This window comes from Ambystoma mexicanum, chromosome 11 (genome assembly GCF_040938575.1).
Source record: "Ambystoma mexicanum isolate Mex_15411 chromosome 11, UKY_AmexF1_1, whole genome shotgun sequence".
Classification (NCBI taxonomy): Eukaryota; Metazoa; Chordata; class Amphibia; order Caudata; family Ambystomatidae; genus Ambystoma; species Ambystoma mexicanum.
The window spans coordinates 538438922-538583100 of record NC_090934.1 but is presented as its reverse complement, the minus strand read 5'-3'; the positions used below and the strand labels follow the sequence as shown (position 1 = coordinate 538583100).

Sequence of the window (144179 nt, the reverse complement as noted above, 5' to 3'; positions counted from 1 at the left end):
GCTGCTTCCTGTGCCATACCTCTTCTTTGTGTGAGCGCCATGTGCTACAATGATAACTATTTATTTCCTTTAACAGCACAGGGAGCGCCTCACACAAACCGAAACCCTGCCATGCGTAACCCCATCGCCCACCCTGATGAGATTGGGAAGATTGTCGAGCGCCACACTGTAACAGATTTCTGAATGTTAGCCTGTTAAACTTTATATAACCCACTAACAAAAAAACTCAGCATTTCTGCAGACTTATCTCACTCAAAAATCTCACACAACCATCTCTCGTACAACAACTCGCACGCACTTCACAACACCGCAACAACACATAAGCAACACCAACAGCACACGAGGACTGATATCGATCCGATACTCACAGCAAAGCTCAGCACCCGGTGTATACCGAGTTGAAGCTGCCAACAGAACACCACTCTTCTCACTATCCTGCTCCCGCTTCACCTACTAATCCATCCCACCTTCTCATTTGCAGATCCGCCAGAGCGCCTGGAGACCAACTCCGTTGGTGACGGTGTGCGTTACAAATACCTTTAACATTTAGTCATTTGTAGAGCGCGCCAAACCCGAGGGCATCTAGGCGCTAGTTACAGTCATCACAGTTCAATATCATAAAGTACAGTTACAGGATTGGTGCAGTCAGGCTTAAGCTTATAGGGAAAACATACTCATCGTGAAAGGATAGAAAGGGAATCTATATTGTACTTTTCTTGTTTGCCAGGGCGTTGGAACGTTTGCTGCACGCACTGTATTTTAAGCAAATAAATAAAGTTTGCATTATGTCTGCCAGTGATGTGCCCGTTTACTGAGTTGAGGAAGTGTCATGAAGCGCAATTCAGGACGGCTGTATTCAAAGGCTGCAAGCCAGTAAGCATAGGAATCAGGCTGAAGTTAATTCTCAGGAGTCTCCACAGTCAGGTCTCACCATTAAGATCAATGTAAGAGCAGCACTCACTGTTCATCCAGCCAGCTCACAGAAGCATCAGACACACAAGGAACACAGAAACCTCTGACATGCCCGGGGTTCCATGCATCAACCCCTTCATGACATCACCTCATTCCCAGTCACTCTGCTCTGCATTCACTCAAGAGGCAATTATGACTTTACACAACAAACTGAGCGAGTGGTGCTAGGGTAGTCCTTGTTTGGGCACAGGTTGTTGGAAATTGTCAATTTCAAAGAATGTTTGGCCCAGTAAAATCGGTTACAAATCTTAGCTGCACTCAAGCCGCATGGGCGTAGGACATGGGGGGTACAGGGGGGACAAATCCCCCCCACAATTCTAAGTGGGGGGGATGTACTATCATGTATTCCCCCCAGAATATGTGTTTGGTTTGTCATGCAGGGATCTGTTTTTGAAGTGGGGGGGGGGGGGGAGGGGCTGCTTACTATGAAAGCTGTCCTCTCCCCCATGGCCCCCAAAGCATGGGGGCAATACCCTGGGGGCAGATGGGTGATCATCTGCCCCCAGGGAAGGAGGGCTAACAACAAAAAAAGATTTGTTTTTAAAACATAGTTTTGGGTGTGGTGGGTGTGGGTGGGACCACTAGCCCCCAGGGATTTTTGCAAGGGGTGGCCCTCTCTCCCCCCACCTAAGTGGATGGAGGGCACTTTATGTAGCCCTCCATGGGGGCAGATTTCTGCCCCTAGAAAGGGGTACATGAGATGCCCTCCATCCATTTGGGGTGGGGGGGAGAGGCCACTGCAAATATTGGCAGAGCCACCCCACCCAAACCTGGGGCAGTATGTTTTGACCCCCCCCGGGGGAAGATGGCCACACACATATGCCCATCTGCCCCTAGGAAAGGGGCAAAACAAAAATAAAAAAATATATAACTTGTTTGGGGTGGGTGTAGGGGGCCACTGAACCGCCATGGATGTTTTTAGTGGAAAGGGGGTGACCCTTCCCCCCACCCCAAATGGATGGGGGCATCTCATGTAGCACTCACTGGGGGCAGATTGCTAGCACAATCTGCCCTAGGAAAGAGGCAAAACAAAAACAAAAATAAAAAAAATAATAATAAATTGTTTTGGGTGGGTGTGGGGGTCACTAAACCACCATGGATGTTTTTAGTGGATAGGGGGGTGCCCAAGGGTGTCTTCTTTTCGGAAATGCATGTGGTTCTCTGTTTTCTTTGGTGGCTTTGACACCCTAGGCCCAAATCTGTAGATTGTCCAGATGAGCAAAATCTTCTTAGCCGAAAGGCTTGGGGTTATCAGTGGGTTAGCCTTTCCCTTTGCGCCAAGGTAGGTGCATCCACACATGAGAGGTACCGTTTTTGTCGGGACACCTGTGGGAACCTGGAAAGGTAGGACATTTGTTGTTGGCGGCGTGTTTCGGAGGGTACGCAGAAGCAAATGTCTCTGAAATTTGGTGGAAAAAACCACAATTCTCAGACATTTCACTCTGGCCACCCACTGAAACACACCGCCAACAACACATGTCCTACCATCCTGCGTTCCAACAGGTGTCCCGACGAAAACAGTACCTCACATGTGTGGGTGCACCTACCTGGGCACAAATGGAAAAGGCTAACCCACTGGCAACAACAAGTCTTTCGGCAGAGCAGATTTTGCTCATGTGGACAACATACAGATTTGGGCCTAGAGTGTGGAAGCCACCTAGGAAACAGGGAACCCCATGCATTTCCAAAAAGAGAACACCCGTGGAAATCTACAGATGTCTGACCTGCGTGAATCGCCCCAGAATGTATTACCCACAATCCCCGTCAAAGTCTGAAATTTGGTGAAAAAACTACAATTTTCGGACATTTCCCTCTTGCCTCCCACCGAAACACACCGCCAACACCACATGTCCTTCCTGCATTCTCACAGGTGTCCCGACATAAACAGTACCTCACATGTGTGGGTGCACCTACCTGGGCGCAAAGGGAAAAGGCTAAACCACTGGTAACCCCCAAAGGGTTTGGGGAGACAACCTACAGATTTGGGCCTGGGGTATCGAAGCCACGAAGGAAAACAGGGTACCCCATGCATTTCCGAAAAGAAGACACCCGTGGGAATCCACAGAGGTCTAACTTGCGCAAATCACCCCAAAATGTATTACCATAATCCCAGACAAAGTGAAAATTGTGTTTTTTCCACCAAATTTCAGACTTTGTCAGGAATTGTGGGTCATAAATTATGGGGCGATTCGTACAAGTCAGACCTCTGTGGATTCCCACAGGTGTCTTCTTTTCAGAAATGTATGGGGTTCCCTGATTTCCTTTGTGGCTTCGCCACCCTTGGCCCAAATCTGTAGGTTGTCCACATGAGCAAAATTCCTGAAAATCTGCTGTGCAAAAAGACTCGGGGTTACCAGTGTTTTGGGCTTTTTCCTTTGCACCCAGGTAGGTGCACCCACACGTGAGGTAACGTTTTCGTCGGGAAACCTATGGGAACACGGGAAGGTACGCTCACTGTTGTTGGCTGTGTGTTTCGGTGGGTGACCAGAGTGAAATGTGCGGAAATTGTGTTTTTTTCTGTCATTTTCCCAATTTCCCCCAAACTATGGAATCTTACCCTATATAGTTGTTGCCTGACCTTCGCAAATCACCCCTTCCTAAACTTGGAATATTGTCTACTTTTCAGAAATGTATGTACCAAAATATGTTATTTTGGTTTCCACTCAATCTGTTCTTGAAAGCCTGGAAAATGGCGAATCCAGCACAGCAAACCATTTGTTCCTAGCTCTTACAAGGAAAACACCACAGGCTTCTTTGTACAACATTTTATTGTCATTTCATTTTCTGAAGAAAAAAAACAAATGTTCTCCATTTTGGTTATTTTCTCTCACCCCCCTATAGCAAACTAGGATTCCTGGGTGAGGTTATGGCTGCCTACATGTGGGGAAAAAGGGGCCAACTTTGGCCGAGATATCTCATGTAACAAAGAAGTTACAAGGGATTGAATGGCAACACACCGAAATCACCAAAAAAGGCCTTGGCACTGGGGGGAATACCCATGGCAGTTAAGGGGTTAGGACAGTAAAGCCCCAGAGGAGATATCATTTGTAAGGTAGCTCAGTTAGTTAATACTCCAAATGCAGATTGTGCAAAGGAATATGTAACACATGTGTTCAGCACCTGGCTTAAGCTTCCGGTGGGATAATAGGCAGAGTGAATGCATTCAGCTTGCGATGCAACACAGCATTTTCCAGGTCAATTGGTTCAGAAAAAGTGGTGGCAAACACTATTATTGTCACTTTTTCTAATTGGCCAGATTTTCGTGCATTTTCTGGGTGGAGTTCGGGAGCCTAGTGGACACACCAGGACCCCCTGTATTTCCCACTCCACCAGACAAATGCGGCCTTACTGCCAGCATGGATTCTCATGCTGGAAATAAGGGAAGGGATTCCTCTGGGATCTGCTTGGAATTGAAACCTGGTAAAAGTGGGTGGAGTCCAGAGGAAGCCATTGTCAATTCCGCCAGCAATTGCTAATTGTGCGAAGTATTTACACTCTTCCAAAGTGGAAAAGCAATGTGATTTCACTTGCCTTTCATGCTAAAATCTTCCATTTTGTGGCAGAAAAGTAAAAACATGCGCCAATGGAAATGGTCCACTCCATGCAGTTTACTTTGCGCCTTGATGCTTGGGGTTTTTTGCGTGATGCTACACATGTAATAAATAAATAAATACATTTAACATGACCCCAGATAAATGGCAATTCATAATCAGAATGAGTGAGCATGGCATGTCGCTGGTAAGTGCGTGTCCCGTGCTTCTTGAGTGCGTTGGCAAATGCCCTTAATTGCCATCTCGCGTTAAGCAGTCGACAGAGGTATTTCAAATGGCCAATTTCGCTCTTTGGGTGACATTGTCAAAGTGGCAGAATGTTGCCCAGCATGAGCAACTTTCTCTGTGGAGTTAATTGTGCCAACCCCAAGGAAGAAGTGTGAAAAACCCACAAGGGCACTGTGCCCTGCTCTTTCTGTGTGTGTCTTCCCCACAGGGCGACAGATGCCGACTCAGACATGGGTAAGTCTCGGGTGGCAAGCCTCTACCCTAGTTGATGTAGCAAGGGATTCCAGACGTCTAAGGCTGATAACATTAGTAGCATTGAGTTACATGCCACCTGACAGGTATGTGTGATAAAGTTGCAAAGCAGAGCTGTTACTGGGCAAAAGCAGGAGGCAATGTCTGCCCACCCTCAAAGGGTACGTACAACCAAATGGCTGTAGGGCCCAGGATCCAAACCAGGGCAAGAATGCCCTCCAATCATGCATGCCCGCGAGTAGGGTACCCCTCATGCTCCAGGAACCCCGTTGAGCAACCTCTGTGCTTTCCAGGTGATACTAACATTATTTAAAGCCAGAAATCTAAAAGGTAATTGCTTAATTGCAGCTGGAAATTAGCTCCTGGTGTGATCAAAATGTCTTAATCAAGTGTGACATCATCCCCTTCATTTATAAGCAATATGTGTGTTCTCGCGTTTCTTCATCCACTGAATTACTGTTAGAAACAAAGGCAAGAGTTGTGTCTCTTGTGTAGGCATTAGGAAGGCAGTTGCCAGCCTGGGGCATAATATGCCCATGTTCTTCCAATATTGGCTAGCTGTTGCCCTCTTATGACCTGGTAGAACAGAAAAGCGTCCCCTGCAGACAGAAAAGCGGAAATAAGAGGCCAATTCAAGACACGGAACTAATAGTTAAGACAGACTGCAGCTGCCATTGCTGTGTTAGGAAGAATATGTTGAGTGTTGCAAGCAAGCAGTGAGAGAAAAAGAAAGGTCAGAGGGGCTCTTTGAATAATGTAACAGTGCAGGGGACCCATGCTCTGCCGTCCTAGTAACATATGAGAGAATCAAATAGATCAGGCTTTGCTGCAAATGTTAAACGAAAAAAGGAACAGAGTCCAGCTCTGCATTCAGAATAACAAAGGAAAAGAAAGGCTAGGCTCTGAAGCCAGCATGAGATGGAATAAGAGGCACCAGACTCATCGTGAGAGGCTGGCCGGGCCCTCGCAGGGGCGCTAGAGGGGCAGTCCACATAGCGGGCTGCCCCTCTGGCCACCCCCCTGGGTCCACATACACCCCAACCACTAGGCATTCCCCGGGTCCGACATATCCGGCCGCGGACCTGGGGAGTGCTTATAAGGGGATGGGCTTGCGATCGCTCATCCTCCTTGTTTGCTGTACCCTCTCAGACCCCCCGCCCCCCGAGGAAAGTCAAAGCAGCAACATCACACACCTGGTCCCTCTACTCCCATTACAGGGCTTACTCAGAGGTACAAACAAGATTTCCTCTTTCTTGCAGTTAGTTGAAAGGGCTTCAACTCCTTTAATTGGCAGGAGTCCAATTACAGGTGATCTGCCTCTTAACGAGCTGGCGCCATAGCTGTGGCCCACTGGAAGTAATTGTTATTTTCTCTCTCTTACCATGAGCTCATAGTCAGATGAAAAACCCAGAAATGCAACATACAAAGACATGTTCTTTGCTGCTGCGTCCTTTAATTTTCTTCTGTTTTCTTTTCTTCTTTTCTCTTGTTTTATACAGTGATATTTGTAATTTAATACGTACTGCTATTTTAATTGTAATTTTGTGAAAAGTCAAGTTCTTTGACTAAAACACAATAAATAAATAAATAAATAAATAAAGCAAAGTCCCCAAGATGGCCCCTGTCCCCCCCAGATTTTACGTGTCTCCTACGCCCCTGCTAATTAGGAAACCTGGTAGAAACAGGGCGTCAACCCAAAGATGGCTGCAGTGCCTAATGCCCACAAGCCTTCCTCATCCTGTTAGCCTGGCCCCCTCTTTCATTGGCTGCCTCACTGCTTATGAGCCAATCACAGTCACGAGGAGGCGGGAGCCAGCCTGTCCGTCAAAGGCCCTGTCCGAGCATGCTACAGCTGCGAACACCTCTTCACGAGATTTCATGCTATATAGCCAGAGGCAGCTCTGGCTCCACCTTGGCACCTACACTGGTAAACCCCACCTGGCAGACTTACCCCACTTACTGACCCAACCACCACCGGTTCAACTACACGCCCCACTATGAACAGACTCTCCTCCAGGCTCAGATAGCACATGCACTAATGTGATCACGTAAAAAAAAAAACATTTAAATGCATTGATGAACCCCGTTTGAAATGCATCCTTACTTGCTTTGATGTGCCCCGCCTGAAATTCAATTTTGCATGCATTGATGTGCACCGTTTGAATTCGATCTTACAGGCTTTGACAGAGGCGTTGCTAGGGGGTGGCTAAGGGGGATATAGCCCCTGATATTTTGGCTGTAGCCCCGGATAGAATCTCAGGAACTACTACCAAAAGACTAGCTAGCCCCTAGTTCCGACAGTCCAGACATCAGCGTAGCCCTGGGTCTTTTCCAGACATAGCAACACCCCTGGGCTTTGATGTGCCCAGGCTGGTTTAAAAAAGAAAAAAAGGCTACGTCAGATGCACCTAGATATGCTCACTCTGGGCCTATACAAACCTCTACTTAGTTGCCACCACAGACCCTAGCCACAGCGCATCAACGTGCCTTCAATTCATCCCCAGAAAGTCAAAGTTAGCTGCCGCCTTCTCTTGCTCTATAGGCGTCACTACCAAGTGCCACCATCTTAAGCTGTAAATCTAAGATGCAGCCACCACGTCCATTTCAATGACTTCCTATGCAACCTGGTCCAACTGATCCAACACAGTTCTACTCCTTAGCCAACCATCAACAGAAAATGCTATAGGTTTTAATGCTGAGCTCCACTCAGGCCTTCATCCTTGCACATAAGCACACCCTTCCCATATAGAGCCCTCTACTGCCAGTTTCTGATAAATGATAGCAACCCCTCCAGCCGGACCCGTGAGGGGAGTCCCCACGCAATGCTGCCCTCCACCAAAGGCCATACACTTGCCCGGGCCTTACCACTGCCTGGCCCCACCAAGTTACTGATGAGCTGAAGCCAGCTATCTGCTCCACCAACCTCCCACAGCATGCCACCACCAACTATACACACACACCCTAAAAATTTCAATCATCTCCCGGACTCACATGACATCCCACCATCATTCTTCCTGCCCAAGGCATATCCACTCAACATCACTTCTATCCCACAAGACATAAGCCGACCTCAAGCCCTAGTCAACCCTCTTCACTCGACAATCGGAATAGAATACTAGCGTCTCACCTATCTACATGCTGGCAGTACCTACAAATAACAACTCCTCCGATCACTTGGAGGAATGCACAACTAAACTCCAGAGCCACCAGCGCTGGCACCACGAGAACACTTCAACATACTATCCCAACCTTATATAATAAACACATTGCACAAACATCATTCTCCCCTGAGCCCAACACCCTCAAGTGCGATGCTGCCACAGGTACCTCCCACGCTGCCCTCATGACAAACTCTCCATCCAACATCCTTTTTAATTCCAACCTGGACACAGCGGCCACAGTACAGGCCAAAGCCTACACTATAGCCAAACCTTTATCCCCTGCTAGCCTAGAACGCACACCTAACAAGATCATCTCCACCTCTGACAAATACCTAATTCCACAACACTCCTCACAGGAGCGCTCATTAATGCCAGATCCCTCCTTGCCCATGCCCTTGACATATCCAACCTCATTGCCTCTAAATAACGGGACTTTCTAGCAATCACAGAAAAATGGTTGCAGACAGCTGCTGGTCCTTCCCTCTCCTACGCCATCCCGATTGGTTACACTGTCGCCAGGAAAGATAACCAGCCCAGGGATCTTATCTCTCCAGCACTGAAATCTCTTCACTCCCAGTGGAAGCAAGGATCAAGTTCAAGACCCTCTTTATCATCCACAATGCCTTCTGGGGCCTGGGACCACACTACCTCCAACGCTCTGAGGGTAGGTCGCTTTTCCAAGCAGAGAGTTGGGGGCAGATCTCTTTCTTCGAGTGGGGCCTCCCTCTGGAACAGCCTCCCTGCCTCTCTCAAACTTGAGAACAACCACCTCTGGTTACGGAAGCAACTCAAGACCATCCTCTTCACTTCCGCTTTCTCTCTTCCTCTACCATGCTGATGACCCATCCGGTCGACACATTGGTCACCTGGCAACCCTCTGAACTTGGACCCAGGCGCTGCACGTCCAGTTGCACCTCACACTGCCTCTTGGCTCCCCCAACACTTGTGGTCTGTATCTGTAACCCTACAGTCCCCTCTCTGCGCTTAAGAGCCACCCGTTTACTGCACTTTCTATTACCTGCACTGAGCCACAAGCAGGCTGCACTTTTGATTACCTGCACTTCTCCACCCCCTCTCGCCCCATTGGCACTTCTCCCCATCCAATTCCCCGCCCTTGTGTGATCTGAATGACACAAGGCCTAGTAAGATCACTGTTTTGTCCTCCCTCTGTCCCCCCCAACCTTGTCTTGTCACGCCTAGAAACACTCGTGTACAGGTGTGTTAGAAATGGCATATCATAGACTGGGATCCAAAGGAGGCGAAGTAGCCTTTACTGGAAAAAAAACATACTATCCATTAGAGAAATTCCAAACCAAACTATCAGCTCAGGTGAGCTCCTTTCAATCAAAATCGCCTTATCTGCGATAGCCGCCCTTACAATGCATTTAATTTACAGACCCCCAGGCCCACCACTCTCCTTTGAGGAAGACATTGTGCAACTACTCTCTACCAACACAAAACAATCCTCCAAAATCATTCTACTGGGAGACCTCAACCTAAGCCTAAACAACCCATCTGATCTTCATGCACAGGCCCTTGCCAACACCATTGAATCCCCAGGCTTCTCCCATCAGACTGCAAGTCCCACTCATAATAAAGGTAGGACACTATACTTGGTTGCAGACCTAAACTGCAACACCAACATTCTAACTAACAATCCTTGTCCCTGGTCAGACCACAATGGCATCACCTTCAACATTACCAAGGCAGTTCTCTCAGAGGTCTCATCCCTACCAGCACCAGCATCCCTCTCGAGAAACTCTCTGAACACATCGGCAACCAACATACTCCCCCTGCTGCTGCCTCGAACAGCTCACTCACAAGCAAACACTGACCCCACCACCATGGTATAACTATACAACCAAAAGCCATCAACAAAGTAGCACCTCTGAGGATCCGTAAACCTAAACCAAAGGCCCACCTCAACTCGTGTTATACCCACAGTCCCAAAACCCTCAAAAAGAGCAGCAGAGACTGCCGCCAAAGATATCAGCTGGTGCAAGAACATCCAAAAAGCTCTCCTAGACAACATTTCCCAACTACAAACAAATCAAGGCACAAAAAAAAACAAACTCACTATAATTGACCAGGCTCCAGACCATCATCCCCCTCTCCCCTTTCCCAGGTTCAAATTCATCCCGGTCACAACCTCTGAAACTACCAAATTTATTAAAGGGCTGAAACCATCTAAATGCCAAGGAGACATTTGTCTGGCAAACTTCATAAAGGAGTGTGCTGAAGACCTTGCCCCTTTCATCACAGCGTTGATCAATTACTCCTTCTCAACTGGCAATGTCCCAGAGAATCTAGACGAAGCCTTGGTGCTCACCTTTCTGAGGAAGCCTACACTTGATGCCAACATTCCCACCAACTACCGCCTCATCACGACTGTACCCTTACTCCTCAAAATACTCGACAGAGCTGCCTATCTGCAAATCCAAAACTATCTCGAAACCCACGGTCTCTTTGGCCTACACCAATCAGGCTTGCACCCTGGTCACGGAACAGAATCTGCCCTCCTGGATTTAAAAATCCAAATGGACAAAATCAGACAATGGCAACATAGCCATCATCCTCTTACTTGACCTACCCACAGCCTTTGACATGGTCAATCATAAAATCCTTTGCCAATATCTCTCCTCAGCTGCCCACTTATCGGCCAAAACCATAGCCTGGATTAAGTCCTTCCTATCTAACCACACAAGGAGAGTATTCTACACCTCAGCGGCAGACCCCCCGCTCCAGTCACCTGTGGACTGCCTCAAGGTTCATGTGTCTCACCGACCATGTACAATATCTTCACCAAACCCCTCTTTGACCGCCTCGATGCCCTGTGTGTCACCTACACGGACTACGCAGGCGATACCCAAATCCTCCTACCCATCTCAGGCAACTATGACACAGACTCCAGTGCACTAAGCACATTATACCAAAACAGCCAAGCCTGGATGGCACAACAGGGTTTATGCCTAATTGATGAGAAAACCAAACTACTTATTGGCACACAATCCCGCCTTAACACACTCAACTACTCATACAAATCCTTTTCCATCGACGTGAACCTCCTCACCGTTGCCAAAGAGGTGAAGACCTTGGGAGTATACCTTGACTCCATTTTATCACTAACTAGACAGGTAAACGCTACTGCATCAGCATACATTGTGAAATTGATGAATGCCTGCATGCCATTCCTATCCACTGACAGCTGCATCACATTCCCTAGAGCGCTCACATTCTATCCAGGATCGACTGCTGCAACTCCCTTTTGCAGGCAACAATGCCCGTAAAATAAAATCAGGTCATTCAGAATAACGCTCTAATAGCAGCTTCAAACATCTGTAAAAAAAGACCACATTTCCACAGCCAAACAAAAAATCCACTGGCTCCCAGTCCAAGAAAGCATCATGTTTAAAACGCTAGCATTGACCCACAATGTATCTCAAACACTGTCCCTTCTTACCTGTCCAGAAAATGTACTTGGCCCAATCGTCCAGACGCACCCGTGCTGCCTACTGCCATTTACTTGACATTCTCAGATTCAGGCGCCAGAAAAGAGGGGGAAGCATCTTCCCGGTGATCGCGGCCAAACTCTGGAATGCCCTCCCTCTAGCCCCAAGATCCGATGACTCCTCCTAGTCCTTCCACAAAGGACTCAAAACCTGGCTCTTCACACAAGACCCCTAAATTGAACTGAACACGCCCAATCCGTCAACTCTTGGCACTGCCTCCTCCGCCCAGTTCAGTAACTTGTACGGATCATTCATGCCTATAACATTGTAACCATTACCTGTAACTAACTAATAACTATTACCTGTAGCCAATTTAATACCCATGTCCGTAACCTTGTAACCAGCGCTCAGATGCCCCCGAGTTCGGTGCGCTCTATTCAAGTCAAAATAAATAAACAATTTCTCCACTTCAACCCCTGGTGCATTGCGGGAGGCACAGCCAGTATCCAATTTTTACACCCACTGCTAATCGCAGCCTGTTAACTGTAATCAACTTGGCTGAAGACCTGTCACTGGGTCTAGTTATCTGCACCGCTAAACGGTGCTTTGGGCAATGTACCATCTGTTCAAGGATGGTGGGGTATTCCCACTCCTTTCATCTATACAGGCATCCAAGATGCTAAAGGCATTTCTTGTGCTCCGCCGTAAATGCATTGCCAAGCAAAATGTATTCCTTTGCCATTCCTGATGCCTAGAAAGAGGGTGGAAAGGAGGGGGGCTACCACCATTCATGAGTTAGTGGTGTACTCCAAGATCCGCCGGCCGGCCCATAAAGCTGAGGCTTGCTCAGAAGTACTTTAAGACGAGATAGCTGCACCCTTCAGATGGATGGGGGTGAAGATTCATTACTCCAACAGCAATCAATAAGGACAACTCAATGGTTTGGCAAAAGGAGTCCGTTTAATGACAAGTACAGAAAACGGGGAGGCATGGAAATCAGCAGTGATGTGATCGTCCTTCTCGCTTCAACTCCAACGAACTTCATACAAGTTGTAACATTTATACTCAAAACTCATCATCACTGACGTGTAACACTCAAAAGTTAACATGCAATTCTATTGGCTAGGAAAGGTAACTTTACTATAGGTACTATATCTGTATATGGTAACGGAGTGAGGAGGTTGGGTAAAACACTGTCAGGTGGGCATCTAAGCCCTTCCCTCGAAAATGACTACTGTAGATGTCACTAAAAGTACAACGTCTCATTGGTTCTACTGACTATAGGACCCTAGATTATTTGGTCCACTGATTTGGTTGGCACCAACCCCATGCATACTTTTCCACTTTGCTTATCAGCACGCAGAATGGGTGGCCAGGAGACGGGGTGCCCCTTAGTTACCCAGCCTTTCTCAAATTAAGGTTACAATCAATAATCACTTTAGTGTCTATGTGTCAATTAGTTCACTGTGGTTGGCCTCGAAACTGCATCTTCTGTCTGGAAAAGTTCTGATATCTCCTCCTGGTCTGGTGCCAAGCGTAGGTGTGAACCCTAGCTTCTTATTGCTTGGCTGGTCACGTGATTCTCACACCGTGAATTTGTCTCCTTTCTCTCAATTTGTATTTGATTCTCATTTGGCCCGCCACCTGCCCACGTCTTCTTATCTCGACCTTTCAGAGGCAGGATATTCTGTTCTCAGTTTCAATTAGATATAGCTACTGTTCGCTTCTTTTATTCGTATGACCTTGGCTTTCCTGGCACGAGTTGCCTCTGCTGAGTTTCAATTCAGCAATCTCTTCTCGTTTTGCTAAATATGAATCTGTTCTCGTTTGGCCTTTAGTAACCTGGGTTGATTCTGCTTGTTGTGCAAAGTAGAAATACACTTCTAATACTGTGCTTTATTTGGGGTAGATTATGTATACTGGCGCTTGATGCACTATTCTTCTACTAAGCATAGCAAGCCGCACTGTTTTCTTAGCTTTCTTGCAGTTCCAAGCATATTAACTAACACGGGTGAACACACTTGCACACCAAGGTAGATATAGTTTGGTTGAAAAATAAGAAAAAGATTAGTTTTACTATGAAAATGTTTTAGGGGGGGAGAAAGACACAGCCTTGGTATCTAGGCTGGATATATACAAAGAACAAAAGGAATACAAAATATGGATAACTGCGTCCCCTGCACACTTTCTAAAAGGCTAAATGAGCATAATGGGAGTAAGGATAATTAAGCACAAATATGCACAAGTTATTGACACTTTGAAAACTACATACAGGTAATTTCCAATATTGTCATAAATAAATTCAATGATTCATTTGTGTTAAAAGAAAGAATTTTTTCTTTGTATTTGTTTCTTTGTTGGCCCAACACGTTTCGAGTGAGATACACTCTTCATCAGGGGCAGCATATTCAACAAATTTAATCTACAAAAAAGGAAAATTCAATTCATCATTTAGATTTACATTTTATGTGACAAACAAAGAGTATTCTAATTACAAAAACGTAATCATTTGGCAAAGCTAACAGATTCTTAATGACCTTCTCTCTCATGTATACATTGGAACGAAATTTGACTCAAGATTGGTAAAGTTCAAACTAACCAGGACTCCATTCAGTTCTATTTACATAGCAATATGATCAAAATATTGAATTTCATAATTTTGACAATGACCCAGTGAAACTATCACATTTGTAAATAATGTATGTATATATAGATTGCTCAATGCGGGTTAGGATCTTACCTAAACTTCTAGATGAATTTATGAGAAAGTATGGCTAGTCATGAACATCAAAATTTAGATAGAAACTGGTGCCAGTTGTACCTAAACTCAAGAAAATTGGAAAATACTAGTATCCAAAACTGTGGAATGATGGCGAGATTTAAGGCAAGTAGAAGAAAAAATCTAGGATCATAGGTGAGTAAATTCAAGAATGGGACTTACCCAAACTACAGGTTTGTAGGGGTAAGGTGCTGTAGACAGTAGATCTATAGTTGTACTAGATTGTCTACAGTTGTACTGGTAAGTAAGGAAGCAGCAAGAGGGACCACGGTCACCTCGCGTTGTAGCCTTAGCAAGTTCCTGGTCAACCAATCTGTAAGAGATGAGTGACCAGATATGTAGAAAGAAAACAAACTTATGAAGCCTAATATCAAATTTCTAAACTATTGGTACTTACTTTGGGAGAGAAGGTCCGGCCAAGAAAGCCCATCCAGATGCGGTCGGGAGCCGCTGCTGAATGGCCTCACCTGATCACGGCGGTATTTATGTGTGATTTGAGGGCACAAAGTTTTTGTAATTAGAATACTCTTTGTTTGTCACATAAAATGTAAATCTAAATGATGAATTGAATGTTCCTATTTTGTAGATGAAATTTGTTGAATATGCTGCCCCTGATGAAGAGTGTATCTAACTCGAAACGCGTTGGGCCAACAAAGAAACAAATAAAAGGAAAAAATGGTTTCTTTCAACACAAATGAATCATTGAATTTATTTATGACAATAATGGAAATTACCTGTATGTAGGTTTCAAAGTGTGACTAACTTGTGCATATTTTTGCTTAATTATCCTTACTCCCATTAGGCTCATTTAGCCTTTTAGAAAGTGTGCAGGGGACGCAGTTATACATATTTTGGATTCCTTTTGTTCTTAGTTCCAAGCATTTTTACAGGTGTAAACTGGTTACTATCTTCATCTTGCTTACAGCTTACTTCTTGTATTTCGACATCGGCCTTTCACTTTAGCTTCACGATATCCTTATTCATGGCATTTCGTCTCTTTGCGTCATTCTCTGGTCGTCATTTCTTCGATCTGTAAGTCAGTCCAGGTTCTTGTGACGTCACCATTCATCTTCCATTAAGACCTTTTTGGTTTCCTCCGGGACTGTACTTAGGCAATCTTCATTTCGTCTCATTTGTTGGTAGGTTTTCCTCAATGGATACCTTACTGTCCATTGTTTTCTTGGTACTGGTACTTCAATAGGTGCTGTTTTCCGATAGGCACTGGGCAGAGCCCTACTGCAGTTCTTGCTGGTTTATTTGATCATCATATGTCACATATCTCGGTGTGAACAATCCTGGAACTTCAAAATGGATGTTTGGAGTGCAGGCTTTATTTGGGACCTCCTCTACACCCACCCCCCCTCTGGGTGATTCATTGACCACTTTCACTTCCATCTTTGGATTCATCTTACTTAGTACTTCTATATTTATCTTCACTCCATCACCTGGGTTCATTCTTTCTTCATCTTCTGGATATATACATGATGGTTTGAAGAAGTGTCTTGTTGGAGTCCATATCTTTATTACTCCTTTCAGGATTCCTGCGATCTTTACATGTTCGTCTTTATTCCATGTCATTAGTTGACATTGTCCATTTGGGCTACAGTAAACCCATCTTCCCACATAATTTTGATGCTTCCTGGGGTAGAGAAACTTTGTTCCCTCTGGTGCGTGAATGCTAGCCTTCACAAAGTCTCTTATTTCCTCATTGGTCAGATCTTTGGGCTTCCAGCCTGGCTTGACGTCAGTCATGATCTTCATCCGTATGGCTTTCTTCACAGTTTTCTGGCATTGGTAAATTATTATCTTAATGACACAGATACCTAGTAATATCATTACTAGCAGGGCTCCCAGGAACTTGAATGCATCTGCCATCCATTGTGGGACCCATGGGAATAGTGATCCAAACCAGCTGTCATCGTCCACTTCGTCAGTTTTGTCAATCATCTGGTTCTGCAGTTTTGTCAGCATACCTATGGCTTCTGTTTAAGTTCAATTTTCCTCATCGTGAGAAGGTGTAAATGTGCAACATGATTCTCCAATTTTTGCACAAACTCCTCCATCCATAGCTGTGATCATGTCAAGCACATATCTCTTCTGGAGAATCATCAGTCGGATGGCTCTTAAATATTCCTTAATCGCATTGAATCCTTTTACTGTTGTGTTGATGGTCTGTAGTAACTCCCATCTGGTTATCTGCAACCATTTAGTATTTGCTCCGACCTGAATTCTTGGCATAAAAATAGTAGTGAACACTGATGAGGTGAGGCTGAACAGCCTATGTTCATATGGAATTGCATGACAGGCTTCTTCTGATTTGGCAGAGAAGTTATTCTCTCTCTTCATCTGTGTTAATAGTTCCACAGATCTCTTTTTCCTTAGGGGAGCTTCTGCTTTCGGGAAACTGTCAATGTTCAGGTCACTTTTCAGGATCACCAATGCTGGAACATGGACGTTCACTATTGTGCATATACCTCCCCAGTTTTTCAGCAGTCTGATGTAGGCTCTGGATCCTCATGCCCAATAATGATCCATAATTACAGCAGTTCCGGGCACCATTTCTGGGGCATCAAAAACTCATCCACAGTTCTGATTCTCTCCCATTTTTCTTGTGCCATTATTCCTGAAGCAGAATTTTGTGTTCTCTAATGGCACTATCTGCAGGGGTCCTCCTCTGTCTTCGACCCATGTCAGCAGTCTTGCAAGCTATGGCTAAAACGGCATGCATCCATTTCGCACTATGTTGATGGTAGGTTCGTATTGACCTATGACCATCCATGCTCTGCATATCACTACTCCTTTCTCCCATCCGTCTGGTGAAAGCACTGTTCCCCAAATTTGCATTTGGCCTCTGTTCTTCCAACTTCAAGCCTCTTCTGGGGTTTTCCCTTGGACATTTAGTTTGATTCGCTTCTCTTCGGATTTCTGCTCCTTTAACTCCAGGCTGCTCATATCTGATCACAATGTGTTTTGTCTTTCCATTGTTTCTTGTCTTTATGTCCTGGACATAATCGTCTTCATCAGGATCAGTTGCTTCAGTTGCCCATTTCAGTGAGGCATCACTACCCATGAACTGGCCTCTGGTCTTGCACATGGCTACGTGCGAAAAACAGCGTGCTGTCTGGACATCAATTTCTACAGCTACAAAGATCTTGGACTTCCCCCATGCTGCATGGCAGGAGTGCACAAACAAAGCATTCCCATTCTGAACTTTGGCTTCCAACTTCTTCCATATGCTGGTACGAAATGCTGTTTCCCAAATGTGCTGTGCTGTCCAGGTAATTGTTTAATTCGTTGTCATCTCCGTGCATACTTCTCTTGATTCTTAAGGTTTTCATGTAGTTTGCTATTACTACATCCCTGAATGCATCTGTATGGCTCTTTCTTGCTGGAGTATCCTCAGGTATCCTGGTCCATGGTGCAGGCCTCCTCATTTGTGCCATTTGAGTTGAGGAAAGTCTGGCAATTCTCTCTATTCCCTCTTGCCTTTTCCTGGCTCTGGCCAATGACGGCCAGATGGATTCTGCTATCAGCTGTGCTTGTGAGATTTTCTTTGAGTTTGTCTTCGTCTCCATCAGTGTCATCTCAGAGGTGTTTATTACTGTTCTTTCTGTTGGTGTCTTCTCCAACTCCTCTTGTGTCTTCAGGGGTTCAACTTCTTTCATTTGTCTTTTCACTTCGCTTGTAGTGTGATTTCTCATAGTAGGCAGTCTTTTCTTCTCCCATGTTTTGGATTGTGGTTCTGCAGTCATTGACACGAGGCCTGTTGCATGTGCATTCCATGTTTGCATGCGTGTGGTTGTCTCTAATCTTGTCACATTCATGCCTTGCCAACCCTGTCTCCGGCTTTCCTTTTTGTTTGTTACCACAAGTGTGTGTGTGTCATTGCTAATCACATCCATTTCAAGTTCATTCATTCCACCAACATATATCTAGGGACGGGAATGAATGTATGTAAGGTCTGGGTGCCTCCGTAGGCTTCATGTGTGCATCATTAGGTGAGTGCACTGGAATTGAAATGCTTTGTGCACCAATATAAAATGCAGTTCTGATTGTTAATGACAGTAAAACAATGATGAATATAATACACAAATACATTATGCCCCTGTAGGTCAGGCGGCAGCATTTGCTTCCACAGAAACGTGGATGTCTTTCCTCCTGTGGGAGGACAAGGTTGCTGCTCTGGATCCCCATCTCGATCATTCGCCAAAATGTTAATTTTTTATATTTAAATGATTGTCCCCCTTTGTTTGAATAATGGATTGTCTATTGTCTCAGGATGCAGTGTTCTTACTAGGCAATAATTCTGCAAGTCTCTTTACTGTGCATGTTCAAAATAGGTCAATTCCCAGTCTACGCCTCTTATCTGCTTCAGTCCTGAAGACATGTTGTCTTTGTCAATGGACAATAAGGGAAATCTCTGGCAATGCTCTCTCGATCTGTCCCTCGGCGGAAAAGCTTTTAGAATCTCTTCAGGTAGTTCTGCTGACGGTTAGACAGTTCCACTTAAAGCATTATTCCACGCAAGAGCATGCCCATTTGTGCAATATTGGGTGGGTCTCTGATGAATGTGAGGACGTCAACATCGATCGGTCTCCCCACTAGCTCTGGAAAATCAGTGACTAAATGAAAGAGAACATTGTGTGCCAATCTACTGTCTTCTGGGGACAGCGGCATCTGTCCCGTTCTGCTTGCGTTTAGGACTTTAAGCTTTCACTTCACTTTAGGAACAGTATATGCACTGTCCTTTTGCGTGGAGTGCAACTAAGATCACAATTTTATTTAGGAGTTGGCTTAGATGCTGTGTATTCGCTGGGTCTCGGAGAAACAGGAGTGTGTCTGTCGTTCTTTGACAAGATTTGGATAGTCTTCGATTATTTGAAAGAATAATGTATTGACAAGTTCATTTACTTTCTTCTCTGCTTGGGACATTTGGCTTCTCGCTGTACTCAGGAAGTAGGAGAAATTGTTCAGAAATTACAGTAAACAATCTTCTTATTGCCTTTTCGTTTTCGGGATCTTGAAAAAAATCAGTGACATTGGTGATTGTTCCCACCAATGACGAGTACGATCTTAGCACTAGATTGAAGTTTGTCACCACATCCTTGGTGATGCTGCTACTGTGGGACACCATAAGCAATTCCGAATATGGTTTCGGTGTGAAATGAGTCTGGATACTGTCTTTTCTTCCAATTTATGTGTCCGAGCTCAAAGTTCGGCATGTCCTTTCCTCGTCACAGTTGTACTGTGCTTCTATTTAAAGTTAAAGTTCAACAGACTATGTTGTGACTTATATGTGCAATTCTCTTCTACACCCTGCAACTAGGATGTACAGAGTGTCCTTCGTTTATGTCCTTATCCCCTTTTTTGCTCAGATGAAGTGTCCAATTTTAAGCCACACTTTGCAAAACGTTCCTTGTCTTTGTCTGGCTGGTCAAGCGTCCTTTTTCTTCGTCATGGATCTCGTCTGCACGTGCTGTGGTTCTTCCCCGTCGCTCGCAGTCTCCTCGCGTTGGGGTGCAGGCACGGGGCCTTCTCCAATGCAGGGTTTGATATCGTCCAGGAAAATCCAAGCTCTCCTGCCTTGTAGTTTCACTGCGGAAGGAGTGCAGTCCTCCACTGTAAAGGGACCGTTAAATCTTGGCTCGTCCCACCTTTTCCTCGTATGGTTCCTTACGAAAACGGATGGTACACAAAGTCCTTGAGCTGTGTCTGCAGTAGTATCTCCTTCTGTGTTCCGTGGTGCCCTGCACCCTTTTCGTCATCGCTGCAGCTGGTCTGAAATTACAGTAAGGCAAGATGTCATGCAATTCAAGTAATTTTGCATTTCAGACCCTAAGATCTCTCCTGTGGACTGGGCATCACATCTAGCTCTATTTCACGGTGTCAGGGGAGTATGCATTCTTCTTCCTGTGGCTATCTCATGTGGCATAAAATGATGGTCAGAACCGGGTTGGTTCCTGAGTGCATACAGTGCCAAAGGAAGGCAGTGCAACCATCCCTTTCTTAGAGTAAGCTTCAACTTGGCTATCCTTTCCTTTAATAAGCCATTGAACTTCTCACAGATCCCGTTACCTTGGAGATGATACGCCGACGAGAACTTGTGCTTCATACCAAGCAGCAAGCTAATCTGTTTGAATGTCTCATTTACAAAGTGAGGGCCATTATCTGATCTCATGACTTCACAGACCACCCACCTTGGGAACACTTCTCTCACTAAAAATGTGGCCGCACAGGTAGAATCTGGGTGTGTACATGGACCTGCCTCTATCCATCTAGAGAATGGACACACCACAACAATTAAGTATCTGTACCCGTTAAATACTTGAATCATGTCGACATAATCGATGTGCAAGTACTGAAAAGGCGCATTTGGCCTGGGGAGGACTACTCATTACTTTTAATGTGTGCCCAGCTGTGAATTGTTGGCAGATTATGCAGTTCACTATAAAAAATGAAACATGCTCGGTTAAATTCGGTATGAACCAGTCTTCTGCAAGCATTGCTGCAAGATTCTCTTTTGTCATATGTGCTGGGTAATGTAGCTGCTCCAGTGCTAATTTTAACAGGGCTATAGGCATCACTGGTTTACCAGTGCTGTCTTGTTGCCACACACTGTCAGAGGGGTTTAAGGAACACCCTCGCCGTTTCCAAAGATTCTTCTCTTCCTGTGGTGCCTCCCCTTGGAGTTCCATCAACTATGTTTGCCCTAGATTGTTATAGTTTTCCGGTGTAGTTTGTGCAACCAACATTCTCTCATTGGTATGGGTGACTTCTACCTCCATGATTGTCTCACTTTTGGATGCCATCCGTTTGGCTTCCGTGTCTGCCTCTTGGTTTCTGCGTGAGATAAAATCTGTCCTTTGTGTGGGCGGCACATTTCACGACCGCTATGCCCACTGGGAGCTGTAGTGTCTTGATCAGCCAGTCCAATAAGACTGCGTGCTACACTGGTGTGCCGTCTGCTCGGAGGTAGCCCCTCCTTTTCCAGCACGCTAATCCTGCGTGCAATGTTGACGTCACATAGGCGGAGTCCCTGTACACCGTTACTTCCTGGTCTGCGTGATTCCCAATGGCGAGTATCAACGCCAATAGGTCTGCAGCCTGTGCTGAATAGTGAGATGGTATTTGTGCACTAAGGAGTACTCAAAATTCTCAATTTGCGGTGTGTTTCATTACTGTGACGCCTGTATAGCTCTGCCCATCATTTTGATTGATTCTTGAAGAACCGTCTATATAGACACTTTCTCCTTCTGCCAAAGCGTTTTCTTTCACTCTGGGGATCTCATCATAGAATTCTTCATAGTTTGCACAGTCATGGATCGGCTCTCCTTCAGTGACTTGCTTTGCTATAAAGATAGCTGGGTTCACTATTTTACATGGGGCTACTTTAATCAATGGATTTGATATGTACCCTTAGGTTTCTCTAGGATAGCAAATAGAGAGTGCTCGACATACAATGTAATTGAGCATCCCATTACAATGGTTGTAGCCTTCTCTATGGCAAACACTGCGGCAGCTAAACTTTGTTCGCACAGGAAATGGCCTTTCATAACCGGGTCCAAATTCCCACTGTAATATGCTAGGGGCTTGTACCCCAAGGTGGTTCTCTGTGTGAGCACTGCCGTCATAATGCTGCCATTCATGTGTGAAAACAGGTAAAATTCCTCTGCATAATTAGGAATCCCTAAAACTGGTGCTGTGCAAATAGCTTTTTTAAGTTCAGCAAAACCTTCCTCCATGGTCTCAGACCATTCACTCTTTCCTTTCATCATTGGGGCCTACTTTAGGGCCTGAAGTAAAGGCTTAGAGTACGAGCTATAGTCGAAGATCCATGCTCTGACATAGTTGCACAGGCCTAAAAAGCTCTGCATCTGTTTTATCGTATGTGGCTTAGTCATGTTCAGTATGGCTTCAGCTCTTTCTGGGGTCACTCTTTTTCCCTCATGTGAAATCAACTGGCCTATGTACAGCACTTCTCGCTGACAATATTGTAGCTTTTCATTGTCAACCTTATATCCTTTCTCAGCCAGTATAATCAATAGCTGAACAGAATCGCGTCTGCATTGCTCCTCTATCGTGCTGCAAATTAAGATGTCATCCACATATAGCAGGACAACCCTTTCTAATGCAATATTGCTGAGGTCCATCTGCAGGACTCTGTTAAAAATAGAAGGGGGCTCACAGTACCCTTGGGGTAGCCTTGTGCTTTTCAGACACATCTGTCTGAATGTGAATGACATCAGACTTTGTAAGTCACGGTGCAAAGGGATTTAGAAAAATGATTTTTTCAAGTCAATCACCGTCAAATATTTTGCCTCCACAGGGATATTATATAGAATTGTAGCCGGTTTCTGAACTAGAGGGAACTCTGCCTCAACAATATCATTTATTGGGCGTAAACCCTGGATTAGCCTCCAAGATCCTCCCTTTGATTTTTTGATCGGATAAACTGACGTATTACATGACTCTGACATCACTAAGATGCCCTGCTCCATCATAGCCGAAATGGTCTTAAAAATCCCTTCATCTGCCTCTCTGCACATGGGATATTGTTGAACTCTTGGTAGAATTGCTTCTGGTTTCAATTTGATTTTCACTTCTCCAACCCCTTTCAAAATGCCTACGTCAACTGGTCCTGTGGTCCACACTGAGACAGGCACCTGGGCCATGTCGTCATCAAAATATTCAGAACGGTTTTGTGCCAACATCATTCTCTGAAGCACTTCTCTTTTGATCATTCTCACCCGAAAAAAGTGAGACTCACTTCCACCATAGTCTCTTCCCTATCTGCTTGCTCTTCAAACAGATCGTCATCAGTGACGTCAGTCAATCGATATCCCTCTTCAATGGTGATTACTGCGCACCATTGTCGGCCTTCGTCGTCATAACCATCAATCAAGGCCATTCTTCCTCGTACTGCAGCTGTGTGTATCATCAAGGGAAATACTTGTCCCTTCTCCTCGTGCATCGGTATTCTTGATCTAAATAGAAACTCATCTGGGGCTCTCATGATTTTGTCTGCAAGACCTGGCAGCCCTGCCATTAGTACACTGGGTGCCCTGCGTATGCTCTAATAATTTTGCATACATTTGAATAATGCATTCCTGAAGTTGAGCATACTATGCCCTCCTCCGTGAATGAGATTGTCATATTTAATTTTGTCATTAAATCTCAACCCAAAATGTTTACAGGGGTCTGTCGTGAATATAATAAAGGTACATTCATTTCACATTCTCCTATAGAGACTGGAAGTATATTTGTGAAGGGAACACAACTTGTAGCTCCTGTGAAACTCTGAGTATTTATGGCCTCACCGGACAAGGAAAACTTGCCTTCAAGTATACACGACCGTGTTGCACCTGTGTCAACTAAGAAGGAATATTCTTTATCCCCTATACCAACATCCACCCTAGGTTCCTGGTACTGATGAGGTTCAGCCAGACAGAAACACGTGTCTGGGGTTGCTGTTGGTACACTTGTTCAGAGGAGAATTGCCTAGCATTTCGGTGCTGGACTGCCCCAGGGCAGGACAAAGACTGATATGTGTAGGATATTTCTCCTCTGTGAAAGATAGTGAGCTAAAGACTCTGGGTAAGGCTCTTGTAACCAGGACTCATGTCTGGCAGAGAGTCTCCCAGGACCCCCCTTGTTATTCGACTATTGACTTGCTGCCTGCTTGATTCAGCTGCCCTAGTTATCATGGCTCTCTCAAGAGCATATTTTGACAATTTCTTCTGCACCAGTTTCGCTTCCTTACACTTTTGTGTAGCTTCCTTTTTGTGATTCTTCTCTTGTAGTAGCCTGCAATAGTGTGCGATGGTCAGCTGTATTTCTGACCATGGCTTAGCCTCGATTCCTACCAATTTCTTAAGTTGTTTCTGTACTGGCTCTGGCAGTCCTTGGCACAATATATGATAGAACATAGGTTTAGATTTCGTCCATGATTCATGAGTCTCGAGTAACCACGTGTCTTGAAAATTCTGTATGTAAATTAATGGATCCTCAGACTCCTTCATTTTACGTGTCATTATAGCTCCCATATCAGAAGTGTCTGGGTAAAGCACTCGTAGTGCCTTCCATACTGCGGCTCTGCAATCGTTAAATGGAGCTCTGTCATTTGCAGTATTGATTGTGGTCAAACCGGGGTAACCCGCCCGTGTCCACACATCGTCTGCTCTCTCACCATGTATGGTGATGAGGAGACCCTTGATATCCCCTATAGCTAACGTGTTTCCTCCTGTCATTTTTTCTAACTCGTGTATCCATTTTCCAGCTCCTGATGCCAGCACTGGAAGCCTATTTTTCAGATTTTCTCGATCCATGTGTGGCTATGGAATATATTGTGTCTCGCCCCCCCCTTTCTCGAGTAACAGAAATTGGGATAAATAGATCTCCCTCTCTTCTCTCATTGTTCTCCTTTCTATTGCAGGGGTAATATTCCCGCATCGCTGCCTGCCTGGTAACATCCTAAACCTGCTCACATAGGGCAGTGGAGACACCCCACTTTGACCATGAGATACTCCTTCATGTCGGTCCAACTGTGTGGCTGACTCTGATGCCTTCGGTGCGGACTCGCTAGTGTCTGACCATCGTATCCCTTTCTCCATTGGGAGTTGTTTTTCGATCCTCCTCTCTTCCTCCTTTTCCTCATGCTCCTCTCTTTCTGAGTCAGACATTGTGCACAACTCGTGCCACTTCTTGTGTCCTTTTTATTCCTATTTGTTTCTAGTCTATCCAGGGATAGTTCTCTATACCCACTACTTCGGGAAACATCCTCAGTGTCGTAAAGTTGAGTGCTCTCTAGGCGCTCGTCTTCCCCCTCTCCATGGGGTATTTGTTCTAGCCCCGTTTCGTCATATATAATATCGATCGTTTCTCCGATGCTTCTGGTGTTGATGTCATCTTCAATATTTGCCCTAGATGTGCTTGGTACTGAATCATATTCGGGAACAAATTCTTCGATGTCTTCCCAATCTACCAGTGGATCAGGTTTTTTAACCTCTCTTCAAGGATATTCAAGATCGCATGCTCTCCGTCTTCGTTTTATATCGTCGTCAAATTCTTTGCGCTTCTTCGCCTCTTCTCTGACCTGGTCTTCTTCCTTTTTCTTTTCATTTCTACATTCATCTGCCCTTCGGATTTCCTCATCCCTTCATCTCTTTATTCTCTTCCCTCGTATTCTTTGCTCTTCTTCTGACCTTTACTGCTGCTGTCTATCTTGATCATTGGCTGCTCTCTGTTTTCGATCGAGCTGCCTTTCTTGCTCTTCGCGATATAGCTGTTCTCGCCTTTGTCTATCTTTCTTTCTTATTCTTTCGTCTCTTCTTTCTCTTGCTCTTTTCTCTGTACATCATCTAGCCTCTCTTTTTGCTTAGTATCATCAATGCCTTTGCCATCAAATTTCAATAGAATTTGCCCTCCCATCCATTCGTTTTTTGCGAATACTATCTCATCAGTTCTATCTTCATTTCCTTTCCATCTTTTGCCTTCTCTCTCCTTATCAAGAGATGTACTTGTATGTGTCTGGTCCCTTCTTTCATCATCACGTGTCTCCCTGTCCCTCGGGACTGTGGAGGTGATATCCTTTTCTTTGATTTTCGTCACTACTTTGCGTAGATGACTCATATGCCGGGTTGCTATACCCTGTAGCTGCTTTAAATTCTCAGCAGGTATAACCCCTCATCTTTATTTTCTTCAATATTTGTTTCAGCTGGGCGGGTGGCGCGGTAGGCATCTCACCCCCCTCTGTGCATACATCAAGTATCCAATCTATTGGCGCTTCCTCTTCCTTTCCTTGTTCATACATTTTCCAAAGTTCTAGAACAGCTAGGCATTTGTCTAACCTTTTGCCCGTGTATGTGGCATGCAAGTATGTCGTCATGTGTTGCAAAACAGTTGTAGATAAGGACCCACCCTGTGGCCATGGCATAAAGATTTTGTGGGCGGTCCCCTTAACCCACTCTGTATTGTACTTTCTCAGCTTAGGCGCATGTTTCGGCAATTGTTTGCATAGGTATGCCAATGGAGGTATGTTTTACATGCTTAAATCTGTTCCCTTTCTTCTTATATAACGCGTCAAAGCTTTATGTGACTTTAAACAATTCACACAATATGAGCGAGCACCAATCACTGCAAGCTCCAATCCAAATTTTGTTCGAAAATTTGACATCTTTTATGTTACTCAAAAAACATCAATTCGTATACTATAATATCTCAGTTATTCAATCGCATAAAATTTAAATCAGTTCTTCTCAAGAAAATGTTCAACTTATGACATCACAACAAACAACATGTAAGACAGACGTTTAACAGACTAGACGAACACCAGCTGGCCACATGTATCTCTGCCTCTAAATTTTACCCCGACATGGAGCTTAAACCCATTCCTTTCACAAAGCATCTTTAAACGCTGTGGTGACCTATTGGTTGCCCTTTATTTGGGACTCTGGATGCAGGTTTCTTCTAGCCGCTATATTAAAGCATAGGAATAAGGTGAATCCTCTCTCTCTCTCTTCTCGGGGGTCCTCCCTGGAATCCTCTCTCTTCTCGGGTGCACTCCCCGGAATCCTCTCTCTTTTCTCTCAGGTGTCCTCACTGGTATCCTTTCTCTTCTCGGATGTCCTCACCGGTATCTTTTCTTTAGTTACTTCTCAGTTACTTTTGAGTCATTATTACCTTCCCCTCAGATATATGCATTCTTCACTACTTCTAACTATATTTTGTTTTTCTCCCCTAGCTCCATTACCTTTTCCCTTTACTTGTCTAGAGCATGCACTTCTGCCAAAAAACTTAATCTTTTTCACACATCGTTCGCATGGTTCCTCTCTGGACCCTCAGGATCACCGCCTTCGTTATCGCCTTCTTCGGCTTTTCGCCTGCTCAGCTGCCCGTAGGAATGGGAAGGGGTTAGGTGGGTAACAGGTTCCTTCAGACCCTGGTCTGCAGATTTCTCTTACACTACCACTGTCTACGGGGAGCTTCACGGTCTACTTGGCCGAATGGCAAAGGACTCGTGATATTGCTGAGGACCTAGAGTTACTTTATGTCGACGGCCAATGGGTGTCTTATTCTAATCGATAATCGATAACCATCAATCTCTGCTACCAAGTGTACTCCGAGACCCCCAGCCAGCCCATTGAGCCGAGGCTTGCTCAGAAGTACTTTTAGTCGAGATAGCTGCACCCTTGAGATGGATGGGGTGAAGATTCATTACTCCAACACCAATCAATAAGGACAACTCAATGGTTTGGCAAAGGGAGTCCGTTTAATGACAAGTACAGAAAACGGGGAGTCATGGAAATCAGCAGTGATGTGATCGTCCTTCTCGCTTCAACTCCAACGAACTTCATATAAGTTGTAACATTTATACTCAAAACTCGTCATCACTGACGTGTAACACACAAAAGTTAACATGCAGTTCTATTGGCTAGGAGAGGTATCTCTACTATAGGTACTATATCTGTATACAGTAAAGGAGTGAGGAGATTGGGTAAAACACTGTCAAGTGGGCATCTAAGCCCTTCCCTCGAAAATGACTACTGTAGACATCACTAAAAGTACGACGTCTCATTGGTTCTACTGATTATAGGACCCTAGATTATTTGGTCCACTGATTTGGTCGGCACCAACCCCATGCATACTTTTCCACTTTGCTTATCAGCACGCAGAATGGGTGGCCAGGAGACGGGGTGCCCCTTAGTTACCCAGCCTTCCTCAAATTAAGGTTACAATCAATCATCACTTTAGTGTCTATGTGTCAATTATTTCACTGTTGTTGGCCTCGAAACCGCATCTTCTGTCTGGAAAAGTTCTGATATCTCCTCCTGGTCTGGTGCCAAGCGTAGGTGTGAACCCTAGCTTCTTCTTGCTCGACTGGTCACGCGATTCCCACTCCCTGAATTTGTCTCTTTTATCTCAATTTGTGTATTTGATTCTCATTTGGCCCGCCACCTGCCCACGTCTTCTTATCTCGACCATTCAGAGTCAGGATATTCTGTTCTCAGTTTCAATTAGATGTAGCTACTGTTCGCTTCTTTAATTCGTATGACCATGGCTTTCCTGGCATAAGTTGCCTCTGCCGAGTTTCGATTCAGCCATCTCTTCTCGTTTTGCTAAATATGAATCTGTTCTCGTTTGGCCTTTAGTAACCTGGGCTGATTCTGCTTCTTGTGCAACGTAGTAATACACCTATAATACTGTGCTTTATTTGAGGTAGATTATGTATACTGGGACTTTCTGCACTATTCTTCTACTAAGCACAGCAAGCCACACTGTTTTCTTAACTTTCTTGCAGTTCCAAGCATATTTACAGGTGTACACTGGTCACTATCTTCATCTTCTTACAGCTTACTTCTTGTATTTCGACATTGTCCTTTCACTTTAGGTTTACGTTATCCTTATTCATGGCATTTTGTCTCTTTGCGTCATTCTCTGGTCGTCATTTCTTCTATCAGTAAGTCCGGCCGGGTTCTTGTGACATCACCATTCGTCTTCCATTAAGACCTTTTTGGTTTCTTCCGGGACTGTACTTAGGCAATCTTCATTTCGTCTCATTTGTTGGTAGGGTTTCCTCAATGGATACCTAACTATCCAAGGTTTTCTTGGTACTTTAATAGGTGCTGTTTTTCCCCGATAGGCACTGGGCAGAGCCCTACTGCGGCTCTCTGCTGGTTTATTTGCTCATCATACGTCACATATCTCGGTGTGAACATTCCTGGAACTTCAAAATGGATGATTGGAGTGCAGGCTTTATATGGGACCTCCTCTACAGTGGCGTTAGTAGTAAAGCTACAGACAGCCACCATTACCCTTTTACCTTTCAGTAACTTGAGCTTCAGTTTTCGCCGCTTGGTTTAGTAAAGAAGTAATGGATGGAGGTGAAGGCATGGCAGAAGCATAGCTACTCCAAGTAAAGCCTGCAGTATCTACACCTCCAAATCCGGTAGTGCTGGTACATGGCCAGCAGCGTTGGTGGAAGTAAGCTCAAGTCTCCTTCCAACACCCACATCTGGCCAGTAAACTGGCTCATAGAGAGTGTGTGTTTTTTGAAGGCTTAATTGTCATTATTTCTAATTCAACCATATTTTCTTTCTAGCCCAACCTTATCTGGTCATTGTTTCTATTCCTGTCTGAGTGTTGAATATTTTATATGTAAGAGTGATTTCATTTCGCCTTGTTATAAAAAGATGTAAAACATGATGGCTAAATGGCAGCTTGTGAATGTGGTGGGCAGGACATGCATGTGAAAAAACATTTGGGGGAGAGGATTGTATTATCAGGACACACAGGGTTGGTAGTGAAGAGGTGGCAAAATGACCCTTTGTCTCCGGTGGCAAAAACCCATTTTCTCCTTGTTTGGAGTCGCTGTAGGAGTTATCTTGGGTGAGGCTCCCATGTCCGGAAGCTTGTGCTGAATTTTAAGGAGTAGCACTGGAACTGGCACCCATTTGAGGAAGATGCTGCAGGAAACCATGGAAAAAAGGGCTGAATTAGTGATCACCTTCAATGCATGCCACACGCTGTCAGGTGCCATTAGGATTCACGGTCACTGACACTTTCTGTGTCTTGCTCACTATGGCAAAGCTGGCGGCTGCATCGCTCAACTTACCATGGTGGCAGCGCATTTCCAATTCTGTTTACACCCTGTCAGACTACATCGAAGTGGTGAAGCCAACTAGGGCAATGCAAAGCAAGGAACTCCATCAGGATCAGAGCGTGTAGAATCAGGAAGACTAGGGTAAGTCAGCGCGTCACAACTTCTTTGTTGCCGTAGCACGAGTACATTCTTTCTGGAGATATTCCCGCCTTCCTTCTTTTTTCCACTGTCCTTCGCCCCTCCATAATCAGCTTTACTGCTCTCCCTTTTGTCCTGGACTTCTCCTTTCCTCACTTGCCTGTGCTCCTTGTTCCCTTTAGCAGGTCAGCAGCTCAGCTCCTTTCAAGTGTTCAACTGAGATACCTGGTCATCTCACCAGTTTATTTTTTCCTGCGTTTGCACCTACACCCACTGGATAGAACCACGCCTTGGATGCCCAGGGGGAAAGACGTCATTTACAGGCACGCCAAACCTCCTCCAGTGCCAAGGTAAGGCGTGACACTGACAGATTGCGGATTGATAAGCTCTTGTTTACTGCAGTCCAAGGACTCACCACCGAAGTGCAGAATTTAACGTCTCTCTTACCAATAGAGATCCGGTACCCCTATTCAGTGTATCCAGCCACTCTTCTACCAATCAGTTTCATGGAGATCTCAAGAAACAAAGAGTTTTTGGATGCTAGTATTGTGACATTTTCATTTCGGCAAGCAGCCTTTCAGACAGACAGCCAGCCAGCCAGCCATGGTAGGCTTCCTCATCACCCATATGGCTGGGAGAACCTTGGCCAAGGCTGCATCTTTGGTAACCAGAGGAGCCTTCATTTGATTACTACCAGGGATTAATTGCGGCCTGCACCACAGGCATATTTGATCCTCCCTGAACTTACCTATACTCCCCAAGATACATTGTTGGACTTTGTCCAAGTTGGTATGGATGTTTTGACATATACCACGAAGTTCAAACAACTATCCCAAAATACAGCGGGGCCCAAGGAGGCCTGTTTCACACTATTTGGCCGTGGTCTCCATGATGAGTTGAAGGACCAACTAGCCAGAATACCTCGTCCTCAGACCGTTGAGGAATTAGTCAAGATGGTAGGCTGCAGTGGCTGCCCGAGAAGATAGATGCCATTTCCACACAGACCAAACCTCCAATTCTAAGGTAAGGAGTGACGCTGACAGGTATTGTGATACAGTGTGGTAATGGGAAGAGATATGGTAAACAGTTCCAAGAAGATAATTGAACATTTTGGAAGGACCCACTGATAGCGAGGGGGTAAATGATGAAGGGCTCCCACAGTATTCAGGGTTCAAATAAGGCCAAATAGACAGGGAGTTGTCAAAGGATTTATCTCCCTTTGAAAAATAAAAAGATGTCCTATTTAAGCTCCAATACATTTTGCTGTAAACATTTCTGCTGCAAGCTAATAGTTTTCTATAAATCACTTGCCCATCTAATGTTATTTTGTAATTTCACAGGAGTCTTACTTCTGTCCTATCATGGAACACAACCAGACAACGACCTAGAATGCTCATTAGCAGCCGTTTGTTTATTTTATTTGTAATGCGCTCCTCAAAGTGTCAGGGCGCAAATCGTAGACAAGGTGCTGGTCAACGACAGGAAAGCTGGCTGGAATGGCGTAAGCACGCGTTCCAGCCTGAGGCTGCCACCTTTTCTAGAGACCACCATGTTTCACCACCCTTCCGCACTACTACAGCAACTGCCCTGCCTACCTCTGAATCGTCCACCTCCCTCCCCAAATCCATACTCACTAACCAGCTCCTTGGTCCACATTTCCTTGTCCTGACCCGATGATGCATCCTCGGTCATGGTAATGGAAAACATTCCTATAACCTCTGATCCAAATGCGTCCCACAGCTCAGCCCCGGGATGCTAATAGCAATAACACCGTCAGTAGCAGCTGGATCGTACAGTAAAGGCAGCAGGGCTATGCGTTAAGACTTCACTCAGGCCTATATCTTGGGTCCCAGGCCGTTACAACCCAAAACCCAGTCCAGCCTACCACTGTGGGTATTATTGCTTAATTATGAGTGCAATGAACATTGTAATCCGACAAGACAATGCAAGTTACGCTAACTCCCACTTCATGTCATTCTTACCCTTCCACTAACGCTTTATGTTGAGACACAAAAGAAAATACATCATGGTCTTCATTTAAGCTCTGGAGTTGTTTTTCATTAGTGAAAACAACCATGACAAGGCTGCAGAGTATTTAATTTGTCTGGTTCTCTTGGTCAAAACAGAAACAGTAAGCGGGGAGTATGAAAGCACACAAACGGTTTCCATCCATGCCCCGCTGTCCAACCAGGAGTTACCCATGATAGTCATAGCTTGGGTGCCCAATATCCTTCTATATGGTTGGGTGCTATTGGCACACCCATACATACACATTCATTTTCAAATGACTGACTGGAATAGGATAAAAGATGGCAAGGTGCAGTGTTTCACACTTAGGTATAGGGCTAAAGGTGACAGAAGGTGAGGGAAGTGTGACGAAGAGGGGGGCAAAGCCGATGGAAATCTTTTAAGAATGACATCCATGCCAACCCTTGACCGCTACTTGCCAACTCTCTGGTGTCATTGGATGTTAAATAAGTTAAGTCTATCCCATTTTCAACCACATGAGAAGCTGATGAAAGATCCAGGAGTGTCAGCAAGGCAGTTCCCAGTCTCCTTGATGACAGCACCAGCTAATAACTGCACCCTGGACAGACAAGCGTCCTAGTGTTGGTGCCGCAGGCTTGGATCCAGGGAGGAAGGTAAAGAATAGAATACACCTTTGCATAGCCACACAGTCCATAATAAACTACTCCAGAAAGCGCAGCAGGCTGATTGGATTATACATTTTCCAGGAGTACCTTTTTTAAAAGACTAGTCAGACATACAGTAATAAGGCCTTCTACAAAATAACCATGGGTCTCGTGCGTTCTTAATGAGAAAATGGATGAAACTGGAACCAAGCGTCTGGACCCGTGACAGTGGAACATGGTATATGAGTTGTACAAAGACAGGATAGCAGGGCAGAGCAGTAGTTCAACAGTCTTTGAACCTGAATATCTCTAGGGACGAGCTCTCCTCATTCTCCCATCTTTCCTACTCCTTCCACTACTCTCTTTGTGCTAACCTAGATCATTTGTAACCCCCCTACCAACAGGAGTATTGCTACACTCCATTCTTGTTATTCCAAACTTTTTTTGACCTACTTGGCCAAATTACATTTTGCCGCATTTTTACCTTTTTTACTGCTGACCAGATGGTGGATTTGGGTGAGATACAAAAAGCAGTATTGAGAGGGTAGTTGAAGGGAGTGCCCCCTCGCTTTTTGCAGTACAAAGAAATGGCAAAAACAGTAGTAAAAATTGAATGTCGAAATGGAATTCTATCCAACATTCCATGCTCCATACTCTTTTCCCTCGTTCAAAACTAGTGTCAGCAACATCATCTCCTCTTTTGTCTTCTCTTATCGTTAATTCACAGAGGACACCAACATCTTTGAATCATTCCCAACACTTGCTTATTCATTACAGACTTCCAGAAAAAACTGCACCTCAGCAATCCCACATTGGAAGGCAACAAACTGACTAATGCTCAATTCAGGAAATATGGATGGCGTGCTTACCCCTACATTGTCCGCCCACCAAGACATTCTCTCCCCTTCGGTTTTGTTTTCTCTACTAACTTTATTTAACGTAAGACCTCAATGTCCAGTTAAAGAAAGAGGATGCTCTATATTGGTCTCTATGTAGTAATTGTTTTTTGTGCTCTGCAAAGAAACATGAAGTCTTCTCGTATCTGCACTTTTATAGTGAACATATAATAAAGGCAGGACTAAAATAAAAATAATTTTAAAAAAAATTATCTGCCAACAAAATACACAGAGCACCACCAGTAGGAATACAAAACCTAGAAGGTCCACATACTGGCCAAAGGCGACTATTGACACCCACGCCTCCTTTACGCTTCACTCCTTTCTCGTTTGATGAATTCCACTTTTACACACCATGCTCGCAGAGTTTATTTCTTAGCTGTTTTGGTTTACCTGCTCTCTAAGGCGGCTACTTTTTGGTCATTGTATTATAGATATATACAAAATGATTGCACATTGTGTGAACGCAACTAATATTGTAAGTGCTTGCTTGCTTTCTAAATATATTACTTACAAAACAGGTATGCTTTTCTGTTAAAGAATGTACAAGAAAGGGCACAACTGGCAAAGCAGCTACTTTCATCAAACTTAAGTGTGTAAATCTTTTATTTGTGTTCTAAAGACTCTTTGGAGTCCCGAGTATCACTGTCAAAGACATTAAGAGCAGCTAGTCTTGCATTTGTGGTGGTTCCTTTGAGCTTCCATATGGAGTTAGGACCCCTAAAAAGTGCCAGATGGAGAATGCTGGAGATTGACATGCTCTATGTACATCAGACTGGCGCCAAGGTCTTGCCTCGAAACCCAGGGATAGGGCAAATGGCACCATCAGGACAATGGACAAGGCCTGTGTGGGGGAATGCGGGGCCGAACCTTGGAAAGCAGGTGGGGCAGAACTTAGTCAAAGCTCCAAAACGCGATCCTTTGTGACAAACGTAAGGGAAGACCAGACTCCACTGCTCTCCATCACCATGAACATTCCATCAGCAACACTATTTTCTGAACTGCTCTTCTAAGGACATCAACTAGAACCAGTAGCTAGGGTGTTGTTCATGGTTAGCCGGACAATGAGTATTGACCGTGGATACCAATTCATTTCACTCATCCGCTCATCATATGTAGAGCTCCTACAGCCATGGACAAAGACACCATGGGAGACACTTGGATGCATAAAATGGCATTGCACCATCTTTGAGTCTTTGTTTATCTTCCACCCTTGGAGTTCCATTACTTGTTCGCCACGGCAGAGAGCTGGTCCCGTATCCTTCCAAGTCCATCCAACATAGTGTCCAGCGTCTCCTTGCTCAGCTCCATGGTCAATGCAGAGACTGTGGGCTCAGCACCACAGAGACCTGCATCCTCCTGAATCTGTGGAAAAAGGAGGTATTGGACAGAGTTAAAATCTGATGACAAGACACACACTTAAAATGTTTTCATGCTCTGTAGTGAAGACCAAAGTAGAGTTGGATTTGAAAATGTAGTCTCCAGGAGACTTCACAGAAAATGGTAGAAAAGGACTGGCTGGTCCATCCTGCCACCATACCCCTCCACCCCCTCACCAACCTAGATGCACAGATCCGGCATGGTCCTCTGCTTTATTCATGCTTTCCTACTGCCAGTGCTCCTCTCTTTCTCCCCTAATAAATGTACTGCTTTCTCTTTTAGAAGAAGTGAAGGGGGGGTGGTGGGGGAGAGAGTGAGATAAGCTCTGATCTCATGTGGTCCAATGACTGCCCACTATCGGTGGGGCAATGCATCATCAAGGTATCAGATTGGGGGACAGAACCAGAAAATAATACTGAACATAACCTGATCAGTTTACTTAAGCGTTTGTGCCGAGGGATTCGATTTCAATTTCATTGAAGGCACAGGTGGCCTTTTGGCTAAGCTGAAAGGTGAGGACATGTAAAGAGTGTGGCGATTGTTACTTGGGGGACAGGGGGTTTAGGAGTTTCTCTGGTTGCAAGGGTGGGTACAATGCTTGAGGAAATCCTATACATCGTGGCTGAAAAGTAGAGTGGGTTTGCCCGGATACTAAGCTTCAGGCATTCTGAGCAGAAGACGCAGAAAAAAATAAAAAAGAAAATGGGATAACCTTCTAAATGACCATGGTTGGGCAGCAGGTTGTGCTCCTAATATCACGTAATTAATTTCTCTCGCATTTACCCAGACTCCAAATTAATTCAGACATTTTCAATTATTAGATTCTGTGGATTTCTAGAGTGAAGTCACTAAGCTAAACGCCTCTTCTCCCTTGGATAGATGCCCCACAAAAACTCTGAAAGTAAATGTTCCCTCTATTATGTCAAATGCCCATCTGCAGCCAAAAGTCAGACATTAGCATAATGTAAATAACTTACTATGAAGCTATTACTATACTTCTGTTGATCTAGCATTGGTAACCAATTATCCTGTTTCACAACCACATGCGTGGGATGCAATCTTAAAGCAGTCACCCAGAAAGTACAAGATTACATAGATAGAAGCTGAGGACTTCATGATAGGTCTTGGTTTTCGCCCCCTTAAAGGCATATATATACTGCAATCTTGGATGCTTGTGAGTAATCGCTCAGGCAGAGAGAATCAACTAAACCTTGTTGGGGTGGTCAGGAAGGGTTCCCACGATGAAGAGGGGTTTGTGTTGCACGTGCAATATTTGTGACTGAAGGTGCGGAGAACTGGGCACGATGTTACAATTTCATATGTATCCAGTGTAGTTAATTGTGGATTAGTGTTACTTTTTAAGGGTGATACATATTAGATTTGCACGCGCGTACAAAGATAAAATGCTAACACCGTCAAATGAAATATGACCACGATGCACACATGGTGTGCTTCAAAGTACTGAGACATGGGGAGTCTTCTAATGCGCATGTGAAAAAGGAGCCTGCCCTGAAGAACCCACTGTAAAGAAGAGATGATATTTATTAAACCTGCATGCACACTAAGGAACATACAAAGGGAATTTATAAATCTGCATGTAGTTGGCGTTTATAAATTTATTCAGACTTTGCAGCCAGCAGTTTGTGCGGTGAATTTGAGGTGCCTGGGAAAATCTAGTTCTGCAGGATTGAGAGCTAGGAGGGGAACAATGATTAACCAAGCAGATGGTTAGCCGTTGAACAGGGTGCAATGTTTATGATTTAGTAGTTCAGTAGGAAACAGATGTAATCTCTTTAGTAACTGAGGTCTTGCAGAGGGATCCGGCCATTTGCTTTGGCCAGTAATAAATACGAGGTGAAGTGGCATCCAAGGCCACAGTGTCCAGGGTGGCCTCTTGTGTAGTAACCTACTTTATAAGTGGAAAACTTGTACACATATACCGGTGACTTAAGCTCTCTCTTGTCCTTAGGATTCTGTCCTGACAATAGAGTCTCTCGTGACAAGGCATCAACTTTGTCGGATGCTAGGTCCAGTTCATTTTGTTTGTATCCACCGGTATATGTGTCCAAGTTTTCCACGCAAAGTAATAAAATCAAGAGAACCATCATGAAACACTCGGAGATCTTTAAGAATGACGTCCGAGTACAAGATCTATTCAGCGAGAAACCTGTCTTTGCTTACCAACGCAGTAGGAACCTCAGAGACGAACTGGTGCAAACCAAACCCACAACAAAAGAACTCATGACACAGCGTACTGGGACTTATCCTTGTCTTCATTGTGTCAACTGCAACTTTGTTATCAAAGGGAACATCATTACCATCCAAGAACAGGGCAGAAAATTATGCTTAAAACTTTTGGCACCTGTGACAGCAGTAACGTCATCTATGGTATTAAATGCCCATGTGGGAAATTCTATGTTGGACAGTCGACACGAACAGCCAAGTTGAGGTGGGGTGAACACCGGTCCTGTATTCGTAATGCAAACACTAATTCTGCCGTGGCACGTCATTGGATGGCCAATGGACATAACGTGTCACAGATAAGATTTGTGATTTTGGAAGTGCTAACCAAGAATAGTCCTCATGAGGATTTATGCCAACGTTTGAACCGCAGAGAAACATACTGGATTGACAAACTTGGCAGTTTGGTACCTAATGGACTAAATGAGGAGATTAACTTTCACTGTTTCCTCTAAATGTTTTCTCTGATTGTATGTCACAATCTTTTGTTTTCTCTTAGTGTATGTCACAATCTTCTGTTTGGATCAGATGGCACCTAGGTGCAGATGGCTCCACTACACACATGACCTGAATGTTGATGGTCATTTGGAATGGATATAACTTCTCACATACACATGTAAATGATTCTCATATAGTGACCTACAGGCTGCGCATCCTGGAGTCTCTTCCAGGACCCAAGGTGCCGTCTTCCTGGACGACACCACTAGCAGCATTAAGGGACACGCATATATTGCATAATATAGCCACGAGTTTTGGTTTTAAGGGGTTGTTGATTGTATAATTACATTAGGCACACATAAATACTGTGCTACATTTTCTCCCGACCTGTGTTTATTTTATTTTATTTTAATTTTTTCCCTCCGATTATCCCCATTAATTTTGATGTCCCCATTGATTAACCGGCATGGTAATTTTTGGTATTTTTTCTATTTCCATGAATTACGCATTTTTCTTTGCTTTTCATTTTTTGTGATCACTTTTTCTATAATATGCCCAGGATGTCCCATAATTATTTGTTTTCATGATTTTGAAGCCCATTGTCTTGCTTGCAGACACGGATCGTGGCTCGCGCTCTCTAGCGAGGAGCCGCGATCACGTGTCACATAATATGAGGTTGCTCGGCAACGCGCCGATGCAACAAGGACAGTCTGCTTTCGGCAGACACGGAGAGAACAGCTCCGCAACGTTTCCTTTAAGCGGTAAGGCAGTTTCCACGCTTGCCACTACTCGATGCGTTACTATATGCTTGAAAAGGCTCCTTATGCACACCTTCTTGTTTGCAGCCACTGCTCATCGAGCCTGGTGCTGCTGTCTGTTTTTTGAAGCTTAGAAAACGCCACTATTTACCTACACAAGGTAATGGACCATTTTCCCTTCTTAATTGGTTACTTGACACCACTTCTAACCATGGTACTGATCTGCTTTCTGTATTTTCTTTATTTTTTCGTCATTTCCTGCCTTCTGATTCTGCATACGATACTACCGGGTATGTGCAATCTTTCACATGTTATTTTATGTTATTTTAATTAACCATTTGAATGATGACTGTTCATGTTTACATACACATGCTTTGTTGGATATGGGATTGATTATATATGGACACTATCTATGTTATGGCTGGCACGATTTCATGCCTATATTATGTTTAAATGGATTAGACTTGCCCTGATGAAGGAATTGTTTTATTCCGAAATGCATTGGCACAATACAAGTCTACAGATAGAGTGACTTGTGGCAAATTCCTCCTCACTAAGGACAATATTAGTGATTATTCGTTACTTTTTTACGAAAAACTTTGGTTTGAAGGATAAAACCAACATTGAAAACTACAACAAGTTTGAATTTTTTCTTGAATCAGCTGTAATGGTCACACTAACTGCATTTAGAAAAATTTCAACTAACATAAAACCCAGATTGGGATTTCAGAGAGCGGCTGTATGAATGGGTATTTTACCTAATCTTTTGCTTCTACTGTTTTTGGGCTTGGGTGTCTCCAAACCTTTGTCAGCCGGCTCCTGTACATTGAACCATATTTCTTTAAAAAGACTCATCACATTAGAGACCTTTAAGGACACTAAACAGGTTTATACTCCCGTGGTGCCCACTCATTTGCTTCCTCCAATGGCAAGTTTTCTGACAATCTCAAACTTGGAGAATGCTTCAAATGTCAAGCTTACTTCGCATTTCCAACTTGGAGATAATCAGGTATGTCAAACTTGGAGCATATAGCATTGTCAAACTAGGATCTTACTGAGAATGACAAATTGGAAAGGCAATGGGAATGTCAAACTGGGAGCTTATTGATAATGCCAAGCTACCTGGGAGTATCCAACTGAGAGATTACAGGACATGCCAAACTCGGAGTTTACTGGCAATGCCAAACTGAGAGCTTCTTGGGATTGTCAAACTGGAACCATACTTGGCATGCCAAGCTTAAGGGGAACTTCCAATCGGGAGATTACTTGCAGGCCAAATTAGGAACGTACTGCCAATGTCAAAACGGTGCTTACTGGGAATGTCAAACTTCCTGGTAATACCAAAACATATCATGACATATGTTGTGTCATGCCATGTAAGAATCTGGAATGTATGATTTAGCTGCATGGAACAGAGTGGGATGTTCAGATGTTGGCTGAGTTTTCTGAATCAGGTGGTGCCTGGGAGGTGAATGTATGGTGTGTCCAGTAGGTATTCCTCTTCTTAATATATCCTGATCTAACCTGTAACTTGCGGGAAAGATTACATGATCCTGTAGGTGTACCTGAGGCTCCCAACATCATTGAACAAGGTACTACAATTTGGGAATGAGGCAAAGTAACCTGAGCAGTGTGAGTGGGAAGCCGTGAGCCCTTCAATCCGAGATACACTATCGCCACCCAAAGGAAATGTTACTAACCTGTGAAGTCTGTGGAAGTAATCCCATGAAGCACAGGAGTCATCAAGGCCAGAGAACAGAAGGGGTACAGCACCCAAGGAACTTCCAATGAGCAGGAGTACAGAGCCTGTGAGCATGAAGAGGAGCAGCTGGAGGCCTCCCCTCTAGTCCCCACGCCTTCGCCACTGTCCTATTGGTGTAGCATCTGCCATTGGGAATCCACGCATAGGTTTATGTGACACGTCTATACCATGTCGAATGTATGAAAGATGAGATGCACTCAGACAGCCATTCAGAAGATATCCTCACATCTAGTCAATGGAGGGAAGTTACTAAAAAGGATGTCAATTGCCTAAATGCAAGGAAGCGTCTCTAAGGATCATGGATGAATACTAAACAAAAATGTGAGGACGACGATATGATGTCATAAAGAAGACATATAAGCCTGAGTCAAAACGATATGAAAATACTTAAAACCGACGATGTAACAGAAGCACTAAGAGAAACATGTACCAAAGAGGAAGTAATCTTGAAAAAGCAGAACATGAAGTAACATGTTGACCAATAACTGTAAATACACTAACGCAAGGTAGAAGAAGCAGATAGAAGCTTGCTAAAAAGATATATATATATATATATATATATAGGACAAACCGCGAAGACAAAAGCCTTTGAAAAGTGGAGTGAGCAAGTCTGTAAGGGCCAGAGAGGGTAATGACACCCTGGTTAATTAAATTAAATAACAGAAACTGAGAGACAGAAATTGACAAAACCGCGGTCCCCAGACGCACAATGAAGAATTAAAAAACAAAGGCTTTTCATTACAGCTTCAAGTTAAGATAGTGGTGTGCTCAAACTACCAATGAATGTCCCAGAACAGTGAGCAGACTACAAGGTAAACTACAAACGATAGACGTTGGCTAAGGAACTGGTAATTGGGAAAACAAAGAACCAATTGATGCAGCTTCAACACCTATGATTCACTTTGTTCACGAGCTGCTAAACGAACAAAAAGTCCAAGGTGCTGTGGCTGATAGAATGTGACCAGAGTAGAACTGGGAGGGAGGAATGGAATGGGGAAAGGAGATGAGTCAGTTGATATGGATGAATAAAGAAGTAACGACGTGCGGACCGTCTTATGTTATTATTTAATGATGACACTAATTATAGTTGTATAATGGAGGTATACAACATTTGGCGACGAGGAGATAAACAACCCATGATATTAAAGTGAAGACGACTCAGAGATAGTGGCAGTTTACAGAGGAGATGGGAACACAGCCTGCAGAGATGACTGACGTGGGAACAGAAACAAAAACAGAGTGAGGACAGACAAACAACCTGAGGAGGGGGTCATAATTAAAGAACAAGGCACTGGAAAGAAAAACGGAAAATCAACAGCGAGGACAACATGTAAAAGCTCATGAGAAGGGAAGCAGGAACAGCTGTCGTCCATGAACAATCAAAATCTTAAAATTTAGGTGATAAACATATATTAATATATTGAACCACAAGCAAAGATGCCGTGCGAGAAGAGCATTTTTTAAAACAAGAGAAAAATGATCAAAAAGGTGTGTGAAATACGAGGGCCCGAGACGCAGGATTTCACCAGTGACAAAGTCATTGCATAACCCTGAAAACAGAGTAAAGGACCTGATGACGTAAGAAAACGTGCAGACTTATTTGTTTTGGGCGAAAGAAATTAGGTGGGTTGTCATAGCAGCACAACGAATATAAACAAGATGATACACATATACAGAAATGGATTCTAATATTGCAATGCAACGTTAAGAAAATACACCAAACAAAAAGTGAAAAAAATAATAATAAATCACTCGAATATCACAAATGCAGTAGTATTGAAGATGTACAAGTGCACATCATGCCAGCTTTGGAAAGAAGCAATAATGGAGTGCGTTACATATGCGTTACATATGGTCAACTGGAAAGTGGTCCAACACGTTGGCATTTTTGTAACACAACAATTTCATGACTCATTCAAAAAGAAACAGAATTTAAGAACTACACAAATTGATCATTGACTCGCAAGAAAGGCCCAAAGCCTTTAATAGAAATAGTAAAGTTAATGCATCTGTATCTGCACAACGAAGCCAATAATGCAGTGCTATCTTAACGCAGGGCTCTTTTTGACTCAATTTCTGAACAAGTCTTCTGAACAATAAACAGACTGTGTTCACACGGAAGAAAAAACCAGAGTGGAAAAAGAATACCAATTCAAAACCGACAATAACAACAAAGACCAACGTAAAGAGAAATAAAGAAAGAAAGAAGCAAAATACAATAGAGTAAATAAGGAAAAAGTGGCTGGGCCAATACACAGCAAGGTCAATAAGATATCATGACAAAACAGCAAATTCTGAGCCATTACTCAAGTGGACACTGACATCTAGCATATCACGTTCAGAATACTGAAACATTCACTTCCAAAATAAATAAGAATGTCATCTAACAATGTAAGTGGGAATATAAACCCAGCCCAGAATATGTCGGGAATGTCCATATCCACGAATCTAATAAGTTATCTATGCCGTACAAAATCATTCAGGATTGAGCCGCAAGATGAGCAGGGTCGGCACTGGCAGGAATGGGGGGAGGAGTTTGAGGAGTTTCCAAGAGCTGTGAGAGATGATGCTCCAAATAAATTGGACATTTTTGTAAATCTGGTAGGAAAAGAGGTGAAAAGTATCATCAGGACAATACCAACTGAAGAGAAAACATACCAGCTTCTTATTGCTGCCATAAATGGATGATTAATAGTTCCTTCTAATAGAGATTATGAACGTTATGCATTCAACCAGTGCACAGAAGGGCCACATGAGACTATTGCACAGTTTGTGTTACGATGTCAAGGAAAGGCCACGTACTGTGAATTCACAAACTGTAGTGACGAAGAGGCAATAAGGTTAAGAATAATTGAGAGTTGCACATCTTCGGAGTTTCGGAAACATCTTCTAAGAGTACCTCTTCCATTAATAGATATCCTGGAATTGGCAAGAACATATGAAAGGACTGATAAACAGCAGCCAATATGGAAAACCAAAACAGGAAGGAGCTAGCAGGATACAATAGCTGACATCAGGGCTGGCATAGGGAGACAGTCTCAATACTCAAGCATATTACCCTGCCAAAACACATGGGATGGTATGGGCAGAAGTCGGCCTTGAAGATTGTGTTATAGAGGTGGATTTGAATTTGCACACAGGTCGATGTTTGGTACTTGGTTGAATGTGTATGCAATGTGGTCAAGGAAACCACGTTTGGATCATGTGCAGAGAGAGGGCCTCGTTGTTACCACCTTACAGGTCCAAGGCGCAGTTAATACTGAATGAAAGATATAGCATATTGAGATTCTCTGATGTAAGGTCATGCTGGGAAAGAGTGGATCAGGGACAGAGGAAGGATATATGTGTGGAAGGGGATGGTCCGTTTGTAGAAAGGATGAGGGATGATCCCACGGTCCAAATGGCTGTTCAGCTCAGAGATATTAATGGATGGTAATGCATAGCGACAGAACATATTGAGGACGGGGAGGTGGATCTTGAGAGACTAATAAAAACGCAAAGTGATGTGGCCACAACCGATCAAGGTCTAATGCTTAAAAGAAGAAGTTGGCTGGGGGCTCCGGAAGAGCTGCAGGACAATTCATAAATCCTAAGAAGTTATCAAAACATTCCTCATGGGGTGACCGGGTGCGCTTCTATTGAACGGGTGATCAAACATCAGCTGAATGACCACATTTCACGGCATGAAGGTTATACCCTTATAAAAGAAGAAGTTGGTGAAAGGGAAAGTGAGATAAGAAAGAAGGACAAAGTTTAGACAACTCTTAAGAGGAGAGCTGAAGAACATCAGATGCCGGTAGATGAGAGTGTACTGGTGGGGCAGAGGCAGCAAAGGTAAATGGGCTCTAGTCATGAGTCAGAACCCCTAACTGTGTTGGCTGTCAAAAGGCCCATGGTCATTGCCATGAGGGATGGTGGTGGAGTAACTGGGGATACTTTGTTCTTTCATTAAATGTTCCAGGATGATTCGGATGGAGGAGAAACACGTGAGGAAAGGGAAACACGTGAGGAAAGGGAAACACGTGAGGAAAGGGAAACACGTGAGGAAAGGGAAACACGTGAGGAAAGGGAAACACGTGAGGAAAGGGAAACACGTGAGGAAAGGGAAACACATGAGGAAAGGAGAAATGAAGAACCTGTTGGTCTCATGTCACTTAAAGACTGTGGACATTCCCCACCTTGTTTGCATGGCAAGGAAGCTCAAGGGACCACTGGTCGGCCTCAAAGAACTATTCGTAAAGCCGCACGCTTTATTGAGCAGATGTAGAGTTGATCCTGCTGGATAGATGGAGGGGTGAAAATATACGATAAGCAAGGGGGTGGGGGGATGTTGTGGCTGGTAGAATGTGGAATGTGGCATGAGTAGAACTGGGAGGGAGGAATGGAATGGGGAAAGGAGATGAGAGTCAGTGGGTATGGATGAATAAAGAAGTGCGGACCGTTTTATGTTATTATTTAATGATACTGTAATTATAGTTGTATAATGGAGGTATACAACACAAGGTTGGATAGCGTTGCCAACCAATCAATACAATGTTGCATGCATCCAAAAGGTGAAAAGTTGTGAGGAGGGATGTAGCCAGTTCCTGGAGAGCCCTACAATCATGCAGATGGGGGCAGCCAGATAGTGGCAAGTTCTCCAATCACACAGAAGGTGGCGGCCAGTTCCCAGCGAACTGCTCAGGAGCACAGAGGGATGCAGCCAGTTCCCAGCAAGCCCACCATTCACACAGAAGGCAGCAACCCAGTCAAGGGCTCCAGGATCACCATCAGTGGGAGAAGGTAGATGATGCAAGGGGTTTCACCAGTTCAATGCACTTTAAAAATAATAAAGTAGCAACCTGTTTTGCATTGAGTGCAGTGCTTGCTGGGATAGACAAGTGCAGCATGGCTCAAGCAAGCCCAAGTCTGGTCAGGCATTACTGCTACCATTTACTGTCAAAAGGGGGAACCAGTGAAATAGATCAAAGATGCATGAGAACATTATGGAACCAATGATCTAATTGCTTTTGAATTGTTGGATGATTGAGAATAGTGTCGATTTGTCTAAATGTTGAATTAATTCAATTAAGTGCATGTTGAGGGATAGTATGAAGCATGAATCACCATGGGAAATTACTTAAATTCAGCTCATGACTATGGCTACAGAGCATAAGAGGATGCTTGTGGTTGTATTAATATTGCATGCCTGGCAAAGGACAAAAAAGGAGTATTGCAGACACCATCAAGTGACAAATCAGGAACATTTGATTAAGAAATGCCCTCCAGGGCCAGATTAAGCACTGACATTATGTTAAGTAATATTGAAGTACCAGGATAACGTGCAGTTACCATGCTCAAATACGTAACTTGTAGTACAAGGTGCTATGTACAAGGCACATCATATAGTGTCTGTACATGGGTGCACGCCACTGTTATATGCAAGGCACGCTAGGTAGTGCCTGCAAAAGGATACAAGGCACAGTAGTGTATGTAGTACAAGGATGAACTATTACTGCAGTGAGGGACGGTGTTAGTGGGCACGACAGAAAATGCTCACAGAAAGATGACAGACTAAGCAGATGCAAGCATATGGCCCTAGAGGATTGAATGAGGTCCCGCACAGAAGCTCAAATGAAACAAAGAGCTCCACTGATAAAGATCAAGGAAACTCATTCAAAGGAGTTTAAATGATTGAAATTGTATGGCTAATGTTTTAAGTGATATGTGTCCAGATGAAGGGCTAGATGACTAAATGGGAGAGGATTTACATACCAGAAAGTGGCCAAAACAAGGTTCTGTCAACAGAAAGACGATTTATATGTTATATCATGTAGTGATGTGCTGATTAAGATTACCTGTGTTTGTGCCTTATAGTACAGAGTATCTTTGTGTCTTGACAAATCTGTAAAGAGTTGCATTTAGAAACTCGTTGAGTGGGCTTTGCATTGGTATACAAGGTTACTGATCTCTATAAATCAAATTGACCAGCGATTCTTGTTTGTATAAAGCCTGTGCGATAAATTTGTCTCAGTTTGCACAAACTAACCCCTGTCACCAGATAATTTAGGTGCGTTTGGATTTAGATGTTTTATATAGTCGATGTTATGAACAAATTAAACTGATATTTTGTACATTTCTGAGCAGACTCACGCTGTGTAATGAGAATAACAAAATATGTTCAGAACTGCTCCCTGTACATGCATAGTATTAGAATGAACTATTATGTGCAATGCACATGGAGTAGTGCCTGTGCGCGGATAAACAGATAAGTGCAAGGAACGATAAGCAGTGTCTGTTCGTCTATAAACTGCTATGTGCAAGAACATTAAAATGAGGGCCTATTCTAATTGGGCCTAATGGTTTTAGTCCAATATGCAGTACTTAAAATAAACCACAATTTCCTGAGGGGCCCGCTCCCAGGAAAATATCCTTCAGTGCATTCTAAGACTCAGGGGAGTGTTAAAAGCACCAGCACAGCAGGTCTTGCTCTTGTGAGGCGATTGATGCTGCGTCATCTTCTGGGATGCTGTAGCAATGATACTTCTATCAGGACAAGCCCTGTATCATACCAGATTGCTCTTGGGTCATGGGGGTTTTGGATGCTTTAAAAGGCAGGACCTGAAGATTCCCCTTTTCTAGCGATTCCTCTAGATAGGATTTTTCCTCCTTAACTAGGTACTTCAGGATAGGATTTTCTTCTCCAATACCTGAGTATTTATCAACCTGTTATGACACTCCTTTACTCTAGCACCTTGAAGCGTCTATTGTGCTAGATGGAATTACCAATAAAGATCTCAGACCAAATAACTGGACAGACTCAAAGAATATGGCAATGTACTACTTTATTCTCAATTTAATAAAGCAGAGTCAACTGGCAGACATCGGAATGATGCTTGCACACTCGCACACAAACTTGATTACATAGAGGTGTTATACCCCAATATGCGTCATCTATGTCGTCATCCTATGTGGGAAACTATACAATTTATTAGCGGGAGGGATTGGTTAGGGGAACATGTCTACTTATAGAATACATAGGGGTTAGTACACCATTGGCTGTCTCTTATCTGTGAGGCACGCCCCAAACTACCTCCAAATATGTATAATAATGATTATAGCGAACAAAATGGCAGTGGGTTGGTCTATGCAACACTGTATAGCAGGTTGCCCCATAGACCCACTGATTGGTTGGCATTCTCAGCCAACTTTGAACTTTCGGCTCGGCGTGCAGTCGGTTAAGCAAAGTGAAACCCAGGTGCTTGAATCACGTCAGATTACTCCCCACTTTCCCAATTAGTCCATCATCTCTCATCAGTCCGTCCATGACCCAAAGTTTCCTGTCTGTATTTGACCTTTTAGCCCTTGTTTTCGACTTCTGAGTCACATGTGAAGAGACCACGAATTTGCCATTTCGGCCTCTTAGCTACTGCTATTTGATTTAATTATACGAGTGTCATTGCTCTTCTTGGGCTCTAGAGACTTGCTCACATTACCTTGTATAAACTTTATACTTTTAATTGTCCAATATTTGGCCCTTGGAGATATTTTCTTCTTTAATCTAAGAGAAATATGTCTCGCCTCTGGCTTATCTGTCTGCCTCGCTTTGTGCTTTACAGCTATTCCTTGAAATTAGCATCCTTAATCCCAAGCCAACATATTTTTTTTGCACACAAAGATGTTCTTCCAGCGTCTTCGGAATCTGCAACCATAGTCTGTTTCTGAGATAGCTGAATTGAATCTTAACATGAGCTGGTGTCGATTTTCCAGTTATGGCCGTCCTAGCCACGTTATATATTCCTCTATAACAAGCTTCTATCTCATCTACCTTGCGTTACTGTGTATTTACACCTACTGGTCAGCAAGTTACTTTGTCTTCTTTTGTATTCATGATTACTTTATTATGTTGTACATGTTTCTCTTATCACTTCAGTTACATCGTTACTCTTCAGTATTTTCATATCGTCTCAATATGTCCTTGTATGGCTTCTTTATGACATCACTCTGCCCACGTCAAATTTCACTCAGCACTACATGATATCCAAAGGTGCATGCCAACCTCCTTCCACACAACATCCTTCCACACTTTCAGTACAAGGGTACATTTGAAATGGTTGTCTGAGTGCATATCGTCTCTCATACACTTGATGCAGTATAGGCATAACACATGGAGTCCCATATAGGGCCCACATAGGGCCCTTGTCCTGCTGTTGCAGTATGACAGCGGTGAGGGGGCGGGTGGTAGGGAAAATATGTCCAACTGCTCCTCTGAATTCCCACCTAACAAGGTTTACTCCAAGGATGCACATTTCTAAAATTGGTACTGGTCGCCTGGTTATACCTGGCCGCAGCCGCACATTACCATCAACAGGCTGGCACCTGTACTCCCACTGGTGTTCATTTCCTCGGTTGCAGCGCCAGTTCCCCATAAGGGCTTCCATGCTGGGAAGGCGATGGGTATGGGAGCCGGCTGAATGTAGGACATCAACTTCAGGAAGCCGACCGCCGCCTATGCTTCCCATGTGTTCTTGACATAGTCATGGCAATGGAGACTGCTACTGCAGTGCTCAATAAAAGGAAGCCGTGCTCTAGACACGGCACATCTTAACGTTCTGTCCAAGTCGCTTGCTCTGTTTTGCGTGCTCTCTGTTCCTGCCTCATTTTCCTGCCAGACCTTCCTTTGCCCCTGGTTTATTCTGCCTGTGCCTGGCCGCTGCTCTTCCTTTTCTCCTGCTGCTGAGCCTTCGCCTGGTGCTTGCTCCGTTTCCTTTTCTTGAGCTCCCCCCTCTCGCTCCCTGGAGGGCTCCTGCCCTGTCCTCCTCTTCTGCTTCCTGTTCTGGCTATCTCGCAGGTTGTCCATTTTCCCCATTTCTCTGACCTCCTTAACCCAGGGGGAAAGAGTTCATATTCCTTTTTTCCTGCAGCCGTTCACCATTAATTTGTCTGGCTCCGACGATCTTTCCATCTTCAGTGTATCCTTATTTGGATACACCTTGAGCGCCCTGAACACCTTCCGGCTCAGTGCTTGTACTGCTTGCACTGTCTTCATACCACAGAAAATACCGGAAGGCAAGCCCGTGGTGTTGGGAGCTGGTTTCCAACCATTTCTGGGTCCCATATTCTCAGGGTTGCAGGGGGCTGGTCCCTCTTGCTACTCAATCACCAAGGCCAAAACTGGATTTGCATCAAACCAGCACCACAATCAAGACACCAAGGACACAGCGCCTAAGTGATCAGGTATTTGACAGCTTTGCCACCATCACCAGAATCCGGGCTACAACCCACAGCAGGCTACATTTAACAATACTCTTCAGTTTCCTATCTCAAAGTATTGCCCAAGATAACCTTTGAGCCCATGCTTCTGGCAGGCTGTCTTGCTTAGCTTTCACCTATGCTTGGCCTGTTCTAATCTGTTCTTTATATTACCTGCTATATGGCCAACTTGGCCGGTCCAAAGCATGTTCTGCCTCTGTGGCTCGTCACTGAAACACAACTGACACCCCCAGAACATTGTCCTGAAACCTTCACTGTCAGGAAGCTTCTGTCTCTTTTTATAGTGGGGCTCTATTAGTAATTGTTCCAATGATTCGGCTATGGTTGGTGGGCCCGTTTCCCCGTAGTGGGCTGAATGGTTCATAAAAGGTTTTCTTCCAATGGTTCCTCCTCCGCAGGTTCCCTTGCTATCACCTGTTGCCAGTGTTTTAATGATTTTTCCAGCCACTGGATCTGTGTTTTTTCCCTTGTTGCCGCATAAATTCCATTTAGCTACCACTTGTGTGCTATGCTGTGATTTGCACACCTGATGTGCACAGTTTACCATGCACTGATGCACAAAGGGAACCATGAATGGGGCCTGAAGTGCTCAGTAAACCACTTGCTTGTATTACATGCATGTTAATCCTTTTCCTTGGGATGATTTTCTCTGGGTTTCTTTCCACAGGTAGTAGTGCCGACACCTGGACATGATCTACTATATTCCCCCTTACGGATGAGACACATTTCCCCATCTGGATGACATGAGGAGATTTTCGTACCATAGGCAGATGCTTCACCCCCTGCTGGGGAACCCGAGGAAGGACTGCGGTTGTCTGGGTGATGCACAATGTACCATCTCTAGGGGTCTCATCACTTACCTGGTGGTTTACCCAGGTGCCCAGAGTTCCACAGATGATTGTCACACATATCAATCGTTTGATGGATGAGAACCTGTCGTGTCATGACCTGCATTTAATGAAATGTGAATATTGGGAGTAGACCAAGTTGCCAAATGTTTGTGTGCAATATTTTTGGTAGATTGTTGGAGATGTGATCAAATGAATTTTTATAATTATCCAGATCCATTCCAATTTCAGACGACGTGTTCTTAAATTGTTGAAATATTAGAAAAAAAAATTCTAAATCTTTCATGTCATTTGAAGGAGTTTTTTTTACATATAAAACAAACCTTTGTATATGTATTTTTGTAAGTAGATGTATGTATGAGAATGAATGTTGATGAATGATTGGATTGTTCGTTGCAGAAATTAGTTTGGTCATCTGCAATGTTTTAAATCGTGTTCTTCCTGCACCCTTAATGTAATTTGTTGATTTATACATGATTGATTAATTTTTGTAAATTTGTGTATCAAGTGAAATAAATATTTTTGATACACAATATCTGAATAGAGTCCCCTGGACATTTTTTCAGTGCACTCTGGTATAATAATACCCGGGTCCAGAGTGTAGGGTCTTCCTGCTTTTTTCAGTACAGTAATATTTTTGGTAGGCCTGAATGGCTGGTTTGAGAGTCAGTTTAATAATTTGTTCTGAGCACTTATGCAATTAAAGGATTTGCACTAGTGTTGGAGATGGCACAATTCACACATGGGGATGCTGTTAATTCCAGGAGGAATGTAATCATTTGAGAGCCCTTACAACATGTGACATGACTGTATCCTGACCATCTCTCACCTTCATTTGGAGCAGGCAGGTAGGCACGGCCATTCGGCTGATACTGTCCGATGACGTCTTGATGTCAACTCTCCAGTCCATGTCGATGAGCCGCGGGAGTGAGACTGGAAGAAGGGAAAACATTGGTGGAATTTAATCACGGAAGTGTTAAAAAGGTTATTGGCACAGCACTTCAATTTATAGGACACCAGCAGTTGTGCTGTTGTCCTCCTGCATTCCTGTAGCTAGATGGGCGATGTGAGAAACCTGAAGGTGTCTCCCTGACTAGTCCCTGGGGATTCATCATCCAGGTGGCCAGGACACTGCCCTCGCTACTGGATCCAGTTCCTGGGGGTGGACCAGTGAGGGAGGATCACCTGGATAGAGGGTCCTCTGGGAGTGGAAGTGGGACACTGATGGGTGAGACACGGTATCTCCCTTCCTGTAACACCTTTTCCCACACAACCCCCGTAGGATACTCCAACACTCTGCTCCCCCCGCTCCCCATTTCCGACACAAACACTTTTGCACACCACAAAAGACGACGGACAATTACCAGACCCGTTTATCTGACATGTCCCACCACAAGGGTCAGGCAAAGTTAGGCAATTGACCAGAATCACACACACTCGACGGCCCTTTCCCTTCCCCACAGGGATAAGTGGGGAGAGCACAAGACGAGCAAGGCAGACCGCACAACGAGAGAGCTAACTCAACACAGCAGTTCAAGAGGAGGAGAAAAACGGCGCAAATCGAGAGGGTGACAAGGAGAGAAGCAACCTTGCCCTTTCCGAGCCAGACCCAAGAAAACCGCCATAGAAGGAATCGTAATGCCGCAAACAATAGCCAGCGTATGTGGCAGCATGTGACGATGGTAAACGATGCCCTCCTCTGCTGATAACCAGGCCGGGGAGAGACAATTGCCAACGTGGTACCGGCCTTGACTCCAGAGACAACAAAGGCCAAGTCGTTCATCACTGCCGGTGAGTCGATGGGAAAGCCGATAAGAAACCGAACTGTGTTGAACAAAAGTTGCAAACGGCTAATTGAAAAAAGTGCAAAGAACTGTTAACAATAGAAGAGAAAACCAGCTATAGAGGAGGCAGGCATTACGTGGCTGCTCCCTTGAGAACTATGTCCGACTACCCTATTGTTGAAACTACCGTTACTAGAAAGAGGTCAAAGTGGCCATACACGGGTCTAGTAAAATCCTTTGTAAAGTCTAAAGTCTTTGACCAACAAATGATTGCAAAGCTAAGGGAAGTGAATCCTGCATCGTAAGAACTGTTGAAGAAACTGTGATTGACAAAGTAGAAAAAAGTTAATCTGATGGAGGGATGCCGATAAAGAAGGAGCAAAGCCAAATGTCCAACGAATAGTGTGTTGACAAGAGTGAACTCGGCAGAGGGATGTCCACAGTGAAATGTTTAAAAAGATATTAAGATTTGAGATGGGTCGGGCCCGGAAGAGTGGGATGCAAGGGTGAAAAGGCATCACCCAAAGTGCAAGCAGAAAGGAACTTTTGTTTATTATTTTTGGAAGACATCAGGTCCTAGGAGGCAAGAGACTTTTTTTTCGAAAAGTGGCTTAACCACCAAAGGCCCTGATAGCTGAGAGTGGAATTGTTAGCTCGTGCTGGGAAAGCTTGAGCGTGTGCTGTGCTCCGGAGTCCCACCTTGTCCCGTGCTCAAAACGTGGGGAAGGGAGACCCCAACTTCTGCATCCTGACTTATTCTTTGTGAACACTTTCTTCTTTGTTACCTTATCCCACGCTCTTTGTTTGTATTTAGCATAAAGAGCAGCAATAGGTTTTCTTAGTAAAGGCCCTTTTATTTTGACAAGACACCACTAGGACTGCCTTATTATTATTTGATGGTTGTAGCTTGCTCCCATCTTAAATTTAGGTTTCTATTAAGTGTTTTTCCAACCCACATATACAGTTTGATAAACACCTTTGAACTGTGATCACTTGTGTCTGTCTTTACTATTGCCACCATGAGTTCCTTACAGTCATAACAGCAATCCCAATGGTGGGTTCCCATCCACAGTGGGTACTCTTGGGCATGTAACTGAATTTGACATATCAAGGACAGAATCAGAAGAAGAACTTCATTGATCGTTTATGACAAAATGATTAATCAAACAGAATCATCCAAGAGCCTGGCGTATGAGCAAAGCGTTGTCGAGGAAAGCGCTTGCATCTATGTACACATTTCTGAGTTTGCATGCTCCATGTTATTTGCCCAATTCCTGCCTGTTTGACACCCACCATACCTGGTCTTCAGCCTTTCATCCATCCTGGTTTCATAACATGTGCTCGGGACTTGGCCTACAGCCAAGAAGCAGCAGTAAAAGGTATCTAAACTGTAATGAAACATTGAAATAATTATCTGTTGCAAAACTGAACAGACAAAAAAGCAGTCTCATTCCAGCATTATTGAGCATTTTCTTCTTTTGAACACAGAGGTCATCTCCTAAAAGCACACAAATCAGCCAGCACCTGGACCCATAACGTACTCTTTTGTAAGTTCGCTCTATCCATTAGAGGATTGGAAGGATACATGATGCAGGGAAGGGTTGGTAATCCTGAGGAAGATCTGAAATGCGGAGGATAGAAAACGATAGAGGTACCCAGGGAACCCCCATCTCATAGTTTCGAGAAGGTGTGACATGTTGCTGGCTCTTCCTCTTGCCTTCTGTTAACGCTTGCTTTCTAGGTATGAAGTAGGCTGCCCTACTATTCAAATGATGGCATACCTCCAAGCAAGGGATACCTCAAGTCTGCCTACCAGTCTTTTAATCTGCTTCCAACAGTCAATGTCCACGCTATGTTCTCGGTTAGCCCCCTCTTCCATCACAAAAGGAAGTCAGATGAGATTGTGTTCGGGCCCTCTTGGCCCTCCTGCTCATCAGTGGCCACAAGGTGTTATGGTTAATGAGGGTTACAGCAGAACAGAGTACCGGGTCATCCAATCACAGGCTCTTCTTGTACAGCCCATGACGAGCAAGAGAGCCATTGAGAGGCTGGAATGGCTAGGCAGTTAGGGGGCTTGGTTGTGTATGTACTCTGACAGAGCAACGGTTACACAACTGGCTGATCATTTGGGCCCCAAATTCGAGACCCTCATGTCAGGCCATCTCAACAGGAAGGAGTTGAACACTTTATGCAAGGTGCCTAAAAGCCCCTGGGCAATGCTGGCGATATGCCATCATGGCACCATCAGTGCTTCCTCGGCAGGTGAGTGTGCAGGTGAAGATTGGACCATGGATTGGATGTAAAAGCCCCTTCTCAGCCACTGCAAGCAACAGAATACTCTGGCCTCGTTAGTCCACAGGGCTGTGGCCCAGGTACCCTTGTTTCATGGGCCTGTCCAAAAATGAGATATTGTTATAAGGACCCTCACTGCATATATTATTCATTTTCTCTTCCTCACATTTTATTAATCAATTCTTTGGCAGTAAATTCCCAACATTTTTGCAACATTTCGTGCACACAGCTTGTGTGTACTCAAGCTTGGCACGGGCATGTTGCTTCAGGCTTTTTTCTCCAGTTCATCAGCTTTGCTTCTTTGACCTTCATGAGACTATCACTCTCCCTTTGCTTCAGTCTTCCCAGCTTGCCATCAGTGTATTTTGTAGAGTTTCCAGTCATGGATACCAGTGCTTTCCTCTGTGGTCCCAGGTATGGTGGCGATAGATTTGCCTTTTTGGCCATTCTCCATCCCTCCCTCCCAGCAAAGCTGCCCCAGCAAAATAGCTCTTGTGTAGTGGTACATTCTCACCCCGTTCACACATGTGCTCAGCCGGTGGTCTGCAGTTCCTTCTGTACTCTGTGGGGCCTGCTCTCACTTCCCTGCTGAACATGCCACCTTGGTATCAGTAATTGAGGAGGGACTCTCATGCAGTATCCTTGCTGGTTCTCTCTTAACCTCAGCAGATTGCAGACAATGTCTGCCTGCAGGCTCCTCTCGTTCGCTGGGGTTGTTCTTGGCCCGGCTGGCAGCCCTCGCCAAGCTAGCTCACAACAGGTGGACCTCCATGATGCCATACCACTCTGCATTTTCAAATGGCTTAGGTACTACTTTTGGGGTCAGGTGATTGTGGCCAAGGAAAAATGCTTAGCTAACTATCCGGTGAGCTGTGAGCCCAACATGCACACCAGGTCAGACCTCTACAAACTTGCTGAGAACAGATCATCCACCTGACATGCACAACCTCATGAAGAAAATAAAGCACTAGGTACACTCAGGAATAAGATAATCCCTCTGCACTATGTGCATGAATCACCCACGCAAACGTGAATCAAGCCACACATCCCACAAACATCACATAAATAACAAAATCAAAGCATAGATGATTGCATGGGATAATAAGACTCAAATACTTCTTCACTCTAACATGGAATAGAATTCTAGTCATGGGCAAATAATGTGGTGTAGACACTGTATGATTGAGAATCACAACACTATCTTGAGGAGTCACTCTCTATGTCAGAATAGTACAATTTGCCTGCAGGTTCTAGACAAGACTCAGTCCCTGGTGGTGCTGCAAACATTCTGCAGTAGCAATATGTATGACCTCCAGGCATCACACAGGCACCTCTATCCCACCCACAGTCAATACTTCGAGAATGGATCATGGAACAACTATAGATCCCTGGACTGGGATTGTCGGTCAATAACTGAAGGGGGTGGAGAAGCCTGTGATGGAGATTGGAGGCAATTCTGGGAGGTGAGACTTGAAGATGCAGCAAGCAGACCCTCTCATGGCGAGGTGAGCTAACAGCCATTCCACTCCCCTTTACCAAAAAGATGAGTGGAGAGCTGCCTTCACAACCTGTACAGATCATACAGGATGCCCATATCCTGAAGCAACTCACTCTCTATTGCTGTGTAGGAGACTGTTAGAACATTTCTCCTTTTCCCCATCCAAATTGGAGAGGCTTCATGTGGCCCTAGATGGGCCCAGAGGAGAAATTAACTGCTGGCCAGGTGGGTAGACCATCTGCCCAGTAAAGTATGCTAAACTTTCAATGAGGAAAAGAGTGCAAATGACGGTGACTTTTCAAGCACAGGGTTTAGTTGCATATTATGTAGGTGTTTTAAAAAACTGTTACCCTAATCAAGCAGCTACCAAAATAATGAATAATGGATGGGCTAGGGAAAAGACATCATGGGAGGTTTAGAGAGAGTGTTAGTGAGCCAAAGGCCATATGGGTTGTCCATGTTCTGGACTATCAAATCCATGTTTGTTTCACCATCCCACATGCCAATTTAGAAGGCTGTTCCCTACACGGCCTTTGGTTTTCAGTACTGCACGATTGATCCTTCAGGACGTGAGTAGTTATGACTATTTCTCGCTACCGCATCCATGTAGCAATTGTGAAGTGGTCCCCAAGTCACCATTCATAAATTGAGAACCAGGTGCAAAGGAAACCTGTGTGGTCATCTGCAATAGCGCAGCTTTTTTTTCTCCATTTCTGAACCAAAGCTAATCCATCCCAGCAAAATCAGTTGATATTCTCGGCTAATGCACTTCCCAGTCTCAGTAGAGAGTGACTGTGATACTCTGGTGCAGATATTATGAGTGTCACACCTTCATACTCTTGCCTGCGTGTATTTATTTTCAACTACCAAAAGGTACCCATATTGCGCATGCATTCTGTAGTCAGACATGAGAACAGTCATCAATTGTTGAAAATCAATGATCCTGTAGGTCGCTGTTCCGAATCGCTTATCACTTGATGCACTTTGCACTCTGAAGTAAACTGCACTGAGAACAGGTGTGTATGGCTGGTTGACATACCCCAGAGCAAACATGAAAGGGAGGCGCGAGTTGGCGTGCTAGAGAATACTCAGATCTTCTGTGCGCTCTCCCCACCTGTTGCCTCACCCTGGTGCAGTTAAGTACAAATATCTCAGAAACGGTGCGTCCTAGGACCTAGAAACATTTTGTCATGGTCCCATAGGGACCTTTGAGTTTTGTTCCTTGCGCCAAGACACTTAAAATTAGCTTTTCCCAGTACTTCTCTGACCACATTGATGCTTTGCCGATTTCAGGCAACCGTCTCATGTGTGATGGGACTGAAATCCGGAGGAAGGGGTGGAGTGTCTAAATGTCATGTAGCCAGTAATGTCCAGAGGGTCCTACCAGGTAACTATGCATTATTTGGTGCAGGTTGGTGGAATGGTGTGGAATTGTATAAGGAACAAACTAACAGATTTTATACTTTATATAGATGATATACAGCAGATGTAGAATGCAAGCAGATACCAATTACGCATATTGCATTCTTGTGTGCAGCAGAAACTGGTGGGGAGCACTGGTAGTGTCCCTCTGCTCGGTTTCTTCGTCTCCTTCAGAATGTGCACCAATGACCGTGGAGTCCTCGCTTACTTCTTGATTTCTCTCAAGATCAGGATGCCACATTTATCACCCGCAAGCTCTTTAGACGGTCCTAAAAATCTGGCTCTGCATAGTTAAGCAAATAGCATCTGTACCTGGAGGGGAGTCTCAACTTCCGTCAGGGGTCGGTTGTTGCTACTTCCACTGCTCCACTCAAGTGTCCTTGTGGGATCCCCAACATTTCTTTCTCGCCTGGCTGCTTCTTAGACTTCGTCACTCCTGAAGTAGGGGGCATGTTCATCACAGTCGTCAAGCTTAGAATGCTCGCCCAGAGTTTGCTCCAACTCTTGTCCCGGCCCCTCAAGAGATTTTTATATGGTCCGTTTCTCTGTCCATCATACTAGAATACTGTTTGTAGTCCCCTGTGAATCCGACTACAAGTGCTGTACCAGGCTATGCTCTCAGCATTCCAAGTCCTACCAGCTTGTGTTACTACAAAACCGGGTCCTGCCTTTATCGCTTGTAATGGCTCACTGAACCAGAATGCTGTGTCTGGGTTTTTGCTATTTAGCCCCACTTTGAATAGATGGTACAGCTTTCTCCCCTCTGAAAAAAAGCCATACCTATATACAAAGGTTCTGACACCACTTTCAAGTAAAGCAGTTCAGAGAGTGGAAGCGATTTTCATCTGGCCATCCCCCTTTTCACAAATTGATCAATCCCATGGAGTACTTGGTCAGCTTTTAGGTCAGCAATACATTCGCTCCTCGAAATACTGTTTGTTTATCCTTCAATGCTCTCTTCGACAAATCCTGCTAGCATGTGCTACTTAGAAAAAGTTCATTCACTCCATCTCCACTCCAGGTGGTTCATACAGTCAGCCTGACTGTTCCTCCAGCCCAGGATGTGTGGAATGACGAAGATCTACTCCCGGAGTCTTGCTGCCAGTCACATAATCCTCGGCATTGAGGCATTTGACCCACATGGCCTTAGCAGGTGCACTAAACGTTTGTGGTCCCTTAAAATGAAAAACTAGGTGCCCCATATGTATGTCCTAAAGTATTTCACATCCAACACATAAACCAAAAGTACCTTCTCGTTTAAGCAATCGTTTTTTCTGCTTCCGACAAGGCCTTGGTGGATCCTAGTCCTTATGCTCTGGCATCCATGGTTGTGCAGGTTTCCCAACCTGATCTAAATGAATATAAACATGGGGCTTGTATTATTCTTTGCTTGATGTCCTTGTCCTTCGTCATAGAGGCTTGGTCTGACGACCAGCTATATTCAATGCCTTTATTCGATAGAGTCTGCATCGATCAGGTGTGAGGCAGGTTTTGTCTATTATTCTGTCATTCCCAGGAAAGAACGGAGCTCTCGTTTGTTAGTCAAACTCTGTGCTTCATCAATTGTTTTCATTCAGACCAACTTGGACTTATGCCTGTGGTAGTCATGGCATATCCTAAATACTCAATGACATCTGTGTTGAACATACATTTTTCTTGCTTAGCCCTGCTTCTGGGGTTTGAAGAGTACTTGATGCAGTGTCGTGATCATATTTTTTCCCCCACATACAAGTATGTCATCCTGAAAATACAACCCGGTTTGCTCCCCTTTTAGTACCTTGTCCATGAGCCTATAGAATTCCAGCCCGCTAAGGAAAGGCCAACGGGCGTACGTGTGTATTGGAAAGTCCTTGAAGGCAATATGAAGGCTGTCAGATGTTTTGATGCTTTTGCAGTCTTACTTGGCGATTTGTCTCAATTAAATCTAATTTGGAAACAGTATTTGCATCTTCAACAAGAGTATTAGATTGGTGATGCTTGGGAGTGGATAGTGATGCGTTATCACTTTGTGGCTGAGGCTGTGATGGTCAGTACATACTCCTAGCTTGTTTGGCATCTGCTGCTTAAATCACCACTCTCCAGCATGGGGTCTGGCATGGATTCAAATGCTCATGAATATTCCCCGTCGTCAGACTGGGAATCCTCGGTAAAAAAGAAAGCAGTCTTCCTTTAAGAAAAACTCAAAACTGCCTTTCTAGCAACAACCAATCACTGTAGGCTGGATCATACTGCACCCATCCAATGACGACCGTCTCCCTAAACCCCACCCTGGAGGCCATCTTCAGATTTTTATTGCACGCGTCGGTGCTGGGAGTCATCTACAGTTGCTCTACAAGCAAAACTTTATTTTTGCATTTTGAGATGAAAAATTGCTCGTCTTTTGGTCAAAACATTCCGTTTTGCTGTCCGATACCCAGTCCGGCAACGGGGCTCCATTCACCGGTCAAGACTCGACCGCTTCACCGTCGGATCTTTGTGTCAAGTTTCAAGGCCTAGTAAAGGCCTACTTTGCGCCTCGCCATGTCCGAAAAGGGCAAGAGGAGCGTGTTTAAGCTCTGTGCCAGATGTGGCTTGCGCAATGTGTATGTGGAAGACAAGCAATTGAAGAGCCTTTATGGTCTACACCCCGATCATGAGAACGGCTGTGAAATATGTCAGGAGTTCCGGCCAAAACAAAGAGGGACCGTTACCACAGACTGGCAGCTTGGCTGAAGGAAGAGAAGACAGCGGATACTGGGAGTTTGCAGGCTTTTTCCACATCTAATAAATGAATACGAGTAGATCCGACTATTAGTGATAGATGTCCTAGGAGTGTGGTAAGGCTGGATGCACACCAGGAGCCAAGAGGGCCTACTCCAGACCCCATAAATTAGCTAAGTATCAACAAAGGGGAAATTGTGCTAGCCTGAAAAGTAGTATTCTATTATCAAAAGTACATAGAAAGACTCCAAGTATCCTTCAATATAGATTCAAACAGATAAGTATCTCGATGTGCTCAATAGCCTGCAATGTATTATTTCAGTGTGCATTCAAAATTAAGTCTTTCAGCCTACACGTGTTTCAACGAAACTTGTCTTTGTCAAGGCGAGAAGGCCTGGATCCTGAAATTAGGAGATATTGTAGCTATGATTAACGGTTCCTTAAGTTGAGGATGTCAAAATTAACACACCTTTTGGTAGGATTAAATATAAATCTGCTCAAACTGAATAGTTTAGAATTGCCAAGTGGCTGCATTATCAGTATGTACCCCTGAATGGGGGACCGGGCGACCTGAATTCTGTCGTGTGTTGTCTTACTGTCCAGGAAGGGCGATCCATCCTGCATCACGACCCAATGTTACTGAATCTCACGGCTTGGCTCCTGCAGCTCTAGAATTCGGACAGTATGACATCTCTCTGGACTGCAGGAAGGTCCTGGCAAAGGCTAGGGACTCTTCTATGCTCCGTTGTTACAGCCACCAATGGAAGCGATTCACGATATGGTGTACCGCCCAAAGGATTGTTCCTCTCCAGGTTGCAGCTCCACAACTTCTACCATACCTGCCATCACTGGCCAAGTCGGGTCTGGCTCATGCATCCATCAAGGTGCATTTGGCTGCCATTTCCTGATACACAAGGTCGCCAGGCAGAGCGTCGTCGTGGTCGCACAGGCTAGTTTTTCAGAACGTTTCCGCTGTTCGAGGCTCCTGCCCCGGCTTCGGGACTCAACGTGGTGCTTACAAGGCTCTTGGGGCCTCCTTTCTAACCTTTTCTAACCGTTCTAAGACCAAACTACAAGATGTTAGACACAGTGCTGCACAGCATGGAGGAGGGTTGTACAGCTGCTGCCTGAGCTGTATCCAAATTGGGGACTGAATGGGAAATGATTTCCAGACCTCTCAGCTGAAAACATTAAATGCACTTTTAATGGCTTTAAAAAAAACATATTTTACAAACTGAATGCTGAATTGTCCCAGAGATAGTGTTTAGTAGTCAGTGATATTTCTGTCCTGCCCTTGCTGGGCTCAGTCGCACCCCTCCCTCACAGTCCCAAACATTGGTCCTGCATACAAAAGCAAACGCAGCAGGAAGCAAAGATTGTGGCGTTATCACACACGTTTGCCTGTCTAACCACCCTCTGGGGTCCATTTCTTCAGTCTTTCATGTTGCAATCAATCAGTACACAGAGTTCACACTATAGTGGTGACGAACAGTATGATGGCAAGGTACAGTGTAGTGTCCACACATTGGCTCCTCACTGTTCTTACGCAGCTGAAGTTCCAAGACAGGTAAGGTTTCAAGTTTACTGCCACCACAGGCAAGGTATAGTACCACCGGTGGTGCTCCTGCAAACATCCAGGATCCTTACTATTCCATGTCTCCAGTGAAAACTTATTTTTGAGAACGACATTGCAATGGTAGATGGGAACAAATTTACAGGCCTGAGGAAGGAAGCCTTTTCCCTCAATGTATTGTGGACTGAAGGACAGAGACTGTTCATGCAAACAGTGTAGACAAAGAATCTTTATGGAACAGCCATTACCCTTGTTTATATTGAAGCTTGCAAAAGAGCAGAACAGAGATTTCATAAGAAGTTAAAAATAGTGCTACAACATTATAGCTTTTACACCAAACTGGACATCTCATGAATGTATCACAGGCCTTCAGGAAAGACCCAGCACATGTGCATTCAGAGCAATAGCCAATCAGCTGACAAGGGACCAAATAACCATATACTGCAGGGAAAAGGAAGTGCAAAAAGCATTTTGGTTAAGCAGGGACCACACACACATATACGCAGTCACCACTGCCAAGAGTGTAAAACAGTCCATGCATTGTATTAAAGAGGTGATACCTGTGCAGTGGGTGGTGCACCCAAAAAGTCCAAAAGAAGCAGCTTGTCTGCAAGAATACTACATGGAAGTGGACCTCATAAAGGCTGATGTTGTACGCATAACCACCAGGAGGTAAAAAGCGGGTTACAGATGTGGCAGTCGTTTTCATGTTGCCAACAATTGAGAGTGTCCATTATGGAAGAACAAAGAATATTTTGCCAAAGTTTACAAGAACAGATACGCAATGCCAATATATCTGCCCAGCATGGAATCAGGGGCAAATGAACAATCTAATTGCTCCACTCCAAACTCTCCCTATTGGACGTCCATGTTTTTTAACACGTTCCCCAGTCCTCTCTCCCAGTCACTCTCCGGGACCTTGTGCTTTGCAAATCTGCTCTAGTTTGGACTCCCTACTACCTGGAAGGTCACTCCTTTAAAATCTCTGGGAACTCAAGTCTCTGATGTCCCCTACCCATATTTCCCCCATCAGCGTCCCCCTAGATCAGTCGTTGCTCTTTTTCTCTTCACTCCCTATACCTAGGTAGGCTTATCTCTTCCTTTGGCTGCCACCCCTGCTGACAAAAACTAATTTCTTGTTCTCCTTTCCTTTCTTCACCACAGCCATCTCGGAAACAAATTTCCAACTGTCTTAATGCAATTCTCGTTCCTAGTTCTTGGCCATCTGCTCCACTCCTTGCTCCCTTTACATCACAAAAATGTTGTTTCAAAGCACCCACAGGGCAAAGGAAAGGGAACAAGGGGAACAGCAAGACAACAGGATACAGAAAAGAAGACCTACTAGGCCTTGTGAACATTTGGATGGAGAGAGAGAGGAAAAAAAAAAAATATATATATATATATATACATATATATATATAATACATTACTCACCGTAATCGTATTTATGATGCTTGTATCTGCTTACATTCACATGCTGTGCGTAGGCCGACATCTAGTGGAAGCTGCAGTGTATTACAGTTTGTTTTTCGAAACTCGAAAATGGCCGTCGAACTATGGCGTGCCAGTAATACTATCCCTAGTGTGACGTCCACTGTACCCATGATCACTCACGCGTGTAGGACCCTCAGATTGTATTTTTTCTGACATGAGGTAGCATGAGGAGTACCGTGAGTACAGAGTATCCAAGCAGATAAGATAGATAAGACTACAAGCATCCATGCGCCTTCTCTCAGAGGGGAGGAAGGGCGGGAGCATGTGAATCTAAGCAGATACAAGCATCAGAAATACGATTACAGTGAGTAATGTATCCCTTCTGAGGCTTGTGGAATCTGCTTAGATCACATGCTGTGCACAGATTAGCGAGCAGTGTTAGAAGAAGGAGGCGTGATGTGAGAAGGGTCATGAGCGAACAAATGTCTTAGAACCACTTGTCCCACTTGAGTATCTGTCTTGGAATGAGTGTCAATGCAGTAGTGCTGAGTAAAGGTGTGAATAGAGCTCCATGAAGCTGCTTTGCAAATGGTGTCAAGGGGTACATTTGCAATGAAAGCCAGAGTGGCCCCAGTACCTCTTGTAGAGTGGGCCCTCGGCATAAAAGGCAGTGTTTTATCTGAAAGGGAGCAGCACAGTTGGATACATCTGACTATCCATTTAGAGATGGCACCTTTAGAGACGTGATCGCCATCTCTGCCTAGAGCTATGGAGACGAACAGTTGATCTGTTTTTCTTAGTGGTTTGGTCTTGTCTACGTAGTAGAGAACCGCTCTCCTCACATCTAGTGTGTGGAGTATCACCTCAGCAGAGCTTTTGGGTTCCTGGAAGAAGGCTGGTAGCTCAATGGACTGGTTAACATGGAATTTTGAAATGAATTTAGGTGAAAACCTAGGGTGAGTGCATAAAACCAGTTTATCCTTATGTCCAGTAAAGAAAGGATGTTGCACTGACAGAGCTTGAATTTCACTGACCCTTCTTATGGATGTAATAGCTACTAAGAAGGCAGTCTTATAAGTCAGGTGTTTGAGACTAGCTTTATGCATAGGTTCAAAGGGAGGTCCCATGAGTTTAGCAAGCACCACATTAAGGTCCCTACTTGGTGGTGGGTTAGAAATTGGAGGGTGAAGTCTCTTTACCCCTTTCATAAAGGCTTTGACAACTGGCACTTTCCACCATGACACCTTGTTATGGGAGGTGGTGTAGGCTGACAGTGCTGCCAGGTGTACCTTGAGTGAATTAAATACTATCCCTGCATCCAGTAGGTGGAGCATATAGATGACAATATTGGAAGGAGTACAATCTGATTTTTTTATTCTGGCACAAATTAACAAATATTTTCGACTTGTCAAAGTAACAGTGCCTTGTGTTTGGATATCTTAAAAGAGTCAAGAAAACCTTACATCTCTGGGGTAAATTGAGATGCCCGAACTCTGACTTCGGGAGCCATGCTGCCAAGTTCATCGAGTTGGGTTGTGGATGCACTGTTTGTCCTTCGTGTGCTGGGAGAGTAGGTTGTACCAGCACGGGAGTCTGATGGGGTCGCACACCGCCAGCTTGCGTAGGTGTGGAAACCATAGTTGTCTCGCCCACATAGGAGCAACTAGGATGAGCGTCATTGATTCCCTGTGTATCTTGTTGACCACCTTCCTCATCAGAGGGGTTGGTGGAAAAGCGTAGGCAAACATCCCTGACCAATTCATCCATAGAGCGTTCCCCTTGGAGCCTGGCTGGGGGAACCTGGATGCGAAGTCTGGGCATTGTCAGTTTTTGCCTGTGGCGAATAGGTCTATGGTGGGGAAACCCCACTGAGAAGAGATCTTTTACGACATCTTCGTGTAGTCGCCATTCGTGTTCCTTTGGGAGGGGATCTCTGCTCAGAGCGTCCGCTAGTGAATTGAGATCCCCTGTAACATGTTGGGATGACAGGTAAATCTTCCATCTGAGTGCCCATTTCCAAATTTTCTGGGCAAGCTTGGACAGATTTGGCGAACGAGTGCCCCCTTGTTTGTTTAAGTAAAACATCGCCGTCGTGCTGTCGGTTAGGATTTGCACTGACAGGTTGGCTGGGAGGGGTTCGAATGCCTGAAGCGCTCTGAAGACTGCCAGAAGTTCTAGCAGCTTGATGTGGTTCTGAGCCACTGTGTGAGACCAGAGACCCTGAGCTGTGTGGTGAAGGTAGTGAGCTCCCCAATCTGCAGGGGAGGCATCTGTTGTGACGACGGCTTGTATTTCTGGATCATAAAAGGGTTTCTCCTTTGTAAGATTCTCCCTTGTCCGCCAGTGAAGACTCTGTACCAGTGTTGGCGAAACGACCACTAGCTCGTCCCACTGACCACTTGCTTGAGAACACTGTTTTGCCAACCATTCCTGCATGGGTGGCATGCGCAGGCGCGCGTGGGGAACCAGGTAAATGCAAGATGCCATCATGCCTAGCAAACACATCGCTTTGCGCACCCTTATTTGGCGACCGGACTGATATTGAGGAATTTGCAGCAACAGATTTCGAATTCTTTCCTCTGATGGAAAGTCCAACCCCTCTTGGTGTTTAGTACAGCTCCTAGGAACTGTTTTAAGGTGCTTGGCACTAGGCTTGATTTTTTTCTCATTTATTGAGAAGCCCAATTGGAAGAGGAGGTTGATTGTTCTTTGTATGCTTAATAGGCAAATTACAGGGTTTTTCCCTGTGATGAGCCAGTCTTCCAGGTAAGGGTACACTGGGCTTGCCTCCCTGCGTAGGTACGCCACCACCACCGCCAGTACCTTGGTGAATACCCTTGGAGCCGAGGATATTCCTAAAGGCAGCACCCTGAACTGGTAGTGCTGGCTGTCTATCTTGAAACGCAAGAATCTTCTGTGCGCTGTGAACATTGAAATATGAAAATAGGCATCTTTCATATCCAATGTTGCCATGTAATCCCCCTTTTTTAGTAGAGGGATTACCTCTTGGAGTGTAGTCATGCAGAATTTGTGTGGCTTGACATACTTGTTTGCAGGGCGCAAGTCAAATACTGGGCGCATCGTTAGATCTTTTCTTGGCACAAGGAAGTAGGTTGAATAAATACCCTTGTTTACCTGGTTGCCTGGGACAAGTTCTATTGCGACCTTTGCAAGTAGAATGGCGATCTCCTCGAGGAGGATTTTCTGGTATTCCAAGGAGTGTACTTTCTGTCTTGGAGGATGGTTGCGGGGGAATTCTAATAGCTCTATACAGTATCCTGCAGACACTGTGGACAGCACCCATCTGTCCGAAGTGATCCCTTCCCGTGCGTGGGTGAAGGTGGAAATGCGCCCCCGTACTGGGGATGCATGGAAAGGGACCCGGGGTGGAACATCACTGTTTATTGGGTGGCGTACCACCTCTACCGGGGCTGCCTCTACCCCTAGTGCAGCCCCTGCGCTGACCTCTGGTGAAACCCTGTGTAGCCTGGGACTGATTGTTGCCCCATGAGGTTCCTTGATTTTGATAGTAGTTGGAACCCCTCTGGGAGCTTAGGCAGCGAAAGCGACGAAAATTATTATTTCCCCTTTGACCTGGGGGTTTATTTGTTAGTTGTCTGAGAGATGTTAAGGTCTCGTATTCGTCCTTCGCTGTCTTCAGTGCCTCTTCCACTGCTTTCCCAAATAGAACATTAGGTTCTACTGGCATGTCTATGAGCGTGGCTTAGGTCTCGGGCTTGAACCTGGACTGTCTAAGCAAAGCATGGCGTTTTATTACTGTGCCTTCGGCTATCAGCCTTCCAGCATTGTCTGCCGCATCAAAATTGGACTTAAGGATGCATCCAGACACGGACCTTCCTTCTGTTGCAATTTGGGCTAACTGTCCCTTTAGTGGTTCGGATGCAGAGGCTACTAGAGCAGCTACTTGTTCCCATTGATGGCAGTTATAGCTTGCTAACAGAGTGGTACTGTTAGCAATACGTGCCTGGTAGGCTGACGTGGAGGTGACTTTCCTACCCAGAGCGTATTTTGCTCTCTTTGTCGGGAGGTGCTTCAGAAGAAGCAAGTGCTGTACCTGCCCTCTTTCTTTTAGTTGTTACTACGAGGGAGTCAGGTTTTAATTGCCCCCTAATGTACATAGGATCAGAGGGTGCGGCGCGGAATAATTTTTCCACTCGTGGATTGACTGCACAAGTAAGATTAGGCGTTACCAGCGAGGGATCGATTCTGCGCTGGATGGATCTTAATATGGGGATAGCCTGGGAAATGGCTCTTCTGTCACCTAAGATTTCTTTGCCGAAATCTTTATCTTCCTGGGCACCTTGTGTGTCTATTTGGAAATGAACTGCTGCTTTCGCCAGTACCTCATTGAGGAGTGGCTGATTATCAATTGGTGAGTCGTTCACCGGGGGGTCTTTCGGAATAGGAGAGTCGAGATTGTAGGCTTCCGCCTCATCTTCCTCCTCCTCCTCCTCCTCCTCCTCCTCCTCCTCCTGGTCGTCATAGTCCCCATAGTAAGAAACCCCTGTCTGGTCTTCCAGCATATGTGTTTCTGTTCCCTTGCTATAGGACTCTGGATGGTAAGGTTCAATTATGAAAGGTGTCTGAAAACGAAACTTGCGCTGGAGCCTCAGAGCGGAGCCTTTTAGTAGGGGGATGAGAGGGCTTGGACCCCGAAGGGGAAGAGGTAGCTGGAGTGCTGGTATAGCTCTGGAAATAATTAGGGTCTTTCTCATAGAAGTCTGCCATAAATGACATTTTTCTCATTACCCTATCAATGTCGTCAGAACTCCAATTTTTAGAACTAGGAATGATTACAGGATCCTCATCCTCTTCCTCCATGCCCATATCCTGAGCAGTGGGAGGAACAATCTTTCCCTTGGTGACAGGGTCAGGGACCTTGGATGTTCCTAAAGATTTAGGGTCTTTTTGTTTTTCCTTTTGAACCTGGTGTTCTGAGGTTTTTTATGTTGTTTTTCCCCCTTCCCATGACTAGCGGAATGTTTTCCTGAACCTTTAGGGTTTTCTGAGTGTTTCGACACCTGGCGTCAAGATTCAGAGGTGGCTTTCGACACATTGTGTCTAGGCTCGGCGGTGGTACGAGATTCCTCTTGGAAGATGGGCGTTGAATCTCGGTAGTAGACGTCGAACGTGCTACTTGCGGCACGAGGTCGGATTAGTCTTCGGACGACCGGGCCTCAATGACTTTTGGTAAAGTGGCACCTTTCCCAACATTGGCGGTTGTTGTTTGTCGTGAGGCGAATGTGACCGGGAATGCCCAGAGGACACAGATTCTGTGGACCGCTCTCTCGATGCCTTTCGTTGCGGATTGCTCGACATGCGTGTCGAATCTCAGCTGGGGCTAATGTGTTTTGTGGAAGTGGTGGTGTTGCCCTTATGCCGCCGGGTGTTGTCCCCATAACTGAACCGCAGGTCAGTCCTCCGAGGTCGGGGGCTTGCGCGTGGGTGTCTGAAGTCACCCCTGTGCCCTCGCCGTCCGATAAGGCGGCGTTGCTGCCATCGCTGAAGGATCCCACGGCGTCCATGGACTCTAGCTGCCTGGCGTAGTGGGCCCAGCGCTTTGTCGAGCGGTCTTTGAGTGTTTTTGGCTTGAAGAGCCTACAAGCTCTACAGGTAGCCTCGGGATGGTCTTGTGGGAGACACAAGTTACACGTATTGTGTTTGTCTACCCAAGGAAACATCCGGTTACACTTCGGGCAGAATTTAAAGGGAGTACTCTCCATGTGTTATAATTGGCAGCGGGCCCGCAAGTGTATGACCACCCCCCACTCTCCCTACTTGCACAGGGCCGAGGCTAGAGGCCTTCGAGGCCCAAAGTCCGTTGTGTAGTCTCGGCGGCTGATTTCCTCAATCTCGATTCACCGACGTCAATCTTCAGCGCATTGTGGGAGAAACATGGAAATACTGTAATAATATTGATAAATGGCTCCGACAAGTATGGTGGAAAAAAACAATCTGAGGGTCCTACACGCGTGAGGGATCATGGGTACAGTGGACGTCACACTAGGGATAGTATTACTGGCACGCCCAAAAACAAACTGTAATACTCTGCAGCTTCCCTTCAATGTCGGCCTATGCACAGCATGTGATCTAAGCAGATTCCACAAGACTCAGAAATTATATATATATATATATATATATATATATATATACATATATATATATATATACATATATATATATATATATACACACACACACACAAGGCAACCGGTAAGTGTAAGAGTCGGTTGCGAAGTAGTAGGTAAGCAGTGCCATGCAGTGACCTCTTGATGGAAGAGGGGTCACCAGCCCCGGGGGATCGAACAGAAGGGCAGGACCCAGAAGGACACATAATGGCCCAGGCCACCAATCACAGCTACTGTGGGGTTTAGCACGTGGGGAAGGAGGAGGAAAAGAGGAAAGTCTTGAGGTGTTTGCAGAACTTGAGGAGATCCAGCACTAGACGGAGAGAAAAGGGGAGGCTGTTACAGAGAAGGGAGCCAGCTGAGGAAAGAGAACAGCTGCCCGCTCTTGGCTTAGAGAAGTGATTGACAAGATGAGAGTTGGAGCCGGAGGTTCGGAGGGATCTGGAAGGAGAGAATTTGGTGAGAGCAAGTAGCAGATCGCGTGGTCCCCAGCCCCAGACAGCCTTATGGATGATGCAGAGTGAATTAAATGTGATCGTTGCAGGAGCCAGTGGAGAGATTTTAGGGCTGGAGAGATACGGTCCTTGAGCTTAATGCCAAGGATAAATCTTGCATCCCTATTCTGGATTAGCTGGATAGGACGGATAGAAGAAGGTAGATTAAGAAAGAGGCTGTTGAAGTAGTCCAGCCTGGAGAGCACCATAGCTCTGGTGAAATTGAGCTTCTGGGGGAAAGTGAGGAAAGCAAGGATGCCCCTGAGGAGGTAGAGTTGGAAGTGGACCTTCTTGGCAAGGTCCTAGATGTGGTCTCATAGGAAGGAGAGGGGGACAAAGTTCACAACTTCGAAATCCACACTCTACAACCTACCCAGTTCCTCCCCAGTTCTACCTACCCATACTATGCTGGTTGGCTCTCCATGCATAACTGCACCCTTTTCAGGTTCTGTCATGAGGTCTACAAAGCCAACTGAACCTCACTGCTGAATGCCCCCCTGTGTCTACTCTCGGATCCATGCTTCATCCCTACTTGACCTGCTCTTTTGGAATCTGCTGTCCTTCACAAACAAAGCCAGCCACAATGCAGAACTCTTCAAAGTTCAGCTTCAACTTCAATTACTTGACACGAAGAGGGTGCCCCCCGTCCTCTCCCCCATCTTCCCTACCTGAACCCCACCACTCATTCCAGTGCCACATAATGAGGTATTTTCTTATTTCTGTACTGTACCCCTCCTTAATTTGCAGTACTTGTCCCCCAAGGTTAATTTTACCTTTGCAAGTCACCTTTACTTTATCTCTGGTCTATATTGCACTTTGTTCACACCCTCCAACTGGCACGACACTCATTCTCATTTATGTGCTACTGTACAGGTCCCCTAATAGGGAATGCTTCTGCCATCTGTAAATGTGTTGTAAGTAATTTCTGAGTGAAAACAACATCCAGCTTCTGTAAATAAATACAAATAATTGGGTACCAATCATGTCAAATGAAATTCAAAAAGAGAAATCGGCACATAAATATTAGGCTGGCAAGACATGGGATCACTGCCTATAAAAATTGACGCATTTATGGAGAAAGCAGTCATGATGGAGTAACCGTTCACATGTGCTGAACAGTTAAATAAATATTCTGAAGTGTTTGAGAGCCCTTCAGGCTAAATGAAAGGGTACATTCATAGAATGTATGCTGAAAGAAAGAGTAACAGACACTGTAGAGACAAAACAATTCTTGAGCACAATTGTACTTGCAAAGAAACCAGCCGTGAGAGCTCCATTTGTGCAGTGTTAACACAAATGAGGGAGCAGACCACTGTCATATCCTCAACATAGCGGATTTATTCTACAAATTGGCAGATGTGTACTTTTCGAAGCTACACTTAGAAAGCATTTACCATCAAATCTGACTTCACCGTGACACAAAGCTTCTGACTGCCTTCATGACACTAGATTGCACATTTCCATTCACAAGCATGCCGCTGGGACTCTCCTCTGCAGTATCAGTGTTCCGGAGGATAATGCTGCATGCCTACAGGAACATTCCTGGAGTCATGCATTTTCAGGACGACAATTAAGTGCATTGGGACATGAAAGAAACTCTTAGGCTTAGCCAATTTGAGGTTACTCATGCCGCACAGGGGTGAGTGATTTCCTGCAGTGTTCTCTTGAGTTCTTGGTGGACATAATAATTGAATGAGCAATCACACTCAAATTGAGCCTATGCTTCTCAACCCAATCCACTCCTCCATAGAGATGATAAGATATTAGACCAAATGGATTTTTCAGAGAAAAAAGGACTGTTACATGTTCGCCTCAGCGTGAGAATGGAATGACGATGCAGCAATGCCTTTTAGCAAATCATAGATGACATCATGGCATCTTATGCCGTCAACCATTTGATTCACTAAAATGTACAATACTTACTGAATGTCATCTCGTATGGGTTACGCGTGGCCCTTGTACAACGGAATACTGAAGTGAAATCAGTGGGTATGGATCATCTGGACGCATGGTACAACTTACCTAATTTTACTGTGATTTTTGTCAATGGTGGACCAGCCACCCATATCCCCATTCTACCCCTTTTTTATCTATAGAATAACCACCTATCCCTCAAAACCTACCGCAGTAAAATGCAACGATAGTTTGTGTCAAATTCACTCAACTTTGGAGTCCAATAACTTATGTGAAGCCTTGCCCTATTCTTCAGTAACTGAGCAAGTTAGAATTCACCTTTGTGCTCAAAATTCATGTGGTGTACAGATTATAAGCCACCGCTACACTTTCACACACCAGGAGGCACAGAGAATGTAATGTCTGATTTGGCATGCTTAGCCTCGAAATTGCAAGAATTCTACTTTGATGTTAAGCATGCGGCTGGCTAGAAGATCCAACTGGAAGATCCAACTGGAAGATCCAACTGGAAGATCCCACAGGCAGATACTCTATCTCTTCTTCCACCATCGATACGGATCCACACGATTGGAGTCAAGAAGAATGCATCATGGCCACTGTTATAGATGTAAATAAAGCCAAGCAAGGCATCCTAACATAATATTGACAGTTGCAACAACATGATACGGACCACATCCTACAAAAAGACAAGCTTCACATCAATAAAGATTGGCCCAGAGATGAGCAACTAAACCTTGTTGGTTCAAACCATACTGGAGCGCTGCAGCAGAACTCTCAGTCACATCCCCTTTTCCTTAATTGACCAATGAAACTCACTTAATGATGACACTTACCAAGCACAGGTTGAATGCAAGGTACTGCTGCCCTGCAATAGACAGAGATATCGAAGCACGAGTGGGTAAATGTGCCATATTCTGTAACAGCAACAAACGACTGGACAAAAGAGTGACTCCGATTAAAGAGTGGAATGGACAGGAAAAACATGAGAAATGATTGGTGTTCATTTTTGGGGACCATCAGGCCGTTTGTCCCAAGTCCAGAAATTCTTACACATGTTGTTAGTCCATCAGCGTCCACACAACCGTGCAAGTGGCTATTGCAGCCCAGAGAGTGAGCGCACATTTCACAGCAGTCTCTTTAAGCTCAAGAGAAGCTGCTAGTCTTAATCCAGTGTGAGCGATTGAAAAAAATCATCTCTCTCTCTCTCTCTCTCTCTCTCTCTCTCTCTCTCTCTCTTCTCTCTCTCTCTCTCTCTCTCCTCTCTCTCTCTCTCTCTCTCTCTCTCTCTCTCTCTCTCTCTCTCTCTCTCTCTCTCTCTCTCTCTCTCTCTCTCTCTCTCTCTCTCTCTCTCTCTCTCTCTTCTCTCTTCTCTCTCTCTCTCTCTCTCTCTCTCTCTCTCTCTCTCTCTCTCTCTCTCTCTCTCTCTCTCTCTCTCTCTCTCTCTCTCTCTCTCTCTCTCTCTCTCTCTCTCTCTCTCTCTCTCTCTCTCTCTCTCTCTCTCTCTCTCTCTCTCTCTCTCTCTCTCTCTCTCTCTCTCTCTCTCTCTCTTTACACCGAGATACAAGGCAGAGGCATGAGAAATGTAGAAACAAATATAAACGACGTCCAACTTCAGATAACTACTCCTCACACCATGCACAAAAGAGGATTGGTGAAGGTAAAACTCACGACAAATCTTAAAAGGAATGTCACCAAGTACAGCCCACCTTGTAAATTAATCAAAGTCAAAGACGATTAAATCCATGGTAATAGAGGAAAATAGAACATCAGCTGTGTGGCACTGAATAAAAAAAGATAGTGATGGGAGGGAGCATAACATCCCAGTGAGAGGACCGCAAATGCAGGAAGGTATAGGAACAAGTTGTCAAGGCATGCACCACACAAGGCATATTTGATCGTAGCGTCAACCCGACATGGGAAACTGTTCCTTAGAAGTACAACAAAGCGGCACAATATTGCAAATAACAGAGAATGGAGACAGCAAGAAGTGGACTACACAAGCTGGAGCATTCCAGGGGAAGAATCTACCAGAGCGAAGCGATTGAAGAACATTCCACAACGGGACCATGAATTTAAACTTTATAAAATCATTTTTGTTATAGTTTTTCCAGGAAGAGAGGATTGATTTAATATCAACCCTGCCAGGTTTGGCTATGCCCCCTTAATTTCGTGCCTTGGGCTTTCCCTGCATGAGCTTTCGTACTGTCAAACAGTGACTAGGACAAAGAAATACACACGACCAAATAAAGTGAATAAGAAAAACGGTGTGGTAGGGATATTTTCACAGGAGTGGGCCAAAGCAAAAGGACAATGGGGAAAACTCAAAACAACTGTTGTCTGGATGATTCCTCTGTCCTGGGGGCCTCAGAGTGTTGGAGAACCCTAAAATGTCCTTCCCAATTGTCTCAGCTTTCCGGCAATACATTGTCCAGTTATTTCTTTGTCCCCCTTATTGTGGACTTTAGTGGGACCCCCGGACCCTTTCTTGTCCTGTCTCAGTTGCAGGCTTTCAGAACCTCCTTGACCCTAGGGCCTGAGAACAGCCGATAGACAGGCCAGCTGGGAGGGTTCCTGTAAGACTGCTGCTTTGTCACCCCCTACTTCTCTTCCAGTTGCCTCTCATCCTGTAATAACATTCCTGGTCCACTCTTGTACCTCCTCCAGCCTTGTGGTCCTGTCAAGGGTTGTCCTGGCAAGCTGGCACCTGCCTGTACAGGCTAGCTGTTACTGATGCCTGCTGTGTAACTCATACCTCAAACGCCTCCTCCTTAGTACTTCCACCCTTCTTCCTGATCTTACCAGCTCCTCTTTTCCACTGCCAACACCTCCATCTGATGTTACCAATCTCTCCTGCAGGCTATTCGCCCATAGTTCCACCTCTCGCAACAATGCCTCAATTAATTCTGCATTTTATCAGTCAATTTCTCTTTCCTTCTCCACCTTTCTTCTTCTCTGATCACTTCTTGGTGTGCAATCCCCCTAACCTTCAGTGCACCCTCCTACCCAATACTACCTTGCTGGCTTTTTATATCCCCAACAAGTTATGACTCCCCAACCTCATTGAGATCTCAGCTCCCAGATCTCTAGCTAACGCTCCACTGGGTCTCATTTAAAGGTCCTCTTGTGAAGGTTCTATCCTGCTCCAACGGACTAGATCATGCCAACCTCTTGAGGTAACCATCTCCTCCTAGTCACATCCGCCTCCTAATGTAACCACCCCCTCAGCATCACCAACTCTTGAGGTAATGTTCATCTCCTGCTCCCTTTCTTTACCACCTCCAGATAGAAGAGCCAACTCCAGGTCTCTGACATCAGGCTCTCTCTTGTGTCCTGGCCAGTATAGATGGCAGTCCAGACACAGGCCAGCTGCAAGCCACTTAGTTATAAATACCAGGTATGCTTTATTAAACATATCTACAGTTGTTTCAGTTACTCTTAAGTATTTACATTATGAGATGACCCGCCGGCCATTCACCTGCACTCCAGCTCAGGCCCAACGGACACATTCAGAACATTCACAATCAAACACCCACCAACATTTTTCGGAGCTGTCAGAATGTTGGTTCATGGAGCGACTATCAGAATTCAAGGAAGGCCAGCAAGACAGGACAACATTCATACTACATAACATCCCTGTCCAACAAAACAACACACAACCATTCAGTCTAGTCATTGCATTTTCCTGTCACCAAAAGACAATGGACAAGGTCTAATACGCTAGCAGCATGCTGTGTATAGGTGTTACCGAAAAAGGAGATACAAATGGGCAACCGCAGGTTGTCAACCTCCTGGACTAGGATGCACCCCTATTTGTCAATCCAGACTGCCCACGTCCAAATAATGTTCACTTTCTGCCAATTGGTATTACACAGCCTCTAGTGCAACAAAACAAAGTGTCATCACCTTCCTCTCTACAAACACAATGCAAGGACCAAGTCTCATCCAATATAAACTCTCATTCTGTTGCCACCTGACATTTGACTACAAATATGCTACACAGACTACGCAATATAAACACTCTCCAACTACCTACATAACGCCCCTTAATACATAGATACAATATCTCCCATAAGTGTCTCACTCCCCACCACTGCATATAAACAAATATCTGCCATCCCACACGTTTGACGGTGAGATGACACCAATATGCAGTACCTCCTGGAGCGGTACACTACTATGTCTAGCATGTTTTTCACTTAAACTTTAATTAATCCAAAGATGAGATCTTATTCTGTATAGTCTCTTTAGCTGCAGCTTTTATGGTCCGGACTGTGCACATACTTATCTAGAGCTCAATTTCTTCTTCTTCTTCCTCTCGATGCTTGTAACCTAAGCCTACATTTTAATTCATACTTGCTTTCTTAAGCTTGACACAATAACTTACTGTGTCCTTTTCACTTGTAATGCTATTTCAAAGCACACTTTCTAAAAGGTCAGTATCCTAGACCCTAGATTATAGTGCGGCGGTAAAATTCAATTGTTAATAACGTTTGACTTGCATGACTAATTTAGCTGATATTTTGCAAAGAAAATGTTTGTCACAGGACTATGATGACTCCCCTTCACACACCCACCCCAGACTGGACATTTTGGAAAAGATTTGTTAGAAAAATAAAAAGATATTAAGAAAAAAAAACAGCTGTTTTCAGTCTAACCCCATTCATCGCCCCATAGAGAAAGTCACATTTTCTGCAAAGCGCACCAGGTATGAAACAAATTGGGCATGCAACGTTGACTCTATTTCTAGGAGAGTTATGGGGTTATTCCATTCAGTAGTTGTTCAAATATTTGACGGAGAAGGGGGTGTCCCCTTCTCCCAAAATTGTAGCTACATTTTTCCCATGGTGCTTTGCAGAAGAGGATTTTTAGAAACGAAAAAGCCTCCTTTTTTTGTCCAATGCGAGAGTTAACCGGGGTTATAACAGGTATAACCGGGTTAGCTGAAAACAAAAAGTGGGAAAAAGGATATTTGGAGGATGAAATGGCATCAGGCTAGAGGTGGGGAGGGGGAAAGAGGACACTGAGAAATTGGGGAATTGAGTGGTGGGGAGAGGAGGTGGGGGCTCGGGACCAAGTTCAGAGCTTAAACGTTTTCATATAACTGGGGTTATACTACAGATAACTGCAGTTACAGTAGAAAAGGGGCGGATACAGGAATGAAAGTGTGTCACACGAAAACAACAGTGGTTATTTGCGGGCATTTACAGATAACCAGGGTTTATTTGCAGTACATTGCAAATATAACCGTAATTATGTGAAGGTTTTGGGTTTTTTTAAAGAGAAGACAGTTAAAAAAATGAGTTTAATACAACAATAAAAAAATAATAATTTTATAGCTACAGTGAGATGGGGAGGCGTGTAACGGGTATTGGGTTACTTTAAGGAACCAAATGGTGCAATATGGAAAGGGGACACGGCCGATGGCTAGTGCGGCCCAACTGCTGTGTTGTTGCAGTTGTTGTACTGTGTTGTCCATCATGATACCACCCACCGGCCATCCTCTTGCACTCCAGCTCAGGCCCCAACTGACACATTCACAACATTCACACTCAATCACGCATCAACATTCCCCTGAGCTGTCCGTCGCACCATGCACCAACATTCTATCAGCATTCGTAGGTGGCCAGCAGGACGGGACAACGTTCATGCTACATAACACTCTCCTCCTCCCTTCCCATATTACCTTCTGGCATGAAAACAACATCGTCCTCCTCCTTCACTTTTAACACTCTTCTCCGCAGCTACTGCAGGCTCCCTGAACTGCTCTGTCTCCCCAACCACCTCAGCCTCTCCTAATGCTCTCTCTAAAGTGCTCCGGTCTTCAACCAAATCCAAACTCTAATGTCCCGGTCCAACGTGCTCATTGGGTTGCGCTTTTAGCTAGTAATACAATATGCATTTAATATTTGGGGCGAAGTTGCGATTGGACGCTGCTGGGTGCACGTGGACTCACTTTGGAACTAGGGGACTGGGCCAAGCCCTTATTTGAACCGTCCACTATGTAGGATTTTACTTTGCCCTCCCAGCCCATCTCTGGTGTGGTTTGTGCAGAGCCTAGCTCTCCATTTCCACCAGCATGTAAATAGTTTGCTGGAAAAACCCTTGGGATTCTTATACTTTCCCTTAAGTGTGTGGAAAAGTCTGTCTTGCAACATTGTATCCGCAGCGAGGGGACACACATTGGGAAACGATGAGTTTGCAACCATGTAGTTGCTGCACTCCCTAGTTAACTGCTTGTCACTTTAAAGTCAGAAACTGACTTCCTTGACATTCCAAGTGACGTTTTCACAATGTTACAATTCGCGATACTAATGCCGAACGCATCAACTTGACTTCATTTAAAAGGGACATGCGGACTTTGTGGGTTCTCTCTGTTGGGACGAAGCTCCCTAACCTTGCCCCTGATGGTCTTACTATGTGACTGGGGAAGGTCAAGGCCACTGTGCTAACAGGCTGGTGGAATGGAGTTTCTGGCAGTGCCCAGAGCTAGGCATGGAACTTTGTCACAATACTTATTCTCAACAGCTTTATATGCAGCAAGGAGTAGGTGCACAAAGCGAAGGAGAAGGATATGCACATGGGGGTGCCGATGCAGCACTGCAGTGTTAGGCCGAGGGGTGTCATCACGAGCGTAGTCTGCAATAACCCTCTGACGTTCACACAGATTCTTGCTCCATCTCCTCATGGTTCCGCGGTGGGCATAATGCATTCATAGCATGTACACTACATGGTAATAAAGCACTAGAAATCGAAAAGTAACAATGCCAAACAATGATTTCTACAAAGGGTTTCGCAGGAAAATGATATACCAGTGCCATGCACCATTTATGGAGGACTGCAAGTATCTGACCTACCTCTGCTCTTTGTCTGAGACAGCTTCCACTGCTGCAGTGAGGAAACATGCTCTCTATGTTCCACATTGTGTGTGCATGAGAAAACGTACAGCTGTAATGTTGCCTGCACTGTACCTGTGTGAAGAAGATTGCTATTCTGTTGCTCATGGGGGGGTGTGTCTGTGTGCCTCTGCCTTGCCCTAATGCTGGGACTTTTGCTATTTTAAGAGGTTTGTGAGGTGTGCATTTTGGTGCAGTGCAAGGGTGTTTGTGCCCTGCTGTGTAGTGGACATTGAGCACTGGAACGGGATGGCAATTGGAAAAGCGTTTCTCGTAAGTAGGAAGTGTCGTTTTGGCAGTCGACTCCTGTTCACCTGACTCCAAAAAAACCTCCACGTCCTGCCATATGTTGATGCCTTTGCACCGCTCTGTGCATGTATAAACCACATGTTGAGGCCGGCGACGCAAGATACACCAAGCTGAGGAACATTCTCTTTTCAGGTTTAAATACACAACAACAGCACAATGGTGCTTTTAACCTCTAGAGAAGTATCCGAGCAAGGCCATTCTGTAGGTCAATAAAATTGCTAGAGAGAATTGTTTACTTATTCTGTATTCGAATTGTTTTCAAACGACATTTGGAACTTCAGAGATGTATAAATGTTCACTTATAAATAATTGTATAATATGTAGGGAGCCGTAGGATTACCTATCGTTGTGTACACGAGAGGCATGGAATAGACTAATGGCCATCTAAGCCACTACACTGCGGAGCAGCCTAGCATCTTCTGTGTTTCCAAATGACCAGAGGGAGAGCCTAGCCTCAGGACTGCGGTTGGAGGGTGCACGGGAGCAGGTATGGCCGACAGTGTTGCAGATGAGGCAGTCCCTCTTCTGTTTCCTGCACAACCATACATCACTACCTTTCCTCCTCTACACTGTACTTAGGTCTCGCCTTTGAGATCTCCCACATTCCCTCAGTTTTTGTCTCCGATACCTCCAGATTTAAGCTGCGTACTCTTCTCATCAGTCTTATTCCTACTTTAGTATTCTCCCATCAGAATCCGTATTTTTCCTGGCCCCTCTCTATATTCTATTTTAACTCTATTTCATCGACTCATCAACCCTATCCCTCCTTTATGCATTACCTCTAGGCAACTGTACTTTCATTGGCTTCCTCTTTCTTTCCGTTCTGAATTGCTCCATGAATGCATCCACGATTTCGCCGCCATCCTACAACTCTCCGACCTTATTAAATTACGCACACCTTCCTGCATTCTTCCTGCACCTTCTCAGACTCTTGCAGTTCAGCTGCTGTTCCCTTGCCTACCGTTTCTCTTCAGACGTTTCCTTCACTTGCGCCCGAGTAATGGACTGCCCCCTCCCATTCTGTGTGGTCAGATTCCACCGTATATATTCTCTTTGTATCCAGTTATAAAAACCTTACAAGGAAAATGCCACAAATATATGCAATCATTTTTTTGTACAGCACTTGGTGAGAGCCGTGCCAAGGCATGAAATAAGCAGTATCACAATTCAATTTGCTATGCTATTCCATAGGTTTGCAAATCGTTTTGACAATTGTGTAGCACAGCTAGCAAAGGTTCAGGGCTGACAGCTGACGATTTAAATCACCCCGTTCAAAGAAAATGCAGCTCACCCTGTGTTAGGGTAGATGTCTCTCTGTGTGAAATCCCCACTCCCTACGAGTTGCCCCAGCACTTTTTGCTGGACGCCTGGATGTTGTGACTAATTCTCCAGGGTGAGTGCAAACCTTTTTTCACACTTCTTTTACTCTGATGTAAGGAAGCTTTTTGGCCCCTTGTTGGAGTTATGCTTTCCTCCAATAATTAGGCATCTACTTTTTAACCAAAGAACCCACAAATCCTTCTGTGCAGTGTTGTCAGAAGCTCCGTAAGCTTCTCCTTCGTTATTTCTTTTCTTTCCCCGACTAACCCTTGCAGTAGTTAGCAGGGAAGGGGGGTACTTTTTATCCAATCTGTGTTTTATCTTGTGAGATCAGCACACACCACCTTCTGTGGGGGGATACAGTGTGTCCTTTTCTTTTACTGTAACAAGCCCCTCTGTTCAGGCTGGTGGCAGTGTACCTTCTACACAACCTTTTTTTTTTTGCACTTCTTATCAGAGGCTGCTATCGCAGCTCTGATAAGGTAAATAAGGCACACCTCTAACCTGTCCCTGTTTTCTTAAGCCCTGAACAAGAATATTTGTCCTTTTTGATCCCTTCTTCTGCCATACAAAGTGTGGGAGTGTCCCTTTGTCTTTGCTGGACTTCCCATGGAATGCCCACAAAGGTTTCCCCCGAGTGGCTGGAAGGACAGGAAGTGGGGGCGGGGGGAGGTGTAAAGACTGGAGGGCGGTATCTGTACCTCTGCCCTCCTGCTGGTAGGGTAAAGGCACAGAACACCCCAGAAAGGCTCTCAATTTGGTAGCAACAGATGAGCAGCCAGGCTTAACCTTTCAGGAGGTGATGCAGGCAGGTTCTTAAGAACAGTGTTTCCCCAAAGCACCCACAAAGGAATGTCCACACACTATGTTAGGCGATAACGCAGCAGCTTAATATAAAATAAGGTTTCAGGAATATATACCCATATAAATAATAACAATTTGTACTTGGAATACTTATTCAAAGAATGGTAAATATATACATTCTATGTGGTACTACACATGACTTAAATCCAGTAATTGATGCACAAACTGCAGACAGTTTTAAATAGGCAGGTGAATTCTTAAGTTAGGTATAACAGCATAGAATAGGGAAGAAAGGCAGGTTAGTTATGAACAGTGGCAGAATGCTTTCTTTAGAATAGACATACAATTATGTGTGAAGATCCCCCCCACCTGGGCAACCTGTATTGGAAAAGGTAGGGAACAACCTGTGTTGTCTTTTACAGCCCAGTCCAAAAATGTTCAACAACCTTTTTCTTTCTCTAAAAAGGTTCTAACACCCCAAAAAAGTACCTGAGAGGTCACAGGAGAATAGGATCCAAGACAAATCTGGGTCCCTCAACAACTCCGGAGGCTAGAAGATGCTCTTCCTTGTCACAGTACCTTTGGTGCCTTGGCAGGCGAAGTGGCAGATTTTCTTGGCTTTACTCAACGATTCCCTCCGAGGATGGATCCCCTTTGGAAGAAGGAGTCACTGGGAGGCTGAGTCCAAGAATAAAAAGGAATCAAAGTCTTTTGGAATGGCAGCAGTTTGACTCTTCGCGGTGCTCTCTTTTGGTCAACGATTACTCTGACTGTAGAAGTCTTGTGAAGATGCAACTTGCAGTGGGCTCCTTACAGGCTTGGCAGATGCAAGTAAGATACCTGGGACCCTTTGCTGACTTCTGGCGGTGACGGGTGCATAGGTCCCTTTTGTTGTCGGGTTTCGGAATATCACAGTTTTCTGACTTTCGGTTCTTCGGTGCTGCAGCCGCAACACAGACCTCTGGACGGCTTCTGGCAACCTGGACTCGACCACTGGAGTGGACCACTGACCCTTACCAAGTCTGGACCCTCGAGACATCTTAGTTAGCTTCTTGTGGCAGGAAAAACCACTGACTGACTCTTGTCTGCGTCCAGCGACTCTGGACTCTCTACGGTGGGAAAAAGTGGTCAGGGATGATGGCAAAAATGTCCTTAGGCAGTTTGGAACTTTCACAGCTATGGGTGTCCAGCAGCACTATGCCAGTGTACCTCCCCTCTTCTGGGCGGTAGGCAGCAACGGCTTCCAGCAGTCACGAAACGATCCTCCGGACCCTGGGCGACACCAATGGACTTCTCTGGCTCAAGATGTCTGGAACTCGACTTTGGGACTTTGAAGACCCCTTCTCCAGAAAGCAGGCACAGAGGACTGGCTTCTATGATACTTCGATGAAGAGCAGCAGCTTTGCACGATGGTCCCTCATAGCTCGGGGAGAGGTCTCCTTCACAGGTCCTCTCTGGATCAGTCCGTGGGAGACATGCCAACTTTCGGATTACAGTGAAGCAATGCAGCAGCAGACTTATCTTCCAGCTGGGCTTCAAGGAACAGCTTATTCTTGCTTCAGCTTTGACTTCAGCTTCTGAACAAATTGGTAAGTGAGACGTCCCCAGATATACACATCTGTTCCCCATTCACTCTGGCTGAGCCAGGCTCAGTTAGCCAATCACACAGAAGGGAATTCATGCTGGCATGCAGCCAATCAGACTCACAGACATTCAGGCCATTCACTCCACCCAGACACCCATAACAAAGAATGTGGATTGGGGCAAGTACCCAACCTTTCAGCACACTACACTGCATTCATGTCAGTTTCAGCCAGGGCTGTCTCATTCATTGTGCCACACACACAGAAACCAGACACCCACAACAGAGAATGTGAGTTGACTCCCAACTCCATTCACACAGGTCCCACCCCTAGGGTGTACCCACAACACACAACACCTGGGAAGGCTCCAGTCAGTCTGACAGGAGGCAGCCCCAGAGACATATATGGTGTACTCCCTCAACAGCCATTCAGGAGGAAGGGACACAATCGGGGCTTCCCAGGACTTTGAGAAACAAGGTAAAAGGCATTAGAAACCAAGAGGCCACCGTGGCCATCTTGCCTTTGTGTAAGAATCCACTAATTCCTATGGCAGGGCCGCAGTATCCCAAAAATGGAGGATACTCAGAGCTACTGCCAAGTCAGCATGTAGCTGCCACCAGTCCATACCCTGCTCTGTAGGCAACACACCAGTGCCCATAAACACACATAAGGGGTACAAGGGTGTACCCCCACTTATGGGTGCCATAAGGGTATCCCATGGTTGTTGTTCACCAAAAGATCAAATTAAGAGCTGCACTGCCAGAGGTCCATTCATTACCTCAGTGGCAGAAAACAGAGAAAACAAAAACAGAGAAGTGGTAGGACAAGGACAGGAGGCCTTATCCCTCCATAAGGCATTTCCAGCATCACAGGGAGGTCAACTGAAACGCCGCTGCCTCTCGCCCTGCAGTGTGCCTGGCGGAATCCAGTTCAGACTGGGAGGCTGGCTGTCCTCATTAGGGAGCCACACCCACGTTTGAATGGTGCATCGGACATGATTGTTGGACTCAGCCGGTTGCCATAGAGTAACATTGGGGGGACAACCCTTTGTACTCTCAGCGGTAAAACCACCGCCCTTGGGCACTTGTCTTTGGGGCATCTACTTAGGGGGTCATCCTAACCTTCCGGCACACATTTGTAACCACTGATTTACTTATCTGCAACTCTAGGGGAACCCTGCTGCACCCTACTACTCTGAACACTGCTTTGCTTCTTCTCGCCTTTCCTGGCCAACCTCCAGCCACTGGTGACCCAGTGGCCCATCTGAACTTTGAGAGACTCATACTAGATAGGGCTGGACTTTTAAGACAGGATTTTATTGAAGTTATAAAACGTTATTAAGAGTTTAAAAAGTTTGCATATATGTTTCAGGTTGGTTTGAAGTGATTACCTAGGAGCATCTGTGGTTTACCATTGAAAGAATATTACAAATATTTCTATTTCTATTTATTGCTTTATAAAGCACTTTACACCAAAGCGCTGTAAAAAATGAACAACTTAATACATAAAACATAAACAATATGACGGTAGAAGCAAATTACAATATGAATCAGTCAACAAAACAGTAAGAAAAGCAATTAACTGAGGGGAATAGGGAGAATAGTAGAGTAGGACTGGGTAGGGGGTGAAGAGGAGTAGGAGGAGGGAAGGGGAAAAGGTGAGAGTGGGGATGTAGGGGAGGGGGGAGATAGTCAAGGGGAAAGGTAAAGGAGGGAGGGGAGGCAGGAAGGGGTTTCAAGGAGGAGAGTGGAGAAGGAGAGATTTAAGGGAGGTGCGGAATGAGGAGAAGGTGGGGGTAGAGCAGATTGCAAGAGGTAGGGAGTTCCAGTGCAGGGGGGCTAGGAGTTGGAAGGAGTGATAATGGGGGGGCACAGGGGGACGGAGGTACAGCGAGAAGGAAATGGTCAGCAGACCAAAGGGAACGGGAGGGAGGGTAGAAAAAGAGGAGGGAGGAGAGATAAGGGGGAGCAAGACCATGGAGAGATTTGAAGACAAGGCAGAGAAAGTGAAATTTAAGTTGGGAGTGAAATGGAAGCCAGCCAAGGGAAGAGAGGGAAGCAGAGATGGAGTCACATGGAGACAGAGGGTACGAACAGCGGAGTAGTAGATAGATTTGAGGGTGGTGAGATGAGAAGTAGGTAGTCCAAAGAATAAGGAAGAACAGTAGAAGAGGTGGGAGAAGATAAGGGAGGAGATTAAGAGTTTGGTAGCATGGAAGGCGAGAGAGGGACAGACTTTTCGAATATTGAAGTGATCCTATACTGTATATATGTTGATTTATAGCACTTATTTGCACTTAGAATTGCAACGGTGTGCTTTAGAGTATATAATAAATGTCTATTTTTTATATAACTTCTAAGTGTGTGTTTTCTTGTACCAAGGTATGCTCCAAGGTCTTTGTACCCAACTGCAGCTCTCCGCCCTGCTTAGACCAAGCCTGGCTACTCGCCACTCCATTCCCTAGGGTAGAGGTCAGGTTGATCCGAAGAGGTGTAAAAGAGAGTGACTTTTGTAGAAAAACCTAAAACCCTGCATTCTTCCCTTGCCTTGAGTGTTCTCCAAACCCTCCTTCCTTTGTTCACAGGAAGTTCAAAGGGTCTCCCGTAGGGCACAGCAGTAATTATCTCACTTCTTAAAAGTGCCAAGGACCTGTGTGGGAGTGTTAGCCAGGAAACTGTGTTTCTTTTTCAAATATTGCAAACTAGCAGTAATTGCGACAATACTTTTATTAAGCTAACCCTATTCGGTTTTGTAAGGACTAGTATGTGTTAAATTATTATTATTTTTTTTAAAGTCGGTCCTGCAGTTCCATTCCTAAAAATGTAAGTTGTTACATAAAGCAGAATTTAAGTAAGGCTACTATAAACCACTGTCTTACCTTGTTGTTTAAATAAAATGCAGTTTAGGTTAGTGTATCTAAATCTCATATTGTGAACTATATTTAATTGTGTAGGGGAACGTACATCATAACATCAAGCATGAGAGAACGCTTTTAAAGCTTTTGATGGAAAATCTAGGTGTGTAACTGGCTGGTCACATATACCCGAGAAGATGGCGCTCAACCTAATTGCTCACTGAAATTGCCTTGACATTCTATCCCATCAACCTGTCTCTTTAAGCTAGCTACCCTGAAAGCGACAGTTTACAAACTAAAATGTTCAATGTAATTTGCCCAGTTGTCTGCCTGCTACGTGATCCACTGCAACGCCATCGCTTAGTCTTTGCCTTTGCCTTTACTTAACAAATACACAAATCCAAGTACATGTTCACGGATACTAGCGCTGTAGAATTCCATCAAGTCTGTACATCTACCGATGTACTGAACTAGCATACGCTATATTCAGTATCCAGAGGTCTTTGATCTTCGATTATGATTATATACTTTATTAGCACCTGCGGAGAGGCTCTGCAGTACGAGTCCCACGCGCAGAGAGGCTCTGCAGTACGAGTCCCACGCGCACGACCCACCTTCCTCACTGGAGTCTGCATCTGCCTCCTTACTAACATACATACTTCCCAGCTCACCACCAGGTGATGGAAAATAATTATTTCCAATTGTGGACACATCTGTTTGTAGTTTATTTTTAACCCCTTAAGTGCTTGTCCTTTTTGCATAGACTTGCATAATAGCCTGGCACTTATAGGCGCACTGGAACCATGCTAAGCCGGCTTCAATTAAAAATGGAGAAGAAAAAAAAAAAATCAGCACCTTTGGTGGTGGCCAGGGTGCCAATAGTGATAAGTAACACTTTCAGGGGAGTTTGGACTGCTCTAAGGTCTTCCCAGTTTGGGCTGGTAGGCAGTCCCCAGCCCTGCCGCCCCTTAAAGGGGTATTTATCTCTATATTCAATCAAGTTAATATCGATAACGGGCAAAGGCAATCTTGTCCATCTGAAGTTTCAAATGCAACACCATACACATCCTAGTCTCCAGCTCTGATTTTCTTCTAACATTGAACCTATTGATTATTGAACTTGTTAGTTTTCTTTACACCGCACAATAGGGCAGGCATAAAACTATACAGGGACACTGTCCTGCACAACACTGCACCCAGCCTTGCACTATCATGTATTTTATGGGGAAGGGGAGACACGTCCTTTCGTGTGGGTAAACTTACATTTTAAAGACATTCATCTCGACCAGTGTCTTATTTCAGAAGTACGCACAAATTGTTACTAATTGTATGTCTTGGGTTTGAATATCTTCTGGTGACATTAAAAGCAATTTTATAAAATTGTTAAGCAAATATGTTTGTCTGCTAATCAAGAAAAGTTTAATTAGCAAACTCTGCTAATCAAATTTGGACAACTAATGTATGCCCTGGAGCACTTAATAAATATTTATATTATAATATTTAAATTAGTATTATGAAGCTTAAAATCAGTGGGTGAATTGCTGAATAAACTTAAATGATTGAAATTGTCTGATAAATAAAAGTAAAAATAAACAAGCTTTTGGAAAATGGTAACTTACTTTGATTAGCCTCTGCTTCTTGCCTCCAACTTGACCTGTTAAGCAAAAAAGAAAAATGACAGTTGTATTCCTTGCTTACATTTTGGGCAGCAAAATGTCTTTTCAACTTAATGTTATTTTCATCAGCAAGAGCACGCTATACTTGTCCTTGCCATTGGTTGTTATTTCTACTCTCCATAGCACCTACCCATTTCTGTTCTGGACCTGCCTCTCCTCGATACCATGTCCCCATTCCTCCTCCAACTGTGGGCTTCACCCCATCACCTTAGGCTGTATGTGTCCTCTCACCCCATGCTGGTCTTGCTAGCTACTACCTTGCTAGACGTTTGGGTTTTCTCCTGGCTCCCAACCAGGTCCCGGGGTTCCTCTTCAGCCACAACCTGCCCAGGTTTCTCTCTAACCATCTTGTGTGGTCTCACTTCTACCACCATCTCTGTTCTCTCTCATGCCACCTTGATTCCCTCCAACTGCCTCCTGGTGTCTACACTCTACCACATTATGTGGTCTCCCCAACCACCTCCTGAAGTTTATCTCCAACCACCTCTGCTCTCTCCTGTCCCTTATTCAGTGTATTCCTTCGCTTCCTTTTCAGATTGCCAACCCACTCCAAACTCCTGCCGTAAACATCTCCAAGTCACCACACAGACCCTTACTGTGATGTTCCAGTCATATGTATGGACAGTGTGGACTTTACGTCATGGAGCAGTGTATGCTTAGAATTGTGTAAAGGGTAGGTTAAAATTGCTTTGCTCACCCTCTCCGCTGCCGCATGTAATTCACCCTCTGATCCAGACAGTGGGAGGGTGGATAGCAACTTTAAGAAGCCAGTTCAGCAACTTGGCTTTTCTGCCTCTGCTGGTGGGCACATGCATTCTGCGATCTAGGTTTTGTAGCACAGCCGCTTTTACAGTGAACAGCACAGCAAGTGCTTTGTTTCCATGTTGGGAAATAACGTTACATCCTATGGAATCTATGCATGGGAGGGGGCACATTCTTCTGCAGGAGAATGAGGGATAAGTGAAGGGCATTAAGGGATCTGCCCCGTAACCCCCCATGGGCCATCATCAGCTAGCTTTGGAAGGTCTCAGGCCAACTTGGTCATCCATCTAGCTGGGACCTTAATAAACCAGATACTTGTTCTCCTGTGTAGCATAAGAAGTGTGATGGTCTCCTAAGCAGCAGTCTGGCTTTGCAGGAATGAGCTACCTGTAACCAGAGGAGGACACATTCTAAAAAGGTTCCAGCTTCCCATCATGCAGTAGACTTGGAAGAACATCGAGGGTGCAAATGTCTCTGGAATTTCATTTCCGAATATTTGTAAATGAAGAATAGCTCTCCGACTTCAATTCAAACCCTCAAATCCAACCAAATTAAAATTCCCTCTCCCTCTCCCTTAGCTATACTGGATTTTCAGAGCAGCAAGGCCATCTGGGAATCTTCCGGTTTGTCTATACACCACTTGACTTCCTGCAAAAGCACCAGAGGCATGGCACAAGGGAGCCATGCTTCAGGTAAATACTGTTCTTTGAGGGGAAGCCCCTAGCCACAGCAGGTCACGCCAAACCGTCTGAAGCCCAAGCCTCCCGCTCCTGCCCAAAACTCCTGCACTTACACACTTTGCAAAATCATCTTGGTCAGCAAATTCTTCAGACTTTGGTGGAAGGCTTCTGGAAAGAGGGCCAGGATCTCCTCAGCAGAGCTCAGGCCCTTGTACACAATGTGGTGTGTGAGGAAGTGCAAGGCACGGACCAGCTGCAGGAAGAAAGATGGAATAGGTTTATAACAATCCACATGCTGATGCAAATGGTGACAGCAGCATCAGAAAAAGAAGGCAGCCCAAACTGAACATTATACGAGACAACCTGCCTCGTACCTCATTCTGAAGCATCTGCTAATCAAACTGAAGCAGTATGCCATGCTCAACATCTGCAAAACCGCACAATAAATATTGATTCGATTTGTTACAAAACCATCTTCCAGGGATTAAAGGACAAGCTTATTGACTGATAGTGTTAAGTGAAAATTGGAACTCTTTTGTCTATTAAATGCATTTTCTAAAGACTACATTGCAGAAAATAATATAACTGGAGAGTCGTTGTTCATGTCACCAAAGTGGAGCGCCATGAGAAGTTGAGTACTAGAAAGAAAAGCGGAAATAAATAGGACACCGTTGTGAGGGGCTGGTAGGGACTTAATTCAGCATTTGCAACACACATTTCTTTTAGAAAAACAATATATAATATACCCACATTTATATGCAATATAATGAAGCCCATCTATCTTGGATTGCATTCACCACATAGTGAACTTTGACGATAATACAAGGAAACAATGAGATTGCATGGTGAAACAGGGCTAAGAGACAGAAACTTCCTATGTTGTGGTATAATGCAAATAAATATAGTAGAAAGGGAGAAAAATATTTCATATTTGGAGAGGTGTGTACCGACTACACAAAACAGCATGATTTCCATTGAAAATAATATATAGTATATGGTGAAGCACATTTCTAAATACTGAAACCCTGGTGTGACATTACACAATTTTTATTTTGGATGTGAGATCTCATGGCTGGACCCCAGCATTTTGTGTTGCTTGGAAGGCTGGGTGTGGTGCCGATTTCTGAAAACCCAGTTTGCAAATTGGGGGTAATATTTGATAGTATACTGATGTTTGAACAGCAAGCCCGTGCAAAGGTAAAGGCTGCCCACTCTGTCCTTTGTTAAACGTGGATCACTGCCAAATACTTGTCCAAACCATTGCTCAATCTTGATTCCACTCTTGTGCCAGGGTTTAGCTTAAGCTATCGAAGAAATGCTGTGTGGGTTCCAGGCAGTGCAGAAAAGGGCGATTCGGGTTGTCTTTGGGTTAAGAAACTACGTCCATGTCTCTGAATTAAGTTTGAAGAGACTTGGTTAACTGCCCAGAAATTGCCTCATTGAGTTTACTGTGATTAACCTTGTGTGGAAACTGGTTGTACTTGAATAGTTTTTGTGAGGAGTTTCTCACCCTCTAGAAATCTACAATCATGGGCTGATCCCGAAGTGAAATTGGATGAATTTAGGAGAGCTTGTTTAGGTGGGATATCCTCGCAGGTCACTGGTGCAATGTTGTGGATTCCCTTAGCAAAATATATTCAAGACCTTGTTCTTCTGGCCTTTTCAAAGAAGAAATTTAAAGGAATTCTTTAAATGCCGGCTGCTTAAAAACCTTGATTTGTGGACTGATTGTATGGCTGGACTGAATGCACAACTAACTTTATGATACTTTTTTAAACATCTTTATGCATTTGTTAATATTATTCGTCCTTTGTTCCCAAGAGGGAGCCACGTCCTTTAGCACTATGGAGGTGAGCCTGCTGCGCAATAGCCGCCCTAGGGTCAGGGCAAGCAGGATCCCACTGGGGGAGACCCCCTGCATTCCCCTCTGGGAACAACGAATGCCCAAATCAGGGTTCCCTCCCAAATCCCTCTTGTCTGAAGACATCAATGTTTAGGGATTACATGCAAAGTGAACCAGTTAATAGTATACAAGGCCTCTTTAAAGTGGATGACTTGGTTACTGACCTGTACTCGTTCCCACCACCTGAAGAAACATCTGACCAATGGAATATTTTCCTTCCCTTCTGGGAGGAACTTGAGACCAGCAGGAAACCAGCCAGAAGGTGGGAGCATCAAACAGATAAGCCACCGGCAAGAGGGAACGCCGGGCTATGCGAGCGTGCAGAGGAGGGAGGCCCTCCCTCACAGAGAGAAGGAGAACGAAGAGCCAGAGCAGCAGCATGGTGGGCTGAGGGTCCAGGAAACCAGTGGAACGCTGCAGCTTGCTGTAAGAGCTCTGTCCCGCCAAAGTGGAAGACAGAAAAGCAGATGCAGGAGCAGCGAGTCGCTGTCCTGTCGAAATGTCAGACCATAGAGGCTGCCTATCCTAAAGAAGAGGAACTGCCGCAGGAAGCATCAGTGCGCCGACGCCAGACTGGAGACATAGAACTAGGCTCACCCGAGATCCTGACACTCAGGTGAAGCACTGCCGCTGGAAAAGAGGTAGGCAACCTCATACCAAAAGTGGGTGGGGAGGCCACAGGAAAGTCCGAACCAGGCTATGAACATTTGCAATCCAAAAGACAGAAAGCGGGCTGACAATACTATAAACCCTCATGGTACTACAAGTTCCAGAATCCTATGAATGGAAGGTAAACGATCCAAGAAAGCCGATAGCCCTTGTTGAGATGAGCACATGAATACACCAAGAGGGGTTGAAACAAAACAGAGAACAAACCAGGCTAACCAGGCCCCCAGCCCTTGGCAAGCATACTACACGAGTACCGGAGGAGGGGTTGCGGGAAACCACAACCCAGGCTAACCAGGCATCTAGCCCCTGTCGGGCTGAGCACAAGAGAACCCCAGGTTGGGTTGAGGAAAAAGGCAGCAGCAAACCGGTCTAAACAGGCCCAAAACACACGTTTGGCTAAACACACGAGTATTCCAGGAGTGGTTAAAGAAAACAGGGCAATAAGCCAAGCGCAGCAAGCCTGTAACCCACACAGGGCTGAGAGAACTGTAAGTGTAAAACAGAGTATAGCAATCCAGACTACCCAAGTCCACAGCCTACACAAGGCTGGGAAGGTGAACTATTTGACAAGGAATAACTGTGAATCTTGTTGCTACTATGAACACCACTTCCATGAACACCATTTTGTCCTGGCTCAGATGTACTTTACGAGGAGAAGAAATAGTCAGAAATGCTTTATTTTGAACATTTGACAGGGATCATAGGATCATCTGATAAGGAAGACTGGAAAACATTTTTGGTATTGGTTGGTATTTGGATCATTCTTATCATATTGGAGGAGAATCTGAGAACTTTTTGAAGGGAGGATGGAGGTGGGGGGTCAGAAAACCAGCCTCCACTCAGCTACTAAAGGGGCAAAGTAACCCTAGTCTATGTTAAAACTTAGACTTTCTTTTCTTTTTAGTGGTAGGACAGGGGATAGGCTAGAGTGGGTTTGTACCAAGGACAGTGATTATTTTGGAAGACATCCTGGCAAGCACCCATTTGTTGTTTTCTAGAATAGGGACACCACTGTAGAAATGGGTCTTAAAGAGGTTTTTTAAAAAAATGTTGAATAAAGAAAATCATTGACCCATGTCTTCTTGTGCGTCTCCTATATCTGACCTACGGCAGTTATTTCTTACAAGGAGACATTTGGGTGTGTGTGAGAGGTTTTTTTTCAGAGCAGTAGCACTTTCAGAGATAATGGGGATGGTTGGATCAATGGGAGAACTTTGTATGGGGATGTCCTAAATGGGGCGAGAAATGGTCAGCAACAATTTACACCATTACCACCAATTTTTGGAACATCCTTGTACCCCCAACAGTTGGCCAGATGGTTGTCATTTGAGTCGAGCTGCACAAATCTTCAAGCATATCAAAAAGTCCAAGTTCCCCTACATCACGGTGAGATGAAAGTGCACTTAGCCCAATTTGGAATATGAAGACAAGTTTGGGGCTGTTTGGAAGTTCTCGTTTTTTTCCAGCATTGCATGCAGTTTGAATTAAATTGGTCATGAGGATCTATGCTACACCAAAATGACAGAACATCACAAAGGCAGTCGATATTGGGCCTGATCCCAGAGCCCAAGCAAGCAGAGCCTTGTCTCACTTGTTCAGAGGGAGTGCTTAGACTCTTGTTCAAATTAGCATCGTCAGTGATCCACGGCACACCCTCCATCAATGGGTTCGAGCAGAAGCATTTTAAAGAGACTCTTCCATCTCTATTGGGAAGCTTTCATCATCAATGGAAGCACTAGCTGGAACCTACGATGCGGAGCCTGGCCATAGATCCAGCTAATCAGTGCTCAGGGAGGAGGTGTCCTTAGATAAACAGAGAAGCAATTCCTAGGTGTTCCTCAGTGTTAAAAAAGTTCAGGGCCATGAGACCAATAGAATAGTCAAAAGTGCCTTACTCGTGGACTGAAAACGTTAATTCCGAACAGCTCTTTACTGCATTTGAATTTTTGCACAATCTCCTCATTTCTAAATCCTTCCTATTTCTTCACAAGAGCACGACATACGTTTTGTAAACCATTCATATAGAACTGATTCATAACACACCCTCAATTCGGCAATGCAACTGGTTTATGACAGTCAAATTAGGAAAAAAGACATTAACAACGGTGCCGGTAAGGCACCGGCACCGCCATACTCCGAGTTGTGCTCGCGGGTGCCTGACAGCCCGCCAGGTCTGACTTGGCGGGCTGTCAGGCACCTGCAAGCACAACTCGCGGATTCACCGGCACCGTTATAAACGGTGCCGGTGCATCCGCCCTCCCCATTCCCATTCAGCCTATGGGGCCGAATGCAGAGTGCGTCCACACCGGCACCCGCAAATGGCCAATTACCGGCCTGCCGAACTCGGAATGGACCGGTAATTGCCCATTTGCGGGTGCCGGTGTCGGATGCGAGTTTGGCGGTAGCTGTGCCTTTCTTACAGGCACAGCTACCGCCAAACTCCTAATGAGGCCCATTTTTTGGGAAATATAATAAAAATAGTATTGAAAAAAGTAATATAAATACAATATTCAAACTATAAAACAGAAAGCTAGAGATGTGGGCGGTGGTCCGGTTGTCAGGGTACTGCACACAAAAAAGCAGCATGGGGCATATGTAGCTTTTCTTAGCAAAGGCAACCTGATCTGCAAACCCATCTAGAAATGAAATGCCAGTGCCTGAACCTGCTCCTCGAGATGCGCAGGGGAGAGGAGCATGAGAAGGCTGGATTGGAACGTTTTGCTTTCCTGGATTTTGGAATATCTAGTCTGGAAACATCCTTGCTCTGCAATAAGTGGAGAATTGATAGTAGCAGGAGGACCATGAAGATCAATTCCAAACTTCAGCCAAGGTGAGCTCAACCAAAGAGCTAGAATATTTTTTTCTTTTTTTTTAATCTTTTCTTCCATACCGTTTGCTCTAAAATGAGTTCCTCAATTTGACCTAAACTGTCTGGTTCACATATTTCATACTGTGTGAGACCACACTTTACTCTAAGTGGGATGGGCCTATCTGCCTCACATCACCCTGTCTCTCGCCACTGAAAATACCCTCTTAAAATGCCTCTTCAGAAAACAAATGAAAGGTTCTCACTGTAGTGTCCCAGATACCCATGATCAGTGGAGGGCGGAGCACATATGTAGTGGGGAATAAAACATTTTGATTTAAAGAAAAGACCAAGAAAGAAAATAAGTAGGAGTCAAGTGAAACCCTGCACCACACTTGTACCTGGACAACAGCCCAAACAGATCTTGCATGCCTTGGTAAATGCAAAAGAGCACTATAGGGGAAGGGAAGCCAGCTTGAGCTATTGAAGACTCTCGCTTACCTGATCTGCTTCTTCTGGTGTGGTAGAAAGGCTAGCACAAGTGCTGTCAATCAACTTTACAGAGCCAATTGCAGAATTCGAAAAGCAATCGTGGCAGAGCTGTCTGACCACATCTTTGGAGGGTGCCTGTGAATAAGAGCACAGCACACAAGATTTACCAGGAATGTGTAAATTCAGCAGCCCATAATACAACAGACACAAGCACCCTGTTGTTGAAGAGAACAGTCTATGTCTTCATCGTGCACAAAACAGAGATACTCTTATACCAATTACTAGATCCGTACTGCCCTGTTTATTCCTCAGGTTTGTAGGGTTGAGGTAGAGTAAAATCACATGTTGGCCAAAATCTGACATGTGACTGACCCTCCCCTACTCGATAAAAGTCTTGTCGCTACTGTGCAATAACTTCAAGAGGATCCAGTCAGTTTTTAGTACAGGGCTGAAGGAGACTGGAAGCGGGACAGCTTACCTTTAGATTTTGGGATTTAGAGACTTGTCGGTTTGGAAATCATGCTCAGCCTTCTAGATACCCGTAATATGAACATGTTTCAAGTAGACCTGCACATGGAGAGTGTGTTTTTACCTCGAGAAATATTTAAAATAAAAATAGGGGATGAGTAGCTATGCCCAGACAGAGATGATGAATAGGAAAGCAATTCAGGGCAGCTGCCTAGGGCATCACCAGCAGAGAGGTGCCAACTTGTTCCTAGATGCAGACAATATTTCCCTAATGATTTGGGGGCATGGCGAAGGTGGATGTGGTGTCTCCAAAACATAACGATATGTTGTGTGATTTGTTGCATGGCTTTTCGGCCGAAGGTGTCAAATATTGTTTCACAGGCATCCTTCATGTAGATGTAGCATAGAACCAAAAACACAATTAAAATACATTACCGGTATTCCCCAGCCCTCTAACTACATCAGGATGGTCATGATGCAAGGGACAGATTGTCTCCGACAAATGGGTTTAGTATGTACGTGTCTGCCAATCTGTGATTTATAAAGTGTAAATGCAGCTGGGAAACAACAGAGTTCTGTACATAAGTGGATTCACCAGGGGGTTACAAGTAAGAGTACAGCAGTAGCTGGGATGGATAGGGGAGAAGGAAGTTCCAAGAAGGGGTGAATTAGGGTTGAGTGGAGCAATCAGTAAAATGGAACCCAGGTTTGTTCTGTCAGGGCTTTATGGGCCTCTACACTATATCGAGCAGCAAAGCAATTGCCCATGGCCGGCTCCTACACTATATACAGATTGGTTGAGTCTGCCCTCCGGGCCTGTACTCCCCTGGATTTATTTATGTTATTGTTTGCTTGTTAGGTGCTTATACAATAAGAATATACTGTTTTAAAGCACCCACAGGGCAGGGGGGCAAGGAGGGTGGGAAATACATTACAACATTAAAACACAATATTTAAGAGGAGAGAGGGAAGACGGGGGCGGTGAATCTACTTTGCCTTTTGAGTATTCAGGACGGGCAACTGCAGAAAGGAAGAGGGAAGAGGGGTAAGTGCTGGAGAGTCTGAGCCTGTGGAACAGCCATGGACGAAGTGCTAGGAATGTTGAGTGCTACATGGCTTGGGTGGCAGGAGGTCTAAGTGCGAGTCTCCTGAGCGGATGGAGTGCAGATGCAAGTGCTGTGGAGAGCAAGGCCCCGAAGATGCATAAGGGCCAAGGACACCGATTCAGCAACTGTGGGATTAGCAGAGGAGAGAGGGAGGGAAGGAAGGATGAGGAAAAGAGGAAAGTATTAAGGAGCTTTCCGAATTTGAGAAGATCCTGCTCAAGGCGCAGGGGGGGGGGGGGCTGTTCCAGAGGAGGGAGCCTGTCGGTGAGGGTTAGCAACCGGCTGCCCTCTGTTTAGCAAAACGCTTTATTCACGAAGAGTTGGTGCCAGAGGAGCGAAGTGGTCTAGAGGGAGAGTATTTAGTAAGATAGAGCTGAAGATGGTGTGGTCCGAGGGCCCAGACAGCCTGGTGGATGATGCAGAGGGATTTTAATTGAATCCGTGCAGCAACCGGGAGCCAGTGAAGACTTTTTAGTGCTGGAGAGATGCGGTCCCTGGGCTTAAGGCCAAGGATAAGTCTTGCCGCACTATTCTGGATAAGCTGCAGGGGTCGCAGTGTGGAACAAGGAAGATTCAGGAGAACGCTGTTACAGTAGTCAAGTATAGAGAGAACCAGAGCTCGAGTCACATTGAGCCTCGGAGGGAAAGTGAGAAAAGGTAGAATTCCTTTGAGAAGGAAGAGCTGATAATTGGACTTCTTGGCAATGTCCAGAGTATGAGGGAGGAAGGAAAGAGAGGAGTCGAAGAAGACTCCAATGTTCCCGTCTTCCGTTGAAGGTTGCCGCCATTCGCCGTTTTGGGAATTAATGCGATGTGGTCCTCTGCTCAAGGCAATGGCTATATCAGCCATGCTCACGACCCAGTTCCTTGTCCTCTCTAGTCGAATTGGAATCCCTGTCAGGACCCTCCGGCTGGCCATATTACTCTCGCAGGGAAGGGTAATGATGGGCTGGGTTCAGATTCCCCATCTTCACATTATTCAGATCACAAACACTGACGAACTACAGGGGACAATAAGTGGCCCATATGTACCAAACCAAAATCTTAAAGACACATGGAACCTCAGAACGACTGTGCCTGTCCGGAAACACTGGTTCCGGTATGCCTACCGGCAGAGGTGTTTCCAGACCGGCACAGTACGACTCTGCGGGCGGGTGCCGTCCTTGCTGCCAGGACATTCCGGGCAGGTTGCACAGCACCAGCCCACAGAGTTTCACGGAAGCACCGGCACCGTTGTGAAGGGTGCTGGTGCTTCCGTGGTCCCCATTCCCATGGAGTCCTTTGCGACTCCATGGGAAGGGGGACTTCCAAAATTACTGGCGCCGGAATACCCCGGTGGTACCGAGAAGTCAGGCGCTGGTAATTCATTACGGGTCTGGCGGCAACCTGCTGGTTTTACCGGCACGGTTACCGCCAGACCCGTAATGAGGCCCATGGTGTCAGTTTCGGTAGCACCTTGCCGGTCTGGAGTCACCCACCACTCCTCCTACGTAGAACAAACTAGTAATGATTGCTCTAACTAGATTGTTCTAGAAAAGCTCCCTGGAGTTCTATGGTTAAATACACACCAAAAAAGTGGCACTGTTGGAGATCTGGTGATTTGCTCTGACCACTTATTGATTACATTTCGCAATACGTAAATCATCGTGTACCCCACTTAAAAAATGAACTGTCTTTTTTGTATTTTAAAATGTTGGGAAAAAATCCATTCAGTAAAATTAAAAAATAATATGAACACTGCAAAATGCTAGCAAAGCGTGTAATGAAGATAAAATAAAAACAGTAGGTAAGAGGCATGGGATCTTCTTGAATCAGTGCGCTCCGTTTGGAAGGAATGCAGAGTTTAAGCATAAATCAGTCCCGTCTCTAATTTCTCTATAAGGCCAGAGATCTGATCAGATAATGAACCTCAACTGGGTGCAGTGTGTGGGAGCAGCAGTTACACCATACAGGTAAGCTCAAGGTCCGTTACACCCATCCAAGTTCCTCCGCTACCCATGCATCCTACTTAATGTATATCCCATGCACACATACCAGTTTTATCAAATGCTGTAAAATCGATTGATGTAATTTGATTTATTAGTGCAGAGATCTAACAAGCCTGCCGACAGTCTCCTGGGCTTACGTCAAGGACACGAATGAAAAATGCAAGGCCTTTAGCAATAGTTACTCACCTTTAATAGGTTTGGTTTGTGCGTCCCCTTTACGAACCAAGTTTAGCAGATGCTAGTTGGTTCAAAATGCTTATATCCAGATTCAGAACTGTGCCGATCGACATAAATGACAGACTGCAGGAGAGTAAAATCCGCCCCAGCGACTTAATTTCATCAAATTCAGCCAGCACTTCAACCTTACGGGAGTTAGGAGTCTCGAGTGGATAGGGTAGCATCCGCTATGTTCATAACCTGGAGAAAACCTTAGGCACTTTGGATGATTACACCAGGAGGACAAGGCATCCATAATGTACGGATAACCAACAATGTGGCAAGGTGATGCAAACGAGGAGATCAGGGAAGGGAGTTTGTGATCACGCCTTCCTCATTGGTCATGGGGTGAAGAGCATAAAAATAAAGAGCTACTGCATACAGCAATCAAGCTCTCCCACCTTTTATACAAGCATGGATTAAGAGGTCCCCTTTGTGTACAAGTATTAAAAGGACTATGGAAAGTTCATAAAGTATGTCACAAAACCATTAGCTCCACGTACGTCTTCCTCACAACTGTACTTATATTTGAGGTGTTGCACCTCTCCTACAAACACTATGTTCCAACTTGAATTGTCGCCCCACTCCTCTTATGGCGGGGTACGATATTCCACAATTCTCAGTTTCATATTTCCTGTCGTCCAGACAGGGACCAGAGTGGAAGGCTTTGGCCTCCTGCATCTCCTCATTACTGGTCTTGGGGAGCAGTCAGTACTCCAGATAAGATTTTGCAGTGGGAGTATTTCACTGCCTATTTTGTTTTAAGTTGGGAGTAAAATGTTTTTTTTAAGGAGTGAAAAAGTAAGTGGCATTCTAAATAATAAGAGATTACAAATATTTTTTAACTGTAAAATAGTAATGTTTTGGTAATAAACACTTCTTTGCGTTACCTATGAACATTTATACCACTTCAGAACAGGCAGTAATATCAGTAGATTATTCCTCTGGCACTCTGTGTACTACTGGTCCAACCATAGCCATGGAGCTGTGTGGACGTAAACCAGGTTACGGGCTTCTATGCGTTTATTTCCTATATTGGTTAGAAGAATTTTTACCCCCCCCCCGTATTTATTTTTGAGAGTATTTGCTTATTTTTAGTGAGCAAAAGCGGCCGATACACCCCTTATTTGTAGGGCTGGGAGCAATGTGGTTCGGGGCTACGCTACAGGGCTTGGGTCTACCAGTAGCTGGAGCATCCCTTCTGTTGGGAAGGCTGGCTGAAGGTTAGCAGGGGCCCATTTCAAAGATTTGGTTGGTGCCCCCCTGCCTAAACCCGGGATCAGCCTTGCTCACCTGTACACATGCATTCTGTTCTTTGTATGCACTACCAATATCGTTAACACTGCTACGTGCACAGTAACTAAACTAGAAGTCTTTTCAATCTATCCTAATTGCAATGCACCTTAAAAAAAAGATGCTAGTTAAGGAAAATAATGGACAGTATGGTAAAGTGATTTTGCTTGATCAAGCAATGCATCAAGTGGGGAAGCAGGGTTTTTCGTTCTGGTACCTTAGTTTACAATTTAAACAGAGTAAATTACAACTTCATCCGTTCCATCTTCACTTACAGAACAGGCATATAATGCTTTCTGAGTAGGTGTCTTTCCTGGATTGAACTAGCGCTTGCTTCAGTAAAAGTGACTTGGAACGCACCAACAGGAAATATCAACCTGATAATGTCTAAGGAATTGAAACAGAAACATGTTTGCAAAAGACAAAATGTCCTACAATTTATTTATTTATTTATTTATTTTAAACGGGATGAGTTGGCTCAAAAGAACTCGGAAAAGTGCAGCCCCATGCAGATAAAACACAGAGCTGAGCTACAGTCTCTCAGCCGCAGCGATGTAGCCTGGAATTCCTGCCAGGGTGGCAGCGTTTCATGTGTTTGATGAAAAACCCCTACAATGAAGGACTCTTGGGTTACTTTGAGTCATAAACCTAGTAAGGATCCCACTTTGAGTTTGTGATACTAGTCTATAGACCTACTTAATCAAGATGTGACATTTTTTCCAAAGTGTAGGTAAGGAGACTGCATGGGACTTCCCTGGATTAATAAACAAAGATCAGTTAGGATTTCTTTGAAGCAGACACGCCTTTAACAATATTCAGAGGGTCCTCAATTTGTTAGATTCAGCTGAACTGGACATGAAATGGCTAGCATGTTAGAAGCTGAAAAATCATCAAACGGGTGGACTGGCACTTAATTAAATTAGTACTTAATAAATATCGATTTGGCCCCAAGGTCACAATGTGGGTACTAGCTAATGATCAGAGCTCCAAGCCCCAAATTAGACCCAACACATATTTGACAGCACCCATACAGTCGAAATGAGGCACCAGTGAGAGCTTCCCACTCACCCCAATGATCTTAATTGTGGCCATTAAAACCTTAGCTCAGACAATTCGGATGTTACCATTAATTGAAGTTTTGAAGTACGGTGTAAAGAACATAAATTAGCATGGTTGCGAGCAATATTATTTTAAAACTGAGCAATATCCATGCCTCAGTCCCAGTAGTAATGAAAGAATTCGAGTGGTTGGGAAGGGCTTTAGGCTTTAAACTAAAGAACTAAAGAACTAGAAATCCCAAGGTGTGAATATAATAGAGCCTATAGTGGAGATTCTTTGTATCCAGAATAGATTTCCATTTCAGTGGGAAGACACCAATATTAAATGCTTGGGGGTTAAAATATTTATTTTTATGTATTGGGTATTTATAATTCGCCTATACACAATGTGTTTCGAGGCCCAACAAGAAAAGGGTGGTGGGGGGGACAGGAAAGTCAAAACAAACACGGTCCTACTAGGCCATGTGACATGCGGATCGGGCAAGTGCAGTAACAAGAAGTGCAGGGGAGAGGTGGTGGGAAAGAAGTGCCGGTCAGGGCAGAAGGGCCCAGAGGATAAGTGAGTGCAAGGGGGAGCCTGGTGAACAGGGTCAGGGTAATGCGCAGGAGAAGAAAGGTTCACGAGCTAAGTGTGAGATATGGGTCTGGAAGGGCACAAGGGGTACAGGCCCAGCCAGCCTAGTCCTCTAGTGCTGGGGGATGGGACATGTAAGGGCAAATGAAGGTTGAGGGAGGTTGGAGGGGTCAAGCGAGACCAAGTGCACGGGTACACTGGACGAAGAGGGCCTGGTACCCTGTAAGAATCTGAAGGAACCAGGCAGCCAGTCAAAGGCAGACGGGGAAATTAGCAGGGGAGAGTGAAGGAGGAAGAGAAAAGGAAGGTCTTGAGAAGCTTCTGGAATTAAGGAGATCCGGTTTACATCTGAGAGAGGCAGAGAGGCCATTCCAGAGGGAGGCACCTGCAGAGGAGAGAGATTTACCCCCAATCTTTGCTTGGAAAAGCATCTGATCTGCAAAGAGTTGGAGCTAGATGACCGAAGAGCTCTAGCAGGAAGGTAGTTAGGGAGAGAAAGTTGGATGTAGCGTCATCCCAGGCCCCAGAAAGCCTTGTGGATGATGCAGAGGGTCTTGAACTTGATCCTCACTGCAACCTCCCGGGAGCCAGTGGAGAGATTTTAGGGCTGGAGAGATGCAGTCCCTGGGCTTGAGGCAAAGGATAAGTCTTGCAGTCCTATTCAGGTTTAGTTGAAGTGTGCGAAGGGATGAGTTAGGCAGATTGAGGAAGAGGCTGTTGCAGTAGTCCAGCCTATAGAGGACCACAGCTATGGAGACATTGAGTTTCTGGGGGAAAGGGAGGAAAAGGAGAATGCCTCTGAGGAGGTGCAGCTGAAAGTGGGCCTTCTTGGCAAGGTCCATGATGCGAGGAGAGAAGGAGAGAGAAGCGTTGAAGATGTCACCAAGGTCTTTTTCCTCACAGGAGGGCCAGGGGAGGGGGCCGATGGAGGGTGGCCAGGGTGTAGGAGGGAAGGGGGGAGCAAGGGTCTCAATGAATGAGAAGGATCTCCATCTTACTGGCATGAAGGCAGAGATCGTAAGCAGTGCACCACGCCTGACTAGCAGACAGGCAGTCAGGAATGAGAGGAAGAGGAGGAGGGAAGCTTGAAGGAGAGCTGTGTATCATTCACATAACAGTGGAAGTTAGGAGCGACGATGGAGATCAAATAGGCTGAATGGGCAAGGTAGAAGTTGAAAAGCCAGGGCGAGAGGATAGATCCCAACGGGACACCGCAATTGGAGTAGAACCTGGGAAGGCTGGTCAGAGAGGAAGGAGGTCAACCTGTCCAGAGCCAGGTCTGTGATGCGAAGGGTATCACGGAGCTGATTTATAAGGGTGGCATGATTGACCGAACCAAAAGGCAGAGGAAGGGTCACGAAGGATGAGAACGGAAGGAGAATTGGAATCGATATTAGAGAGCAAGTCTTCACGGGTGTTCAGGAGTGCAGTTTCCACGCCTCTGGCAGCTCTGAAGCCAGACTGGTGGTCATGGAGACAACCAACAGATTTAGTCTGGGAGATGGCCATCTTCTCCAAGAGTTTGACCAGGAACGGGGTAATAGGGATAGGGCGGTAATGTGCCGGACAGAAACAGTCAGCATAAGACTTTCTGAGGAGTGGGTGCACAAGGGAGTACTTGAGGTGTGAGGGGGAGGATCCAGTGGCAAAGGAGTGATTTCAGAAATCAGCCACAACTGGATCAAGAGAGACAACGTTGTCCTTGATAGTTTTATAGAAGCAGGAAGCACCTGTTTGGATGAGACTTTCATAGATCAGACTTGTCTAGTAACATCATCAGGTGATATGGGAGAGAAAGAGGAGAGTAGGAGGGAGTGGTGGCCAAAAGAGGACTGAGAGCAGATAAGGGAGAAGGGAGTGGTGTAGAGGGGAGTGAGGACAGGATTTCCTGAGCTTTAGTGATGAAGTGAGAGGCCAGTGCAGCACAGAGGGCCAAGGAAAGCAGATGAGAAACGGAGACTTCAGTAGGACTGGGGAGTTTCTTGCTGTTTTTGAAAAGTTCAGTCATGTTGTTAGTGGCCCCAGAGATGTGGGCCCTCTTCTTCAAGCAGATGGAGAGTCTATATCGCCTTTGGAGCAGGCGGCAGGCCAGTTTATCAGAGGAGGTGTTTGAAGCCTGCCACCTCCGCTCAGATGCTCTGCACTTGCATTTCAGAGAGGTCAGGTCAGAGTCATACCAGGTGCTGCTCTTGGAGGCAGGCTTCATGCAGAGAATCATGACAGGGGTAATGATGTTGAAAGTGTCGGAAATGGAGAGTTGAAGGTTAGTAAGAGTTGGGTCAGAGTGAGAGTCAGAAGAAGGAGTTGGGCGGGGGCGGAATGAAGATGGCGGCAAAAGCAGCAACTGACACACGCTTCATAGGCCGAATGACGGAGAAGGAGATCCAGGTGAGAGGACAGGAAAGTATGATCAGATCAGGAAAGAGGATTTGTGAGAGGGTTGGAGATGGGGATGTCAGCAGGGATGAGAGCATCCAAAGTGTATCTGGCTGAGTCAGCCGGCCCGGAGGGAAGAATGGAGAGGGTAAGTGTCACAGAGGCTGCAGAAGAGACCAGAGGCCTCATTAGGGGAGTCAAGGTGAATATTGAAGTCTCTGAGGAGAAGCTTGGAGGTGGTGGCCAGGAGAGTTACCAGTAGCTACTTTTGGCTCCTCAGCCAACTGGTGCCTAACAAACATCCATATGTGACATTAACTTTGAGTGGTTGAGAGGTGGAACACGTTAAATATAATGGATCATACATAATGGCCAAAAGGTGTGCAATCCACGAGGAAGTTAGGTTTGCAGTGCACTATGTACTGGTTCCCCAGCGGTAGCTCCGGACTACTGGGTGATGCCAGACACCCAGGAGCTGGTTTTAGCTCCTACCCATCGGATCTTAATTTTGAACCCTCTTATGCACTGCCTCTTTCCTGGAGAGGGCTATCCGCCGGAGAGCTTGGGTTAAGTAGTGTCCTAAATAGTGTGCTGTCTGTCGACATAGCTGCAATTTGGTGTAAAATGCCTTATTACCCTTCTCAGAGAGAACATTAAATGGACCCGGTGAATCCTTTTTGCACACTTCATATGATGGTGAGGCGATCAACAAATCAACCACATACTGGACCACAACTGACCTACCAGGGAACATTATGTCGTCTTAATCTTTTAGTTGTTCTGAGAAAAGGGTAGGGGATTTGATATACCCATGGGGCAAACAGGTCCAGGTGTACTGCATTCCCCTATGTGAAAATGTGATAAAATACTGCCTATCTATGTATGGGACATTAGAAGAATGCTGGACATTAAATACACTACTGTAAAGTGCATGGCATCTGGTGGGATACATGACAACATTGTCACCGAATACGGCTCAATGGAAATGAAGGGAAAACTACTGGATCGCCCGCTATCAAATACTGGACGAAACAGTTCGTAATCTTCCCTGGCTTCTTAACAAGCAGTATCAGGGTGCTATAGGTGTTAGTAGTGGGGGTGAATTTACCCTTTTTCTTTTAGGAGTGCTTCAATTATGAGAGTAATTCCATGCTCTGCTTTCAGGTGTTACTAGAGGGGAGTTGCGGGGGAGCTTCTTAAAAAGGGGCTACTTTTATCCCAACTGCTTCTACCTTGTGGATGTACCCCATCTTGATTTCATGGGTTGACCATGAAGTGGCAGGTACAGAGTTAATGAGGTCTGCAGGGAAGACATGGTATCAACAGCAGACACAGACACAATAGATACAAGTTTCAAAAACCTTTATTTTGGATTTTGGTTAGGTTGGGAGAATTCCTAACTGGCTCCAACTCTAGAATGGGAGTAGCCTCGATCATTAAACAAATAACAAATAAGTCCAAGTCAGTCTAGTCAAAATAAAAAGGCATATTCTAAAAAAACAAAGTTGCCCTTTTTCTCAAATGACAAAATGTCTAAAGGGGATATAAAAAGGAAAATAGTGTAAAAGAAATGGCAAAATGACTTGGGTAACAAATCCCGTCCTCACAATCAGAAGCATGGGGTCTGCAGAGTTTCTTAAAAGGATAGGTGGATGGCACAGTTCTGTCAGTCTACAACACTTTGGCTTACAGTTACAGTTCAACAGTTCAGGCTTGGGCCCCAAGCTTTTGACAGTTCAGTGAGCTATTTAGGTGTTGTCCTCCTTGTCACAAATACACAGTTCTACTCTTCACTTTTACTTTGCCACAATTCAACAATTCAGCACAGGCTTCCCTCTGCTGGGCTTGAGCCTTTCATTCCTCTTTCTGGGGGTTACCTTCCCCATGTTTTGTCTTTATCCAACCTTTTACTGTCAAAGACTTTCGAAACTGCAAGGATTTTTACAAAGAACTCTGCATGACCACTTCGACCTCTCTTTAAACAAATTAAGAATCAACAATCTTCTTTTATCTTCATTTCACAACACAAATGCTTCTTGGTACTTGTAGTTTCTTATTCTCTTTACTTTGCCCTCTTGGCATCTTTCAAAGTTTATATACTTTGCCCTCTTGGCGTATAGAGAGTTCACATACTTTGCTTTTCACTGATTCAACTCTCGTTTGGGATTGCAGTTACTTTCTTGCCTTCGTTTACCGTTTTACCTCAACTCAGAACATTTCACAGAGACTTTTGAATGTGCGATTTCGCCTCGCAGGAACATTGTTACTTTGTATAGTCTCCTCACAATTCAGCAATTGTTCTTTTCATTATGCGTTTTACCCACACACGTGGAACCTTCAACTCTTGTTACAGTCACTTTCCCTTTTAACACACACCGGGCTATTGTTGACTTCAAGAACTCACTGGTCATGGGGGGCGCTGTTGAGCAGCCAAGCAAGATGGCCGCTTAGCGTCGGAGCTCTGTCACGGCACACCTAAATCCTTGCTCCACCAGCGCTAATCTGATCCGTTGCAGCACAGAAAGTTAGCGATTCTAACAGCGGCGCTGCCCGCTCCACACTCCTGAAATCCCGAGGCGAAACGGCGCCCGAGACCCGAACTGGTGCAGCTTAAGGCCGTCCGAGGCCTCTCGGACCCGCGGCGGGTTGATTGCAGCCGGAGGAACTGTGTCGCCGCGGGGCCCCGGCACCGCTGGCCACGGGCCCGCCGCCCCGGGGGCTACCTGGAGTGCCCGCCATCGGGAGGAGCTGTGGTCTCCGATCCTCCCGCGCCGCCGCCTGCTGCTGCCGGCGGGGGGCCCCGCCTCGGCTGCGTGGAGCTCCTGGTCGCCGCGGCTTGCGCCGCCTGGCGGGCCCGCGCTGGACGAGGCGGCGGTTCTCTGGCCCTGCGGGGAAAGGCATATTACTCGCCCGCTCTGGCTGGTGAGGGGGCCGGACATCCCGAAGATACCGCTGCGGGGCCCCCCCGCCTCCCCGAGCCAGCTGGGAGGATCGCTGGAGGCGCTGCTGCGGCTGCGGGCCCGCGCCGGACACGACGCTTCTGGAGGCCTCGGGGTAAGTGCTTGGCGCTGCCTCCCTGACGCCTCCTGGGAGGGAAAAAACATAGCTAACTCCACCTGGGGGTCCCCCTCACCTCCTTCTGGGCTCGGGCCCCACCTGCCTTCCACACTCTGAATCCGGGGCCGGACCCGACACCTGGCAGCCGCGTAAATCACCTGGGCTCCCTGGACGACCGGGGCCTCTGCCCCCCCGCTGAAACTACACCCACCGGGAACCCCACCGGCCCACACCTCCTTGCACACTGTCACCCGCCCCCCCATCCTCCGGGCGCGCGGGTGGCCCCCCTGTGCCCGCAGTCCGGTCACTGCCTCATCCACCGACCCCACGCCCGTTGCCCATCTCTGACCCGGCCGGAGCCGCTGGAACCTACCTGCCACAACAATGTCCAACAGGGCGCGGGGCGCCAACAAAGCGGGCGCTATGGACAAATTCACCAAACCAGCCCATCGGGCAGACCAGGCGTCCTCCTCTGCGACACGGGAAGATGGCGAGGCACTCCCGGACCCCCCTCAGCCTGACCTCACTACCATGATGGAGTCCATGGCCAAAAACTTTGCTTCCTTCCATGAGAAGCTGGACGATATTAATGCTAATGTCGCCTCCCTACGCGCCCAAATTGACCAGCACGGGTCCAGGCTCACGGAAACAGAACAGCGGATAGGGACCAATGAGGACCACATCCATACCCTCCAGACTACGGTCTCAGAGCTCGTCCCTGACATGAAACAGGTCAAGGCCAAAAACGATGACCTCGAATCGAGATCGCGGCGTAATAACATCCGCATAGTGGGGGTTCCCGAATCCGCACTCAAGGGCCGCATGGAGACCGCGGTTGAGCAGCTCATCAAGGACCTCCTAGGCGATCCTGTGCTCTCCCCGTTCTTCACTGTTGAAAGAGCACACCGCTCCCTGGCACCCCGCCCTAAGCCCGGAGACTTCCCCAGGCCCATCATCGCTAAACTACTCAGCTACAAAGACAGGGACCATATCCTCCGCTTGGCCAGGGAGAGGGGCGAACTAAGGTTGGAATCCCAAGTCATCAGAATCTTCCCTGACTTTTCGGTGGGAGTCCAGATGGAGCGACGCCGATTCAGTGGGGTCAAGAAGATGTTGAGAGACAGGAAAATTGAATACTCCATGCTTTTCCCGGCCCGCCTGAAATTTATCCACCGCAACAAGACCTATTTTTTCACGGTCCCGGATGAGGCCGTCAAGTTCATCGAGGCTCAGGTCCCCCTGGTGAACCCGCCTGAGGAACTGATGGATGGCGACTGACGCCGAGGCTCCTGGGCTCCCCCCCTGACCCTAGGTGGAGATCGAGGCCTTGCAAATATTTCCCAGCCCGGGGTGCCGCCTCCCTGTGCATCATGACTCCATGAACAACCCAGGTCTCTCCCCCGGGGTCGGGGCCGCGCCGCTGCCCATGGGCCCACAATGGACTCCACGTCGCCCTTGCTATACTGTAATCTGCGGTTATCCGTTACCTGTAACCTCCATTTAAATTGGTTAATAATGCTGGTAAGAATATGTATGTCGACACTCACTCAAATTGCATTACAGGTGTGCCTGACGGCAGCAGCAGCCCCCACTGCAGCTGCAAGGCCGTTGATGGCAATTAAGTTGTGCTCGAGCCCCCGTTGGGCTTCCTTCCAGGCGTTGCCGAGTTGGGGATGGCACGCAGTTTTGCTTCAGGGTGGTTGCCTACACACTGCTGGGTATTGCTGGGCAGTGAGGGTGGGGGGTGGGAAAGTTGGGGTTTGCTGTTTTCAAAAAGGCGGGTTGGTCGGGGCCGGTGCGACAGGGCGGCAGGCCTGCTGCACTACAGTGCTTCATTTTAAGCTCAAAATGAGAATACACGCCTGGGATGTCCACTAACTCATTATCATGGCTATCAGAATACTGACATGGAATGTACGTGGGCTGACCAACTTCACTAAATCTCGCAGGATTACGGCCTATGCGCAAAGGCATGGAGTCAAGGTTCTCCTGCTGCAGGAGACTCATGCTAAGAAACTCCTGGCCTCAAACCTCGCACAATCTTGGGGCCCCAACAGGTACTATACCCAGTACTCCACTCAGTCCAGAGGCGTCCTCACTCTCATCCATAAATCAATAAGTTTCACGCTTCACACATCCTACATCGATCCCGAGGGCAGGTTCGTGATACTACACTGCTCATTGGCCGGCGAAGAATGCCTGCTTGTGAACTCATACGCTCCCAATATTGATTCTCCCGACTTCATGGACACGGTGCACGGAATTCTCATGAAATATGTTGAGGTTCCCATTGTGTGGGGGGGGCGACATGAATCTCATCCTCGACACAACCCTAGACAGGACAACCACGGCCAAGAGACCGGTGGCCCGAGCGGCCAAGCGGTTGCTGACCCACATGAGCTCCCTGAAACTACACGATGTGTGGAGAACACTCCACCCCCGGGAAAGGGACTACACCTTTTACTCCACGGTACACGATAGCTCCTCCAGAATAGACTTATTCCTCCTGTCTAGCAGCCGGATGGGTAGGGTGTCCGAAATCAAGATCCTGGCGCGCACACTCTCCGATCATTCCCCCGTGCTGCTCGAGATCCAGCTGGGTTTCATTGCAGGGACCCGCCCCGCCTGGCGTTTCAAGTCCAACGCCCTATTAGATATAGTCTTTAAAGCAGAAATACTGGCTGACATCAACCTATTCTTTGAAACCAATAAGGCCCTCGACACGTCCGCTGGGACCCGCTGGGAGGCCTTCAAAGCCTACATCAGGGGAATGTGCATTGCCAAAGAAGCCGGGGTCCTCAAGTCCATCAGACAGGCCTTAAGCCGCTCCGAATCTAAGCTCAAAACTCTGGAGCGGGATTATGCCGCTGGGCCAACACCCGCTACCCTAGCAAAAATCAGGACGGAACTGGAACTATTTGAGACACATGCTCTTAGTGAAGTGCGATACCATACCCGCCCTGCGGCTGCCCGCAGATATGGCGAGGCAGACAGGCCTGGCAGAACTCTGGCCAGGCTGGCCCGGGCCGAGAGAGGCGGGACTCGTATAGATAGCATTATCGACAATACGGGGTCCAGACAATGGGCAGACCAAGCTATCCTTGACACTTTCGCCTACTTTTATGCCACCCTGTACGGTCCCCAACCAGAGCACACGACCCGCGACCTAGATGACCTGTTGGAATCCATCCCTATGACCCTGATCTCCCAAGACACCAGGGAACTTCTAGACGCCCCGTTCTCACTTGAAGAGATAGTCCAGGTGATCTCAGATCTCCCTAAGGGCAAAGCCCCTGGCCCCGACGGACTCACTGCTGAGTTCTACCAAGAGCACGTGGCCATACTAGCGTCACCACTACACGAGGTCTGGACCGAATCACTCCGCTCACACACCCTCCCCCCCTCCCTAAGAGAAGCACTAATCACTGTCCTCCCCAAGCCAGGGAAACCCCCAGACGAATGTGGCTCCTACAGACCCCTGTCCCTTATCAATACTGATATGAAGATCTTTGCCAAAGTAATCGCCAACAGATTCCTTCCACTAATGCCCCACCTAGTCCATGCCGACCAGAGCGGATTTGTCCCGGGCCGCTCTACAGCACTTAACATCCGGCGCCTATTCAATGTGATGTCAAGAATTGACCCGAATGCGGATGCCGTGGCAGTCACACTAGACGCCCAAAAGGCGTTTGATATGGTCTCGTGGCAATACCTGTGGGCCGTCTTGGAGAAAATGGGAATTGGGCCGAACATGATCGCCTACATTCAGCTGTTATACACGGGACCGTCAGCCAGGGTACTAATCAACTCCGTCCCCTCTCCCCCCTTCGCGATGCATAGGGGCACCCGACAGGGCTGCCCATTCTCCCCCATCCTCTTCGCACTCGCCATAGAACCTATGGCCGATCATGTCAGGAACCGTCACACTAATAAGGGCGTCCGCTTGCAGGACACACCGGAAATCATCTCGCTGTACGCGGATGATGTCCTCCTCTACGTCAGACAACCCTCCACACACCTGGACCCTATCATCCGAGACATAACCAAAATGGGCACCTATTCGGGCTTCACTATCAACTACTCGAAATCCGAAATTTTCCCCCTCACCGTGACAACCCAGCAACCGACCTGCGAGTTTCCACTGCGCTGGTCCCCGTCTGGGATTAAGTATCTCGGGGTTCAGGTGTCAAGGGATGCAGTTTCCCTGCTGGCGGACAACTACAATGCAGCGGCGCTGCTCATTGAAACCAAGATGCTTAGGTGGCGCAGCCTCCCTCTGTCTCTAGCTGGGAGACTCTCCCTCATAAAGATGATCGCGGTACCCAAGCTACTCTATATATTTGTAAATGTGCCGATTTGGCCTGGCAAGCAGTATTTCAAAAGGCTCCACGCGTCCTTCGCCCAATTCCTTTGGCACTCGGGGGCGGTCCGTAAAAAGTGGCAACACATGACCCTCCCGTACGAGAAGGGAGGCTTTACTGCCCCCGACCTAGCTCTTTACTGGAACGCTGCGCAGGCCCAGCATGCTACCCATTGGTACACACACCCCGACCCGCCCCCACACGTCAAATTGGAAAAAATGGCGGGAGATGGCATCCACATTATGACCCTGCTACTGCACCACGGGTACCGCGCGGATGCTCCATGGGACCCAGTAGCATCCACGATTAGGGCATGGAATAACATCCTCTCCCCTGGTCCACTACGGCGTCCGTACTATAAGTGGCTTCCCTTATGGCAATTCCCTGGCCTAACCCCCACGCATGACCAACACCTCTCCCAGCGATGGGAGAACCTGGGGTACAGCGCCCTAACAGACCTGTACCATGAAGGCTCATTCATTACCCCTCTAACACTACGCCCTGGGCACTCCGGCTCCGCTCTCGACCTGTTACAGTATTACAGACTGAGGGCAGCGGTGCGGACAATGTGGCCCTCCTTCCCAGAGGAGCCCCTTGACTCGCCTGAACTCCTGTACATTGCGAACTCCGCAGGCTGTAGGGGCATAGTATCCTCCCTGTATAAGATGCAGATGGGGAAAATAGAGAATGCCTCCCCGGCGCCACGGGAGTTGTGGGCCAGAGAGCTCGAAACTGAGATAACCGATGAGATGTGGGGTAAGATGTGTGCACTCACGCGGAAGGTATCACTCAGCGCCAGGTTCCGCTGCATCCAATACAAGTTACTCAACAGACTCTACTACACCCCGTATAGAGTGGCAAAATTTACGCTTAGCTCGACACATAAATGCCCGAAATGCGAATCGAACGTAGCAGACCACGCGCACATGTTTTGGTCCTGCATCGCGCTGCGCAGGTTCTGGAGGGAGGTGACACAGGCGCTCACTGAGATAATAGATGCCCCGGTAGAGATGGACCCACTGGCCGTGCTATTTGGCATGTGGACGGGAGAGAATGTGACGAGAATGTCGAGGTTCTTGAATGTCAGTGTTATGGTTGCCAAACGATGCATATTGCAATGTTGGAAGCGCCGCACTCCCCCTACCCTCAGCATGTGGCTGAACGCCCTTGCGTGGGTACAAACATGCGAGGAGGGGTACATCGGCACCCTGCCAGCTCCATCCCGACCTCCAAATGTATGGACCGAATTCTGTAGCTACCTTAACAGTAAGGATGGTACCGAACAATCACTTGACTCCTCCTGACACGCAACATAGGAGTACGAATCTGCCTTTTACGTAATATGCTTGCCCTACTACGATGTAAATCTTTCGCTATTACTATTGCACTGTATTTTGATGCTGTAATACTGTTTTTTCGTTTGTTCTCACTTACAAGTTAAATGTACTGTACCTGTCTTGACCACCTGCCAATAAACAGAAGTTTAAAAAAAAAAAAAAAAGAACTCACTGGTCATGTTAATTGGGTTTCTTTCTTCAACGCTGTAGCAGTCAAGGCTGTTTCAATGCCTTCTCTGCTCCTCCCAATCTCCATCGTTCCCCCGGGAGTTGGTAGCGGGCCACCTTGAAGTACCTTGAAGGTTTCTCCTTCCCATTCACTCGGTTTCAGTCTTGGAACGCTCACGGCTTTCTGAAAGTGTAGAATTCTCACCTGGTTCTCTCTCATTCTTCGCATCTAGCGATCAGCTCCTTGGCCTTCCAACTTCAATAGCCTGGTATGCATCAGCTCTGAAAGAGCTGCTCTTTCTCGTACCCAGCCTCTCTCACAGTGAGCAAGTGTGTGACACCTTTTATCCTTACAGGGAGTGTTAACAAGTGGCAGATGTGTGTAGTTAGGATTACTTCCCAGACTCCGCTTAGTCTCATTACAGGGACAGAGCCATTGCAAGTCAGTAGAGGTAATCTTCCAAGCCTCAAACCTCGTCTTCCTAGGCTCAGTAGTGTTGTCAATATGAAGTGGGGAGGAATTAGGGGAGTTGTCGTTTCCCATAAAATAAGTAGGGATGGGTTGTGGAAAAGGGGGGATACCATGTCTCACCATCAGGCGTTTCTCCCAAACTCCCCAAGGACCCCCTACCCAGGTGTGGGATGTGGATGGGTCTGTTTCACAGGGGAACCATGAAAGGAAATCTGCACTGCTCTGATCCTTACCGTTCCAGTGTTTTACTGTGAAATGGTATAGAAGCAAGTCCAGGAACCAATGCATACTCCGTGGATTGGATTCCCTTCGCTGACTTACCCAGATAAGGGTACAATGATCAGTTCCAATAGGATATACTGTCAAATATCCCACGAAGGTCTCTTTTAGGACTTCCTTGCCCTTCCTATGCCGTATCTCGCCTGAGGGTGCTTTGTTTTTGGTCCCTAAGGACCCCTACTTATCCCCCGGGACTGAATATCCACTGGGGTCAGAGGTGAAAAACCCCTCAGGTTTCCCATATACTTTTCCCCTAAGACTTTTGCTACCCGTTGAAGGGACATTTGATATACTAAGGTCATTGGGTGGAACAGTTTGACCAGACCCATCTCAGTTCAGAAGAAGAAATAAAATCTGATTGCCAGTTTTTAGTGGGAGAAAATTGAGGGAGCGGTGATGGAACATCTTGTATTAAGGTAGAGAAGTTGAGAAAAACCCTACCAATGATTACTTCTTCTGGAAGGCCTGGTATAATGGCTGGGTTTGATGGTCTGCTTCTCTCTAATATTGATAGATATAGATATCTTGGGATATATTTCATTATCCCCATGTACGCAGGTAATTCTGACCAATTTTTGGTTTTTAAGATCTCTTTGCGAAACAAGGTCTGCTCCGACTGTCGTCTGCTTACTTCCCAAATCTATTAATTAATGGAAGCCTTTTCATGGGTAAACTTAATAGAAGGACAAAAGCATACGTTAACAGATTCAATATCCTCTTCTGGTACTTCCCATTTGTCTCCCATCAAACACTCTAGTTTCATGAGTTCTTCTTTCTGATTCTTGGAGCAGTTTCTAGCTATGTGACCAATCTCCTTACATGAATAGCAGGTGGGCATTTGGACTTTAGACATTTTGGACTCATCTTTCTTTCCCTCTTCTTTGATTTTAAATTCTGGTATTCTAAACTCAGATTTATCTCTATCTTTTCCTATTCATTCTCTAGCCTTGGGAGGATTTCACCCTCATTCCGATACAACCAGGGTTGGACGCGAGGACCTTTTATGATCTTTTCTCTCATCAAATGTAAGTAGAGAGTGAAAATGTTTATTTGCCTCCAAGTGGTGTTGAGCGGTCTCAAAGGCTAAAGTAAGGATAGGTTAATTCAATTGTAAGACTGCTTTCTGTAAGGAGGGAGGTAGAGAGTTAATGGATTGTTCTATAGTTAACATGCCTATCAGTTCTGGCAACGTGTTTTTTAACAGTTCATAGAGAAGCAGTGTTTTTGATGCGTTCCCCCAACTCTAAGGGAGTTTCTCAAGGGTTCAGTCTGATGTTTCTTAATTTCCGTCTGTAAAAATTCCTAGTTTGTCCTACTCTTTGCAGGAGGCGTTCCTTAATATATGCAGAAGTAGTGCCCCCTTGGAGATTAAGTAATTGATACAATATTTGTAGTTCACCTTTGAGTAATGGTCCTAGGTAAGAGATGTTTTAATTACCATCCCACCCAAACTGTACTACCAATTGTTCGAAGTTGAGAAAAACAATTCCCAAGTACTCGCCTTCTTGGTATGGTTGAAAAACACCTTGAGGCAAGAGAGGTTTGGCATAAATGGAAATCACTGTTCGAAACCTGACTGAAGGCGGGTTTCTGCTTGTATCTGGTGGGCCGTCAATTGGGCTCATGCATCTTCAATAGATGCCATACTTATATGAGGTACCAGGGCTTTGACCGATTCTGAAGGGAAAACGATGGAACCAACTTCTTCATGATTGATTTAAAAAAAATTGGATTCTTCAGTATCTGAACCAGATTGGTGTAGAGAGGACTGAAGGTTTGGATCTGATACTGGTAAGTCAGAGTTGGAAGGGCGAGCTACATCTGAGGAAGGGGTTCCCTTTAAAGACAGATTCTAAGGCACTAGGTCTAACAAAGGTATTAGGTGATATTATATTCAGGACTATATGATCCCATTGTTGTAGATAATGATGAGAAAAGGGTAAGGTATCAAGTGACAGCTGGGACTGAAAAAAAAATCTTGGTTTCTGATGGGGATGTGGGCTTGTAAGAAAAGGGATTTCTTTATGGTATGTATTCGGTCTGAAGCTTCAACATCGATAATTTGTTTCTCCCAGACTGGTGGTAAAACTATAATCAACATGGGGTCTTCAGCTTTTATCAATTTAATCGCACCCCACTCCTGACACCATATGTAAGGATGGCGTGGTGTCAACAGCAGACACAATGCATGCAAGTTTCAAAAACCTTTATTTTGGATTTTGGGAGATTTTCTAACTGGCCCTAACTCTAGAATGGGAGTAGTCTCAACCATTAAACAAATACCAAATACGTCCAAGTCAGGCTAGTCAAAATAAAAAGGCCTATATTAAAAAATAAACTATCCTTGCCCTCCTTCTCAAATGAAAACATTTGTAAAGGGTATATAAAAAGGAAAATAAGTGTCTTAAAAGAAATGTCACAGACGTTAGGGGGCGCGACATGGACGTGTGAAGACGCTGCTCCGCGCAGACACCTGTTGGCCCTACTGAGGTTGTTTTCTCCCCCCGATGGAGGACGAGCTGCCTGGTGCCCCCAGGAGCCTCAGTAGCAAAGTGGGTCCCCGAATCAGCAGAACCCCCAACTGGCGCCCATGTCTCTTGCGAGGAAGGCAGCCGAGCAACAGCCGTGGCAGAGCAGTGGAAGGACTCCGGCCCCTCACATCGGTGGGGTGAAGGATCGAGACACCTCCTTCATCTGCAGGAGTACCCAGGGAACAAGGCGACTCTCTCCACAGCCCTTCATTATTCCCGATACCAGCTCTCAGTCTCCGATTGGCCCCAAGCACCACAGAGTGGGGAGGCGGGAAAGCTACCATCTGGCCCTGGGACCCATATGGACGGCGAATACCTTGGGCGAACACGGGGCAGACAAAGCCCCCGCGGAGCCTGGACCACAGGCCCCGACACCAGTGGCTGCCACAGAGAGCAGGACCTTGTGACAGACAACCGCCCGCAGCACAAGAAGGAACTGCGATACTGCTCCAGTACGCGAAGCGGGACCGTCACCCCTCTCGAGTGGACGTCCGTGGACGGAGAAGGCACCAGGAGGCACCCCTCCCGGCTGCACATTATGAGAAGGTGAGGAGTGCCCTGGAGGAGGGAATAAAGGGAGAGCCCCCACGTGAGAACACAGTGGGGAGAAAGTGCGCCATTGGCCCCACATCGCCGTAGGCAGAGACTCTAGGAGGCGCCGGAGAGCAATCAACAGATAAGTGAAGGGACCACCCAGGCCTTGGGGTGAAACCGGAACTCCCCCCGGGGGTAAAATTAAAAAAGGGGGGAAATAAAATGAACATAACGGAAAGAGAACCCTGTGCACTGAGCGGTGACCCGCCCTGAAAGCCACCCGGAGACACGCGGCATGAGCCCCACACTGTGTAAGCCATCCAGAGGCTTCACAAGGGATAGGAGGAACGGAACTGGAGCCTGGGCCCTAGGGCCGAGCACATCCCACGATGTGCCATTGTGCAGACCCGTGAGGGCAGCTCTAACATAGAGAGAGCCCCATGGATGCACCGTGGACTGGGGGAAGTTGGTGACAGACACAGGGCAATGCCAGAGATTTGGGCAGCCCGAAGGGCAGGAGCACACCTTTCACCCGTGAAGGAGATCCACAGCGCACCCAGGGCCACACTCCCCACCAGTGAAGGAAACCCACAACGCACCCAAGGAATAGGGGCAAGGCCCCGGCACTGGCCCATCCGGAAAGACTAAAGGGAGAGGCCCGGGAGGGTGGGGGTGAAGTGCAAAGGAGGAACACATGGCATGGCTGAGGGGGGCACAGGCCACTGGGACCCCCGTGGATCCCGAACTGGGCCCAATCTCCAGAGCCCACAGAGCCCCAGGACCGGCGAAACACGTGGGAGCACTATGGTAGTGGGAAGGGCCCCCGCCCTGTGCGACCTGCAGCCTTTACACCCACATACACGCTGGAGAGGCCGCACACCAGTGCTACTGTTAGATTGGCACCTCAATCGAGTCACACCACAGTATTGCGGAAAAGGAAGGCAACGCTGGGGGTGGTAGTCACCTATGCATCACACTGTATCGGATAGGGGCCCCTGTACTCACCTCGAGCCACAGTACTAAAGGGAGACAGACACCAGAGACAGTGCTGTGACACACAACCTGTGCCCAGACAAGGTGAACAGAGGAGCCCACCCACATATTGGAAGGCAACTGCCCCGAAAGACAGAGAGCTACACATCGTCAGGGCACCAGTGTATCTCCCTGGAGGAACCCCAAGGACCAGGCACTACGACAAAAGAGGTCCTCCCAGAGATCCTGTTCCTCCAATGCTTTCGGAGACCCACAGGAATGGACCACAGGGTGGCGTCAGGATAAGTAACCCCCGCCCCAGCCTTGACCGGGGATGATCTGAGAGAAATATTTCAAGAAATTAAAGCTATAAGAACAGACAAACAAGCCTCCATCTGTGACCTCAAGGGCAGGGTCGACAAACTTGAAGACAAAATGGAGAGGCTCAAGCACAACCACCTGCAGATGGATGTATTGGACATGAAATATGAAGCGCGTCTGGCCAATCTGGAAATGAGAGAGACTTGGACGATTTGGCAAATAGAGAGAGACGTAACAATATAAGGATCCTCAGAGTGAGTGAACAGAAAGGAGAATCGGCAACAGAAGTGGGACGGAAAGTACAGGGCCTGATAAACCAACGCTTCACACTCAAAGAAGGCAAGGAGGTGCAACTGGAAAGAGTGCATAGAGGCGGAAGAGGAGGGGACAGGGGACCGAGATCCATCATGGTGCGCTTCCTGAGATACAGGGAGAAAATGGAGGTCCTCGAAAAGACAAAGCGTCTCCAGAACTTCCTCTCCGAAGGGGACACTATCAGGGTGTTCCAAGACCTCACCGCCCTGGCCCGCCGCAGAGCCTGTCGCCCTCTCACGCAATGGCTCTCAGATAAGGACATCAGATACCGCTGGTCCCATCCTTTTGCATTGACTTTTGAACAAGGGGAAGTGGAATATCGAGTGACCAGTGGAAATGGGGCCCTCCCGGCACTCCAGGTCATTAGCAGTGAAGAGGGGACCGGTGACACGGAAGGGACAACAGTGGCACCCCTGGAACAGCGGCGTTGGCCCCTGGGCCCGCAGGCCACAAAGAAGATGCAAGGCAGCAGGAAGTTTAAGCAACTGAATACCCCTCCTCGAGAAGAGAAGGGGAAAAAGAAGTAACAAAGGGTGAACCTATGATCGACTGTTGCAGGGGAGTCAAAAGGACATTACTCCCATTGGGGGGGGAGATGAGGAGTTATTGAGTCCAACGGGTGAGCAGAGTCCTCATCCTTAGCGGCACACCTTAGGGTAGGTGTCTCCGAAAATGTAAAAAGGTAAGGTGGTGGACAAGGTAATGGATACACGGACAGGCACGTCCAAAGGGGAGATACCGTGCCACGGGACACTGAAGGGCCAAGAGCAAGAGGGGACACTATTGCACTGAATGGCACCCCATAACTTTCAAGGCTGGGTGGAGGCTCTGAAAATAGGCTCTATGAATGTGAAGGGCTTGAGAAACGGCAACCTAGACTCATTCCTAGTACAAGAGACCTGAACGGTCCTGAGGGAGGAGAGGCGCATCCCGGGGGCTCACACTGAGCAGGTAATTCTGGGCCTCTGGGCCAGTCAAAAGGGATTATATTGAGCCGGAGGATTAGGCGCGCAAAACCAGTGGTCTGTGGTCGAACAGATGGGAGGCTCTTGGTGGTCTCAGGGTCTGTAGATAATACCAGGATAACCCTGGCGTTCATCTATTGTCCAAATTACAGCCAAATGAAGTTCCTCAGAGAAGCCAAGGGGGAGATCATGGGTAGAGCAGAGGGCCTCCTCATCATATGGGGAGAGGGGGGCGTTTTTTTAAAATGTGGGCGGACAGAGAAATGGATCACAGTGGCGGGCGCATCCCTGTGGGGAGCAGGGGAGGGGCTGCGAGTAGGGGTCTCACCGACTACATGTGGAACCAGGGGCTCACAGATGTCTGGAGGGATTCCAAACCGTTGGAGAGGGGTTACACCTTCTATTCACTGGTCCATGGCTCCAGAACAAGGATAGATTACTTCTTTATGGACCAACACCAACTTGGTAGGGTGAGTACCTGTGTACACTTCCCAATAAGCTGGTCTGACCACGATTTAGTAGAGTTGAAAGTGGCCCTGTCAGGTTTGAAACCCAACAAATCACTCTGGTGATGTAGCAAACTCCTCCTCAGAGACGCCGGTTTTGTGGAAGAGATGAGGAAGGCCATTGAAGAGTTTTTCACACTTAAAGACACGGGGGAGGTCGAAGCAGAATGGTCTTGGATGCCGCAAAAGCAACATGGAGGGGCCTACTTATTAGGAAAGGGGCTGAGAAGAAGAGGGTCAGGTCCCTGTTATTCAGAAACTTCAGGGGAGAAATCCACCTCTTAGAAAAGGTAGAGGGTAAGGAGGCCGCGAGGAGTGAGGAAGACCACAAGGTGGCCAGAGGTAAGCGCCAGGAGCTTAAGGAAATAGAGATGGGAAGGGTACTCGCCAGCTTGCAATACCTGAAACAGAAGTATTATGAGAAGGGGGACAAAACTGATGCCATGCTGGCCGCGAGACTCAGTGGCCATAGGGCGGAGAGGTGGGTGGCTGGGATTCATGGAGTAGGGGGGTCAAACGCTCTCGGAGGCGGGGGCAGTAGCGGGTGGGTTTGCAGCGTTTTATGAAAATCTATACACTAGAGAGGGAGCCTTAGATGAATAAGATCTGGGAATATATCTCACCAGGGTGCAACTCTTGAGACTTAAGCTCACAGAGTACCTTGAACTCGACAAGTCAATCACCCAGGAGGAAGTGTTGAGTGCGATATCGGGTCTGAAACTCGGGAAAGCACCCAGGGAGGATGGATAAACGGCAGGGTTCTACATAATCTTCGACGGTCCCCTGGCACAACACTTAGCGGCCCTGTTCTTCGGCATCATGGCCACGGGGAGGGCTCCCCCGTCCTTTGGGAAGGCACTTATCACAGTCATTCCGAAGGCAGACCCTGCAGACTGTAAAATCCTACCGGCCAATCTCCCTCAATGTAAATGCAAAACATTTTACAAGGATTCTGGCCAAGGCTCATCCACTCAGATCAAGTGGGGTTCATCCAAGGCAGGCAAGGGGCAGATACTTTGCGCAAGACACTCCACCTTATGAGAGCAGCTGCAGGAGAGTAGGGAAACCCGGTACTGGTGGCCATTGATGCAGAGAAGGCCTTTGACCGGGTTGACTGGGGCTTCTTGGAGGGAGTATTCAAGAAATGTGGCTTTTGGCAAGGTGTTCCAACTGGGCATCCAGGCCCTATATGAGGGCCCTTCGGCCAGGGTTACTGTCAACACGCTCCTTTCCCGGGCATTCCAACTACAGAGGGGCACGAGGCAGGGGGGCCTGATGTCGCCCTTGCTCTTCCATTTGACCATGGAAATACTAGCCGAATATCTGAGGGACGCCCCACGGGTAGAGGGCATTAAGGTAGGGGACAAAGAATTCAAACTCAGACTTTATGCAGATGATGTGCTGCTCCACCTGAGGCATCCTGCGGCCTTGGGAGGTGATCAGGGAGCTTGGGAGGTTCTCAGGGTTCAAGGTGAACACGGGCAAATCAGTGATCTTTCCATTTGCTTCAGACTCGGCCAGGAACATTGAGAAATTGGAATCCCTGGGGCTGCTGATCCAATTGGAGGGGCTGAGATACCTGGGAATCAACATAGTATGCCTGGTCCAGTCCCTGGGCCACGCCCACTGCCCACCCTTGTCCGAAAGATTCTCCGAAATGGAGGTCTGGGTGAAGGGGCAACCGTCATGGATGGGGAGGTTTAATGCGTTAAAAATGAACCTCCTCCCAAGGGTCCTATACCTGTTCCAGATGCTCCCGATCAGTGCGCCTTTAGAACACTTGAAAGAAGCTAGGCGACGCATCACACGGTTTCTCTGGCAGGGGCACAAACCCAGGGTGGATTATGAGACACTTATTCTGCCAAAGGGGAGGGGAGGGGGTGGCATGCCAGACTTGATAACATTCTGCAGGGTAGAACAACTTAGGGTGATGGACCCACACTCGAGGGAAGATTCTGATAAACAGTGGGTCTTTCTGGAGAACCAACACCTACTCCCGGCAACGATAGAATGGCTCTGGGTCCCTAGTAATTGGCTTCCGAGACACATTAGAGAACAACCGATCCTGGGAGTACAATGGGAGGTCATGGCCATGGGGAGAAGATCACCACATGGACCTCCCCGAGGAGTCATATCTGGGCACCACAGGTCAGGGATGATATACCAGAAGTTGAGCGCTACCAATCTTGGTTCGAAGCGGGACCAGTGAGGGTAGGCCTATTGGTCCAGAATGGGGGATTTATAAGTATCCAAAAGCTTGAGGAAGCCCTGGGGAAAGGTGGTTTGTTGGTTCTCATGTATCTCAGGCTCAAGGGGATAGTCATGACCAATAAATGGAATGAGTGTATTCAGAGGGAACGAACACCGGTAGAGAAGTTACTGGATGGTCATGCAGACATGAAAGGCCTCATTTCATGACTCTATTGAGCACTGCTGGAACCCAAGCGGTGGGGGGACATCAGGGGACTCATCACGATGGGAGAGTGGCCTGGGTATGGAAATGGGGGAATACGCGGTGGCAGCAAATGTGTAGACGTGCTTTTAAGACCTCGATCTCATCCCAGTACAAGTTACATGCCATAAAGCTTTTACACCGGTGGCAGTACGATCCAGTCCGCCTCTCCAAAATGTTTCCAATGGTGAACCCCCACTGCTGGCATGGGTGTGGGTCCAGGGCAGACTTTGGCATATTTGGTGGGAATGCCCTAGGGTCCAAGTGTTTTGGTCAGCAGAGGTTCTGCGCTGGGTCAGGGATGCAGGGGGGGAGACACATAACTTGGACCCACTGTTCATATTGTTCGGGTTGGAAAGACACAAGGATAGGTAGGGTGTGCCCTCATCCCTGGTCCATTTCCTCTTGCTAGCGGCACGGGCCCAGAGGGCCAGACATTGGAAAAGGGCACATCTCCCAACTGTACACAAATGGTCCGCCACGGCCAGAGACATATCGAATGGAGAAGATTTCTATGGCGCTTCAGTGCCTCGAAGGAACCTGAATGGTTGCAGTTTCACAACATGTTTCAGCAAGAGGGGGGGAATAACAGACTTGGTGAAAGAGAGAGACCCGGCCTAGTCATTTAAAATCCAAGTGAGGAGTGTCATAATCCCCACAGGAGCATGAACGACGCAGTTACGGCCCATCAGATCAATGACTTATTTCTGGGAGCACGGTTTGATTCTTTAGCAGCTTGAAATGTATGTTCATTTGTATCACGGGGGCGGGGCAGGTAGGGGGCCCAGGAACTTACCTTGACAAGTGGCCTCCATTGTCATTGAGAGGGTTCTTCCCTCAAATAGTTTTGTTTGAATTCTGAATGTCCCCGTTAAAATCTAATAAAAAGAAATTTGAAAAAAAAAATATATGTCACAAAGGCTTAGGTAACTCCCTTCCAGGTAACTCCCTTCCCCACGTTCAGAAGCACAGGGTCTCAAGAGTTTCTTAAAAGGATAGGTGGATGGCACAGTTCTATCAGACTTTCGCACTTTGTCTTACTGGTACAGTTCAAACTTGGGTTTCAAGCTTTTCACAGTTCAATAAATTCTTTAGGCTTTGTCCGCCTTGCTACAAATACAGAGTTCGACTCATGACTTTTACTGTGCCACAATTTAACAAAGGCTTCCCTCCACTGGGCTCGAGCCTGTCTTTCTTCTTTGTGGGGGTTCACGTCCCCACGATTTGTCTTTATCCAACTTTTTACTGCTGAAGACTTTCGAAAATACAAGGATTTTACATAGACCTCTGCATGACTACTTCTACCTCTCTTTAAACCAATTAACAATCTTCTTTTCTCTTCATTTTGCAACAGCAATGCTTATTGGTTCTTGTAGTTTCTTATTCTCTTTACTTTGACCTTTTGGCATCTTTCAAAGTTCATATAATTTGCCCTTTTGGCATATTCAGATTTCACATAGTTTGCTTTTCACTCATTCAACTCTCGTTCGGGATCACAGCTACTTTCTTGCCATCGTTTCCCATTTTATCTCAACCCAGATCATTTCACAGAGACTTTTGAATGTGCGATTCTACCTCGCAGGACCACCCTATTACTTTGTATAGTTTCCTCATAATTCAGCAATTGTTCTTTCCATTACGCATTTTATCGGCACACATGCAACCTTCAACTCCTGTTACAGTCACTTTTGTATTTGTATTTATTATGTTTATGAAGCGCTTTACGCCAAAGCGCTTTAAATTATCATAACAGAATACATAGAAGATGATAACAGTACAAGCAACTTACAACACATGAATAAAACCAATAAAACAGTATGTAGAACACTTTGCCTATGAAGATAAATGAGAAAAGGAGGGTGTTAAGAAGGGGAAGAAGGAGGGAGACAGAATGGGGAATAGAATGAAGATGCAAGAGGAGGGGAGGAAGCATAAAAGGAAAAGGAGCAGGTGGGAGAGGTAAGCAGAGAAAGATATGAGGGGAGACAGAGAGGTGAAAGGAGGGGATAAGCGTGTCAGGGTTGGGAATGGAGAAGAAGAAATTTCAGGGAAGCATGGAAGGAGGATTAAGTGGGGATAGTGCAGATAGAAAGAGTTAGGGAGTTCCAGTGTGGGGGGGCAAGGAACTGAAAGGAGCGGAAACGAGAAGAGGCACATGGGGACGGGGGAACAGTGAGTAGGAAGAGTTTGGCAGATCGGAGAGAGCGGGAAGGGGTGTAGAATGAAAGGTGAGAGGAGAGATAAAGGGGAGCAAGATTGTGAAGAGATTTAAAGACAAGAGAGAGGAAGTGAAATTTAAGTTGGGAATGAAATGGAAGCCATCCAAGGTAAGAAAGCGAAGAGGAAATGGAGTCGTGAGGAGCAAGAAGACAGAGGCTACGGATGGCAGAGTGGTAGAGGGATTTGAGGGAGGCGAGATGAGAAGCAGGGAGTCCAAAGAGGAGAGAAGAACAATAGGAAAGACGAGGGAAGATGAGGGAGGAGATTAAATGTTTAGTGGCATGGAAGGTGAGAGGAACGGACTTTACGAATATTGAACAGATTGTAGCGACAGGCACGAGAGGTAAGAGAAATATGTTGGGTAAAGGAGAGGGAGGAGTCAAAGTGAATGCCTAGATTGCGAACATGGGAAGATTAGAGGGGGAAAGTGAATAAAAGGGGTGACCGGGGGGAGGGAGTGTGAGGGGGGACGCGTGTTGGAGGGAAAGAATAAGACTTCAGTCTTAGTATTGAGAGAGAGAAAGTGGGATGACATCCAGTTTTTAATGGCAGTAAGACAGGAAGAGAGATTAAGGTGGAGGTCAGGAGTGAAGGAAGAGAAGGAAAGGAAGAGCTGGGTGTAGTCGGCGTAGAAATGGTGAGAAATTACGTGGGAAGAGATGATAGGGGTGAGAAGGGAGGTGTAAAGAGAGATGAGAAAAGGGCAGAGAACAGAGCCTTGGGATACACCGTAGTCCAAGGGGAGAGTAGAGGAGGTATGACCGCCCCAAGAGACAGCAAAAAAAGAGCGCGAGGAGAGGTGAGAGGAGAAGCAGTTGAGAAGAGAGCCTTTGAAACCAAAGGAGGAAAGAGTATTGAGAAGTAAGGGGTGATCGAAGGTATCAAAGGCAGCAGAGACGTCAAGGAGGACTGAGGATTGCTTAGAGTAGCGAACGATGGGGAGGGAGTTGAGAACATAAGTGAGAGCAGTCTCAGAGGAGTGTTTAGGGCGGAAACCAGATTGAGAGGGGGGAAGGAGAGAAAGGTTAGTGACAAAAGCTGAGAGCTGAGAATAGACTAAACATTCAAGTATGTTAGAGAGGAATGGAAGAAGCGAGATTGGATGGAAGTTGGATGCAAGAAGGGGATTAGCAGAAGGTTTCTTCAGAATAGGGATGATAGTAACGTGCTTGAAGGCGTAGGGGAAGGTTGCAGATGAGAGACAGATATTGAAGAAAGAGGTTAAGTAGGGAATGAGAAGAGGGTAAATCTTCGGAATAAGGAGGGTGGGGAGAGGATCGCAAGGGGAAGCAGTAGGATGAGGTTTGGACAGGGGGAGGGAAACATCGGATGGAGTGACAGGAGAGAAGTCAGACATGCAAGCTGAAGGGAAGTGGAAAGAGGGAATAGGAAGGGGAGCAATTATTATTTTGGTCGAAGAGAGAGAATTTTGGAAGAGAAGAAGTCAGTGAAGTCTGAAGGAGAGAGGGAAGATGTAGCTGAGGGGTCAGGAGTGGCCGGGGAGAGAAGACGAGAAAGGGTTTGAAAGATACGGTGAGGATGAGAGGCTTGGGAGTGGAGAAGGTTAGAATAGTAGGAACGTTTATTCGTGCTGGGGCAGGAGTCATATAGAGTGGTAAGAGAAATAGGAGATTTGATTAGATAGAGGGGAATTTGAGCCAGCGTTGCTCGAGGCGGCGGAGGAGACGACGCATGGACAGAAGTGTTAGGCAGAAACCTGTGCAGTTCCCTTAGGGACCACTGCAAGAGATTTAAGACTACAGGTGTTTGGCAGTAAACCCACTTGGTAGCAGTCTGTACCACACAGATTCACTTGGTAGCTGTGGCTGAGCAGTCAGACTTCCCTCAAGAAGAGTTAGGCAGTATGCAGAGTATACACAATAGGTACAGAGACACAGTAGCACAAACACTGACCAGAGCTTTGGTGTAAAAGTATATAATTATTTATTTAAAAACACACTTGTGCTTTACACTAGCAAAAACAAGGAAAGTAAATTCAACGCACAGTCACTATCATATATATACAACCCTATTCACTTATTAGACAAGTCTTAGTGAGAAACACCACTTATTTTCAGACAGAGGTGAGCGCTTAACATAAGATGACACTCTAATAAGTTGTAAAGAAAGGGAGGGAAAAAGGCAGAGTTAAAGAAGCACACAAGTTTTGATACTTTTTCAAAGAACCACAGTAAGGCAGGATAGGCAGAGTTCTACTGGTGAGCAAGGAAGTCAATTGCAAGGCCCACTCTTGGAGAGAACAAGCAGAGGGGTCCAGGTTCACCAGGGGATTATGCCCAAAGAGTCTTTGTAGAAAGTTTGTACAAAAAGTATGAAATTAAAGTCAGGAAACGTTAGCTAGGTTGCCCCAGGCCAGCCCAGGTTAGAAAGTCGAGGCTTTACTGTCACCCCGAACGATCTGTCGCAAGGGAAGCCAGGCGGGACACAGTACCTTAAGTGTGAAGGAAGCTCCAGCGGGGGCAGTTGTTCCTGGCAGCAGGTGCAAGTCGATGTTTCGTCCAGAGGAAAAAGAGGTCTCGCCGTGGAGGAAAGATGAAGGTCGTTGCACTGCCAGGGAAGAAACCAGCCGCAGAGTTCTCCGGTTAAAAGGCACTACCCTTCTCTTTGCGGTAGTGGTAAACCGTGGTATTCCGGTTGCCGGGGTTCTTGGCACGGGCAAGGCGGCCACGAGATGCTCCAGGAAGGTGAAAAGAAGGCAAAACTGGTTATCCCCACCAGTCAAAGGAAGAAGACTCTCCGGACTGGAGATCTCCTCTGTCGTCAGGAAAAGTGGTGAGACGGTTCAGCAGGGTTCCACCGGTGGTGTCGTCGTTGCAGGTCGGCTCAGCTTCTCCCTCCTCGGATTCTTAGGTCCTGTGGCGACTTCTGAAGTTCCAGTCCCCAAAGCCCTGCTTTAATGCAGCACACCCCCCTCAGCCTAGCTGTCAATCAAACATGCCAAGTGTTACCAAGGTAACTCAGTCCAGGGTGCCTAAACCCCCTCCCACACCCCTTGTGGTACCCAGACAGAGTGGCACCACTTTTGGAGGCTTCTGTGGAGAAGCCCGCCAAAAAGCGGAACAAAGGGCTCGACTTGGGTTGGAGTAACAGAAACGAACACAAACGCCATTTTAGAATCGAGTTCTGGCAAAAAATACCAGCCGGTGAATTAATATTAAATAAATGAACCGGCGGTATGTTCGAGGCTATAAGAATTAAATAATTAAAGTTGGTAGCCTCGAACAATGGGAAAATCCCATAGAGATATATTTGCGGTCAAATATAAAAAGTAGTATCCCCTGCCACCAGCCAAAACACGATCAGGGGGGACGGAGACGTGCCCCCTCGAACAACAGACCCTGGGGCAATCCAATTACCCCGACCAGTATGTCCACAATACGATGGTTTATACTGGTTTCTGTTCATAATTTGGGACTAGTAAAGCCAATGGTGACTTTACATGCCCTGGGAGACAGTAGTCAATCCCAGGGTATGGAGTCTATTTTGGGTGGTCGCTACGACACCCCTGGGTTACGGCACGGAGGGTGCTGTGTAACCCACATAAAAAAAAACACATGAGACCCTATGGAGTAAAAGACCCCATAGCCCATAAAACACATGGAAAGTTAAAGGAACACCTCAAATCATGCCAAAGAGTGGGAGCAAAAGAATCTCACTCTTAGCAGGAGAGAAAAAAATAAATCCCAAAAATCCAGCAAAGCTGCTGGGGTACTCACTAGTTTGGGAAATTAGCCTTACAGAGAATTCTCCCTAACAAGGTGGTGAGGGGAAAGCCAGGGTTGAGAAAGTTTGCGAGTAGGACGGAAGGAAGAGAGGGGGTAAAGTTGATTGAGAGTGGAAGGGATAGAGGAGGACAGAGCTTCATTAGGCGAGAGAGAAGAGAAGTCAGAGAGAGAGAGTGGAAGGGATAGAGGAGGACAGAGCTTCATTAGCCGAGAGAGAAGAGAAGTCAGAGAGAGAGGGAAGAGAGGAAGAGCAAGTATCGAAAAAAGAGAGAAGGGCTAAAGTTACAAAGATCTTGTCAAGAGAAGAAAATGGGGGAGGGTAAAGGAGTGGATGGAGGGAGAGGGGAAGTAAGGGAGAAGGAGAGTAAAGCATGATCAGAGAGATAGTTGGGTAAGGTAGAAACTGGGGAGGAGGAGTAGGTTGAATTAAAGATAAGATCAAGAGTGGAGCCAGAAGAGTGAGTAGGAGAAGAAGGGTGAGGAGAGAGGAGGTAGGAGTCAAGGATGGAAAGAAGGGGGGAAGGTTAAGGGGGAGTAGAGAGGTGAAGGTTGAAGTCGCAGAGTACAGTGAGGTCAGAGGGGAAGGGCAAGATAAGAGAGAGGAGTTGGTCAAGGTCATCGTTAAAGGAGGAGAGAGGGCCAGGAGGTCTTTAGATAATTAGAAAAGAAATAGGTGAGGGGAAGTAAAGGATTTGTACAGGTATTTAAAGGAAGGAAAGGTAGGAAGAGGCAATGAGGAGGTAGAAGAAAGTTATTTAGGGTGGAAGAGGAGACCAATGTCACCGCCACGACCAGAAGAATGAGAGACATGAGAGAAGGCGGAGGAAGAGGTGGTGAGAGAGGTAGGAACAGTAGAGTTGTGAAGGGAGATCCAAGTTTCAGTTATACAGAGTAAATGAAGGTTGAGACCGAAGAACATGTCCAAGACAGCTGTGGTTTTATTGCAGAGGTATCTAGCATTCCAGAGAGCAATGTTGATGAGACTAGAGGGTTAGACAATAGGGGGGTAGATGAGGTTAGGACGACGAGGGTGGGTTGGAAGGGGATGGGGTGAAAGGGGGAAGTGGTTGGGCGAGGGAATGGACATGAGGATAAGGAGGAGGGAGAGCAGAAGAGTGAGGGGGTGGGGGAAGGGTGAGGGGGAGAGGGCGAAGAGAAAGGAGGACGAGGAGAGTGGAGTCTGGCAATGCACATGCCAGAGGGGAGAAGACAGTGCTGTGATGAAGAGAGAGTGAAAGGGAGGAAGAGAGTGCAGTGATGAAGAGAGAGTGAAGCGGAGGAAGAGGGCGTCGGTGGGCAGAGAGATAGTGCTAGACCCAGTCACGTGCACTAAACCGGTAGGACTATGTTGATGAAGAGGCAGGCTGTAGGAGGTGGCTGGACAATGACCCGCGATGATGAAGAAACAAGCGGCAGAAGGTAAGCAGACAAAGAAGGAGAGGGGATGTGCAGAATCAATGGTCGCAGTGAGATACAGAGTGCAGCAGGTCCAGGTCCCAGAGGCAGGCAATGGAGAAGAGTAGTTCATAGGAGGTAGGGCAGGGTGGAGAGGGATTGAAGAGGTCCAGGTCCCAGGAGCAGGCAGAGGATGAAAAAAACTGTTCGGAGGAGGTGAGACCTAAATAGGAGAAAGCAGGTCTTAGGGGTGAGGAGCCCTGGAGAGAGGAGGTCTGGATCCCAGTAGCAAGCAATGTGGGAGTAGAGCAGTTCGTAGGAAGCGGTGCAGGGTGGAGGTCTGCGGAGCCCTGAGGAGTTCGGAGGAGAGGGCCTAAGTAGGTCCAGGACCCAGGACCCAGAAGGTAGCTATCCGACCAAAGAGAACGCAGCCGGGTGCCAGTGCAGGGCAAGGGGCACAGAGGGTAGCAGGCAGTCAGCAGCCCGGAAGGGGCTAGGTGGAGGCAGGTGGCCTGTGGGAAAGATAGAGCCTTGGTGGAGGCAGGGAGCCCTCAGACAGGAAAGGCCCAGGTGGTGGCAGGTGGCCCACAGTCAAGGCGGAGCAGGTAGCAAATAGCTAACTATACATGAAGATCAAAGCCGAGGGTAGGAGCAGACCAGTGTGCCCAGGTGGTGGCAGTGGGTCCACAGTCCGGAAAGGCCCAGGAGGAAGCAGTCAGGGGCTGGAGGAGGCCGGGGCCCAGGTGGGCTAGCGGACCGCAGTTCAGAAGGACCCAGGTGGTAGCAGGCAGTCCGAGGGAAAATAAAAGAGCCCTGGTGGTGGCAGAGGGCCAGCAGTCAGGAGGGTCCCAGGTGGTAGCAGGCGGTCCGCAGTTCAGGAGGACCCAGGTGATAGCAGGCAGCCCGTGGGAAAAGAAGAGCTCTGGTGGTGGCAGGGGGCCAGCAGACAGGAAGGGCCCAAGTGGGAGCAGACGGTCCGCAGAACAGAAAGGTCCAGGTGGTAGCAGGCGGTCCATGGGAAATAAAGAGCCCTGGTGGTGGCAGGGGGCCAGCAGACAGGAAGGGCCCAGGTGGGAGAAGGTGGTCTGCAGATCAGAAGGGCCCAGGTGGTAGCAGGTGGCAGTGACGGTGGAGGGCCCCAGTGGAGGAAGGCGGCCCGTGGACAGCAGCAGCACGTCTAGGAGATTGATGGAGAGAGAAGACAGCAGCGACGCATCCGTGAGGCTGGTGATAAGGAGACCAGTGCCGGCAGGGGAGGGTCCGGTGGAGGCGAGAAGCCCGCAGCAAAGATGAAGCGGCCGACACGGCAGCCAATTTCTGCGAGGCGTGAGAAGCAGATGCTGGAGTAGGCGCGGCCGCAGTGCCTTCACAAACGCAGAGGGGCCAGTGTTGAGAGGAAGGCCCTGGTGGAGATGATAGGCCTGCTAATAAGAGATTGAGAGTGGGTGAAGTAATAAAGAGCAGCAGACGGAGGGCCAGCGCTCGTTCAAGACAAGAGCGGGAAGAAGCCTGTCTGGTGCCGGCAGGGGAGGGCCCGGTGGAAGCGAGAGGCCCGCAGGAATGAAGGAGCGGCAGGAACGGCTGCAGTACCTCCACAGACACCAAAGGGGCCAGTGTTGTGAAGAAGGTCCTGCTAATAGGACAGAGAGAGCGGGTGAAACAATTCAGGAGCAGCAGGCAGAGGCCCTGCACGCCTGCTCTGGGGCAAGAGCGGGAAGAGGCCTGACCGCCAAAGAAGCGACCAGAGTCACAGTGCTGGAAGGGAGGTACAATTCATGGCGAAACCTGGTCCGGAGGTGCCCCAAGGATAATAGTGCTGGAACCAAGAGTGGGGATGAGGACAATTGCTGTAAATATTGATTTATTAAGGTTTGAATCAGCCTGAAGTAGGGAGACGCCAGGTCAGGCAGTTGAGTTTCTGCCCCCCCTGGTGGCTTTTGCTTATAGCACAAACCAGGCTTTTGATGCCTTTGATAACTCACTGGTTGTGTTAATTGGGTTTCTTTCTTCAACGCTGTAGCAGACAAGGATGTTACCAACGCCTCCTCTGCTCCTCTCCAACTCTGTCATTCACCCGGGAGGGTAGCATGCCGCCTTCAAGTAGCTTGAAGGTTTCCCTTCCCACTTACTCGGTTTCAGTCTTTGAATCCTCACGGATTTCCGAAAGTGTGGAATTCTCACGTGTCTCTCTCATTCTTCGCATCTGCTGATTAGCCCCTTGGCCTTCCAACTTAGTTAGCCTGGTTCACATCAGCCCCGAAAGAGCTGCTCCTTCTCGTACCCAGCCTCACTCACAGTGTGCCTGTGGGCGCCACCTTTTATCCTGACAGGGAGTGTTAGCAAGTGGCAGGTGTGTGTAGTTAGGGTTACATGCCAGACTCTGCCTGGTCTCATTAAAGGGACAGAGCCATTGCAAGTCAGTAGAGGTAATATTCCTGGCCTCATGCCTCATCTTACTCAGCTCATTAGTGTTGTCAATGTGAAGTGGAGTGGAATTATGGGAGCTGTAGTTTCCCATACAATAAGCAGGGATAGGGGTTAGATGGGTTGTGGAAAAGGAGGGATACCATGTCTCACCATCAGGTGCTTCTCCCACACTCACTGAGGAGCCCCTACCCAGGTGATCCTCCCTCGCTTGTCCACCACCAGGGTCGGGATCCAAAAGCGATGGCCTTTCCCTGGCCCCTTGAGTACGGGATCCCTGGGGACTAGGTTGTGAAACACCCTCTGGTTTTTTACAATTCCTTTAAATCATCTGACCACTCTCTTTCATATGGCACTTACTCCTCTGGGTCTATCTGAAGTGTTTCTAGCACATACTCTGAAATAGCGTGGGGGACACTTAAGCACACCTCATCTGGTGTGTAAGAGATAATGCACCTTAGCTTGTCTAAGTAGAAAGACGTGCGTGTCAGTGATCGTTTCCAGTGTAATGGTGAGGGGTTCTGCGACAGGGTGTATGTCTGGAGTGTTGGAGATCGCTACTACCTTACAGTTAAAGTGGATGCGAGTACATTTGGAAATTGGTCCATGCATAGGGCTGACTTTCTCACCCATGTGGCTTCTAGCCATGGTACTGATATCCCTTCTATGTTACACTGTACATAGGGGCTGTCTTGATCAATTCCGAGTAGCGGATCCATTAGGATTGCATCATCCCGACATATGGGTCTTGGGCACCCTAAGGAAAAAGAGGCGGTCTGGGGCAAATGTGGGAGCGTTCAAATTCAGAAACGGAGTTGGGGAGCCCTGGGTGTTGTCAGTGAAGAGGGCAGGGTTATCAGCAGGAAAATTTGGAGCACTACCTTGTCCCAGATTGCCTTAAAGGTATGGTCTCAGAGGTCTGTAGGGGCACTCATTCTTCCAATACCCTACTTGTTTGCAGTAGTTATAGACTATGGGATTTGTCTGGGTTCTTCATGGCTCCTGTAGGCCCCAATGTCCTTGGTGTCCCAGGTGACAACATGGTCCCTGCAATCCCTGCTGACAACATTGTCTCTGGGATGCCCATTGTCTCAGTTGGTCCTGCGTAGCCCACTATTGGTCTGCCCAGGCCCGCTTGTCCTGGTGATGGTCCTCCTCTTCTCCCATGTTTCGATCTACCCCCCTTTGAGCAGTATTGAATCCATTTTCATCTGTTCATGTACCTGTGCCTGTAAAAGTTACATCTGGTGGGTCCTTAGATTACCCTCAAAAGTCTCCTTCTTTTGGTCCTGGCATGACATGCAGTGGTTTGGAACTTCCACTAGCTACGCTAAGGCTTTAATCTGCCAGCCTATGCCCATGTTCTTTAGCTGTGCTTGTCCTTTGGGCGGTAGCCCTTCTACAAAGGAATTCGCTATAGCTATCGTCTCAACGGGCTTGGTGATGCCAGAATGCTGAACGAACACTACCTTCAGTAATCTAAATATTCTGCCGAACATTTGCCTTTGTTCTGTTTGCAATTCCCTATTTAGTCCTAATCAGTCTTTCGGGGGCATATCATGGGGATAGCAATGGTAATTCTTTCTCTAGCCTGGACAAAGGCATCACTATTACCAGGATTAGCATCCAGTCACGTAGCCCGCTTTCAGAGCTAGCATCAGTCGCCCCACGATCTGCCTAATATGGCCCGTCAAAGAGGCCCACAGGAGTTGTTAGCGGCAGAACTGGCACCCCCACACACCTGCTGGTGGGCAATAGGAGGGCCGTACGGCCCTACTGGAGTTGCTTGTAGCCTCCCTACATGCCTGCAGCATGCCCCCCATTAGCAAGAATGGTGCTTTGGGGCCTGTAGTGGACACAAGTACTATGTGCTCTGAAATCATGGCCTTGCTTACAGGAAGAGTGCAGCCTGTGCGTACTTCCTGGATTACTTATTGGTAATCTTCATTACTCCCAGTCCTACTCTTCCTCGTCCCCATACTTAACTTTTTGAGTATGTGCATGTTCACTGGAACTCTTTTTTACAAGCTGGACTCTTCTGACCCCTCATACCAAGGATGTATTTATTTATTATGCATTTGTAAGGCGCTCATACATATAACCTCCCACTTACCCAATCCATGGCAGTAAATCTAAAGCCAAGACATGGGCAACTTAGTCCGTACTGGGACGAGGAAGAGTAGGACTAGGAGTAATGAAGACTACTGGTAAGTAATCTGGCTATTACCTCCATGTCCCTCTTCCTCGTCCCAGTACTTACCTTTGAGTTGTAACAAAGCAAAAACAGGAAGGATGCTCATGCACACCACAAAAGACACAAACACCAAGGGTAATGCGAAACCAACCCAACACCAATTTATTCAAGGAAGAAAAAAAATCAGGACGAAGACCCCTGACACCCACTCAACCAGACAGCTCCCAGAACTCCCACGCCAAAGGAAGTCAAATGGGGCCCCATGCACGTTCAGCTGGTAATGACGAATTAAGGTGTTCGGTGTAGCCCAGGCGGGCACCCGACAAATGTCCAGCAAGGCCACCCCCCCTAGTGGACCATCCCTGGACCCCCCACCCGGGCAGAGTCCCGCAGAATCATAGACAAGGTGAACCAAGGACTGAATCCACCAGCTGATAGTAGGGGTGGAAGCCCTGTGGCCATAGCCACCGGCCCCAAAGGTGATCAAGAGATGGTCAACTCAGTCCGGGAAAGATAGTGCAGGGCCACCTGCTTTACATCCAAGCAATGCCAAGCCTCCTCCTCCGGAGAGGACGGAACAGGGAAGAAGGCAGGAAGGACTACCTAATGAGAATGATAGAACAGAGAAGAGACCTTAGGCACAAAGGAAGGGTCACACCGCAGGACCAAGGCCTCCTCCCGGTCCACCAGAAACAGAGGCTGACACATGAGAGCCCCGATCTTGCCCAGACGGTGAACTGAAGTGACTGCCACCAAAAAGGTGGTCTTGAGAGTCAACCACTTCTGCTCGACATCCTCCAGTGGTTCAAAGGGAGGCCAGGACCAAAGGCAGGTCCCAAGGATGATCCCCAACCGTTCCCAAAGGACGTGAGTCTGCCACCCCCTTCACGAGCCTCTAAACCAGATCTTCCCACCTGGTCGGGACCAGGAAACCCTGAATGCCGAATGGCTGCCCACTGAGAACAGAGATTAGAAACAGCCAACCCTTTTTCAGCCCCCTCATGGAGAAACTGCAAAATGTCAGGAAGCCCACAGACCAGCGCCAGAACACCCCCGGGGAACACAAGACAGAAAATTGGCCCAATAACAGTCGTAACACTTAACTGTAGAGGACTGATGTGCTCTCTGGGTCATCCCAGCAACAGCTGTGGAAAGGCCAAACACCTGCAGACCCCTCCTCTCAGTTTCCAGACCCCCCCAACAGAGGAGGGAGGAGAAAGGGGGACCCCCACCCTCAAGGAAGATGGCCAACTGGGCAAAATCCACAGACTAGCCAAGTGCAACTCCAGAAGACAAAGGAACCACAGGAGCCAAGGCCATTAAGGGACCACCAGGATAAACTGAGGCACTCTGATCCTGCTGACGACCATCAGAAACCAGTGGAATTGGAGGAAAGGCATAAAGAATCCCTGGGGACTAGGCCAAGGAAAGAGCGTCCACCACGCAGGACGGAGTCAGGGAACAAAACAGGGGAAGTGGAGCACTGCAGGGGGAGGCAAAGAAGTCCAACCGGGGATGTCTCAACTTCCAACACACTTTCAGGTAAGCCTCGGGGCAAAGGGACAACTCCCCCGAGACTGGAAACACCCTGCTGAGATGATCCACAGTCTGATTGTCAACCCCCCCGGATATGTTCAGCTTGCAATGGACAAGGATAGATCCTCCAGGGAGCTGGACCCTGTGCCCCCTTCATGGCTGATATAAGCCAGAGCAACGGTATTGTTCGTCCTAACCAGAACATCCTTCCGCTGGACCGAATACCAGAAGACTACCAAGGTCCACTGAACAGCAGCCAACTCCTTCCAATTGGATGACATTTGTTACATCCAGAAGAGACCATTGCGCCTGATGAGTCAATTTCGGGAGTGTCGCCCCCCCAGCCAGGGCCACTGGCATCGGTGGTAAGAATGATCAGCAAGGCCGGGGTCAAGGACACACCCCACCGGAGATGGGACGCGGCCAACCACCAGCGAAGAAAGGCTCTGAGGGCAGAGGAGATATGGACCAAGGTGTTGTAACGAAGGGACGCTGACAGCCAAAGCGACAGCAGGTGACGAACCAACCGTCTCAATTGCAGCCAGGCCCAGCAGACAAAGGAAGCCATGTGACCCTGGAGAGAAAAACGTTCCCTCGCAGAAGCCCAGGGCCTGCGAAGGATATGCCAGAGGAGAGCCAGGAGGCTCTGTGCAGCGGGAGCCTAACCAACCCCTCCCCGGTGCAGAACTGGGCACCGATGAATTGAATAGTCTGAGAGGGTGACAAGTGGGACTTCAGAAAATTTAGCAAAAATCCCCAGCAGTCCAGGGCACGACAGATCAGATGAAAATAGGCCACCATCGAGAGCTGGCACCCGGCTCCGATCAATCAATCGTCCAAATAAGGGGACACTTGAATCCTAGCCAGGTGCAAAGATGCCACCAGAAGACACAAATGCCGCCTGCCAGAGATAGCAGCACCATGGCCATAGCAGTACCCCGAACACCATCACAAAACAGGTCTGAAATGAACTTGAACTGCCTCTGCAAGTCCAAAAGGAGCTGGGAACAATCAGTGCCATCATCCATAGACTAACACAGCCTCCAAAACCCAGCCAATATGTTGTTTGCAACATAGGAGCCATTGGTGTTGGACAGCAAAGCCAGATGGGACCCCACATAGGGCTCTTTGAAAGCAGAATCCACCTTCCGGTCCACTGGTTCCCTGACAGCTGCTTCATCGGCCGCCATGGAGGAACAACCCACCAGGCTAGCCAGAACGTCATCTACCTCCACAGTGGCAGGCAGTCAGGCCTCCTCACACCTGAGAGGGGACAATTTTGATATAGACCGGGGCATGAATATCTGTTCCAGACAGGCACACTCACGCATGATCTTATCCCTAATGTCTGCAATAGGGAAGCACCAGTTTAGGAGACTGTTTTTACTGACAGACCGAAGGCTCTGTAGCCCGTTCCACCACAGACGGCTCCTGAAAACCCATAGAGATGTAGATCTAGTCCATCACCAGCTGGACCTCGCCCTGGTCCAAGTATTTCCTGGTGGTCTCCTCTTCCTCAGCGGAAAAGGAGGACCCAGAGGAAGAAGAGCAGAAAAATGAAGAATCAGGAGCAGGCTTAGACCCCTCCCCGCCCCACCCCACCCCCAAGACCTGCAGAATAGCTGGACAAAAATTCCTTAAAAAGAGTTTGAAATCACCCCTGGAAACACCAGGGGCAGCTTCCTTCTTCCTTTTGAAAGGACTGGGAAAGAAGAAGAAGCCTCCCGAGTACGGTGCTGCTTAGCAGTGCGTTTGCCCATTGTAAAGCAAGCCAGGAAAAGAAGTAAACACCTCCTGAGGCAAGCAACCCATTTTAAATAAAATGCCTTGGAAATTGAGTTTACTCAGAGAGACGCGATGCCAGGGCGACGCACGTGACCAAGCCCAGTGAGGCCCGGGCACATCCAAGCCTGGGGGCCGTCACAGTTAGGAAGGTGCGGGGCCTCACTGCCCACAAGACTGAGCCCGCACCCCCAGGAGCAACCAAATAGAAGAGTGTCCCCACCAGTGGCTGGAGGCAATGGGCAAAACAACGGCCGGGCCGTTGCACCGAAACCCAGGAGGCAGCGCTGCCTGAAGTTGTACACCAAAGCCAGGAATAAAACAAGGAGGGGGAATGGGGGAGACCCGCAACCGCCCACACTCAACCGTGACTCAAGGCGGGGCACGGAACACCCCTGGCTCCAGGCCCAGATTTAAAGATAATCCAGGAGGTCAACCGCCACACCCCTGCAGGCGGAGGCCACCGGAGACCACCGCAGGATCCCACAAGCCCTACAAGGAGAGGACCCATAAGTTCCAGTAGGAATAAAAGATGGCGGGGCTCTGCATGAGGATGGTGCCCCCGTTGGGCAACACCGTCCCACATGAAGTTACGGGCCGTGTGATCATGGTTGGCTATACAACCCCGGCCTGGGTGCCCCCAGAGCCGGGGCTGTGGTGAGCTGGGTGCCCCAAGCCCACATGTCTGTCTCCAGTGATCCAGAGCTCACAAGTTGATCCCCGTGATTCATCTGCTGCGTGAACGCAGCCCCAACGGTGTCTGCCAGGTGACCCCGACATCTGTGTGGCCCGCCCCAGTGACCTGGGAGTGGGCCCCACCACAATGGCGACAAGGATGGTCTGGGCCCCGCAGACTGGAGTTTGCGGGCCGCAGGTGGCCTGTGTGTGGACGGGCGGAGTCGGCCACTCTGCGGGTGGCCCAGGGCCCCGTGCTGCTCATGGACACGGGCCGCCTGGTGCCTGCATGATGGAATGTGGCATTGACCGCTGAAGAAGAGGAGGCGGCGGGGACTGTGCAGTAGAAGTGCTGCTGAACCAGCCTCGGGCCGGCACCACGGAAAGGAGAGCTCACTTCGAGGAGCAGGCAATGGAGGCGAGGTGCTAAGAGAGCCGCCAAACAGTTGAGGCGGGCCCATCACCACCTGGGCCCGCAATATATTAAAAAAATAATAATAATAATAATTAAAAAATAAATTGACGGCAACATCAGCCACGAAAAGGGAAAAAGAAGGGGGCGAGGCCTACATGTTTCTGTACCTGCTGCGGCCCGCTCACCGCCGCAAACAAAAGAGGGGGCACCCCGCACCAAGATCCAGGCTGGTTGCAGTGAAAAGGAAAGAGGTACAGTGAGACCCGCGGCGGCCTCGAAAAAGAAGGGGACATGGCCTAATAAGAACCAGGTCTGCCGCTGTGAAAATTACGAGAAACCAACAAAAAGGGGGTTTGTGTGCAGACAAAGTGAGGCAAGGCAGGTCATTGAGTGGGGTGGGGAGCATATTATAAAACCTCTGTAGTGTTGTGTCTGTCCACCAAGAGGTCTGTAACTCCAGGGCCCATCGGGCAGGGAGTTGGGTACAGCTCACAATCAAGCAAGGACAATGTGAACAGACGACCAGTGACAGCCTCAGGCTAGCTGGGGATGAAGGTCCCGGGGCTCCAGGTCAGAGATGTTGAAGGCCATGGTGTCCTGTGGCCCCCACAGCAACAAGGGAGAGTGCCAGATGACTAGCACTGCCCATCAGCCTAGAATGCCCATCAGGTCAGGACGCAAGAGGCTGACCCACGGGCCGATCAGTTCTCTCCTTGCAGAGCTTCTCGATTTCACCAGGAGGAACCAGGCAGGGCAGCGACTCCATAAGGAGTGCTCATGTGCCATACCATGCCAAAGAAACATCTGACTGGGGGAGCGGAAGAGGCCAAGTGGCCCAGATACCCGGTCACCAGTATCTCCCGGCTAGCAGCCCCTAAGTAGGAGGGGGGAGTGACATCCTGCCATTAGTGCCCTGCAAAAGTGAGCCTACCCCCTCGATGAACGTGGCCCCTGCTGCTTCCAGATGCGTTGGGGGCCCGCCCCGAACAGTGTACTCATCTGTTATCCTGTAAGGAGCGGTTTGTCATCCTGACGCTAATGTCCTGTAACAGTGAGCCTACCCCATCTATGAATGTGGCCAGTGTGGCCCCTGGTGCTTCGAGATGCGTTGGGGGCCCGCCCCGAACATTGTACTCATCTGTAATCTTGCTAACACCAGCTAAGGACTAGGTCGATGTGGCCCCTGGTGCCCCCAGTGCGACTTTACTGGCCCGTGAACTCCGAACTGTCCTGGATACACCTCAGTGGAGGTCGGACTGGTAACCTGTAGACCCTGCGATCGTACACGCCAAGGATGGAAGCCTGCAGACCTAAACTGTCCCAGCCGAAGTACTGAGTGTAGCTGTGTTCCGAAGCTTGTGGGTTTTTGTAGTAAGGGGTGCCCATTGTGAACGGTGGTGGTGTGTCAGTGGGGCAAGGTCTACTCATCCAGGTTAATAATGGGTGTGCCGGGATGTGGAATTTTAACGTGTCACCAGTAACTCACCGACGCAGACCATCACCCCGTGGACAACCTGGGCCCCCAAGAGTGTGAAGACTAGTGGGATTTATAATCCTAGTAGTATTGTGCTGTGATTTTGCATTTTGTTTTGTTGTTATGAAAAAGGAGGAGTGTTGCATGTCACCCCTCCTGGGGAACATGGTAGATCTCAAGGATCTGTGTATGGTCACATGGTGGTATCCATGTGACCAAGTTAATACAAAGGACGAGCCACTTCCGGCTCGTCAGTCGATCCCAAGCTGACTCTGGTGTTGTTTTTGCAGGCACCATACTGGTGCCACACCGCGTGCAGCAGGCCCAATGGCGAGGCCCTGCACGAGGACGGTGCCCCCGTTGGGCAACACCATCCCTCATGACGTTACCGGCGGTGTGATCATGGTTGGCTATGCAACTCCCTGCCTGGGTGCCCCCAGAGCCGGGGCTGCGGTTAGCTGGGTGTCCCCAGCCCCCGTGTCTGTCTCCGGTGATGCAGAGCTCACAAGTTGATCCCTGTGATTCATCCGCTCCGTGAACGCAGCCCCAACGGTGTCTGCCGGGTGACCCAGACATCTGTGTGGCCCGCCCCAGTGACCCGGGAGCAGGCCCCACCACAGTGAGCATGAACATACTCAAAGTTAAGTACTGGGACGCGGAGGTTATGCCTTTCTTGCTCCAAAACTTTAACCTCCCCTCCCCAACTCGGCTGAGCAGACTTCAGTGGGATAGTGGCTGAGCAGGATAAGTGCACAATAGAGACAGACTAGCCTTGCGATGTCTGGTGCCGAGGCCTGTGATCGCCCAGTGGTTTGGGGCAGTGATTCTTACAGCTAGCTTACTCGGTGATGCCTCCCAGGAACCTCCTCAACCGACCTTCTAAGCAGTTATAGGGGATTTTAAGAGACATTGATACATGTTTTGTCACCAGAGGGACCTTTAACAACGGTAGTTATCAAGGATATATCACATCATATCACATATAAAAAATACGTATCGTTCTGCTTAAACTGGAAAGGGTTTCAAGAGGCCGCCATCGCAGAGACAGAGAGCAAAACAGGAAGTGTAGCAGGGGGTGGCCTGTCCTGTGAGACTGCGCCTCATGGACATAAGAACTGTGACGAGGAAGATATACGCGCGTGCAGTGGTGTTATGCAAGTGCCTTACAAGCTGCACCAAGAATTGAGCATCTCAGATGTTGTGTCCGAGTTGTCGTGTCCTATTTCTATGGACACGGTATTCACTGTTAATGTTTGTGTCCGTTCTTTCTGTTGTGTTGGAAGTTGTGGCGTGGCCACAGGAAGAGGAAGAGGCGGGGCCACCGCCTCCGACGCCAGTCCTGGCGCTGTCAATAAAGGGATTAGCATCCGAATACCCTGGCTCCCGCGTCTCATTACATTGCCGTTATTTGTTTGCATGATTTGCATTGCCCAGGTTTCTACATGCAGTAGAAACCCAACATCAAGCACCACCTGCTCAACAATGCCAGTTACTGCAATAGTGTAATGCGCAGATGTTGCCAACCACAGAACGAGTGTATTGTGCACATATTGTTAACTGGAGCAATAGCTTATTTTACAAACATTGCCAGATAAAGTGCAAATAAATATTGCATGCTTTACCAGATGCAAGGATAATACTTTGCAGCTGCACTGCTAAATGCATACATAATGCATCGCACAAACCTGTAGGATGCAGAAATGATGCATCATCACAGACATTACCAACTGCATCAATATCACAGTGCATCTGTATTACCAGCTGCACCGATAAATGAGTTATTTGGTAACTGCCAGGTCGTGCAATTACGAAACACTTGCATATATTCACGCCACGTGAGAATAATTCAGCCACACTAGTAAACGAACACTGTAGGCGAAAAGCAAAATGAAGACTAGCAGGACGCAACGGTATGCACGGCTGATATGGAATAGCGTGAAAGCTCTACGCACCCGCGTTGCCAGTGGCAGCCTTAAAAACTATAAAAAGCTAGTTTTCTTGCAATACAAATTTCACATAATGCTTCATTCCGTACCTTCAGCAAGATTTGCAGCGGTGCAAACCGATCCTCTCGTAGAGCTGCCATTTTCGCCCTGTCATGTGACCACTACTGTGAATTGACTGACTGTCACGTGGTGGTTGCTATGCGTAATGGGAGCTGTATTTCCTGCCGGTCACTGAGTTTATCTACTGCTCTATGCAGCTTCCACGGGCCACACCATTGCACGTTAAGGATCGAAAATGCAAGTTATTTTTAATGAATGCCCCCTCCTTCTACTGTATATTTTGTAACCACTCTTTCAACATTTAAAGTAAATGGTGATGAGCATTTTAAAGCTGAAATTTAGTAAAATTATAGCGTTTTGTGTAGCTACATGCAGCGTGCAGATCACAGGCTCCTTTACACAGTATTTAATATTTCAAAGATCAAAAAAATGAATTCTGATGGGTAAAAATCACTTCGGTTATCAGCGCTTTGAAAAATTGGTACTTGCCTGTCAAAGGCCAGGAACTCCACTCAGGCACACATGGCGGGAAGGGAATGCATAGGTCTCAACTCACACGCTTTTGGCGGGTGTCACCCGCCTTGTAAAGGGCTGACTCACCCACCAAGCCTCCCGCACGCCCATTCATTCCAATGGGCGTCTCACCCGCCTTTCTGACACAAATGGTGCAGCTTTGGGGATGTATTTGCCCCAACGGCTTGAAAGCTAAACGTTTATTTAAATCGTAATTGTAGCTTACTTCATATAGGTAACGTGAATATCACTAAAACTGCATGATAGCGATTGAGTACAGACCGCAGTGTTGCCCGACATTGCCCCTTTAAGAAAAGAGGCAAGGACCAAGTGGGAATGACGTGGGAGCAGGGATGGGAAGAGAAGAACAGCAGTTGGGGTTTGATGTTAAATAAAGAAGACGTGCTTCTTATCTCCGGTGTCGTGTCCTTCTTTGGCCATCCGGCCTAACAACTGGCGACGAGGCGGTCTCCCATGACCCAGAGTCTTCCTCCACACTGTGGCGGGTGATCCCACCGCGTCCAGCTGCTACTACAGCGTCCTCCTTCAGTGTGCACTGCACACGTTCCTTCCCGTGCTTCGGCGTTCCCGCCGTGCATCCGTCACCCGTTCCCAGGTTTCCAGCAGGAACGACATCCCAGAAGCTCCATGCCATGTATTTGGATCACAAGGGCCCCACATCCATGCTGCGTGGCATTCCGCCAGCGGCCAGCATTCGCTCCACGTGTCGGAGAATTACAGAGCATGTGGATCCACAAGGTGGGTGTTTCTTCCTCCACCACCTATGGCGCTCCCGCCAACGCGACGCAGCTCCTCCCTCACAATGCTTGCAAACTCTCCGGCTACCTCCATCAGCCCCCACAAACTGTGCCAACCCACACAAGTAGAGAAGGTTCGCCAATCCTGCTGCAGTGTGGCCTCCTCCTACCAGGGCATTAGTGCGGACCGCGTCAGTACCCAATCTGGGTCACTTCCCCCAGCTGTTACAGACTCAGCACCAACCTCTGGGCCCCAACTCGCTGGACCACACCTCACAGGCCCCAGCACACAATCATCACGTGCACCAAGAGTTGGATGATACGCACGTCATACGAGGACAAACTAGGCCCTTAACTCACTGAGAGCCACGCTGCAACGCGGGGAGCATAACGACAGCACGTGCCCCGGGCTGCCAATCAGCTCTAAAAGTCACACGCCAGGCAACGCTTACATACCCCAACTACTGCACTCAACGAGATGAGTGACCCAACGCCTCCACCACCCCCTACCAGGTCAACAGCCACCGCATGGCCCATACCACCTCCTTTTTCCATGTCCACACAAGCGGACAAGGGCCCAAGATGGCTCGACTCACCAAATCTACAGAACATGTTCGTAAACATTGCCGGCAGTGAGGTTGAAACATTAAGCAACACAATTCCCTCAGATGAGCAGCCAGATTACGACTCGCTAATAACTGCCCTAAATAAGAAACTTGTCATCGAACCCAATCGTGACTACGAGCGAAACATGTTTAATCAATGCACACAACAAGGTGAAGAATCTATGGATGAATTCATCACTCGCCTGTGAGTAAAAGGAGCACACTGTCAATTCCACGCATTTTCACTGGATGAAGCAATACGACTGAAAGTGATAGAGCGGTGCTTATCCCAAACACTGAAGAAACAATTACTAAAAAAACACTCACAATAGAAGAAGTAAGTGAGATGGCAAGGATCCTGGAAAGGGTGTACGTAAAGGCAGCATCAATGTCAGGGAACAGCATTGTAAAGCTTGACAAAAACAAACTCATAGCATCAGTTCACCTTGCCAACCATTGCCCTGCTGACAGAGGAAATTCACCCCAAGGAAGGGGAAACTTACCTGGCCCCAGATTACAAAGGCAATGCTACCATTCCGGGATGGCATTCCCTCACTCAGGGACGTGCCTGCCTTATCTCAGAGGTGTGGCAACTGCGGTAGAGGAGGACACTTCCAGTCCATCTGCAGAGAAGGCAGACCATTCCCCACTCCGCAAATGCCACCACAAACGCAACAAAGAACATATAGTCGTGCTCCTCAACACCCAGCATACCTTCAAGTCCATACCAACAAGGGCGA

General features: G+C 46.8%; 1 protein-coding gene across 1 annotated transcript; it reads right to left on the bottom strand.

Annotated features, from left to right (window-relative positions):
• Positions 1-34245: 34245 nt before the first annotated feature.
• COMMD9 (COMM domain containing 9) lies at positions 34246-141756 on the bottom strand. The gene is made up of 6 exons (XM_069623354.1): positions 141593-141756; positions 94357-94482; positions 88591-88730; positions 86979-87013; positions 51166-51269; positions 34246-35022 (listed from the first exon to the last, which is right to left on the bottom strand). The coding sequence occupies exons 1-6, from the start codon at positions 141641-141643 to the stop codon at positions 34882-34884; spliced, it is 597 nt and encodes a 198-aa protein (XP_069479455.1). The 5' UTR covers positions 141644-141756; the 3' UTR covers positions 34246-34881.
• Positions 141757-144179: the final 2423 nt, after the last annotated feature.

Coding starts and splice junctions, on each gene's coding strand:
- COMMD9 (XM_069623354.1), bottom strand. CDS start 141,643: ATGGCAGCTCTACGAGAGGATCGGTTTGCACCGCTGCAAATCTTGCTG. Junction 88,731..94,356: donor CACCAGAAGAAGCAGATCAG/GTAAGCGAGAGT, acceptor TTCTTCCTGCAG/CTGGTCCGTGCCTTGCACTT. Junction 51,270..86,978: donor AGAAGCAGAGGCTAATCAAA/GTAAGTTACCAT, acceptor CCCTTCTTCCAG/TCTCACTCCCGCGGCTCATC.